Below are 144,179 nucleotides of genomic sequence, written 5' to 3' on the forward strand. Positions count from 1 at the left end.
AGTTGATAAGATCAGTTTTTAAGTCAGAATAACCCGAATTCGAACATGCACTCAAGTGCATATAGACGATCGAGCACGCTCTACTAAACGATGTAGTTTTAACATTTTAAGCGTACATGATTTTGAGATAAATGTTGTTATTTTGTTTTCTTAAATCTTGCAACTTGTTTCACCTATTCAAATATGATTGTTGGTGAGATTATTTTTCAAAATTTGAATTTTCGAAGGTATATTCTTTTAATTTAGACTATATTTACTGTACATATGTTATTTTCATTGTAATTGGAGATTTAGATATTCTTTAATGTTAAATTATATGTTATTTTATAATGATGATATGTTCTTTAGGGTGCACATTGAGCATTGTGTATCCTAATTCATAATCCACACTTTGTAAGAATAGGAGGGTTAGACTTGTTTCCTTCATGTACAGGTAACAAGAAGTGGAACAGTGGGAGATTTATCTTTTTTTTTGACATCGAGATAAACATACAAGTAAAATAAAAAGCCCTAAAAACATAAAAACTAAAATTATTGTTCCTACACCAATACGCTAAAGAACGTGCCTCGGCAACTTGATTTTTAGGCACCTGAAGCACGAGACATGAGTCGAAGCTGTCAGCTACGTTTAAGAGACTTGCTATAGTCCATCGGATGGAAATCGCGTGAGGACCTGTAGACCGGAGAGCTTGAACCAAAACGTGTGATGTCGTGCAAAGCTTGACTTGGCGGTAACCTTTCTTGTTAGCCCAAGATAAGGCTCGCAGGGCAGCCAACCCTTCCATTTGAACAGTTGACGTAGAATAGTATATATCTCCTTGCTGCATTATAGCTCCCTGGTCCCCGGCATCGCTTATCCAAGCGATACCACACCTATAATTGCCGCGAAACTTAGTACCTGCAACAGACTTAGTAAAAGAAAAGATACTATTATGTTGTCGGCCAATATGCACTCCTTGAAACCCAGGTGGAGGGCAAGGATCCAGAGGATTTCGGGATGGGTCGTGCTTCTGTTGAGTGAAACACAAATGTTGTTGTATGCTCTAGTGGTGTGCTATACTGATAGATCTTTCCGAGGGTCGCTGGTGACGAAAAATTTGAGAATTTTGTACCATCCAAATCGTCCAAAGAGTGCCAATAAAAGTAGGGAGACTAGATTCTATAGAAACCAATTGTTTGTGATAATGAAAGATCCAGTATCGTAGCCAATCCCTAAATGACAGAGAACCCGTGTTCTGATTCTCTGTGATAAGTTGGCTCTCCTTCCATGCTTCCAATGCCAATGGAAAAAAGCGAAAGAGATGTTGAAACGTTTCTTGCTCATCGAGGCAAATAGGGCATTCACTCGACAAGCTGATACCTCTTGTATGTAGGTTGGCATTAGTGGCCAAACTGTTGTGCCAGAGCTTCCATAAAAAAAGTTTCCATTTCAGCATGATGTTCAGTCTCCAAATGATTCGAAAAAACTTCGTATCAAGGGGAGAGGTCATGCTACAGATATCATGTTGCTGATGTAGTACTAAGTCATAGCCAGATTTGGTTGTATATTCGCCCGAAGTTGTGCATGGCCAATATAAGAAATCACGAGCTTATGGATCCAGAGCAAGTTCGATACTTTTAATGCGACTCACCGTAGCTTGAACAAACAGAGATGTGATTTTCAAATAATCCCAACGTTGTATATTGGGGAGAAGCAAATCTGCTACTCTAATATTAACCTAGTCCAACGTTGTACTGTCCCTAAATAGAGGGTCATGGCCGGCGAGCCAATTCGTATTTGTGACTTTGATGTTCCGTCCATTGCCAACCTTCCAATGACACTGTTCGGTGAGTAGTTTGTCTGTCATCCGAATACTTCGATGCCCCCAGGAAAGATGACGCTTGTGAATAAGATGGGGTTGGCCAGGGAGGCGGGAACCATGGAAAACCTTTGATAGCAAAAGGGAAGTATTTCGCTTGATTCTCCACGATTTCTTCAATAAAAGTGCATTATTAAGGATAGCCACATTACGAACTCCAAGACCGCCCAAATACTCGCTTTGAAGAACACATTTCTGTTTCTTGTGAATACCCTTGCCATGACGATCTTCCCAAAAAAACATGGCCAACAAACTGTCCAGTTTGTTTGTGATTGTAGCTGGAATTTTCAAAATGGATAGATAATGAACTAATTGCCCAACTAGAATGGCATTGATAATAATGAGCTTGGCGGATTGAGAAAGGTTAATGTGGTTCCACTTGCTAATTGTCGTTGATATCTTATCTAACAGTGGTGTAAAGTGCTGAACTTTAGGACCTTGGATATCGATAGGAATTCCCAGATACGTACCCATCGATGGAGTAGCGTCCATTCGTAAACATTTGCTTGTATATCTCTTGATCATGCTCAGAAGTATTAGGACTAAATTTCACAAATGATTTTTGCAAGTTTATAACTTGACCTGATATATCACAGAACCTGTTGATGAGTGTGGAAACAGCTTCGCAAGAAGTAGATGTAGCTTTAAAAAAGAACATAGCATCATCCGCAAAGAAAAGGTATGAAATATACGGAGGTCTCCTGTGAGGACGTATGCCTTGGAACAATATGATATCAGTCGCAATAGAAGTCATGCGGGAAAGGATGTCCATACAAAATAAAAACAAATATGGGGATAGGGGATCCCCCTGTCGCAATCCACATGTTGGATGGAAAGGTGTAGTAGCCATGTCGTTAATGACGATGCGATAAGACACTGTTGAGATACACTCCCTGATTAATGTAATCCAATGAGCAGGAAATCCATAGGCAGCAAGAACTTTCTGTAGAAATAACCAGTTCACCCGATCATAAGCCTTATTCATATCAAGTTTGAATGGCAAGGGAGTGCTTTTGTCGCCGATGCTTGTTGACGATGTGGCAAAGGTCATGCGAAATAAGAATATTGTCATCCATATGTCGTCCCGGAAGAAAAGCGTTTTGGAAATCCGCAATTAATCGGGGTAGAAGAGTTTTTAATCTGTTGACCATACATTTGGCAATACACTTATATAGAACATTTCAAAGGCTTATAGGACGGAGATGATTTACCTCTTGCAGCGGTTTAATTTTGGGAATAAGCACTAGTAATGTTGCATTCCATTCCTTAAGCAAAAACCCCGTTGCAAAAAAACGTTGTATTGCCTCCGTAACGCAAGGACTAACAATTGGCCAATAACTCTGAAAAAATTCTGCGTTAAAACCATCTAGGCCTGGTGATTTATCATATGCTAGAGAGAAGAACGAATCTCAAATTTCCTGACTTGAGAAAGGACGTAGAAGGTTTTCACAATCACTAGGAGAGACAGTTGGGAGATTAAGTTCACGAAGCACAAGATCAATACTATCATCAGTTACGGCCGTAGATGAACTGTTCGTTAACAAAGATTTGAAGTGTAGGTGGATAAGCTCGTGCACTTCCTGGGGCGTGCTGACCCATATACCCGCAACATTTCGCAACATATGAAACATATTTTTCTGTTTACGTTGTCGAAGACGACTGAATAAAACTTTTGATGGCAACTCCCCTATCTGAATATAGTTGTTTTTTATCCGTTGCCGCCAATACGAGAAAGCTAAGGTAGCTTCGGAGGTTAAAGTGCTCTGCCGTTGGTTATAAGCCCTTCTATGATCTAGAGTTGTAATCTGGTTTCCTTGAAATTGCAATTGATCAGAGATACTCTTCCAATTCACCCCACAAAAAAGTTTTTTATCCAAACACCAGACCTTTAATAGTTGACGGAGCATAGATAACCGTCGTGAAAGCACATAAGCTGCGGACCCGACTATTGAAATGCGCCAAATATTTTGTACAAAAGCTTTTACCTCACAAAGATGCAAACACCAATTTTCCACCTAATAAGGTCGCCTAGCATGGCGAGATGGTGATAATAATTGTAGAAGTATCGGACCATGATCAGAATGAATAATAGGCATGTTGCGTATGTGCGCTTCCGGAAATTCAGTCAACCAATCCGAGGAAGCATACCCAGGATGCAGACGTTCCATAATGAGTTAATCGGAATCTCTATTGTTCGTCCATGTAAACTTGGGCCCTGAAAAAGGTATATCATGTAAATGTAAATTAAACTTCCATGCCATGAAGTCATCCCATCCTTTGATTAACGGGCTGCCACCTAATTTATCCAAAAATTGATCGACTTGATTAATGTCCCCAACAATCAAAAAGTTGTTAACGGAACTTAGGAGGTGGTGTAAGTGCTTCCATAATTGTTGACGATGGCTATTGTGAGGGGCTCCATACAAAAACAGGCAGTGCCATTCATTCCCATTTATCGCTGATATCTTACAAAATAGGAAATTACTAGACCTTTCTACAACCTCTACCGAAAAGGGTTCCCAACAAAAAAGAACCGAACCCCCCCCCCCCCCCCGTGTTTCGACTGCATCTACCCCAAAATAAGACTTAGAGACTTAGTATTAGTAGACTTTAACAAACTTTGTACATATTCTACACTGGATTTAGTTTCTTGCAAAAAGAGAAAGGACGGTTTAAACTGAGACAGTAACCAAAACATATAAGGAACTGCCGGATGATCACTGTCATTTAGTCCTCGACAGTTCCAAGAGAAAATACTCATGGAGCTTGGGGTGACTGAATTGGGTCAATCACTTCCCTAGAGGTATCCATGTCCGAATCTGTCAACATCAAAGTAGGAGTATGATCAGTGTCAACTAGCGCAACATCCGTAGTCTGATCATCTTCCTTAAGTGAAGAACTAGCTTGTTTGCTGCGTTTTAAACTCCAGTCACCCGTTGGGTCCAGGGAGAAGTTGCTGCACTTCATTTTTTTTGTCATCTCGTATCTGAAATTCAAGTTCCACACCCAAATCACTCGCCATTGAAATATTTGTAACTGATTTTGAAATAACTCGTTTCGACCTAGTTGGTATACACATATTAAAACCCCCTTTAGCATCCCATTCCTCATATTTCTTCTTTCGTCGTTTCTTTTTTATGGTTTCATGAGTTCCTGCAAATAGAAAAAAACTTTCCAAAGATTTGTGTCGGTCAATGACAGCTTCACGGCATCTTTTGCCCCCAAAATCTCTTGATTGTGCAGGCAGACCCAGAACAATATCCCTTTGTGGTTGCACAGTTATATCATCATAATTATTATCTTCCTCAGGATCCGATGATGTAAAATTAATTTGTAAGTGAGAAGTGGGCAAGTAAATCTAGTCTGATCGCGCTTGACCTGTAACGACTCCATGATGATCCTGCAAAAGGGGATTAAAATCATCTGCAAAAATAGGTGGTGAGATACAAAAACGATTATTAATCAGATTGGAGATAGAACGAAGCTCAGGAGGAGATTGTGGAGATCGTTCTGCGTCTTCGTTATTAGTATTTATCTGTAAATCACTTAAGTTTCTTTCCACCCAATTGCTAGGACCAGCTTCCATTGGCCCGGGAGCTTGTAAGGCCCAACCCTGCGCTACAAGACTAGCCAAACTTCCATTCTCAGGTCTAATGATACTTTCTGATGGAGGGGAAGGCTGTGAGCATTCCCTATTTAGAGGCCCAAAAGGAACACAGAACCCGTTTATGATACGCAGAGGACCTTGGGCCCATTTAGATTCACTAAGGCGCTGCAGTAAATTGAAACGGCTTCTTTGTTGGTCCGGGTTCGGAACATCTGGGGCTAAAGAGTTTAACGGTTCAAAATTGTGAGTGGGAATAGGTTGGGGGTTTATAGGAGGGAGATTTAAATCGAAATCGAGTGAGGTAGGTTGTTTTTGTGGAGTGAAAGAGGCGCATGTATCTGATGATAGTCCGTAGCGCCTTCCAGGAGATAAAATCACTCGCTGGGTATCTGGTAAATTTTGTGGTGTATGCTGAGGGAAGGATGATATGTCAGGTGAGTCATTGGAGTAATTCTGTATGTTCTCATCTGAAAGGTACATGTAGGAGTTTTGATGATATGGTGGTGGAAGCTCGGGAAATGTGTCATAATATTCTTTCGAAGAGGAGTCGGAGTTCGTTTGGTGAGGGACGTAGAGGTGGGGGAACAAATATGGGTCTTGGCTTGGTGGATCCATATGTGGTCGGATTTGAAGAAGGTTAACTCTAGGGTTTCGATGAATAAAACGGTCAATTAAACCACGTATCATATTGGTGTATAAGGGTAGGTTTTCATGTGTTTGTAGGATTAACATACCATTATCCTCAAAAGCTTGAATACGACGTTGTATTAGGCATTGTGCCTCATAAGCAGACAACGGACAACAACCGGTATTATGCCCAACACAACTGCATTCTTTACAAAATTTAAAGATTCTTTCATATCTAAAATAGATCCAATCAACCTTACCACCATGCATGGGAAGAAAATAACCAGGAATTAATTAAAGGCTCTGTTATATCAATGACTAACCTGGCTCTTAGGAAGGGTTGATGGGGCAAACCTGAGTTTTCATCACCGATTGCTTCAACCAGGCCTACGTGACTCAAGATACGAACAGTCCATTCGGTATTCAAAAACCCCCAAGGAAGATCTTGAATGCGAATCCATATTCGTGCCATATTGAAATTTACCGCAGCTGGTATTTGTTCCTCTGTACTAGGACGGAAAGTGATAAGCTTCCCGTCGATGAAGGTGGTGTTAAGCGTGAGGAGGGCCTCTCTATGAAGCAGGTTGTAGCATTCAAAAACAAAATAAGGCCCCGTACGTTGCACACGAATCGCTCACGAATATCCCAGTGATTGTTTATTATGTTGGAAACGAAACTGATGTTAGGGGGAGAATGGTCGAAAAACATGCCTACAATAGCGTGGGACCAATTTATGGAGGATCTAGGTTGATTGGTTGGAGGGTGGTGTATTAAAATGCCCATGCGTTGAGTAAACATCCTTTGATGCTGCCTTAAATTCGAGGGGTTTATGGTGTGGTTGGGATTTTGTTGTTGAGAATTCATTGCAAATGATAGGCTAGACAGTTGGAGTGATGAAGTAGGAATTTGAAAGAAGAAAGTTGAAGTAACCCAGTGCAGTAAGATAGAGATACTCTTAAGGACTAAGAATCCGGTTGGATTTATCTTGGTGGGAAACCTAGACCTTAGTTGCATGAAGGCCAGGTGTTGAACAAAAGGAATTACAGGATCTATGCATGATTGTTGCAGGTTCGTTGCAGATTATTGGTGGAGAATTAGGTGAAAACGGTGGTAGCAGTTAATGTCGGCTGTGATGATTATTTCTCTCGCTTTGAGAGGTTCTTTTCCCTAGGTTTTAGGGTTTTCTCTCTCTCTAACTTTTGAGTAAACTTTTACGTGATGATAATCCAAATGTTTCTAAATAGTGGGAGATTTATCATCATGCTGTGTCTTTTGTATCCAACTCCTTTTTTTTTTTCTTCTTTTCTTCGTTTCCCATGTTGCATTTTTGTGACCTTTGGTTGATTTGCTCACTTGATTGGGTGAGATAATAATGAGAATCACCTATGACAAAATAACATGCTAATTAAGTAAAATTAATATTATACAATTGTATAACTAACATAAACAATCTTACTTATATTAAAATTAGTAAAATTCTAAAAATACATGATAGAGATAAACTATAAAGCTAAAATTAGGGACTAAATATATAGCAAATAACACATTTATCACTTAGTTAACCATTACTTGGTGGTTTATCCGATTTGCTCGTATCAAAACCACCTTTAATGATACTCCTTCTGCTGCTCGTGAAATTAAAATATTTATTTATAGTTTTTTCAAAGATTGGAATGATTCTTTCAATTTAGGTCAGGCTCTTCTATATTTTAAGTCTAAAAAACCCTACCATTTTTTGGTGTGAGAGGGTTATTTGTTGGTCTCTCCCTATCCAAGATTAATATAAAATTAATTTGACTGTTCTAAGCTTCAAAATCACAAGGTTGTGCTTGGTTTTGTTATCAGAAATCATTTAGGTGATGTAATGCTTGCGGGTGCTAATTCTATTGACTCGTCATATGTATTTTATTTTACAAGCGAAGGCTTGGGATCTTAAAGAAAGTATTAAAACGGCCCGTAATCTCAATATTGATAATATCATTTTTTGAGGGAAATAATATTACATTCATTAATGCTATGAACAATATTTGGAAACCTCCTTGGATCATTTACTCTGTAATTTGTGATGCAGGTAAGATGTGGCAAGGTTTCGACAGGTTAATTTCTTGCAATGTTTTAGGGAAGCAAATCAGCGGGCTAATTTCATGGTGCGCAAGAGTCGTGAAGCTTCTCTATTTGTTATTGTTTTTTCCGCGTTTGTGCCCACTTTTTCCTTATCATCCGAAGGAATGTTTAATGTTGGCCTCCCAATTAGGTCTAGTTCTTATTCTTTCTCCTTGTAAAAAAATTATATTTAATCCAAGCATGTTGCATGCCATAAGTAAATCACCACTACCATTAAGGCTCCATTCGGTTGGGCGTAAAACATTTTCAGTTTAAAATATTTTTCATGGAAACAATTTACAATGGAAAACACAATTCAAAAATCATTTTTCCGTTATTTGGTTCCATGTATGAAAAATGATGAAAAGAAAGGAAAATGAAAAAGAAAGGAAGAACATAGGGAGAGGAGTGTAAGGGAAAGATAAGCATAATGAAGGAAAATAGTTTTCCCTTCTTTTTGAAAGGAAAATGGATTTTCATCATTGGAAGAACAATTTAACTCATAGGAAAAATAGTTTTACACTCTTTTGCAAATCAAACAATAAAAAATTTAAAATAGAGAAAAAAAGTTTTTCCAAATAAAGTTTTATGCCCTACCAAACGAAGTCTAAAAGAAAATAATACACAACGTTTTCAGCTTATATCTAATTTAGTCACCTAGGAATTGTACGTCAATACTACATGAAATTTAAAATCACTCAATATTTGGCTTCTTACCCAGCACTTTCTTACAAAAATACATAATTAATCTCACACCAAATTAAAACAAAAAAAAAAAAACCACCACACCCCTACAAAATCTCATTTTTATTGCAATTTATATTTCCTTCACATGAAGAAATTGATATCGAAATCATAACCAATAATGTGATTGGATAAGCACTTCAAGCATATACTTGAGGGTTGGACACGAGATGCTCTTCCACAGCCTTAAACATCTTTTGGACTCCTCCTTTTGCACTTTGAATCTCCTCTTCATTCATCAAATTATCTCCCTTCATGTGATAGTGGGCGACCATCTTGTAGTGAGTTCCAGCACCAGAAGCCTCATATATATTCTCATATACAGCACACTCCAACGTATCAGGAAATATATCTCCTTCAATGCTAGTATACTTACTGTAGAAGTTACTAGAATCAATCTCATCCACTCTTGTTTTTACATATCTGTATGGAGCCTCTGTCAAATTTAACATCATAGTTTTATCATCATGATAATTCACAATCATAAATATTGCATGATCGACGTATAAAAATATATGTACGTAGTTGCTAGTTGGTATACACGACCTTTATTTTTCAGATGTAACTAAATAACTTGATAGACGCTAATAGATCATAGTGTAATACTACTACTAATAATAAATTATTTATATACCATTTTGCAGATGTAGCTAAAGAACTTTGTAAACACTAATAGATCCTAATCTGATACTACTACTACTGCTAATAATAATAATAATAATAATAATAATAATAATAATAATAATAATAATAATAATAATAATAATAATAATAATAATAATAATAATAATAAAAATAATAATAATAATATAATATAATAATAATAATAATAATAATATAATAATAATATAATAATAATAATAATATAATAATAATAATATAATAATAATAATAAAATAATAATAATAATAATAATATATAATAATAATAATAATAATAATAATAATAATAATAATAATAATATAATAAAATAATAATAATAATAATAATAATAATAATAATAATAATAATAATAATAATAATAATAATATAATAATGATAATAATAATAATAATAATAATAATAATAATAATAATAAAAAATTCTATAAAATTTATATATAATATAGGAACGGGTATAACTGGCACACATGTCCAACAAAAAAAGACATGTTATATTAATATAGAAACCATAACAATAGTACTTTTTGTTATACCTGTTTTAATAAGTCTTGTCTAAATTCGCTTTACAATGACATCAGTGTAATATCATTTTTTTTGCCTAAAAAGGTTGACTTTTTCATTTAATGTAATTTTTTAACTTAACTTTCGTATAAGAGGTCGCCTGATAAAAGCCGGGGTTCACTTTAATAAAAAGTGTCTCCTTATCATCAGATAGTTATCGTCTTACCATAAATTATGGTAACACGATGAAATGAGAAATTGTATTCCTGTTTTTGTAATATACTTTGTTATAAGTTTACAACAACAACAATACATAAGAATAGTAATTGTTATTGTTATTGTTATTTGTTATTAGGAATATTGATATGCGGTTAGACAAGCATTACCATCACACCTATATCAAGAATACTTTATCGCTAAATTGTCAAATGATTTAGTTTTCCTCGAGAAAACGGCAAATGATTCTGTTAAAAAATGAAAAGTTAATTAGGTGAAAATGGTCTATGGAGAACACGTTTAATAAAAAAACTAATATGAACCCGGTGCAGACTAATTAGTGTGCACTCGATCCATATCACGTGAGTTTATGATAGTGTATATTGATATGATATAGTGTATGTTAAAATGATATGGTGCATATTAAAATGATATAGTGTATGTTACAGTGATATAGTGTATGTTAAAATGATATAGTGTATATTAAAATGATATAGTGTATGTTACAGCGATATAGTGTATGTCAAAGTGATATAGTGTATGTTATAATGATATAGTGTATGTTAAAATGATATAGTGTGTTAAAGTGATATAGTGTATGTTAAAGTGATATAGTGTATGTTACAATGATATAGTGTATGTTACAATGATATAGTGTATGTTAAAGTGATATAGTGTGTGTTCGTTAAAGTGATATAGGGTGTGTTAAAGTGATATAGTGTGTGTTAAAATGATATAGTGTATGTTAAAGTGATATAGTGTATGTTAAAAGTGATATAGTGTATGTTAAAGTGATATAGGGTGTGTTAAAGTGATATAGTGTATGTTATAATGATATAGTGTATGTTAAAATGATATAGTGTAAGTTAAAATGATATAACGGGTCACGTGCCTGGACCTGGTCCACACAATTTTAAGTGTGAACCGGGTCCACGCAAGTCGGATTGCACGTTTAATATATTACTCCCACCCTTCTAAAATATAGTTTCCGTTTCATTTTTTATGGTTAAATTTTTAAATATTTTACCAATATTCTCATTGATATGTAGTATATACACAAAAATACTAATGTTGAATTTTGTTAGATTCATCTCAACGTGTAATTCTACAATATTTTTTTTATAATTTTTTTAAAAACACTGATGTTAAAAATATGTGTTATAGACCGTAAAAATACAATAAATAGATAAATCTTTGGGAGTTAAGCATAAAAGAGGGTACTAAAATTTTGCAAAAAATTGCAGTTTACTCACCCAAGTTGTAATTCGCTCACTCAAAATACAAATCTGTTAAATTTTTAGGTAATTTCAAATAAAATTAATAAAAAAGGTTCATTTGACACTGAAAACGAGAATAACAATCTTTCTCTCTCTTCCTCATGAAACCAGATTCACCACCTTCCATCCTCTACTCCACCTCCTGTCATTCACCACTTTCCTAAATCACCAAAACAAAATGGAACCCAAAACCCACCATTGATGTTGCACAAAAGTAAAACAACATGAAATCACCAAGATATGAGACACCCAGAAAGGTAGTACCAAATGTGTGAGCAACTTGGTGTATAAATTAGATTAAAAGGTAACAATTAAAACCCATTTCTCAAATTTTCCCATTTAACCTTTTTCTTCACTTTTTTTTTCAATTTTCTCAATTCGATTTTCTTGTTTTTTGTTGTTGAAGATTATTTGTTTTTGAAAATGATATATGGGGTTGGATTTTGATTTTCCTGGATTTTGGGTTTAATTTAGGGGATTTTGGTTCGTTTTGGTGGTTGTGGGGGTTGGGATGCTCAATTTTTTTGTGCTTTTCTTAGATCTGATGTTGGTGTTTTGGGGATGAGATGCTCGAATTCTAATGTTTTCGATTGGTTCTTATATCTGTTTTTGTAGTTTGGATTTAATTTTCTGGGAGGTTTTTATCTTTCGTCGGTGGTGGTAGGTGTGGTGGTAGGTGAACGGGCAATGGTGAAGGCGATTGATTGGTGGTGAAGGTGGTGGTGGGTGTGGTGGACGATGGTGAAAGTGGTGGTTGTGTGGTGGACGCTGGTGAAGGTGGTGGTGGGTGTGGTGGACTGTGGGAAAGATGGTGGTTGGTGTGGTGGATGGTAGGAAAGGTGGTGGTTGGTGTGGGTGGTGGGCTGGTGGCCTAGTGAGGGAAGGAGAAAGAAACACATAATATATCTTTTAGAAAGAGAAAAAAAAAATTCTGCAAAAATAATTTTTTATTATTATTTTATTAAAGTTAACCTGCAAGTAAAAATAATAGAATTTGGGTTTGGGTACTCAACTGTAACTTTAGCACTCGGGTAAGTAAAGTGCAACTTTGGACGTTGAGGAACCACTATTATGATTAAGTCATATTTTTGGACAGAAGGTACATTAGAAGAGAAAGTAATAATAAATTGTACGGATAACTAACCATCGGGGAAGCTGATAAGTTTGACACATCCAACAGTAGTAGAGTCACCTTCAACAAACTCGACAGATTTGACAAAGTGAGGCACAACCTTTGGCAAGAAGTTATGGCTGTCAATGGACAGAGCTTGGAATAACCGTGCCGGGGCAACCGGGCTGGTGAAGTCGGCCAATGTGCATGTAATCACACCCATTATTAATTTTGAGGATAAAACTAAAGGGCTTAATTTACTTGGAAGAATAGCTGGCTAATGGAGATAAAGTCGATGAAATAATATGAAAAGAATGAGAATCGGATTTAATATTTATTGATGGAGGGACTAGGCGAAAGTAAAGTTGGTAGTAACAAAGAAGCTGCATCGCGTTAAGTTTGGTCTGTGTTGGACTGCTGGAGCAGCCTTTACTGAATGGTTGAAAAACTTCTATATGGTCTTCTACTCTTCTAGGATCAACATGTTTGAAAAACTTCTATATTGTCTTCTATGTATAATGTATCAATTTTTGAAATGTGTACAGATATTTAAAAGACGTTAATAAATGAAAAATGGTGTTATGTGTCGCTTTTAAATTGTTTTACAACATATAATTCACATACAATTAATTTAAAAAAAAAATAAGAAAATGCATAGATTAAGATTTGATCTGATGACTGTAAAATTATATATTAAAGTATTATTCATTAAATCAAGTTATATTTGATGTTATCGTTTCAAAGTAGAATATTATAAATAAAAAAATATAATTATACGGGATATAATACTGACCTAAAAATAGTTTTTATAAAAGATAGGGCTCTCAGACAAGCTTTCCAATTAAGCATCTAAATAACGAGTTTAAATCTTTGATCACATAATTCTTGTAGCATTAATATGTCACTATATTTTATTGGTTGTCATTATGACTATGACTCACTATTTCAATAAAGTAACTAGATGTTAAAATCACATGAGAATGCTCCTTACACGAGAAATGAGAATGAAACTCAACCACACAATTGGATTAGAGTTACAAGTTACAATACTTGTTCATTAGAGTTATACCCTCCTAAACGATTTTGAGTCAAAAAAAAAATTTTGGATTTTTTTTCTTCTAATATTCTTTTTTTTGGAATTACATCACTAATTCGTAAAAGTTACAGCGCGTAAATTTTATTCTCATTTCTCATGTAAGTATGCATTCTCATGGGAACTCGTTTCTATATATTATCTCTATTATATACGCTAAGGGGAGAGCTATGGTGTCCCCCTATGAAATGTCTTTTTCATCCTTGGCTAAATATATACTTAATTGAATATTTAGATTTTGCACAATTATATCTTTTCCTAATTTAAAGATGGATCAAAATTCCAATAATAAACTAAAAAAGCATTAACAAAGTAACTTGATATAATGAGAAAAATAGTTACTCAATAAAAAAAAAATACGAATTAATTTGACTACAAAACTTTACGTCTAATTTTTTTTTCTGAATTTCTAAACACTTTATAAATTACATTAGTTTGTATAACAATAATTATAAATCACACTTATATAATTATATTTCGAAGAAATTTATTAAGAATAAATCCAAATAATCGATGCACGTATCGCGTGCATAGAAGACTATTATTATATAAGTGAAGAGGGGATCGGAGGAAAATGGTGTCCCCTTACAATATATCAGATATATCTTTAATGAATTTAAATTGCCAAATGTAAAATAGTATGTTCTTTTTCCTACTTACCATATATATTGAACAAGTTGACAATGAAATTAAATTTGAAATTTCAATTAAATAATAAACTAATTAAGGAGAATGATTTCCTCTTCTTAGATGTGAAAACTCTGAACAAAAAATAAATTAACAATATAAGTTGATTTACACAATTAGGAAAAAAAAACATAAATTTCATATCAATAATTGTACTTATAATATTATAAAACCTAAATATTGATTATTATTTAGTAATCTCAATTATATAAATCAAAGTCTTCCACTTTATTAATATCAACGATTGAATCAGTGAATGTGATACACGAATTCTTCCACTTTATTTGAGCACAAACTTTCTTTTGTTTTATATTTTCTTCTCTCAATACTATATTTAAATAATAATGAATAAATAACTAAGAAAACTAATGAAATATTTAATTCAGAAAAACATATTAGAATCTTAAAAGTAATTATTAATTTATGTTCGAACCAAAAAATGCTAGTATATTATATAATAAGGGGATTTAAAAAATATATAATATTAACTAATAAGAATAAGACACACACGTGATACAACAGTTATGAGATACAAAATGCGGACTCTTGAAAATGTGGTGGGAAGAGTAGCTGAGTAGGTGAAATAGAGTTGGTGGATGAACGAGTGTGAATGTGTCAAAAGAAATTTTCTAATCAAAGGAGGTCGTTGACTACTTGACTATCAATAGGATATCAATTATAAATTTTTGGTATGAAGTCTATTTGAATAATATGCTAGTGAAAATAACCCTTTAATTTCCCATTATTTTGAGGCGTTGAGAGGGCATAAAGGCGTGGCTAGATGTAAGTCCGTGTCCTTATGCTATGCCACAGACCACTTTCCAGTTAGCATATGGCTCCTGAGCAGTGAGTGGGTGGGTGGGTGGGTGAGTAAGAGTTTTAGGCAAAGGTAAGCGAATTAACTTATTTGATTTTCTTACTTGATGTTTGTTTGATCTATTCAATGATTCCCTTTACCCTACACTTACCTCCAAACTTCTCTACATCCATTTCTCATCCTACCTAAGGTTTCACTTACCCTTTGTTTGAAATATCATTGATCACCTCCTTGACCACTCCACGAGCGCTTGACTCAACCACTAATACCAACAACCATCAGCCCCGCCACCATAATCACCAGCACCGGCCCACACTAACCACAACACTAACCCCACGCCAACCACCTATTGAAGATCCCCCCACCCCTAAACACCCCCCCGGAAACCTACCAACACATCCATAAATCCACCCCCATTCTCGAAAAAACCTACCACGACACTCGACAATCGACCCTCGAAAACCAGCCATCATCCAGTTAAAGAACCAAACATGACCCATGAAAAAACAACCACCCCAACAAGTAGATATAAGAAATAGAGCAAAAAACTTCATCGATTGCCACCCAAAAGCCATCCCAGCCACAAATAAACACCACCACATCAGTAGTAAAGGAGAGAGAGTCTCAGCAATGAAAGAAGGGAAGGGGGTGTGGTAGTGACGCCGAAAGAAAGAGAAGGTGGTAGAGTGACGCCGAAAGAAGCATAAGGCGATGCAAAAAGGAGGTAGTGAAGGTGATAGTTGAGGTGGCACCGAATGAAGGGTGTGGTGGTGGCGGCAAGGTGATGTAATTTGGAAGTAAAAGTGTGGTGGTGGTGGTGGTGTTGGTGGTGGAGAGATGGTGATATATTAATATTTCCCTTAGATATCCTGAAATAAACAACATAGTAAATTTAAGGGTTGACTTTCCATTCTCCTTATCTTTCTTTCTTAAACCATTTTCCTTTCCCATTTGTGAACCAAACACCCAAGATTGTTTAAAGACATGCACCTATTTTCGAAGGAAAATACTGCTCTTTCGTATCATCATATTTGGATTAGTAGAAACATGGCCTACTAGGAAAGTAAGGTTATTGTACTACCTTTGTTTTTCAATCCACAAAGTTGAATTTTTACATTTACGAATGCAGAATTATGACCATTAATATCTTTAATTATATAGAAGTAAAAAAAAAATTTTAAAAAATGATATTTGAAAATTTTATATCATGACGAATATAACAAGATCTCACATGCATAAACGGATTATAAAAGGCGTATGGGGGCCTTGCCCCCCTTCTAATTTGTAAAAATTTAATGAAACAACTGAATAACATTATATTGTGACATAATGGTCAGCAAATAAAATTTAAAGCAATATTGGGAGATCCTACGTATATGGTTCGACTCTCCAACTTACATCAAGTTGGCGCTTTTAAAGTTTCCCTTTCATACGTGGGTTCCTTCTTTTAAATTAATGTTTTTATTTTGTCCAATATCTTTTGCTTCCTTCTTTTTTTACTGTGAAAAGTATTTTTTTTAAATTACTTCTCCTCCACCACAAGTACCACAAAAACTCCAAGAAACTCACTACACTTGCGATCCTGTTCTCTTTACTAACCCCCATTTATGAATTGTGGTGGTTTTGTAGTTGGTTAGTATCGTGGGGTGGGTCAATTTTTTGATGAGTGGAGGTGGTGGTTGTTTCATAGTTGGTTAGGGTGTTGGGGTGGGGTGATTATGGAGTGGGTGGGGGTGGTGGTGTTGCTAATGGTGGTGGTGGCGGCAATGGTGGAAAGCATGGTTGTTGCATTTGGTAGGGCGGTGGTGGTGATGGAGGAAGCACAATATTATAATTTCACATGCTAGTATCAGAGCAAAACGAACATTTTTTGCAAGATTCCATTAAGTGTTAGTGATTTCAATAAAATTTAGTTACCATGCGACATAATTCACTTAATAAGAACACATTTTAATATATTTGTATAGATTTATCGCTGTTTGTTGGATTTGACTTAATGTTCAATTTTGTGCCCTTTAAATTCGAATTTTATCATGTTCATTGAATTTGGCTTAATGTTAGCTATTTCATTATTTTGAGTTGCGTTTACTGTTTTAAAGGTCGCGTTTACTGTTTTTAAGGTGGTGGTTATTGGAGGTTCTGGTGGTGGTGATGATAGAGGGGCATAAATGGCAATGTTGAGAATTGAGACAAGAGAGGCAGTGATTGTGATAATATTTGGCAGTAGTTGGGTGGTTGTCTAAATTATTGAAGATGGGGAATTCAATCAGAATTATGAACATTAATATCATTAATTATATGAAAGTAAAAATTATAAAAATTGATATTTGAATAATTTATATCATGACGAATATAACAAGATATCACATGTAGATGCGGACTATAGAAGGGACGGATGGGGACCTTGCCACCTTATAATTTGTAAAAATTTAAAGAAACAACTGAATAACATTATACTGTGGCATAATGTTCAGCGAATAAAATTTAAAGCAAAATTAGGAGATCCTAGGCGACATATAGGGTTCGACTCTCCAACTTACATCAAATTGGCGCTTTTAAAGTTTCCCTTTTCATACTTGGATTCCTCCTTTTAAATTAATGGTTTTTTCTTTAGTTTGTCCAAATCTTTTGCTTCCATCTTATTTAATTTAAAAAGTATATTTTTTATTAATTATTTTTGTTTTCTTTTGCTTCATTTCTTATCTTTCTCCAGTCGTAATCAACACTCCTTTTTCTTTATTCAAAATACATTCCTAACATTATTGTATACCTTATATTAAAAAAATAAAATATTGGTGTAATATCAATGTTAATTTTTTTTTTCTGTTTCTTCTTGTGAGCTAAGTAAGCAATTATAGTATCTCGTTTATTGTATTATTTATTTGAATAATTTATAAGAAGCAATGAGATACTTTTTTCCATGAAGGGATTACTTAGCTATAGTAGAAGTGACTCTTTTAACCTAAAATGTGACCCCCTTGACTCAAAGTGACTTCATTAACTTATTAGTTTGATCCATTTAACTTACAATGTGACATCTTTAGGGGAAAATTGGAGTGGGTTGGTCTTTCAATTTTATTGTAAAACAACCATACAGAATTTACTCAAACATAATTTTTTTTACTTGATTTAGTTTCTAAAAAGGTATTATTTCATTTCTTAGAAAGATAACTATTTATTAATAAACTACTTTTTCAATTGCTTGAACTACTTATTTTAATAATGGTCAAACAACTAAATGGACAAGACTACTTCAGAAATGAAGTGTCAAGGTTTAAAACAATTAAATTAGCTAAAAATTTCCTAGAAGTAATGATCTGCCACTACCCATATGAATATATTACCTTATGTATACATCACAAATGATGGTTGATGCAAGCTATGTACTCCCTTCGTTTTATTTTAGTTGTACTGAGGGTTGATAATTGAGCAAGTCGATCTTGAGTAGAGGCCACTTGACTTCAAATCGAAAAATGATGGATTCGTGCTCCATTGCTCGTTAAACCACAAAGGACTCCTGATAGTTAAGATTTATTCTAGCTCGACAAGAAACTCGACTCGAATTTGAGCTCGATTTGCTCGAATAGAAATACTCAATTGTTAGGCTCGAGCTCGATTTGCTCGAATAGAAATACTCAATTGTTAGGCTCGAGCTCGAAAGGCTCAAGTATTCGAATCCAACCGCGCTAATGGCAATGCCGATCAAAAGATTCGAAACAACGTCATAATTTAACTTCATACCATAGTAAGGCCCTTTGTAAATACAAAATTGTTTCTCCCCATTGTATACCCAATTATGAAATATCCCATTGTCCTAATTGGCGCAGTCCAGAGGAAGAGCAATCAAACAAGTTAAGCCCAAACCATTTCGAGAATATAAAGTCTATTAATCAAATTCAAGCCAAATTTTAAGCCCCAATTACTTGTTTATGATAATTAATTGCATTTTTTATATTTTAATATTAATTATTCTTGATAATTAAATTTTAAAGGATATTTGAAAAATCAGATTTTTGTTTCCTATAGGTAGCTCATTTCGGTTTTGAAAGGATAAATTACATCAGGGGATAAAAAAAGAATATTAAAACAATACAAAACCAGCCAGATTAATGTTGTGTCTAATGCAACATGTTGCACACGCACACAATGTCAATGTTGTACATAATTTTAAAAACACAAAGCAAGTGTGTTGGACTCATGAGTCCTGTGATAGGCGCATTCCTCGTGAATGTCGCACATGGTCGTGCGCTTGGTGCACGCTCTGTACATTAACGCACGATTCCTCTTATCTTTTCTGCGTCATTTTCTGTTCCCCGTGCCTATAAATAGCTACGTATCTTCTAACATTTATAATACTTTCTCGTACGACTTAATACCTCTTAATACAGTTAACAGAATTTATAATACACAGTCATACTAAACAAACATTCTTAACATACATTCAAACACTCAAACTTATATTCGAATCTATTAGAACTCTATTCAAATTCCATTCAAGCTTCAAAATTGTTCATCTTGCAAACCGTAATAAAAGACCTAGGCGACAGAGGTATAATTCGTGAGGGTCAATTCCAATTAGTCTCTTGTTGTACTAACAATGTGCTTGTCATAATATAGATCTTCAAAGAATCACTAGTGGAAAAAATCTCATCCGATCAGACAAAATCGGGTTTCAGATCTGATTTTGGTCCGAATTGGATGGGCTTGCAGCAGTTCACAATGATTAATTGATCTGGTCCTAAACATGATCATTTAACCATTTACTCCGCTGGTTTTAGGTCAAAACCGGCGCAGTTAAGCAAGTCACTACTTCGATGTTGACCAAAAACTGGAGCAGTTGACCACCCCAAAACCGATATTTTTATTATTATTTTTTCATTTTTTCATTATTACTCAATAAAAAATCTTAATATATATCAATACTCGTTTTGTTAAGCATATTATGCTCAGTTATAGCATAAGCATAAATAATTAGATACATAACTTGAAACTCAATGTGTTCATAATATTAGCTAGATGAGCCACATATCTGAGACATCCCCAATCTTGCCAAGAAATCTATAACTAAGTATTTACCATGATTCAAGAATTTTATGCATCATAAATTCAACATATACTAGTAAAATGGCTCATCTGAGACTAAACAAATATGGGCACCATACATAACGAAATTTCTCATTTCCATTGGAGGAATTAACATCAAGAGCCCTTCCATAAATTTGGCTCGAGAAACATTGACCTTGTTGTGCATGTAATATGTTATGTTTTGATGATGAAAATTAATATAATATATTATAGTATGAAAGTATGTAACAGTTGAAACAACTGCACGAAGAAAGGAATTAATAAATGAAGACTTTGAAGAAAAGAAGAATCAAGATTGAAGTCAAGTTTATATGTTCCTTAGAATAGTTACTTTGTGTAAAAATGTAATATGCTTGAATTAGGTGATATACTATGTGCTAAATATAGAAATATAAAATTAGTATAATTATTATTTTCTTAGAGTTAAGAAAATAAATAATTGTATTAATATTATATGTCTATATAAAAAAGGAAATTAGTTTATGAAATAAGATAAAAGATTTTCATAAAAAATGTTTTAGAAAAGAATTTTATAAAAAACGTGGTTTTAGAAAAATATTTTTTTACAAACGTGTTTTATGAAAATAATTTTATGAAAAACGAGTTTTAGAAAAGAATTCCAAAAATAACGTGAAAACAAGTAATTTAGTTTTCTAAAAAGATTTGGAAAATACTTTTTGATAAAAACCAAATTTGAATTGAAAAGAAAATCTAATATGGAAAACTTATCTTTTTGAGATTAAAGATAAAGATGAAAAAAGATAAAGTTTGTTTTTCTAAAAAGAGAGTTTTATCCCTTAAATTAAGGATTAAAAGATAAAGATATTTTTGAAGGATTTTCGTTCATACCATGTCCTATAAAAGGGATTTATAATTCACTTTTAGATCTCACGTTTTCAGAGAGAAAAATCGGAGATATTAAGAGCTGAAAACAATTTCCTTACGCACAGAGTATAGCACTGTTTGAGTCAGATTCAAGTAACGATTATACGAGTGTAATTGTCCTCTAATTGCTTGATAAGAAGCACACATTTGAGGATTCTTTCTTTCTGTAATTTCACTATTATAGAGAGTGTCAACTCTTAGAGTTAAGAGTTGGTTAGCACTACTAGGGTTAGTAGTGAGGGAGTCTTATTGTATCAAGAGGTTGGTATCTTAAGATTCAAAGAAATATAGAGTTTTGTTTCGTGTGGACGTAGATCTCAGAGGTGAGATTGAACCACGTTATATTATGTGTTTGTGCATTAAATTCAACATAATTTAAGTTTTAGTTTTCGCAAAAACTCAAATTAGAGATTTACGATTATTTCGCACATTGGCTGGCACTGTGCAATAACAAAGGTTTTACGAAAATCGATCAAATTTCGTCATTCAATTCAACCCCCCTTCTTGAGTGTCACCTTGGGTTTAACAAGTGGTATCAGAGCAGGCTATTCTCGTAAGACTCACATCTAGAGAATAGAAATCATGAACACGCAAGATGACTATCGTGACAGGTATTCCAAGTGTCTGTTTCAACGGGAAGGATTATGGATGGTGGAAGACTAGATGAGGATCTAATTCAGGTTCTGATTTTGAATCTGAGAATCATAAAGACTGGACCTCTCCCTATTCAAGTCAAAGATGATGAAGGAAACCTAATCGACAAGGAGGAAGATGAGTACAATTCTGTTGACTATGGAAAAGCCGAAAAGAATTACAAAGCTATGAGTATTCTTCAATTTGGAATTGGACCTGATGAATATTCAAGAACCTCGGCGTGTACTACTGCTAAGGAAATCTGGGACACATTGGAATTGGCCCATGAAGGTACAAATGAGGTAAAACAGTCTAGGATAGATTTACTAGTCCAACAATATGAACTGTTCACAATGAATAAGGACGAATCTATTAAAGATATGTTTACCAGATTCACACTAATAACTAATGAACTAAGATCCTTAGGAAAAATCTATTCTTCTGAAGATTTAGTTAGAAAAGTGTTAAGAAGTTTGACTAATAAATGGCTTCCCAAAATAACTGCTATTCAAGAGGCAAAAGATCTAACAAAACTCTCACTAGAACAACTATTGGTTCTTTAATGACTCATGAACTTGTTTTAGATTCTAAATCAATGAACCAAAGAATAAAGGGTTGGCCTTAAAAACTGAAGTAGAAAGGATGATAGTGAAGTGATGAAGAAGTAGCTTTCTAACTAGAAAGTTTCAAAATTTCTTGAAAAAGAATAGGAGTAACAACTTCAGGAGAAGTGGAAACTCCAAAGGTAAAGGCACCACTTCTAACCCTAAGAAAAGTGCTACTAACTCTGGTTGTTTCAAGTGTGGTGAGTTTGATCACAGGATTAAAGAATGCCCTCTGTGGGATGAAGAAAAGCCTAAGGAAAAACGAGAGCAGTCGAAGAAAGAGTTCAAGAAAGCCATGATTGCGGCAGTGTGGGGAGATACGGATTCTGACGACGATTAGAGCGTGGCACAGTGCCACGAGGCCAAACTGTGTCTGAATGTTGTATTGAAAACACAGAAGACGGCACTGTGCAAGGACGACTCACATCTATGCTTAATGGCTAAAAGTTCGAACCATCTTGAAGAGGTAGAAGACAGTGAGGTAATCCTAACTTCCTTAAAATTTTCAATTCATCTTCTTTCAAAAAGTCAACTTGTCACTCTACTGGGCAACATAATTGATGATTGTCAAAACATGAATGATAATTTTGATATCATGAAAAAGGAAATAAAAGATTTGACCAAGCTAAAGATTGGATTAGAGTTAGAGTATAAGGATTTATTAAAAGAAAATAAAACACTGTTGAAAAGGATTGATGAGCAAGACATTGAGATACAAACACTAAAACACGAAAAAACAACCCTGGCTGATGACATAATAGATCGAACAGTGCCATCCACTATTTGTGAAACTGAAAAAACGTGTCTTGAAAAACAGATTGAAACACTAAATAACGAATTGGCTGAACTTAAAAATTCAAGAAAGAAATCTAGTATTGTTCCTCTAATGCTGCCTAGTGATGCTAAGTTAATTAAGAGAAGATCTTGAAAAAGTTAAAAGAGACTTAGAGATTTCCAGAAAAAGAAGTAGTGATCTAAATACCTCAGTCGAATTCTTAGAATCACAACTTTCCATTGCTCGTAAGATGCATGACAAATGGACTAACGGAATGAATGCTCTAAACTACTTAACTAGCACCACAAACAACATGAACAAACTGGATTAGGATACACTGATCAGCCGCACAGTGCCAGGCTCTGTGTAAGGACCTAGAGAGACTTCCGAAAGAGAAAATACGTGGGCCTTCCTGAATATCTAATTTGCAATTTTTGGGGAAACAATGGTCATGTAATTGACGACTGCAACAAGAAGAAAAATCGAATTGCTAAGAATATCAAACATGTTACTCAAATCTGGGTTAGGAAAGACATACTAGATGCACAACGTAAGAAAAAGGGACCCAAGCAAATATGGGTTCCTAAAACTAACAAGTGATTCTTGTGCAGGTAAATGTGAGAGGAAGCAACCTATGGTATCTCGACAGTGGTTGTTCAAGACATATGACTGGTGACAAATCTCAATGCCTCTCACTAGTAGCCCACAATGGAGGGTGTGTTACATTTGGCGACAACAAAAAGGGAGAGATCATTGGAATAGGAAACGTCGGTAAATCTTTAACACACTCCATCGAGAATGTAATGTTGATAAATGGACTGAAACACAACTTATTAAGCATATCACAACTGTGCCATAGAGGTAATGTTGTTGAATTTCACGCAAATATATGCAAAATCATTAACGAGGATACTAGGGAATTAATCTTGGAAGGTAAGAGGTTGAATAATGTTTACATAATATGTTTAAACACCTTACCTAACGAAAAAATATCGTGTATAGAAGTACTGGATGGAAATGGTGGGTTACAGTTGTGTATGGGTTTAATGAAGCTAGTGAGAGATCTCTGTTATGGGATGAATTGAAGGATATTAGCAAGAAGATTAATGGAGCTTGGGTGGTAGGAGGAGATTGGAATAATGTGTTACATTTGAATGAAAGAGTTGGCTCTGCTGTTACATTTGATGAGGTTGCTGACTTTAAGCAATGCTTGAGAACATGCCAGCTGCAAGAACAGAAAAATTCAGGATCATTTTTTACATGGTCTAATAATCAGGAGGGAGATGGGAGGGTTTTTTCTAGAATAGACAGAGTGGTGGTGAATGAAGAATGGATGAAAATGCTTCCTGATTCTGAGACACATATACTTCCTGAAAGTTTATCTGATCACTGTCCTTGTCTTATTAAACTTGAACATAAAATTGTTACTAAGCCTAAACCATTTAGGTTTTTTAACATGTGGGTGAAGGCTGATAGTTTCCAGGCGATAGTACAAGAGGGGTGGAGGGAGGCTATTCAGGGTGTTCCTATGTTCAAGCTTGTGAAGAAATTGAAGAACTTGAAAAGACCTTTGAAAGAGTTGAATAAGAAAAAGTTCTCTGACATTGAAAGAAGGGCTGATGAAGCCTATTTGAAACTTATTCATAGTCAGCAGGATGTACACTTGAATCCTACAAATCAATCACTGTATATTCTTGTTGAAGCAGCTAAAAAGGAATATATTGATTTAAATAAAGCAAGGATTAATTTCCTTCATCAGAAAGTGAAGCTTGACTGGTTATAGAAAGGAGACTCCAATACTGGTTACTTTCATGCTATTCTGAAGCAAAGAAGAAATCAGAATAAAGTTTCCAGAATTAGGAACATTGAAGGGGTATGGATGGAAGAAATTGGAGATATTGAAGGTGCTTTTTCTGGAGTTTTATACGAAGCTTTTGGGGACAACTCAGACAAATGTTGCTCATGTTAGTAGCAGTGTCATTGGAGAGGGGCCTATTCTAACTAGTCAACAACAGCTTGAGATGATGATGCCTTTTACTGGTGAGGATGTAAAAGAAGCTCTTTTTGACATTGGTGATAATAAATCACCAGGACCAGATGGGTACACAAGTTATTTCTTCAAGAAAATGTGGCCTCATATAGGTGCGGAGGTTATTGCAGCTGTATTGAATTTCTTCCAAACTGGTAAACTCTTGAAGCAGGTAAATGCCACAACCCTGTGTCTCATTCCTAAAGTGGAAAAACCTACTGATGTGTCTCAATTCAGGCCAATTGCATGCTGTAATGTCATATACAAAGTCATCTCTAAAATGCTTTGTAGTAGATTGAAGAAGGTGTTATCTAGCTTGGTAGATCAGGTTCAGAGTACCTTTGTGGAAAATAGGGTTATACTTCATAACATTCTCATCTGTCAGGACCAGTTATATGGCTACAAAAGGAAAAATACTCCTGCTAGATGTACTCTTAAAGTTGATCTGAAGAAAGCTTATGATTCCTTAAATTGGGAATTCATAAGGGAGCTCTTGATTGGTTTAAATTTTCCTCAGCTATTCATTGATTGGGTGATGGAATGTATTAGTACTCCTACCTATTCCTTGAACATAAATGGAGGTCTGTTTGGCTTTTTTAAAGGAAGGAGAGGAATCAGGCAGGGGGATCCAATTTCTCCTCTTATTTTTGTTCTGGCTATGGAATATTTTACTCGATTGATGAAAAAGATGAGTAAAAGGAGTGAATTTGGCTTTCACCATAGATGTGCTCAATTAAAAGTGCATCACTTGATATTTGCTGATGACCTTATGCTATTTAGCAAAGGAAATATCCAATCTGTTGTTCTGATGGTGAGAACCTTGAAGGCTTTTGCAAATGCTTCTGGATTGGAAGCAAGCCCTGAGAAAACTGCCATCTACTTTGGCAACATAAAGGAGGAGGTTCAGGATAGGATTCTGCAGCTCACTGGGTTTAAGAAAGGTACATTCCCTTTCAGATATTTAGGTGTGCCTATTACATCTAAGAAATTGACAAGAGCTGATTGTGATATGCTTATTGACAAAATAATGCATAGAATAATGTGCTGGAGTTCCAGACATCTTTCTTATGCAGCTAGAACCACTTTAGTCAATGTTGTTTTGTTGAGTTTACACTCTTATTGGGCACAGATCTTCATTTTGCCTAAATGTGTACTCAATAGAATCACACAAATATGTCGAGCCTTTCTTTGGGAAGGAAGAGTTGTTTTACAAAAGTCACCTTTAGTTGCTTGGGATTGGGTGTGTAGACCTAAGAAGAATGGAGGTCTGGGTATTAAGGATTGTATAAATTGGAACCTGGCAGCTGTAGGGAAATTCATTTGGCAAATTGCTCAAAAACAAGATCTTTTGTGGATTAGGTGGATTAATGGTGTATACTTGAGAGATATGAATTGGTGGGAGTATGAAGCTACTAGCAATGCTAGTGGAGTATGGAGGAGCCTTTGTAAAATCAAGAATGTTTTCAAGCATGCTTATACTGGTAATATGTGGCTAAATGGCACTCATGGCTACACAGTTAAAGAAGGGTATAAGTGGTTGAAAGGGCAATATGAAACGGTTCCCTGGCATTACTGGGTGTGGAATACAACCAACATTCCTAAACACTCCTTTGTTTCATGGTTGGCTGTCATGGATAAACTCAGGACAAGAGAGAGGCTGTTAAAAGCTAGTATCAATATGAGTACTGAATGTCTATTATGTGACACTGGAGAAGACTCTTGTCAACATATTTTCTTTCTCTTCCCATACAGTGATCAAATTCAAAAAGTCATCATGACATGGTTAGGGATGAGACTTAGTCAACAGGATAACTTGAGTACAGCATGGAGGAAATGGGGGAGGAAACTTACAAACAAGCATAGAAGGAAAGTTTGTTACACTGTGATGGCTGCCATGGTCTATCATATATGGAAGGCAAGGAATTTTTCTCTATGGAATGCTGCTGTTATTCATCCACAGGTTACTAGTAGAAACATTCAACTGGATGTGTGTGGAAGATTTAAAAGCCTTGTTGAGGTCAAATGGACTGATGATGATACATAATGGTTTCAACAATTGGAGCATAATATGATTTAGGCTGTTTTTTGCTGTCATTTCTGTTAATTATTTCTGTAGCCTGGTGCCTGTCACTAACTGATGTAGTTAGTTATCTGTAGCTTGGTAGGTTTTTGATGTCTGTTTGTATGGTTGGTGATGGTTAGTGTTGGCTGTAAAGCTTTGTAAGCTGTAATGATGGAGCTTTAATGCTTTTTTGGTAATACACTTACATTTTACCAAAAAAAAAAAAAGAAAAATATCGTGTATGAGTGCTCTACAAGATAACCCTTTACTTTGGCATAAAAGACTTGGACATGTTAACGCTAGTTTGCTTAACAAATTAAGAAAAATGGATTTAATTGATGGTCTACCATCTATAAACTTTGATTGGAAAGCAATTTGTAATGCATGTGCTAGATGCATACATGTTCGATCATCTTTTAAGTCAAAAACTTTTGTTAGCACCTCTAAACCCTTGGAATTAATTCACATGGATCTCTGTGGTCCGATGCATGTAAGGAGTAGAGGTGGTAGCAAATATGTATTAGTACTTGTTGATGATTTTTCTAGATTTGTTTGGACTTTATTTCTTGGAAGCAAAGATGAAACGTTTGATGTATTTCTAGTTCATATTCGAAAAGTTCAAAATCAAACAAATTGTAAACTGCTATCTGTCCGAACTGATCATGGCACTGAGTTTGAAAATACAGATTTCGAGAAATTTTGCAACTAAAACGGAATTGATCATAACTTGTCAGCACCAAGGACTCCTCAACAAAATGGAGTTGTAGAAAGGATGAATCGTACTTTAGAAGACATGTCTTGAACCATGCTATTATACAGTGGCTTACCTAGAAATTTTTGGGCCGAGGCAGTAAGTACTGCATGCTATATATACAATAGAACTAAAGTACGATCCTTTTCTTGAATAAAACTCCATATGAACTCATCAAAGGTAGGAAACCAAATATATCTCACTTAAGATGTTTTGGATGTACTTGTTATGTTCCCAACAATGGCAAGGATAATTTGGGTAAGTTTGATCCAAGGAGTGATGAAGCAGTGTTCATTGGATACTCCCCTCATAGCAAAGCATATAAAGTATATAATAAAAGGACAATGCGTATGGAGGAGAGTGTTCATGTTATATTTGATGAATCTGATAAAAATTCTCAAGATGTACAGGTTAATGAAGAAGAAGAATTCTTTATTGGACTCCTCAAAGATACACGAGCCAACCAACACATAGAGAAATAAACTGAAACTACTTCTGGGGCTCAGAGCATGGCAAAGTCTGAAGAACAAAACAACAACTGCGACGAGAATGAAAAAAATGCAGAAGAAGTAACTGAAACTACTGTAGAAGAAGTGTTGGAAGAGCCAACAGAAGCTGAAGAAAGTACAACAAGCGAAAATACTACGGATCGCTCAGAGCATGGCACTGTGCCACATAACGTAACTTTCACTCCGAAAAAGTGGAAACATCAAGGATCACACCCTACTGACCTAATCCTTACGGACATATCTAAGGGAGTTCAAACTCGCTCATCTCTTCATAACTTTTGTGCTTTCAATGCTTTTATATCTGAAATTGAACCAACTAATTATAAAATTGCATTAACTGACCCTGATTGGATTTTGGCCATGCAGGATGAGCCGAATCAATTCAAGTGAAACGAAGTTTGGCATTTAGAACCTCGTCCCACTCATCAATCAGTTATTGGAACAAAATGGGTTTTTAGAAACAAATTGAATGATAGTGGGATGATTGTTCGAAATAAAGCCAGACTAGTGTGCCAAGGTTTCAACCAACAAGAGGGAATTGATTATGACGAGACCTTTGCCCCCTGTGGCCCGCTTAGAAGCTATTCGAATTTTGATATCCTTTGCATCTTTTAAAAACATTAAACTTTTTCAAATGGATGTCAAAACTACCTTCTTAAACGGGTACTTAAAGGAAACAGTGCATGTCGAACAACCTCCTGGATTCATTGATCAAAATTTTCCTAATCATGTTTTCAAACTAGATAAAGCTCTTTATGGTTTAAAGCAAGCTCCTAGAGCTTGGTATGAACGCTTATCTATCTTCTTAATGGAAAATGGTTTTAAACGAGGTTCAGTAGATAGAACACTGTTTCTAAAACGTAAGGGGGAAGATTTATTAGTTGTCCAAATTTATGTTGATGATATTATTTTCGGGGCAACTACTGAATTATTATGTCATTATTTTGTTGAGCTAATGAAAAGTGAATTTGAAATGTATATGATGGGGGAATTAAGTTTCTTCCTAGGTTTACAAATCAAGCAACTGGAAAATGGCATAATGATACATCAACATAAATATGTAAAGGAGCTATTGAAGAAGTATGGTATGGAAGACTCAAAAACTTATCCTACACCTGTACCTACTGCTCTTAAGTTAGATATGGACGAAAATGGTAAGAAAGTAGATGAAACAATCTACAGAGGTATGATAGGCTCTCTTCTCTACTTAACATCAAGTCGACCAGATATTCTGCACAGTGTATGCCTCTGTGCCAGATTTCAGTCTTGCCCAAAGGAATCACACCTCAAAGCTGCAAAACGAATACTTAGATATTTAAGAGGCACTAATAACTTATATCTATGGTATCCTAAAGGAGGAAATTTTGACTTGATTGGTTTTTCTGATGCAGATTATGCAGGATTTTTGGTAGATAGAAAGAGTACCTCTAGAACAGCCACCTTCTTAGGTCCTTTCTTAATTTCATGGGCATCCAAAAAGCAAAATTCCGTGGCTCTCTCCACTGCAGAAGTTGAATATGTTGCCGCCGCTTCTTGTTGTGCACATGTATTATGGGTAAGACAACAACTTCGAGATTTCGGAGTTATGATTGATAATGTGCCCATTATGTGTGATAATACAAGTGCTATAAAAATCTCTAAAAATCCTGTTCAACATTCACGTACTAAGCATATAGAAATAAGATATCATTTCTTACGTGATCATGTAGAGAAAGGTAACATAGCCCTTGAATTTATTTGTACTGAGGACCAAATAGCTGATATTTTCACTAAACCACTTGCTCGTGAAAGATTCGAAAAACTTAGAGTAGCTTTGGGATTGATTTCTGGAACTTAGCTGCTTTATATGTTTTATTGACCTCCTTTACATGTCTCAATAAGCTCGAAAGATTTTACCTAAACTAAGTTAGAAAGGTTCTTATCATAAGTCAAGACTCCTGAAAAGGCTATTGATGCTAACCTGATAATCTACACCTAAGTTGCCTCATGAAATTTCTTGAACAATCATATATGTGTCACACTTGTTTTTTACTGAGATGTTGCTTTGAATAAAATACAAAAATATTGATTTTCAAATTTTTTTACAAATATTTTTCAAAAACAAAAAATGTTAGGCTGTCATGTCTCATCGTACTACCTAACCCAGGCCAAACACACGCCTAACCCACATAAAACAAGCCAAACACATATACTTTTCCCCCTTCCGTCCCCAACCACGCCCAACCCACATTCTCCCCATAGCCCAACTACACGGCCAACTCCCCAACCCCTCTTAAACCTTCATTTCCCAACCTTAAACAACTTCAAAATCTGAAAAAAAACCTTTCATTTTCTTTCAACTCTCTCAAAACCCTTAATAATGGTGAAGAAGAAGTCTACTCGACGGCCCGTAAAGAAAACCGCCGCAAAAGCCACCTCTTCTCCTCCTCCTTCTCCAGATCCATCGTCTCCACCATCTTCTCCACCTCCCCGTGACCCGACTCCTCCACCATCTCATCCCCATGACCTACCTCTCACAAAATCGCCAAAGAAACCTCTCACAAAAACTCCACCACCTCTGACAAAAACTCCGGCCAAGAAACCTGCTACCAAGAAAATTTCGGCCAAAAAGATTACGGCCCAGAAAACCCCACCTAAAAAACCACCGGCGACGAAAAAGGGACAAAAAATTGGTCAAGAAACCGGTTCCGAACTCGGCTAACACCACGACGCACACGACTTCTTCGACCTCTCCGCCGTCGACTTTCGCTGCTACATCTTCCGGCGCCGCTCAATCTCGAAAAAGAAAAGCCTCTGGTAAGCCCAGCTCGTCTAACCCTCCTTCGAAAAAAACTAAAGTCCTCATCTCTTCAACTTCGGTAAAAATTTATCTGGTCGAGTTTTTCCGAAGCTATGGCTTAAAAAACCTAGGTTTCAATTTCTGTCTGATGCCTTAAAAAATCAAGGTTGGCTGAATTTGTTGGATAATACTGATGGAATATATATTGATGAGGTTACTCAGTTTTATGAAAATTTGGTTATTAGTGAGACTTTGGTTCTAACCTCTACTGTGAATGAAATTGGGATTACATTATCTGTGGAAGATTTGGCTCAATTACTAGGTGTCCCTAATAGTGGGTTTTCGGATTATACCACACAAGCGTGGCCTTTTGTTCCTGATGTGGACAATGCCACGATTAGTCACACTATATTTGACCGCCCTCTCCCTTATGCTCAAATCCTTTCTGCTTCTATGCTTCCTGATAAACTCAAGTTGCTTCGTAGCTTGATTACAAAGACCCTTCTTCCCCGTATAGAAAACCGTGGAGATTGTTTGATTATGGACCAAGTTTTAATCTGGTTGTTATCTCATGGACATCTCATTAACCTTCCTCACCCGATGATCTAACATATGGGTCCTTTGTCTTCCTCTCCTCCCTATTTTCCATACGGGACGTGGCTTACTAGAGTGTTTAAGGCTTTTGATGTGCTGACCCCTACATCTAAGGGAGTTCCATGTACTGACACTATGAGCGATGGGATGCTCAGCAGGATGGAGTTGTGTGTGATGGGCAAGGAGTTATTGAAAAAAGATTTCTTGGGTTTTCAACCGAAAGAGGCTTGTGCGCGTTGTCTTAAGATGAATGAGGATATGCGGGTTCTGAAACAACAAGAGCAGCAGACATTGGCTCGTCTGAGAGCTTTTGAGACTCTTACAACACAGCGGCACCGTCAACTTCTCTCTGCTGTCCTTCTCAAACCATCCCCACCCTGATCCTAGTTGTACTATGATATTGGCTAGTCTTGTACTTTTTTTGCTAAAACTTGTCTGTTTTCAAATCGGTTTTTGGTTTGTTGTGATACTTTATGGTATATTTTGGATATTCATGTGGATTGTGAATTGGTGATGATTGTACCACCAGCATCACTAGCTGGCTTAGTAGAGCTATTGACTATTTTGGAATGTTCTAACTACGTGCATGGTTTTTTTGTCTTCTCGTACTTTTTGAGGATGCCAAAAGGGGGAAAAGAATCTATATAATATTATGCTTTGTGACAATAAGATATTCTCATTGTGAATCGAATATAAAAACGAGCATGTGGAAACAAGTGGGACTTGAAAGCTATTAATCTAATGTATGGATAGATTGTAAAGGGTAAGTGAATCACAATAACTATGCATCATACTTTAAGGGGGAATAAAAGAGAATATCATATGCATACTTTGAGGGGGAACAAGTCATTATCTAACAATATTATATTCATGGTTTGTCATCATCAAAAAGGGGGAATTTGTTGTGCATGTAATATGTTATGTTTTGATGATGAAAATTAATATAATATATTATAGTATGAAAGTATGTAACAGTTGAAACAGCTGCATGAAGAAAGGAATTAATAAATGAAGACTTTGAAGAAAAGAAGAATCAAGATTGAAGTCAAGTTTATATGTTCCTTAGAATAGTTACTTTGTGTAAAAAATGTAATATGCTTGAATTAGGTGATATACTATGTGCTAAATATAGAAATATAAAATTAGTATAATTATTATTTTCTTAGAGTTAAGAAAATAAATAATTGTATTAATATTATATGTCTATATAAAAAAGGATTTTCATAAAAAATGTTTTAGAAAAGAATTTTATAAAAAACGTGGTTTTAGAAAAATATTTTTTTACAAACGTGTTTTATGAAAATAATTTTATGAAAAACGAGTTTTAGAAAAGAATTCCAAAAATAACTTGAAAACAAGTAATTTAGTTTTCTAAAAAGATTTGGAAAATACTTTTTGATAAAAACCAAATTTGAGTTGAAAAGAAAATCTAATATGGAAAACTTATCTTTTTGAGATTAAAGATAAAGATGAAAAAAGATAAAGTTTGTTTTTCTAAAAAGAGTTTTATCCCTTAAATTAAGGATTAAAAGATAAAGATATTTTTGAAGGATTTTCGTCCAAACCAAGTCCTATAAAAGGGATTTATAATTCACTTTTAGATCTCACGTTTTCAGAGAGAAAAATCGGAGATATTAACAGCTGAAAACAATTTCCTTACGCACAGAGTATAACACTGTTTTAGTCAGATTCAAGTAACGATTATACGAGTGCAATTGTCCTCTAATTGCTTGAATAAGAAGCACACGTTTGAGGATTCTTTCTTTCTGTAATTTCACAATTATAGAGAGTGTAAACTCTTAGAGTTAAGAGTTGGTTAGCACTACTAGGGTTAGTAGTGAGGGAGTCTTATTGTATCAAGAGGTTGGTATCTTAAGATTCAAAGAAATAAAGAGTTTTGTTTCGTGTGGACGTAGATCTCAGAGGTGAGATTGAACCACGTGATATTCTGTATTTGTGCATCAAATTCCACATAATTTAAGTTTTAGTCTTCGCAAAAACTCAAATCAGAGATTTACGATTATTTCGCACAGTTGCTGGCACTGTGCAATAACAAAGGTTTTGCAAAAATCGATCAAATTTCGTCACTCAATTCAACCCCCCCTTCTTGAGTGTCACCTTGGGTTCTAACAGACCTAAAGTTCTGAAAGCTAGTCAACGTATTCTTGAGCAAGTATATCATCTACTCTTATGGAAAATTGCTGCCCAATTTTTATAAAATGTTGGACCAAGCCTCAGGATATTTTCCTTCAACCATTTCGCAAGAGTCATCCGCCTCAAGCTCTTCCTCTCTTCGATCATACCTTGCCTACTGCGAGTAAAAATTACGTTAGATCCATCCATTAGAATAAAGAATGCAGGACAACAGCCTAAACTATCAAAAGTCTACTTCTTAAATGGATTTTGTTAGAAGAGTGAATAGATTAACTGTTATGCTCGACCGAAACGGGAAAAGACTATAAAAAAGCATATTAGAATAAGTGAAGGGTTTCACTATAGCGCAACGTCACTGGTGTATCCTGAAGTACTGGAAACATCAAACTATGATGGCTTTATATTGAACTGAAGACTTCAGGTAGGATGACTCAAGCAAGAGAGAGTGAGAGATAGCAGATATACTAGAGAATTTGCCAACTAGAGTTAGACGACGAACCTCTAATGACCACACTTCAGTTTACAAGATCCTCCCCCATGCAGATAGTGCAAATTCAATAGATAGAGTTCGGGAATTAAGAACTCAAAGCTCGACTTGTCTATCAAAGATCCAACTAAAAGGCATAGAAGGAGCTTGCTTAGCTCTCTCCCGAGCCCTCTCTTCGAGCCTTCTAATTCTCGGGGGTTAATTGCATACATAATCATGAGCTTTTTACCCCTCTGATGAGCCCGGTATGCTTCTCAACTTCCCAACAGCCCACCATATAAAATCTCCAACATGTCAGCATAGTCCCTGGCGATGTAGACTCCAAGCCGTTCAGTGTAGGCGTGGATTTTTCAATTCCTTCAATGCCTACATGCAGTGTGAGCGCGTTCATTTGACCACCGCATTGTTAAGGTTTAATGAAAAATATGTTTTTGAAGTCGCCAACAATTCTTTAAAAGGAAGAATCATAAATCTAATTGGAAATTAGGAAACTGTAAGGACAAATTCGGGACAAACGTATTACAAGGTTCCTAACAGATTGTCCAATTTTTCAGAATTAATTAGAACAATTCTTTAGGTCTTGTTTTAGCAATAAATGACATGTGGGTAATAAAAGCAACAAAACATGCATAGAACAATTAGATAATAAAATGAATATTATATACAAAAATAAGATAAAAAGAGGTTATAATTTATAAATAGACGCGATTATTAGTTAAATATCTACATCATGACAAAAAACAGTTAGTAATTTCAATAAAATAAAATATAATTATTCAAGGATCTTCAGGATTATACCTATGCCGTTTAGATCTGAGAGCATGATGACCTTGAGGGGAAGCAATCTTGGAACCAAGAATATAGTATGGGTAGAAACAAGAATCGATTTGAAAGATTGAAAGTGTTTGAGTGTTTTAGTATTCAGAGTGTATTTCGGAGTATTCTAGAGATTTTTTTTTCGTAAAATAATAATTTTTAATCTCCTTTGATTAGGGAAATCAACCCATATTCATAGGCGATCAAATGCGTGCGCCTCACCCAAGCACTGCGCCAAGCACGGGCCTACATGGCAGGGGCAAGGACATACCTCAGGCTTAGCTTGGCGCATTGACGTGGTCCACCCAATTAAAAGATTACAAGTGGAAACACGTTTTTGTAACAATAAAAAATTATGTTGCATCTCACACAAGACTTGCGCTAGGCGCAAGACTTTGTGTGGATCATAAGTACACATGTCAGGCACTCATTGGCGCGCCTGACGCAATTTGGCCAATGAGTTGGACGCACGTGGCGCGCTGAGCGCAACCGCCGTGTCCGACGCAGATTCTAGTAGATTCATTTTTTATTCTTCACGTGCTTCTAAGATGCCATTTTTATCCCTAAAATCCGGAGATCAAATTTTGACAGGCTCAAAATTTGATCTATGTTCTAAAGATAATAAAAAAACTTTTACAAAAATATTTATTAAAACATTAAATATTCAATTGGGCTTTAAAAATGAACTTGGAACATTTTACGGGTTTAATTTGCAATTAATGATCATGGTCGTTTAATTGGGCTCTAATAATATTATTCAAACACATATATATTTGATGCGGCCAGCCTTTGCGCCTGACACAACGCACTACATCTGGCACACCCCGCGCTAGGTGCAGGCCTAGCACATGACGCGCTTTCCGTCTGAAATTGTAAATCCAAATCTGTTTAGAGTTGGGATGTTTTTATTATAAATTGAGAGATACGTGCATTATTTCAGGACTACGAGTTCAGTAATATTTCTCCCTGCACTTTTTCTCTTTTAGACTTCTCAACAACTTTTGACTATTTGCTATGGCTTTTGAACCAACGCTAAGTGGGTGGTTGTCATCGCTGACCAATGCTGAGAAGCACGAACTGGGTAGGTGACATATGGAAGTGTTGGCATCCTTAAGGTTTGTGCAATTGGAGTATAATTTGCTTTATGCAGCTGTATGTTAATTTTTAGGATGTGACTAATCACTGCTTTTGTTTTTAGAACCAGGAGATAACTATTTTTCCTGAGGAATTTGGTGCTATAATTGGTTGGCCATGTAGTAAATTACCCTGTGTCCCTAGTCTGGCGGATTATTTTTTTAAGGAATTTGAAAGGTTCATGGATGCCATATAAACGTGTTGGGATCCCTAAGCAAAAATATTCGAAATTGTGTATGGGAGGAATGAAATTGACTAGGTTATCTACAATGTATAGTCTTCCCACTGAAAGGGATAGGAAGACATATCGGATGCGGGCGGTGGTAGTTTATCTGCTTAATCGTTTTTCATTGTGAACGAGGACAACGGTGCTGGCTTTGCCTCCCTGATTACTGTGGGAGAGCAACTGGAGGTATGACGGACACCAATACCACTTTGTGTAAGAGAGATGATCTCCAGTCTGGATGCTATGAAGAAGGACCCGAAAGGGTAAATTTCAGGAAGCCCCTACTGTTGTAGGTAGAAATATGTTTTTCTTTTAATCATGAACAAAATAATTATTTTTCCTTGTATTTTTTGATACATTATGGCTCTCGGCGAAGTAATGATATATAATAATTACGACAAGATTGAATAATGGAATTATGATATTACATCCATAAAAACACACAACACTTAAAAAAAAGAAAACATCGAACAATTTGTTGCGCCAGGCGCGGACTACGGCGTTCAGCGCAGCTGATGTGTTCAGGCGCATGATAAGTGATGACGTCGTTTGTAGGATATTATACGCATTATTACTCGTTAGGAAGCAATAATAACATGTTTTGCATGTATTATTACTCTTTGAGAAGTAATAATAAAATAGTATGTGTATAATGTATTATTACTCGTTAGGAAGCAATAATAGTATAGATTTGTTTTATTGATGCAGATTTGGCTGATGGAGCATTTGAGGCTATTTGATCCTTTTGAGAACATGAAGAGTATAATAAAAGGGGGTTCATTGCCAGGAAGAAGCTTCTTTTACTAAGAAATCATTTGAAGACTGGACTCGTTTCTTTGGGGATGACGAGATGAGCGTCAGATGGGTGGTGCTATGATGAAGGATTGGGTCTATGGTGGGTACACATGACGATTCTCCCTCTGTGAGGTTCTGTAGTCTGTATACCATGACCTTTTATTTTCCTTCGAGAGTATTGAGGCAGTATGGGTACCATCAAATAATTCCTAAAGAGGACACTATTGCTCCCAAAATATATGGTCTAACCTGGAGTAGGATTAAGAAGTGGGAGAGATATTGGGGAGAGCGCCTAATTTGGTATACCTAGGAAAGAATAGAATTTGAGAAGGTGTATAAGAGTTATATCGTATGCTGACTAGAGACCCTGATGGGAGGAAAGAGATGTGGGAGAAGGAATCTTCCGAAGTGACTAAGAGGATGAAATTTACTCCACACACCGTAGGGTAAACTCTAGAGGCGCTGGATAAAGGGGAAAGAGATCAGTGGGGAAACTCATCTGCAGGGAAGAGCTGCCAGAATCCTGTTACTAATGCTTCCTCTATGAAGGGATGTTTATGGCCAAAGGTAGCACTAGTGCGGGAAAGACTAGGGCCACGGATGGCACTGACAAAGAGAAGACTACGCTTAGGAGGTGTGGTAATAAGGGAAAGGGCTGACACAAGAAAGATGACTTGACAGACGGAAACTCTTACAGGCAAAGGGAAGGAACCTATGATGTATTGGGAAAAGAGAAAGGCACAAAAACCAAAGCTACATATGGAGAAGGGAGAAACTTCTACTCAGTGAAAGAGGGAAGAAAATGATGATAGCTTTGAAGTTTCCTAATGAGTTTGTGAAGCTGATTATGAGCTGTGTTTCAACCCCCACATTCACGTTGTTGTTCAATGGAACTCCTTCTGGTTTTTTTCATTCCAAGAGGGGGCTCAGACAAGGGGACCCTTTGTCCCCTCTCCTCTTTGTATTATGCATGGAGTACCTCTCCAGAACTATGAAATAAATATGCAAACAACCTGAATTCAGGTATCACCCTAGATACAAGAGCCTTGATATTAACCACCTATGCATTGCAGATGATCTTATCATTTTCAACAATGGGGGAGTATAGATCCATCAATATGATCTTGCAAGGCATAGAATTATTTGCTGCAAAAAATTATCTTAGGGATAATAAGAATAAATCTGCCTACTCTTGTTGTGGTATGGAGCAACAGGAGAGTCAAAGGGTGAGTGGCATGTCATGTTTCTCCCAAGGTACTCTACCTTTTAAGTACCTTGGGATTCCTAGCTACGCCCACAAAGAAGCTGTCTGCTGCAGATTGTGAGAAGTGGTGGATAAAATGGTGGTTCGAATTAGAGTATGGAGCACTAGACACATCTCTTATGATGGCAGGAAGCAGTAGGTAAACTCAATCCTCCTTAGTATTTGTGTGTATTGGTCACATGTGTTCTTGTTGCCTAAAGTTCTTCTTAAGGAAATAAACTCAATTTGCTGAGCTTTTTTGTGAACTAGCACATGTAATAGTAGTAAAACAGGGTATGTTTAGCTGGATTGATGTTTGCAAGCCAAAGAGCCATGATGGACTTGGGTTCAAGATCATCTTGGTGTGGAATGCTGCAATGGTGGATAAACAAGCGTGGAGTATAGCTATGAAATCTGATAATCTATGGGTGAACTGGGTGCACTACGTGTATATTAAAGACAATCTGTGGAGTAACTATGAGGCTCCACAATCTTCTAGTTGGGCTTTAAAATACATATGTAAAGCCAAGAATGAGATATCAATGAAGTTGGGAGTAGGCTGGTTGGGTACTCATACCTATTCAACTGATGCAATTTATAAGCAACTAGATGACCATCTAGTAAAGATGGACGGGTGTGTGTAGTGTGGGATCATCACAATGTGCCTAAGCATTGTGTTATTAGTTGGTTGACAATGCTTCACAGATTGCAAACGAGGGAAAAGCTGCATACAATTGGGATATGTGCAATTGCTCAATGTCCTATATGTGAGGACCACAGAAACACATGACCATCTTTTCTTTGAATGTGAGTTCAGTAGGCAATGCCTATAGAAGATTTAAAGGTGGTTGGGTATTCATCAATCAACCATGAATTATACCCAACTCTTTGCCTCGATCCACAAGAGATCAAGAGCTATAGCAAATTCAGGAGACAAGTGATGAATTCAAGCATAGTGGCTACCGTATATGCTGTGTGGCAAGAAAGGAACAATGCCATGTAGAATATGCAGGTTAGGAGTGTGCCTAGTTGTATAAAATAAATAAAGTATAATGTAAAGTTAAGCTAATAATATTCGTACTTACTTACCAAAAAAAAAAAAAAAAACATGGAAGAAAAGGCTGAGAAGGGGAAGGAAAAGAAGGATTGATTGCAACAATGAGTTTAGATTATTTCCTGCTTTTTTGTTTTTATTTCAAGTTATTTTTTTAGGTTGATTTATTGCTTTCAACAAGGCTTAGATGCCACATATTTATGTTATAAAGTAGTCAGAACGTATGTTTTATTTTATATCCAGCAAAATTAATAAAAACAAGGTTTATTTTTAGTTAGACTAAAGTCGGCCTAAATATGTCGCAAAAACAGTTGTCGTATTATATTTTAACATCCTAACGAATGCCGGTATAACGATCGAACCATCTACACAGCAGGGTAGTGCGTTAAACGCGTAGAGCTGCGTCTGGCGCAGTGCGCTACACTGGGCGGAGCTTTTGTGTGTTTGGCGCAAATAGTGTGTCTTCTCCTTTTTTTTTTTTTTTTTTTTTTTTTTTTTAGACTCGTACAAACCTTGTATATGGTTGCCTATGTATCCAAATAGGTATCAGGTCGCACGTAGTTCATGCTAAAGAATTGGATTACTTATACCAATCAAAAGAATTGGTTGTGCTTACAAATAAAATTTTATTCAGTTGATCAAGATTGTAGACCTGGCCATAGGCCGTGCTGGGCCTGACCGTGGGCCAGCCGCGGGCTGGGGATTATTACGGGTCGGGCCAGGCACGAGCCCAACTATCTCGTGTCGTGCCGGGCCGAGCTGATAATATTGAGAACAATGTCCATAGCACGGCACGGCCCACGTGCCTGGCGGGCCGGGCTCGTGCTCACCGCGGGCCTGGCCCGTAAATCACAGCTTTTTTAAAAAAAAAATCTGATTTCATGCTGGTGCTTTGATAACTTTGCTTCTGTGTTTCCTCCCTCTGCAAACACTTTATTTGCTGCTGAATATGACCCTAAGGACCACATGCCAACTTTTCTGTTTCGAATAACTGCAACATAAGGGATACGTGATTTCATGTCCTTTGGACGCGTGTCACAAAGTGACTGTCCATAAACATCCCCACACTTCAATCTTCTATTCTTCTTCTTCATTTTTAAGTCATTTTTTTATTTCATAAATCTGTTTTTATATTCTTAGTTTTTGGTGAGATGTTTTTATATTTTTTGGAAAATTTGGATTAATTAATAGTATGTGTCATGGATGTCTTTCTCTTTCTAGACCTCTACTTTTTACTTTTTCAATTTTTCTTCTGTTAATTGTTACCAGAGTAACTGTCAATTTTTCAAAGTTAATTGTTACCCATTACCAATTTCATATTTTCTAACATTGTATATTTCATATTTGTATTTATAAGTTTATTTTTTATTTTATATATTTGTATTTATAAGTTAATCATAGTGAAAAACAAAAAGTAAAAAGTAAAGAAAATTTATTTACGGTAACATTGTAACTTGAAAAATACCTCAAAATTATTACTAATCTCTTGATAATATTAAAAAGGAACAAAATAACTAGATTCTTAAAAACTAAAGACATTACAAACAATAAGAAAGTTACATTACATTGATTGAGAACTATTATCATCACTCATCATCATCATCATCATCATCATCATCTATTTCTTGTTCAAGATCGTCGGCTAATTGAATTGATTGAGAACTATTATATCCAGAAGCCGACGTGCCTTCATCATTATCGTTTTGTACATACGACTTATCTTGAGATCGATCTTCGGCATCAAACCAATCTTTGAAAGAGACACACATTTCAAGAGTTTCGGGTTTTAAACTTGATCTTCTATCATCTAGCACTCTTCCTGATGCGCTAAAAGCTCATTCGGATGCAACAACTGATGAGACTTGGATAGCAACAATATCACGCGCCATCGCCGCCAAAATTGGATACTTTGTGCTTTGTCCTTTCCATCACTCCAGTAGGTCAAGTCCAAACTTTTCTTCATCATCCATACCTTTCATAAAATCATAGCTTAGATACATTTGTAATTCAGAAACATCACTTTGAGTTCTTTGGGATGATTCAGTACTAGAAAATTTAGACATCATATTAGCAAGTTGTGCAAATAAACCTTTTGACAGTTTACTTACGCTCTTGGATGATTTAGAAGGAGCAAATCGAGTAATTGTTCCATATTTATTTTCATCAATTCGAAATAGTTCGAAAAATCGAGTGGTCACATTAGTTTTAAAAGATCCAACATCACTTTCAAGTAGCATGCATTGAAAATAAATATCAAGTAACAAGAAAGTACCATCATATTTTTGCCATGGATCAAAGATAGAAGCAAAAAGATAAATAATAGGAAGCTCCGTATAATATTTGCGCCATTTCACCTCCTTTACGGGAATATAGTCATCATAAGTTTCTTCGCCACGATGCTCATAAAAAAGTTGAGCAAGTAAACATGCATTACTAAGTAAAGATTGAGAACATGGATTATAAATAGAAGAAAAGCAATGGGTCATGCTATATAACAATTGTAAGAAGTTCATATACTTTTCACAATTGTTCCAATCATACTCTAATAAAGCCATTTGTGGAAATTTTTGATTGAAGAAAATCGTTATTGGAATTTTATACTCGATTGCCTTACTCAACATGTCATAAGTGGAGTTCCACCTAGTCGGACAATCGGCTTTGAGTTTTACCACCTTTATCTTTTGCTGACGAAGAAATGCGTTCCACTGCTGAAGTCTCATAGAAGAACTGTTAATAGAAAGAATTGCAGTTCTAATTTTCTTATAAAAGGGACCAATAGCACTAGTTCCATCTCTCACACATAAATTTAAAACATGACAGATGCATATAATGTGAAGTGCTTCTTCATCTAAAATTAAATCAGGTAATTGTTGTTTGACCATGTTTGCACTGTATGTCATAGACGTTGCATTATCAAAAGTTATGGACATAATTCTAGTCCTAAGACCATACTCATCAATAGCTTGCATTAGATGATGAGCAATGTTAAGACCAGTGTGGGGGTATTCTAACATTCTAAAATGAATAATACGCTTTTGCAACAACCATTACCATTCATCATCTATCCGATGACAAGTCACACACAAGTAATGTAGTCCATAACCACCATCCCATGCATCTGCAGTTAAAGAAACTCTACAAGGAAGATTACTTAATAGTTGAATTAACCTTTCTCTATCCTCTAAATAGTTTCTCATCGCGGATGAACGAGCAATTTTTCTAGAAATTGGCTTGTGTTGAGGTTGTAGTGCTTTGTTGATGTAATTATTAAAAGGTTCATTCTCAGCAAAAAGAAAAGGTTGTTCAACATGCACAAGCATTTGCCTGATTTCGTCCCTATTCCTCTCATAATTGTAAGTGAAATCGCGTGGATGATACTGAGAGATTTTGGGTTGTGCTGGATCGCTAGAGGGTTGACCACATTTTTTGGAGTGTCTAGCTAAGTGACCCGTTCCTTGTTTAGATATAGCAGATAAAATAATGTTACATGTTTTGCACTTAGCTTTGCTTTCATCCTTATTTAATAAAACGTACCTCCAAACCTTACTCTTTCGATGTTTCTTAGTTGTCATTTCCTCTTCCGTACACCACTCATCTAATGGATTAGGGATTTCGAGGAAGGGCCTATCCACTGATTGTCCACTAGATCTGGATTCCATGCTAGGCATTGTTGATGAAAATTGAGGTATAGTTTCGGTGGAATGGTAAGAACTAGGATCTTGTGGTGTGCCAAATCCGTAATAGGGTTGGTATGTTTTTGGTTGAAATCCCAGAGGGGGATTCATACCGATTGCAGAAAGCGGTTGGTTCATTTGGCTATAATGATGGAATCCCATGTTTTGAGGTGGCGGCATCGACACATTTGGGTTTTGTTGGTCACTAGAAGTAGCTATGTGTTTGGCTTTTTTGGATGAGGTATTTGGTTTTTATGCCATTGCATAAATAAATTCACAAAAAAAGATATACTCAATTAAAATTAACAAAAATAACACTAATTAATATAAAAGGAATCAATTAACAATAATAGCTAATAACGTACTAATAATATAATTGTAAATAGAAAATGATTAGTAATAATAAACTAAAAATGATTGAAACAAAGTTGAGTTAGACCGTACAACCAATATAGTAGAAATAGAATTACGAAATGTGAAAATCGCAACTTCAAAGGTTACTTGAATGATCTCAAAAAAATCTTCACCCAAAGAAGAAGTAATTTTGTAGTAGTACTATTAATTTTTTGAAGAGCTAAGTGTTAGTGTATAATTGAGAGATTTTGTTATTTAGAAATTGAGTACTTTGATAATTCTAAATTGAGGAGATTGAAATAATACAGAAGAATGAATGATGAGATGAGAGTGATGAGTTGTTTGGAAAAAATAATGAAATTTTGGTGCATATATAGGAACTGGAAAAAAACTAGCAGTTGCAAAATTAGTTGTTGGTGCATAAGAACGTTGCAAAATTTGCAATATCTTCACTCTTGCAGTATTGTGTAGTTATGAGTTGTGTATAGTGACATAGTGTACTTGTGTGTTGTCATTGTCATGCAGTAAATGAAAAGCAAAACAAGCCAAACTTGCTTTTTCAACTTCATCAACGGCTAGAAGTGGCGCCTGGCAACTTCAGCAATATTGCTTTTTCGTGCGCCCAGCCCACGGGCCAGCTCACGGGCCCAGCCCACGGGCCTGGACGGGCCATTTCCTCGGGCTCGTGCCGGGCCGGGTTTAATCCTAAATTCTTCCGACGTTCGCGGCCCACGGCTCATGTTATGGACAGCGGCCGGGCCTATAACGGGCTCGGGCCGGACCGGGCCTAGAACGCGCCAGGCTCCGGCAGCCCGCTGGCCAGCCTGGCCCGTGGCCACCTCTACAAGATTGGTTAGAGTATGAAATTTAGTGTCGTCCATGTCGATTAGTTGAGCTGCTCTTCCATATAGGATCGTCTTGACGATATATGGACGACCCAGGTAAGTCTGAATTTACCTCGAGGATCTAACGCATTTTTCCTTAATGCCTTGAGCAATAAGTCACCTTCTTTAATATTTCAGGGTTTGACCTTCTTATTGAAAGATCGTGCAATACGATTTTAATAAAGCTCCACATGATGCAAGGGAGCTAATGTTCGTTCATAGAGTAAGATGAGCTCTTCGAATCTAGCTTTGGCACAGCCAGCTTCAGGAATTTGACTTTCCAAGACAATGAGTAGGGATGGTATTTCCAATTTAATAGGCTGGATAGCTTCTACTTTATAGACAAGAGAGTAAGGCGTAGCTCCAATAGATGTTCAAATAAACGTACGATATTCCCATAAGGTAAAGTGTATCTTGTCTGGCCTATCCTTATAATTTTCGGTCATTTTCTGGATAATGACTTTGATATTTTTGTTAGCATCCTCTACAACACCGTTAGCCAGGGTCTATAAGGGTATGAGCGATGGTGCTTGATGTTATATTTTTCAAGGACATGCTCACACTCGGCTTGAAAGTGGGCACCTTGGTCTCTTATGATCTCATGGGGAAACATAACGACAAATTATGGTGCTTGATGCTACATGCTTTGTTGTTAATTTGGCTTCTACCCACTTAGTGAAGTACTCTATTGCCACAAGGATGAATTCATGTCCCCCAGTACCAGGTGGTATTATTTTACCAATGATCGCAATACCCCAGGTTGAGAATGGCCAAGGTGAACTAAAGGTATATAACAAAGAGGGTGGGACACGTTGTAAGTTAGCACATAGTTGACATTTTGGACAAGTTTTGGCATAGAGGTAAGAATCTTTCTCCACTGTAGTTCAGTAATAACCTAGGCGCAACGATCTTTTAGGCTAACATGCGTCCATTCATGTGCGTGGCACATATCCCATCATTAGTTCGATCCATAATTGTCATGGTATCTGGTTTATTGATGCATAACAGGGGCACACCTTATGGCATTCTTTTATATAGAGTCCCATTATACTCAACATATTAGGAGGCCAAGAGCCTTAAGGCATGATGGGCTCTTGCTGAAGCTCCAAGTGGATATTCTTTTTTTGGTGAGGTAGTTGAGGATGTCAGTAAACCAAGGTTCAGAAGGGACAATATCTGGCTTAGTCTCTACGGTGTGAACGTAAGTACACTAGTGCCTTTTCTCGATGATAAGGGGCAATTCTGGCCTGGTGCGAGGAATCCTAATCATGGAGGCTAAGCGAGCGAAAGCGTCTGCAAATTGGTTTTATTCTCGAGAAAGGTATGTATATTATATTTCAGGGATTTGTTTAGTGATGGCTTCTAGATGATTTTAGTATTGCAAGAGGCTTTGTTTTCTAACTTTTCATCTTATAGAGATTTGGTTGATGATCAAAGATGAATCACCATATACTCTTAGTTTCCTAATGTTGAGGAACACTGCACCCTGGAGCCCTATGATACATGCTTTGTACTCGGCTGCGTTATTAGTAACATCAAAGTCGAGCTTAATAGAGAGAGGAGTGTGTTCACCTTCAAGTGATACCAGGATTACCCCAATGCACATCCTTTGTGGTTGGAAGCATCATCGAAGTATAGTGCCCAACTTTCATCTTCCGTCATGAGAAGGTCTTCATCAGGCAACTCATATTCTTCACGAGATTCATCTATAGGGAAATATAGTAACAAGTCTGAAATGGCGTTGCCTTTAATAGATTTGCGAGCGATAAATTTTAACTCAAATTCGACCAACAGGACTACCCAACGGGAGAGTCTAGCATTGAGGATTGGTTTTGGAATAAGAACATAAGAGGATCTAGTTGTGACACTATATGTATTGTGTGGGTAAGCATATAACCTCTAAGCTTCTTAGTGGCTCAGACTAGTGCAAGACAAAGCTTTTCTAAGGGTGTATAACGAGACTCGTAATCTAAGAGATTTTTAGTAAGGTAGTAAATGGCGCATTCTTTCCCTTCAACCTCTTGCGCTAACATGGCCTCAACTACGGTCTGAGTCACAGTCAAATAGAACCTTAAAGGTATGTGTGGCAAAACAGGTATCAAGACAGGTGAGTTGGATAAATACTCTTTATTTTTTCAAAGGCTTTATGGCAATCCTCATCCCATTCGGCAGTGACACTTTTCTGAAGCTTATTTAAGACACGCTCACAAACCATGGTTGGTATAGATATAAACCTATTAATGTATTGAATTTACCCCAGAACCTCCTAATCTGTTTTTCATTCTAAGGTGGAGGCATGGTCATGCTGGTTCTTATTTTAGTAGGGTCAATTGCAATCCCTCTAGAACTGATGACATGACCTAGGAGTTTTCGTGAAGTGACCCCAAAGGCCCATTTTTGGGAATTAAGTCTCATGTTGTATTTACAAATCCTCATGAAGAAATTCTCAAGGGCGGTATGATGTCCCTCTCTATCTTTGGACTTAGTTATCATGTCATCTACATAAACTTATACCTCTTTATGCATCATATCATGGAGAAGGGTAGTCGCAGTTCGTTGATAGGTGGCCCCAACATTGTTTAACCCAAAGGGCATAATGGTGTAGCAAAAGGTTCCCCATGGTGTGGTGAAGGTAATCTTTTTGTAATATCTTCCTCGACCATTTTTCCCTAATTATATATACCTTGCATACCCGTCCATAAAAGAGAGAAGGGCATGATTGGTAGTGTTGTCTACTAAGACATCTATGTGAAAATAAAACTCCAATCATTGAGGTCTCTATAGTCAACACACATTCTAATTCTGCCATCCTTTTAAGGCACATACACAACATTAGCAATCTAGTCAGGGTAATTAACCACCTTTAATAAAACCTACATTAAGTTGTTTATTGACTTCCTCTTTGATTTTAAAAAGCTACATGCGATTTTATTCTGCTCAACTTTTTTTTTTGATAGGTTTCATCCCTTCGATTACGGGAATAGTATGCTGAGAAATTGTGTGATCAATGCTTGGCATGTCTTTGGAGGACCCTGCGAATACGTCGATATATTCGACTAACGTTTTGATTAATTGAGTGCACTCACGTTTATTTAATGTTAATCCAATTCTTACCTTCTTTGGTTCATTATAATTTGAGAGATTAAATTTATTCTGTTTCCTCGATGATTGGAGTTTTATTTTCATGTTCTTCCACTGCTTTAATGAATTCTTTTTCAGATTCATCATTGCAATCATAAGGAAAAGGAGAAGAGGAAGTAGAGATGTTGCACAAGTCATAAGCAAATGAGTTCATGTTACTGAAATCAGAAATCATAGAGTTAAACAATGACTCAATAAAAATTAAAGACTCTATTTGGACATTAGGACTAACAAGCTTAGACATAGTCCCAACCGGGACAACACTAGACTCAACAGACTCACTCAATCTCAGAATCTGACTAAAAGGACTCGGATTCTTCATACATCGGCCCTTCCCTAGTGGTAAAGACCATCCTCTTTCCGTCTGGAGTAGTAAGCTTGATAGTATTCCTCTATTCTTGTGTGGTGCCATTTGCAAGAGTGATCAGCATACCAAGGTCGAAGTCTTCATTCTGTAGCACAGCCTGATTATGAGCAGTATTATCTGGGCATTTGACTCATTGTTGACCGAACATAAGTCCCAATGCCTTGTAGTCTAAACAGTCTTCAGTGAACTATTTAATTTTGTGATCAGGAATCGCTTCTTCCAGGAAGTGACAATCAATAAATAATTCTAATCCGCGGTAGATCACTCCCTCCTGAGCCTGATAGAATGGTTCAGAGAATTCATGGCAAAGATAATCTTCTTATTACCTTAAAAATTGCCCATTCAGAGTGGGTCGATAAGGAGAAAAAGGGATACTATCCTTGTCTTTGGTATTGCGGTATGCCATGCGTTGTGCAATACGTTCTATGAGCTCTTTCCTGGTGGGATTGTATCCTAAGCAAAACAAAATTTCCACTAATTTAGAGTTAGTGACAAGAATTGCTCCAGACTTATTGCGACCTAGTGACATGCATGGGAAGTGTCCCTTCTTGCACATGATGTAGTTGAGTGCTAGATTGGAGGAACAATCAAACTTAAATGGCGTTAAATCCTCTTCAATGAGGGCTACCTCTTCGGGATCAAACCCCCAAAGATCTTCATGATCATCATTATGATCAATGTGGATCAGAGGTTTTACTATTACTTGTACTTTCATTGTAGAGGTATCGAGAGTTACGAGAATGCCATCCACAATCATCTTGACCTTTTAATGCAAGGAAGATGGGAATGCACCAAGCTCGTGAAGCTTTGGTCGTCCTAATGGTAACTTGAATGAGGCCCTTATATTAATGCAAGGAAGATGGGTGCGCTTTTCTATAACCCCTGTAGAGATGTTTAGGGCTACAATTCCCATGGATCAACAACGAGAATTTATATGCTCGGATACATTGATGAGAAGGACTAAAATTCACATTTTTGAAACCTAAGCGATGCAGTTTGCAATGAACACACCTTAATGACAGATCCATTGTGTACTAATGTCATGGGGACATTCATACTCATGCATGCTACAGTAAGATGCAGAGCTTTATTGTGTTTGCTTCCTTCAAAATGAACGTCATCATTGTTGCCTTGGGTTGGTTTATTAGCACTTAGGAAACTAACCAACCCTACAGGTGAGGTATCAGATGACACATTCATGTTTTGTGAGGACATTTAGTAATGTCACGCGATGCTCGTGAGAAAAAGCTATTAATTGGCAAATGTTAACATCGGCTTTTGTTTTCATGAGCTTTTGGATGAGGGAGTTCTCTTCGGGAAGAACTCCTTCAGGAGATGCAGATGTTGTGGGAAGATTATCTTGAACAAGCTGAGTTAGCTTTCCAGTTCGACTAAGCACTCGTACGGACTCTTCCTCGTAGCTTTTGTACCAATCCATTGCTAATATAATGCGATCAATTTGGGAATCATTGATTCCTTCATTGTCGTACAATCCTAGGGGTGGAGGGATGCATATTCCCCGGATATAGTCATTTTCAGCACTAACATAGTCCTCTTCCTTATCACTATCCTAGATACCATTAATATTTGGTGATGTGCTGGCAATAACGATAGCGGAGACAGGATACCCTATCAGTGTGATAAAGGGAGATGGATCATAGCAGCTTTTGTAACAATCCATAGCCAGAACGTTGTTTAATGGCTTATCTTGATTGTTAGGCTTCTTCCCTACAAGAGGAACGAGAAGTCTACTTTCATCAATCATATCTTGGATGGCGTGTTTCAATTTAAAACAATCCTTTGTTTTATGACCATTCCCTCTATGGTATTTGCAGTAAGAATTTTTGTCCCAATATCGAGTCTTTTTACTTTCCGCCGGATTTAACTGGGCTCTTCAGTGTTGCCTTATGTTGAATCTCTTCAGACAAAGTCGCCCTGCAGTCGAAGCATCGTCAATCATTTTTTTATTATTTTTTTTCATTTTCATTTTTCGTGCCGTTCTGTTCACTTTTTTCATTTCTTCGTTTTCTATTTAGTTTATTCTTTTTACTTTTTGTATGTGATTATGTTAAATTAGTTCTAGTTTTATTTTCTGATTAGAATATCTGATTGTTTTATTTTATCTATGAGATAATGTAATCTTTATTTTCATTATTTTGTTTTTTTTGAAGTCAATACATGAACTCAAAATGTTTTTTCTGAATTTTTTTCACCTTTCGAATTTAATGGCAAAATACAAAAAAAATTGTTTTTTTGACCTATACTTGTACCTATTGCTGCGATTTCTGGTAAAAGCAGCAGCAATATGATTATTATTTATTATAAAATAGAGTATATTGTTGCGGTTTGCCCTTAAAACCGCAACAATATACTAAATTTTTTCTAATATAAAATAAAAATATATTCCTGCGGTTTACGCTAGAAACCGCAGCAATATGCTAAAATATTATTGCGGTTAAAAATCGCAGCATTATATTAATTACCTATTGGTGCACCCTTAATTGATGCACAACCAAAACCGCCGCAGGAGACCACTTAATGACCGCAACAATAAGCATTTATTCTACTAGTGGCTTGAGCCACATACGCCACCCAGAGCTGTAAAAAGAGCAAGGTACCAAGCGTTTGAGGATGAGTTTATACCCGAGGACTACCACGTAGCGTCAAACCTTAGGATTGTTACCTACATTTTTGATGATGAAGGGAATAATAGGACCTTTATCGCTGTAATTGTGGAAAATCAGGTTGCACGTGTACTGGACGTAAGAAATGAGGAAGAGGGAGATCCTATTGAAGATGAGCCTGCTGAAGGGGATTCGATTGAGGAAGAGTCTGTAGAGTTAGAAGAGCCCATAGAAGAATAAGAGTTTATATAGAAGAAGAGGAAGAACCCCTAAAGGAAGAGGAACCTATAGAGGATGACGAGCCTATTGAGGACGAAGCTGGCATGGAAGAAAGAATAGAAAATCCTGAGTCACATGACGAAGCTCACCCGTTATGGTCCCTAGTTTCTTGTTAAAATATAATTAGGATTGGAGTATTATTTTATTTTTTCTTTTATTTATTTATTTCAGTTTTAATAAGCCTTGCATCCTAAGTCGTAAGTTAACATTGTTTATTCTTTTATTTATTTATATTATGTTTCCCATTAATACATTTCTTTTCATTCTTTTATTATTGGATGTGACGTCTTATTTGAGATGTATATATTGCAAGTCAATAGAGACTTAATATTTGTTTGCATTAAAAACGTATTGTATGAATGTGCAAATTTGTAATGGTTAAGTGAATAAACGATTATGTATATGTCATTGAGATAATTGTTGTGTTATTTCCAGCGTAAGATAATTTGATCGAGAGGCACACCTGAAACCTAACTGAATGTCGACCAATCGATACGTGACTTAGTGCAGATTACAACTAACCTAGTCCAAGGTCATAACTGGGATGGGGACTTGTCTGAAAAGGTTTCCCATAGGAACCCACCAGTACTGAATGGGAAGGGGGGGGGGGGGGCGAGGAATGGGAGAATTGGGTTGGGGAGTTTGATAAGTTTTTCCTTATCATCATCAGCCTAGATGAACAGATTGCGCCCTTAGCTAGCTATTACCTACAGGGATATGCTACTTTTGGTGGACTCAAGCTAAGGACAACCTCTTAAAACCGCCTGCCTTTGGGTGGGAATCTTTCGAAAAAGCCTTAAAGGATAAATATTACCCACCATACCTCAAAAATAAGAAAGCCCAAGAGTTTATGATGCTAGAATAAGGGATCCTGAAATTACATTGAGCTGATGAGATTTACTCCTGAAATTACACCTACGGAGGAAGTTAAGGCCTCACGTTTTGAATTAGGGCTTATCCTTGACCTGCAAGGGAGGTTGGGGGGAGATATCTTCACCTTGTTAGACCATGTTTTTGGCAAAGCTTCTCATTTATATGCCATAAGGAAACGAGAGAAAAGGGGGTAAACAAGGTGAGAAACGAAAGGAGAACCTAAACCCTTCAAAAATTTAGAAAGAAACACCATGGGAACCAGAACAACCAAAACTCCTAAAGAAACATCGGTAAGGGACCCAACAACAACAACACTCACCACAATAACAGTTACAGGAATAATAACACCAACAACCACAGACTTGAGCGTGTGTACAGGTGTAAGAAGGGACCAAGCAACCATCCTAGGAGAGCTTGCAAGTGTAATAAGGTGGAGTGTCGTGAATGTGGGACCTTGGGCCATAGGGCGTATGAGTGCTACTCAAAGAATAAAGCTAACCCCAACGGTTAAAAGAAAGGGAATTGTGGAGACAAGCTTAGGAATGCCCTTTGAATGGAATGGGAATGGTGGAAATGCATAAAATGGGTCAGGAACGCCAATTACTCCAAACCACCAACCAATACCAATAATCAGGCACCAAATGGGGACCGTGTGACCAACAACAGGGATAATAAGGGGAAAGAAAAGTTATATATGATGACGGATAACAAAGAGCAAGCTCGTAGGGATGTTGTCACGAGTACTTTTTTATCAACTCTATTCCTGTTAAAGTATTGTTCGGTTCTGAAGCATCGTTTTCTTTTATTGGCCCATACATCTGTTGGAACTTTAGAATTGGGTGAGTCTGAGTCAATTTCTATGCCTATAGTTATTCAGCTTGGGGATACTGTTAATTGCTTTATGAAATTCCTAAACGTTTCACTGAAAATAGGGGAGAGATTTTTTCCTTTCGATCTAATAGAGTTTACTTTATCGAACCTAGACGTCAATTTGGGAATGATTGGCTTGGGAAGTACAAGGCTAAGATAGATGGTGATGCATAGAAGGTGGAATAGAGTGATCCTTCGGGAAGAAGGGTGTCATATAGGAGAATACCTCAACAACCTGGGATTAAAGTAATTAATGCTTTGCAACTTAAGAGCTATATAGATAAAGGATGGCCTTTATTTATGTGTCCCGTGAGAAGGGTTGAGGATGATCCATTGAGACTTGAGGATGTGCCTATAGTAAGAGAGTTCCAGGATGTTTTTCCTGAATAAATATACGGTGTGCCTCTAAAGAGAGATGTTGAGGTCACTGTTGACCTAGTACCTGGAACTGGACCTATCTCCAAACCTCATACCGAACACTCCAGCGGAAATGAACGAGTTGAAAAACAAGTTGTAAGAACTACTCGGGAAAGGGTATATTAGACCTAGTATATCACAATGGGAAGCCCTTGTCTTGTGTGTGAAGAAGAAGGAGGGTAGTTTAAGGTTGTGTATAGATTACAGTGAGTTGAACAATGTCATTGTGAAAAACAAATATCCATTACATAGGATAGATGACTTGTTTGATTAACTTCAGGGGGCAGGGATGCTATCCAAAATAGACTTAAGGTCATGTTACCATCAATTGAGGATTATTGATGATCAAGATATACCTAAGACTGCCTTCATGACTAGATATGTACACTATGAGTTTAATGTCATGCCTTTTGGATTAACTAATGCACCTCTTGTTTTCCTGGATCTCTTGAATAGGAATTTTTTACCGTACCTCGATAAATTAGTAATCGCGTTCATAGACGATATACTGATCTCACTAAAGGAAAAATATGCAAGGGTTGCGGTCGAAACAACCCTAAGGGCTGCGTTATTGGCCAACATCCCTTCAGCTAAAAGGAAGCGTTGCGGTTTTTTACTGTAACCTTTCTTCAGGAAGGGCTGCAGTTTTTTCAAAAATTGCAGCCCTTCAGTAATTGAAGGGTTGCGATTTAGGGAGAAAAATTGCAGGCGTTCACTTTTAGAAAGGTTGCGGTTTAATAAAAAAGCATCCCTTCAATTTTGGAAGGGATGCGGTTTAATAAAAAACGCAGCCCTTCATAATATTAAAGGGTTGCGTTTTTTCATAAACCGCAACCCTTCTATAATAGAAAGATTGTGGTTTATGCCTAAAACTGCAACCCTTTTTTAAGTTTTTTTGAAACCGCAACCCTTTTTTAAGTTTTTTATTCTTCTAGACATAATTCCTTAGTGTTTCAATCTTTTAGTAGAGTTTTTCAAGCTTTGGGAAATTGTAGAAAATTTTATCGAAACATAAAATAAATTGCTGGGAAGTTGTAGGAAGAGTAAACCACTTGGGATAAGAAGTTTTAAGTGCACTAAGCAACCTAAATGAAGGTACACACTTAGTTTGTATTGTAATCTAGAGATTTTCCTACATGTGGTCAAATGATTGTTTCTTTATATTTTGAAGCATGATTGTGAAAATGAAATATCATTTGATATACATATTAGTATGTGTGCTTTGAATATGTGACATGGATTTGGCATTCTATGGTTCACTGGAGATGTTTTACTTATCCTAAATTGCCATGTTTACGCTTCTAGATGAAATTTGTTAAGTATATGGAATTGTATCGTTATGAAACATTAAATGTCTTGGTTTATAATCACGGAAGTGAGGTGTGAGCATACACCCGGGTTAGGGCGGGTAGTCCCTAACTGTTACCCAACCAGGAGGGGAAAATCCTGGCGGAGTAGGACATGTCTGGGTTAAGTCTTGCAAGCAGAACAATAAAAGATGGGTTGACGACCCTCAATAGTTTGTTACACTCGCGTTCATATTACAAGAATGATCTTATGAAATCTCTAAGTATTTCAGCTGGTTATGATTACTTGCTATTATGATGATGTGTTATCAATTAGTTTTCAAAACACACCTAAACTTGTATTTTCTATTATACAGTGTGTACTCAGATTTGCTGATATTGTTGTCATTTCAGTGGCCTGTCACTTCGTGGGTGGCAGAGTCAAACTTTGTTGCAGGTTGAAACGAGGACATTTGATGAAAGAGTTCAGGTTTGTAATAGACTTTTAGTAATGTAAATTAAGAGATAAAATCTAATAATTGGATGCAAAAAGGCCAAAATAGGCCTTAAATGACCTTTTTTTGGGAATATTTGCTACTTATTGGTTTCTAAATCTATTAACTATTACTTGTCGATCTAATCTAAACTAACAAAATACATATATTAATAATTACATACCGTTTGAATATCATCGTTGTTATTGCAACGGTTGACGACATTTAATATGAACCTCATGACGTAATAACCACATGCAAGTTCATCGTCTTATTGCGGACACTTTAAGTTTCACCAAAACATGCATCCAAAGACATTTACGGTAGATGTTTATAAGTATTTAGCAAAAAAGGATATTTCTATATACATGGACAAACAAATTCCTCATATTACCTGGACTGATATCCAAACAGGAGCTTTTGCTAGTCCAAGTTTTCGTCCACTAGTTTTCTTTATCTCATGTTAGATGTCTACAAGTATTTAGCAAAAAAGGATGTTTCTATATATATGGATAAGCAAATTCCTCATATTACCTCGACTGATATCCAAACAGGAGCTTTTGCTAGTCCAATTTTTCGTCCACGCACTAGTTTTCTTTATCACACTACATCAATACATCATAATAAGATCATGTAATATTAATAAGTATATATACATACACACACACACACACAGAGACATATATATATATACATATTATATGTATATATATAAATATAATATATATACATATTATATGTATATATATAAATATAATATATATATATACATATTATATATATATATAATATTTATATATATAGACACACACACACACACGCACGCGCGCGCACACACACACACACACACACACACACACACACACACATATATATTTACACATATATATACACACACACACATACACACACACACACACACACACACACACACACACACACACACACACACACACACTCACACACACACACACACACACACACACACACACACACATATATATATATATATATATATATATATATATATATTATATATATATATATATATATATAGTTTTGGTTAGACTACCTATATAACAATGATTTGAGGAGTAAGGACCGTCGTGGTTAGTTTTCACCGCAATGCATCGAAGTGGTACACTTCGTTAGTTGACAAACATATCACAACAAGTGTCCAATGAGCACTACAACAACAAGGAAATATACTATTAATCATAGAATAGTTAGAACTTAATTATTGAATAAATAGAAGTAATGTGGGTTTAACAAACATACCTTTAAATATACGGGACAAGGATGATCTAAACTTCTAAACAAGATGATGCTTTGAAACTCATTTCAATGTAATCTTTCACTTCGACTTTTTTTTTTCAAGCAATTCTCATCTCGTATTATGGTTGGACATAACCAACCAAACATATTTGGGCCACTTGATCCATTCAATTTATTGTATAATAACCTTAGAAATGTTATTGATTACTAGTAAACTTTCTTATTATGGAAGTTGAATTCAAAACTAATTGAACATATACTTATTACGTATTATCTCATGAATGTTTGTATCATGGAAACACATAACTCTTCCTCACATAAGAATTCTTTGATATCCACATTAGAAATGAAGGTCGATGACTCCTCAATGTAGTGGAATTGTTGCGCATCCAAAACAAACTCTATTGCACTATCGTCGGCTAAATCGCTAGTGCACTCATACAACCAAAAGCATGGAATAGTGAGGCCTCGCAACACAACTGGATCTAGAATAAGTAGGTTCTTTGCACATGAAATATTTGCCTTCACCTTCTTATCGGTGAACCAGCCTTATTTGCCTTCTTGTCATGTGAACCCACCTTTCCCGAAACCTTATAATTAGTAAAAACTAAAGATATTACTAACTCTATATATATCATAGGGAATAGAAAACCAAAAGACGCATATATATAGTATGTTAATCATTGTACCTCATCTGAAAACCGCACCAATTAACGCGGCTATATAACATAACTACCAATTGCATGGCTCAGTGAATGTAGATTAACTTTTGGTTGCGGTAGCGGAAGAGGTAACTCTTCAAAACTAGTGACGATCGCATTGATGGTGACCACATAGTGATTATCGTCCACTAACTGGTTATGCAAGCATACTCGGTTACTCGGGGGCTGTGCATGACCAAATGCTACCAGAATGAATCTATCAGGACCATCCCCTCGAGCTAAGAGCTCACATGTGCTCTCCTCCTTTAAAATATAACTCCATTTATATTATTTCATTGAAAAACTCCATTAAAAAAAGTAAAATAGTAGTTTATAATTAATAGAGCAAATAGATGAAGTGATTACCTTCAGCTCGAGTACTGGAGGTGGATCAAATGAAGGTATCATCTTATCATCGGATCCTTGGGGATCACTGAAGGAATGAGGGATAATGACACTACTTCCCTTCTGCAAGGAAAAAGTCGGTAAACCCACTTGCTCCAAAATGGCGTGATTGTTATGTGTCATCTCCTCCTTCGGCTCCTCCTGAATTGCAGCCTTGATAGACTCCAAATCTACAACTGCTGATTCACACCACTTACACTTGATTTTATGGTTGTAGTTTATTGATCTCCATAAACCTTTCTCAACCCGAGGCGGACACCTGCTACCCCCCTGATGCGTCCACTATGAGCCCGTCCTAACGTCTCGTGTAATGCATCGATGTGTCCTTTAGGTGTGAACTCACCGGATGCCTCTTTTTTTTTTTTTCCTTCAAGCCAATCTACATAAGGATAAGAGAGAAATGCTCGTGAATGCAAAAGTTATATTATGCCTTATATAACCATAACAAAAAAAAAGAAATTGGGGTTAAATGACTCAAAATCTATGAATTGGATGCCAAATGGCCAAAGTTGGCCTAAAATCACATTTACGTTACCAAAATTCGACCAACAACAAAAATTGAAGGTAAAAATATAAAGACTACTTATATTATGCCTTATAGTCATAGTAATTAAAAATTGGGGTTAAATTACTCAAAAGCTATGAATTGGACGCGAAATGGCCAAAATAAGCCTAAAATAACATTTACGTTCCCAAAATTTGACCAACAACAAAAATGAAGGTAAAAAGCTACACACTATTTATACTATACCTTGTGTAGTCATAATAAAAAATAAATTGTGGTTAATGACTCAAAAGCTATTAATTGGACGCGAAACGGAATCACATTTACATTCACAGAATTCATATAATTTGAAGATGTGGACATTATTGTAAATATGAATATTCTACCTCATATTATCATATTCAACATAAAATTTGCGTTACATCACTTGGAATATAAGCAAAATAACAATTTTGGTCTACTTACAATGACGTTGGCTATCTCTTGTCTATCGGGATCATGCAACACTCTTTTTCCCTTAGCATCAACCCCATGCATCGAACACCACCAATCGAGGACTCTATCTGGTTGTCGAGTCTGTGTAGCTGTGCTGGTTGAGCTAGTCTCTGTTGTTGTTGTCGACCCCGTAGTGGGGTAATGGGGCAACATCAACTTCTCTCTCGCCTCATTGTACGAATGCGCACCCAAATGATGATAATACTTACGTGCTTTTACGCTCGCACTACTTTTCTCACGTCTTGCCTAAAACACAATTTACAAACAAAGTTTAATACAAAAAAATCGGAGCTAAGTGTGTTTAAAAATTAATATAATATTCTTACAATAGCTTGTGGGGTAGTGTTTTTGGCAACATATGCATCCCACTATACCGGTGTGATGTTCCTCCGAATTTGAAATTGTAATTTAGAAGGCTCGGTTGATGCTTCCGGTTAAGCGTGAGAACCGGATGGCGTTTCTACACCGTATGTTTTCTTCTTCTTCGTACCTACAACTTTCCTCCGCTGAGTGATCCACTTGGACAGTAACTTGGCCTTGAAATCTCTGAATCTCTCAGCAATGATGGATAGAAATAGGGTCTTGACTGCTTCCTCATCCTCGATATTGAAAAGATTCTACAACAAAACGCATTTCACTTATTAGTTTCTGCAATTGTTGTAATTTATATGCTAGTTTTATATGCACTTATGCGTGCAAAAATACGTAGAAAATTAAATTTTTTAGGAGATGCAGAAAATTAAATTATTATTAATTATATCTAATAAATTAGGAAACTTCTAGTTGTTGACTGGATTCTTTTTGTAATGTCTTTCTTTAATATTTTTTTTACATTTTAAATAAATTAGATACTTTCCTTTTTATTTTTAGTTTCTCTATTTTAAATTTAAGTAAGTAGTTACTTTTTTCTTATTTTTTGGTGTCCTACCCCTCTTGACATATAGAATAAAGATATAATTAATATTACACTTATATATAACTAAATAATGTTTGTACGTGAACCTTACCATAGTATCCTCCCATAAACACTTCTTCAAGCCCTCGGGAACCTCTTTCCATGAGTGTACAATGGAAAGTTTTCGAATGCAAATACCAACTTTCATACCATACTTATGCCTCCACTTTCCACAAGGTTGCCCCAAATGATCGTACTCCAAACTCATTGGGTGTGTTTCCCTAGTGACTTGTACGTTCCCTTCCTCGGTAGTGTGTTCACTACCCGAGCTCTCCGCCCTTTGCAAATCAGCCATCTCCCTGAAATTGTACAAAATATTACATTAATATCTATAGCTCAAGGCAAAAAAATTTCAAGCCATACTAAGGGGCAAGGGGTGGGCACAAGGCTGGGGGAGGTGGGCAGAGGCTTTGGGGAGGGTTGTGCAGGGGGTGGGGGAGGTAGGTAGAGGATTGGGGTAGGTGGGAAAGGGTGTGGGAGCGATGTGTAGGGGGTGGGGGAGGTGCGCAGAGGTAAGGGAGGGGTGTGCAGGGGATTGGGGAGGTGGGCAAGAGTGGAGGAGGCCGGGAGAGGGTTGTGCAGGGGTAGGAGAGGGGTGGGCAGGGGTTGGGGGAGGTGTGGGGAGGTGGGTGGGGAGGTGTGCGAGGGGTGGGGAGGTGTGCAATTGGCAGGTGTGGGTGGGAAGGTGTGGGGTGGGCAGGGGTGGGTGTCGGGAGGTGGGTGGGGGTCTGTGCAGGGTGGGCAGAGGTGCAAAAACCACCTCTGCACACCCTGCACCTCCCCACACCAACCCTTTCCCGCTCCACCCACACTTCCCAACCCCATCACTGCCCACCTCCCCTCCCCACCACACCCCTCCCCCACCCATAGTTGGGAAAAGGCCAAAGTATGCCTAAACGCACATGTAAGTTCTCGAAATTCGTCCAATAACTAATGCAGATTCTAAAATCTACACATTAGTTATATGATACCTCATATTATCATGTTCAAAACTAATATGGGGTTAAATGACTCCAAAAGTACAAATAGGACGAGAAAAGGCCGAAATAGGCCTAAAATCACATTTACGTTCCCGAAATTCGACCAACAACTAATGCAAACCTAAAAGTATACACATTAGTCATATAATACCTCATATTATCATGTTCAAAATGAATTTGGGGTTAAGTGACTCCAAAAGTACAAATGAGACGAGAAAAGTCCGAAATATGCCTTAAATCACAGTTACGTTCCCAAAATTTGACCAACAACAAACGCAAACCAAAAATTCTACACACTAGTTATAAAATACCTCATATTATCATGTTCAAAATGTATTTGTGGTTAAGTGACTCCAAAAGTACAAATAGGACGGGAAAAGTTCAAAAGAGGCCTAAAATCACATTTATGTTCCCCAAATTCGACCAACAACTAATGCAAACCTAAAAATCTACACACTAGTTATATAATACCTCATATTATCATGTTCAAAAATAATTTGGGGTTAAATGACTCTAAATGTACAAATTGGTCGGGAGAAGGCCGAAATAGGCCTACTATATAAAGCATAATAACCTGCTTACTATGCACATCCCTGCTAGGCTCTCTTGGGCTTTGAAGAAAATTTGGGCTAGTAGAGTCATCTTAATGGATCACCAACCTCAGCAATTTCTAACAGTTGGGCACTTTTCCATCAAAAAGCTGTATCAGACTACGAGGGGTGAGCAACCTATAGTTCAGTGGAAAAGAGTTATCTGTGATAACAGGGCTAGTCCTAAGGCCTTATTTTAACTTGGCTGATGCTTCATGGTAGATTGTCAACTAAGAGCAGACTATGTGAATGGGGGTTGCTAGAAGACAGTACATGTGTAATGTGTTCAAATGCTAGTGAAACTAGCTCTCATTTATTCTTTGATTGCCCAGCCTCCAATCAGTTATGGCAAATGTGTCTCAATCAGATTGGTATGGCTAATCAGTCCAGATTAATAGCAGGAGATATCCAAGCCCTTGCTGCTGCTGCTCATAGATAGAAACCTCACAACCAACTGTTACTGATGCTCTATGCAGAAACAATTTATCATATATAGCAGCAACGCAATCAAGTTATTTTTGGGAAGGATTGTCTTTCACCTAGGCAAAGCTTTAAACAGATTGTATTTAAGGTTGCTTGTAGATGTAATGATGTGCTTAGGCAGATGCTTATTGTATGAGTTTATTGCTTAGTTGATGTGTAGGGCTGGATTATGATTGGTTTCTCCAAACCCTTCCTAGAAGGTGGGGGAGTTTCCTTTCTTGTTTGTTAAACCCTTGTAGATCCTTTTGGTTGTACCCCTTTTTTTTGTTATCAATAACTACTTTGAACTGGCAGTATTAATTCGGCCAAAGACTAATTCAAAGATAAAAATCCATACACTAGTTATATAATACCTCATATTATTATGTTGAAAGTGAACTTGGGGTTAACTACTCCTAAAGTAATAATTGGACGTGAAAACGGCCAAAATCACATGAAAACTTTATCTAGCTCATCAAAAAATCAAACAAAAAATAAAACATTCAAAGAAATTAAACTAGTTACTATCTCTTAACACAAGTGACGAGAAATGAAGAGAGAAGAGATAGTTGAAACATTATTTACCCTGCTTATTTTCTACAATTAATAAAACTCACATTGCACATTATAATCACTTAATCGATTTAGAAAAGTAATTTCAACTAAAAGAGTGGACATGGGTTATGCAAATTTAAGTAAAAACAACACCCTCCCCCTTCCCACCACCATACACACCCTTCCCTTCCCCTACCTACCACCACACCCACCCTCTTCCCACCCTCTTCCCACCCTCCCACACCCCTTGCCCACCATCCGCAAGGCTTTGCCAAACCCCCGCCCACCCTCCCCCACCCCCTGCCTAGCATCCCCAACCCTCCCCCACCCCTACACACAGCCTCACACACCCCCTTCCCAACATCCCCAGCCCTGCCCTACCCCCACATACACACTCCCACACCCCCTGCCCACCCTCCCCTTCCCCATACCAACCCCCTACCCACTCCTAAGTTTTCACTCTCCTCCAATATCTCTCTTTCACTACTCTTAAGTCCTAACTATCCAAACTCATGTGATGATAAAAATACACTCTTTGAGAGGTTAATACATTGTGTTTAGGAAATGAACAACTACGAACTACATTATAGTAAAAATAACTAACACCCTTAGCTTGGAACCGAACAATTTGCATTAATGTATTTGGAAAGTTAAAAAAATGAAAAAGAGGGGAATTACCTTTGTAGGAGGAAAGGAGGAGAGGAGAGAGTGAAGGTGGTGTTGCGTCGTGGTGGTGGTGCGTGGTGGTGGAGCATGCAACTAGAAACCCGCAAAGAGCATGTAACTAAAACACCCTTAGCTTAGAGAAAAAAAGAGAAAAGAAAATCGGTGCGTCGTCGGTGGTGGTGCGTCTTCGTCGGTTGAGAAGATAACACCGGTGGTGCGTCATCGGTGGTTGAATTAGGGATCTGGTGAGTGAGAGTGAGAGGGAGTAGGTGAGTGATGAGCGAGTGAGTGAGAGCGAGGGAAATTTGTGTTGTGCGTAGTCTAATTATGTGCGTGCATTTTTAGGCAAGGAAGGGCTGCGTATAGCCCTTCTAAAGTGAAGGATTATATTTTTTTGACTAAATGCAGCCTTTCACGTTAGCGAAGGGCTGCGGGCGTCAAAAAACTGTAGCCCTTCATTTTAAAAGGTTGCGGTTAAATGGGAAACCGCAGCCCTTAAGATAAAGGGTTGCGTATGGCCTCAAAAACGTAACCCTTCGTATTGAAAGGGGTGCATTTTCTGGATCACCGCAAACCTTAAGATAAAGTAGCATGATGGTCATTTGGGTCTTATTTTACAGACACTTAGGGACAACCAACTGTATGCAATGTTTTCAAAGTGTGAATTTTTGTTAGACATAGTGTCATTTGTGGGTCATTTTGTATCTAAGGAGGGTGTGTCAGTAGATCCCGCAAAAAAAAACAAAAAAAAGAAGCTTTGAGTGAATGACCTACACCAAAGAATGTCACACATATTAGAAGTTTTTTGGGTTTAGCCGGTTATTATAGGAGGTTTGTAAAGTATTTTTCAAAAATAGCAAAGCCTATGATCAACTTAATGAAGAAAGATTGTAGGTTTAACAGGAATGAGAACAGTGAGAAAGCCTTTCAAACGCTCAAAGAGAGATTAACTTCAGCACCTGTGCTAACCTTGCCTGACCGGAATGAGGGATATGATGTCAATAGCGATGTGTCAAAGAATGGGTTTGGTTGTGTTCTTATGCAAAATGGTTTAAGTCACAGCCTATGCGTCCCGACAACTGAAACCATATGAAGTTAACTAACCAACAAATGACCTAGAGTAGACCGCAATTGTTTTTGCCTTGACCTTTACTGGTTGACCTGTTAAAATTTCAGCGATCACAAAAGCCTTAAATACATTTTTACGCAGAAAGACCTTTATATGAGACAACGCAAGTGGTTAAAGCTCACTAAGGACTATGAATTAGACATATTATACCATTAAGGTAAAGCAAACGTTGTTGCTGAGGCATTAAGTCGCAAATCTAGCCATAGTCTGAACACCTTGGTAGTTGCCAATAGACTTTATGACGAATTCTCTAAACTCCAAATAGAAGTGGTTCACGAAGGGGAAGTAGAAAAGGTATTGAGTGCCCTAACAATCCAGCCTAACTTCCTAGATGAAAAAAGAGAGAGTCAACATGGGAATATAGAACTTGAGAGAGTGAAAGCAAAACTTAAGGAGGGAAAAGAAGAAGGGTTTTAAATCCATGAAGATGGGAGTATACGCTATAAGGGTCAATGGTGTGTACCGCAAAAATGTGAAGGGTTGAAGCAAAAGATAATGAGTGAAGGTCATAACACAAACAATTCCATCCACCAAGGGGGGAAAAAGTTATATAAGGACCTCAAAAAGATGTTCTGGAGGCCTAAGATGAAAAAGGCAGTAGTTGAGTTTGATTTCAAATGCCTGACTTTCAGAAGGTTAAAAGTGAATGTAAGAGACAATTAAGGGAAAAATTAAACTCTAGACATTCCAGCATGGTAAGTGGGATTCAATATTTGTTATCTCCTTACCTAGGAGTCGGGAGGCAATAACACAATATGGGTAAACAGTGGACAGATTCACCAAGACCGTGAGGTTCATACCCATGAGAGACACTTGGAGTATGGAAGCCCTAACCAAAGCATCGTTAAGCATGTCATTCGGTTACATGATGTACCCACGAGTATAGTGTCGGATAGGGATTCGTGATACCTTCAGAATTTCAGGAAATGGGTCCAGGAAGCATTTGGTAATGAGCTATTGATAAGTACAATCTTTCACCCAGCTACAGACGATCAAACATAAAGAACCATTCAGACGTCAGAAGACATGTAAAGAGCTTGTGCCTCAGAATACCAGAGATCATGGGAAGATCAATCGGATCTCATAGAGTCTCCTACAATAACAATTATCATGCTAGTATTAAATGGCTTCATTTGAAGCGATGTGTGGGAGAAAGTGTCGTACTCCCTTGTGTTGGAACGACATTAGTGAGATTGTGGTGTTAGGTGCTGAAATGATTCAAGAGACAATGGATCAAGTGCGAGTCATTCAAGAGAAAATTAGGGATGCACAGGACAGGCAGAAATCCTATGGGAATTAGAAGCGAAGGGAAGAGAGTTATGAATTTGGTGAAAAGATGTTGCTTAAGGTGTCCCCAATGAAAGGAGTGATGCGATTTGGAAAAAAGGTAAAGTTAAGCCCTAAGTTCATAGGATCATGTGAGATTTTGGCATGAGTAGGCAAAGTGGCTTATCGCCTGGAATTGCCTAACGAGTTAAAAAGGGTCCATAACGTGTTTCACGTATCCGAACTCCGAAAATACGTACCTGACGAGTCACATGTCAGAGAACCTAAAAACGTGGAGTTAAATGATACCTTACCTATGAAGAGAAACCCATCAAGATCCTAGACTAGACCTGGCAATCGTATCTGATTCGGACCGGATCAATTCGGATCATACCGGACCATTTCGTATCAGACCGAAATTCATATTATATTTCGAATCATCATCGGATTGGGATGCCTTTTGGATCGGACGTTTTTGGATCTTATGGTGCATTCTCTCACCTTTATTATGTATGAAGTTGTTACTCCTTCGGTCTGGTTTCTTTTATTATGAGCTTTTGTTATGTATGTATGGAACTACCACTCTTCGTGCTATATAAAGCTATACATAACTAATTTGCATAGTCTGAACTTGTGCCAAAGAGTACTTGTGATACTCGTTTTTTTAAATGGGTCAATTTCGGGTACTTCGAATCAAAGCCTAATGGAAGCCAATAATTTCTTATTGCTTTGAGATCGGGTTACCTTTGGACCGGATTGATTCAGATCAAGCAAGATCATATCGGATAATTCAGATTTCGGATGAGTTTCGGATCAAGATTATTTTTTATCAGACTCGAACCGGACTGGATCATTTCGGATTCAGACCAAGGTTCGAGCCGTCTGGTTCAGATTTGGATCGGATTTTCTGATCAAGACCAACTTTGCCAGGTCTATCCTAGACCATAAAGTGCGTAGTACGAGAAATAAGGACGTCAAAATTGTGAAGGTGTTGTGGAGAAATCAAAATACTGAAGAAGTCACATAGGAATCAGAAGATGCAATGCGTTCGAAGTACCATGAGCTTTTCAAGAGGTAGGTGAGTTACGGCGACGTAACTTTTCTTTCAAGGGGGGAAGAATGGGATAGAATTTCGCGCTTTCACCCTAAAGTTTATAAAGTCAGTTAAGTCTGTTAATTATGTGTATTTATTGCTTATGTGACGTGCGAAAGTTAGAAATCGCTTGTGAAATATTGGGACATAGAAGTGCAAAAGATCATCGTTAAGACTGGCTACCTCAAAGTTTTGGGACGAAACTTCCTTTAAGAGGGGAAGCCTGTAATACTTTGTATTTTTTGGGAGTTATTCTTTTATAAATAAGAAAATATAAAGAACAAAGCGAAAGTATTCTAATAATAATTTTATAAAATACAGGCTGCTGGTTAAGCTTACAGTTATAACCTAAATATACAACTTACTTTTTCTACCTCATTAAATTATAGTTTGGTTTTATTTTAATATCGAAATAAATAAATAAGAAATAGGAATTTGATTTGGGAACAAATCCTATTAAACATAGGTTTACCATGTTATAAATAGGAGAGAGAGAGAAAAAAAAATTAACAAAACCCTAAGCCCTAATCAGCTGTTTTTCCTCCCTTCTCCCTCAAAAATTTTCTCTCTCCTCCCTTCTCTTCCCTCGTCACTCTCCTTCTCCCTTCCCTTGAACTTCGTCGGTCATCGTAAGCGTGATGTGTGTGCGAGGTGTTCGCATGGCGTGCGAGACCTTCAAGTGTGGTGTGCTGTTGTATGTCTTCGAATTGAGGGTCGTATGACATTGTGTGTTGGCTGTTGTGTGCCAGCGAGGGTATGCACTAGTAGAGAAAGGACGATTTGCGTCCCCCCAAGTGCGTCGCACGACAAGCAAAACGACGCAAAAACATAATTTGCTTCGCATGCTATGAAGAGTGCGACGCAAAACATCATTGCATAAGCACCAGATACAAGTTATCTGCGTCGCACTGAACTAACATGCATTGCAAAAGGCTAATTTGTGTCGGATCCCTTGACCTATTCGACGCAGATTAGCCCCGAACCCTCTTATAATTTTTTAACATGCCCAACTTTCATCTCTATATCCCTAAAACACCCTCTCACTTTCTTTTAACCCTATATCTCTCTACAGCCGTTTTACTTCTCAACTATCATCTCTCGCCATTTCTCTTTCCTCTCTCCACGGTGACTCTTTTCTCTATCTCTTCATCTGCTTGTCGTTGCCCGCTGCTGGTCTTCGTGGTTTCACTGGCGTCGTTCTCAACTAAATTTCGAGTGGAAACCAGACAAAAACGAAAGAGATTCGCAACTCAATAAAAATTTGTAACTCAAATAAGATTCGCAACTCAATCTCGAAGAAAGAGATTCGCAATATCTGATGATTTTGGTGGTGAAGATTTGATGATTTCGACTTGAGTGGCTTTGTCGATTTTTTTTCCATTTTCTATATCTGATTTGCTTGGTATTCCATTTTCATTTTTTGTTTTAATTTTCTTATCTAAAACTTAGGTTTTTGATTATCATTTGTTTATTTTTATATCTGATATTTTTTGTTTATTTTTATGGCATTTATCCTAGTCTAGCATTTAATTTTCAGATCTATGATTTTCTTATAAATTATCAGTTCTCAAATTCCTTTTTTCATTTTCAGATCTGGATTTCCTTCTTCCGAAGTCTTTTCGGCAACAATAACCTCGAGCAAAACCGGTCGATCTCCGGTGAAATTTCGACTGTAGCGAGAGCTTGCGTTTCAGGTGAAGATTACGGAAGCTTGAGAATCTTCGTTATGCTGTCTCCGGTCTCAACCAAATCAGTTTTTTTGAATCTCCATTATTCATTTTTTTCTTCTCGTAATTTTTCTATTTCTGAATTTTAGATCCGAAATCTTTAGTTTTTATGGTTTTCTTGTAATCATATTTTTAATGAATGAGAAATCTAGATTCATCAAATTGAAAATTCCATTGGATTCGGCATAATCTCGTATTCTAGCGGTTTTAGCAGGTTTTTATGAACCATTAAACAAGGCCATTATCAATACCAGTACTTTGTTTTGGAAAAGGTTAGATTGGAGCAAAATCAAGACTCCTACATGAAATTCCAACGACACCGTAGCACCGCCACCTTAAGATTACATGAAATCTCTCTTTTATGATTTCCACTAATTCTATAATTTTCTCTTTTCTGATTTTTCTAAAATTTTATTGAATTAATTTTCTAGTAATTTATGTATTTTTTTATGGGATGATCGTAATTTTCTCTTTTTCTTTATTTTTTGTAATTCATTTTTACAAATCTACGATTTTTTTTTTAAGAGACCAAAATCTTTATTGCTACAGCCTCATTCTTAGTTCATGAAAATATTATTTTTTATTAAAAATACTAATTGCTGATAATGTACTATGTCCGACGCAAATCACTGTTTTAGGTATAAAATAAGGCTCAAGGGCTGGGCAGCATATAGGATGAGATTTGCGTCGAATATTGTGTCACATGCGATGCAGATAACAAGTATTTGCATCGCATGTGGCACTATGTGCGACACAGATGAGAGATGTAAATGCATTGTGTATGCTGGGGTGATGCATCTTATCATCTGCGTCACACCTTGAGACTCGTCCGACGCAAATAGCTACTGAACTGCGTCGTTTCCTAGTCAGACGCAGATCATGGCTCCATCATTTGCGTCGAGACTTGTGTCGTCGAACCTATGTTTGATGCAAATGGTGGACCGAGGTCTGACGCAAATAATTGATTCTGTACTAATGGTTGCGAGGCCGTGTAGTGGTGGTTCGAGCGTTAAGTTGAGCGAGAGGGTGAGCATTCGAGGGTTTGTGCGACGCGACTATGCGAAGTCTACGGCGTGTCGATTCGAGTGTGTGGGCTTTGTGTGTGTGCTAGTCGAGGTGATTGTGCAACGCGAGTGTAGAGCGTCGAGTGGTTGGGAGGCCAGGGGCTTGTGTGACACGAGTGTGGAGCGTCGACTGTGTGCAAGGCCAAGGGCTTGTGTGACGCTGTTGTGCGAGAGAACGACGTGCATTCCGTTCGAGTGTGTCGAGGCTCAAGCGTTCGTGCGAAGATTCGTAAATTCCAATCCTACATAGAACTATTGGTCAGTTTTAGGTTAAGGCTGAGAGGGTCCATGACTAAGAGATTGATCGCACGCTTGGCACCCTTGCTTGAAGAGGTGGCAATGTGTAAGAAGCACTCCAGTCTCAAGCAAGGAATTAGAGAATAATGCCATAGTTGGGTAGGTTTGCTTATGATTAAGATCCAACACTATTTCTCCGAAAGTGTTTTGGAAGGATAAAGCGCAAACCCCTCGGGTTGACCTCACATATAGAACATGTGTTAATAAGGCAAGGAAGATTGTCCTTATGGTAGGTGAACAATAGTAATGCATATGCAAAACAGTATATTATTTAATGCCATAAAAATAAGAATGAATCATATTTTTCGACTTTCAAGTCGTCATTTAAAAAAAATTAAAAATCCTCCATAGTGAACTCGCCAAATTATATGCGTGGATTTTTTGTTTCCTTTAATGCCTTCACGCGGTATGAGCGCGTTTATTTGACCACCCCATTGTTAAGGTTTTATTAAAAATATGTTTTTATAGTCGCCAATAAATCTTTAAAGGAAGAATGATAAACCTAATAGGATATTGGGAAATTGTAGGGACCAATTAGGAACTTATCCAATGTAGATTTCCCGGTGATGACTCCATAAATGGCCAGGAACCAACAATTGTGTTCGGGGGTGAGGTTGCAATATAGTCAGGAACTATATTGCACATTGCTGATCTCTACTAAATATCGATTCATTAAAAATTTCATGCTAAAGAATAATCAAATAACGTTTTAAGAACCCAAAAAAGAATTATTCTATGATGGTTCAGGAAACACACAAAAAGACTAATAATTTAGTGGCACGTTATTATGTAAACATATTACAAGGTTGTTAACAGGTTGTCCAATTTATCTGAATTAATTAAAATAATTCTTTAGCTCTTTTTTTAGCAATAAATAATGTATCGGTAATAAAAGCAACAAAACATGCATAGAACAATCATATAATAACATGATTTTTATATACAATAATAAGAAAAAAGAGGTTAGAAATTACAAATATACGCAATTATTACTTAAAAATCTACATCATGACAAGAAACGGTTAGTAACTTCAACAAAATGAAATATAATTATTTAAGGATCCTCAGGATTATACCTATGCGGTTTAGAGCTTAGAGCGTAATGACCTTCATGCGAACCAATCTATAAACCATGAATATAGTATCAGTATAAACAAAAAATGACTTGAAAGTTTGAAAGTGTTTTAGTGTTTTATAATTCGGGGTGTGTTGAGGAGTATTCGACAAAGCGTTCATAAAATAATAATTTTTAATCTCCTTTGATTCGGGAAATCAGCCCGTATATATAGGCGATCAAACGTGTGTGCCTCACGCAAGCCTTACGTCAGGCGCAGCCTATCAGGCAGGCGCGAGGACACGCGTGAAGCGCAAATTGGTGCACTATCGTGGTCCCCCACTTAAAAGATAACACGTGTAAACGTGTTTTTAAAATGATAAGAAAGTATGTTGTGTCTCACACAAGACTTGCGTCTAGCGCAAGACTTTGTGTGTGAGTCACAAGTACATGTGTCTGACGCTCATTAGTGCGCCAGAAAATAACATCATTTAGTTTTTTTTATATGTGAGTTTTTTGTTTATTTTTATGGCATTTATCCTAGTCTAGGGTTTATTTTTAAGATCTATGATTTTCTTTTAAATTTTCAGTTCTGAAATTCCTTTTTTCGTTTTCAGATTTGGTTTTTCTTCTTTCCGAAATATTTTCTCCAGCAATAAACTCGAGCAAAACCGATTGATCTCCAGTGAAATTTCAACTGTCGCGAGAGCTTGCGTTTGAGGTGAAAGTTACGGAAGCTTGAGAATCTTCGTTTTGCGGACTTCGGTCTCAATCAAATCAGGCTTTTCGAATCTCCATTGTTCATCTTTTTCTTCTCGTAATTTTTTTTATTTCTCTATGATTTTAGATCTGAGATCTTTTATTTTTGTGATTTTCTTGTAATCATCTTTTGAACAAATAAGAAATCTAGATTCATCAAACTGAAAATTCCATTGGATTTGGTGTAATCTCGTATTCTAGCGGTTTTTGCATGTTTTCATGAAACATTCAATAAGGCTAGTATTAATACAGGTACTTTGTTCTGGTAGCGATTAGATTGGAGAAAAATCAAGACTCCTACGTGAAATTACAATGATACCGTAGCACCACCACCTTAAGATTACATGAAATTCTCTCTTTATTTCCAGTAATTCTGTAATTTTCTCTGTTCTGATTTTTCTGTAATTTGATGTAATTGATTTTCTATAATTTATGTATTTTTTTTTTTTTGGATGATCATAATGCTATCTTTTTCTTTATTTTCTGTAATTTATTTTTACAAATCTACGATTTTTTGTTTGTGAAGAGACAAAAATCTTTATTGCAACAGCCCCATTCCTAGTTCATGAAATTAATTTTTTTATATTAAAAATAGCAAGTTGCATCGGATAATGTACTATGTCCGACGCAAATCACTATTTTAGGTATAAAATAAGGCCCATAGCCTGGGCAGCATGTAGGATGAGATTTGCGTCTGATATTGTGTCACATGCGACGCAGATGACAAGTATTTGTGTCGCATGTGGCACTATGTGCGACACATATGGGAGATGTAAATGTATTGTGTATGCTAGGGTGAGGCATCTTATCATACGCGTTACACCTCGAAACCCGTCCGACACAAATAGCTACTGAACTGCGTCGTTTCCTAATCCGAAGCAGATCATGGCTCTGTCATTTGCTTCAAGACCTGTGTCGTAAGACTGATGTTCGACGCAAATGGTGGTCCCTGGTTCGACGCAAATCATTGATCTCTACTAATGGGTGCGAGGCTGTGCAGTGGTAGTTCGAGCGTCATGTTGAGCTAGAGGGTGAGCATTCGAGGGTTTGTGCGACGCGACTATGTGAAGTCATCAGCTCGTCGAGTCGAGTGTGTGGGATGTGTGTGTGTTTGAGTCGAGGGGCTTGTGCTACGGGAGCGCGGAGCGTCGAATGTGTGCAAGGCCAGGGGATTGTATGGCGCTGGTGTGCGAGAGAACGACGTGCATTCTATGCGAGTGTTTCCAGGCTCGAGCGTCCATGCGAAGATTAGCAAAGTCCAGTTCAACATAAAACTATTGGTCAGTTTTAGGTTAAACTGAAAGGGTCCATGACAAAGAGATTGATTCCACGCTTGGTACCCTTGCTTGAAGAGGTGGCCATGTGTAAGACGCACTCCACTATCAAGTTACGAATAAGAGAACAATGTCATGGTTGCGCAGGTTTGCTTATGACTAAGATCCAACGCTATTGATCCGAAATCTTTTTGGAAGGACAAAGCGCAAACCCTCCGGGTTGATCTCACACATAGATAATGTGTTAATGAGGCAAGAAAGATTGTCCTTATGGTGGTTAAATAATAGCAATGTATATGCAAAACAATATATTATTTAAAGGCATAAAATCAAGAATAAATCGAATTTTTTCGAGTTTCACCCACTCATTTTAAAAAAAAATAATTTTTTTAAAATCCTCCCTAGTGAAGTCGCCAATTTATAGGTGTGGATTTTTCGATTCCTTTAATGCCTTCACGCGATATGAGCGCGTTTATTTGACCACCCCATTGTTAAGGTTTTATTAAAAATAAGTTTTTTGAAGTCGTCAATAATTCTTTAAAGGTAGAATAATCATACACCTAATGGGATATTGGGAAACCGTAGGATAAATTAGGGACTTATCCAATGTAGATTTCTCGGTGATGACTCCATAAATGGCCAGGAACCAAAAATTGTGTTCGTGGGTGAGGTTACAATATAGTCATGAACTATATTGCAATTTGCTAGTCTCTACTAAATATCAATTCATTATAAATTTCATGCACAAGAATAATCAAATAACGTTTTAAGCACCCAAAAAGAATTAATCTAAGTTGGTTCAGGAAAACACACAAAAGCTAATTATTTAGTGGCAAGTTATTATGTAAACATATTACAAGGTTACTAACATGTTGTTCAATTTATATGCATTATTGAGAACAATTCTTTAGCTCTTGTTTTAGCCGTAAATAACGTATCGGTAATAAAAGCAACAAAACATGCATAGAAAAATCATATAATAACATGAATATTATAGACAATAATAAGAGAAAAAGAGGTTAGAATATACAAATAGACGCGATTATTACTTAAAAATCTACAACATGACAAGAAATGGTTAGTAACTTCAACAAAAAAAAATTATTCAAGGATCCTCATGATTATACCTATATGGTTTAGATCTGAGAGCGTAATGACCTTCATGCGAAGCAATCTATAAAATAGGAATATAGTATGAGCAGAAACAAAAATCGATTTGAAAGTTTGAAAGTGTTTTAATGTTTTAGTATTCGGAGTGTATTTCGGAGTATCCGACAGAGCGTTCCTAAAATAAATTTTAATCTCCTTTGATTCTGAAAATCAATTCGTATATACAGGCGATCAAACGCGTGTGCCTCACGGAAGCCCTGCGTCAGGCGCAGCCTATGTGGTAGGCGCAAGGATACTCGTTAGGCGCAAATTGGCACACTGATGTGGTCCACCCACTAAAAAGAATACACAAGGAAACGTGTTTTCGAAAAGATAAAAAAAGTATGTTGTGTCTTACACAAGACTTGCGTCAGGCGCAAGACTCTGTGTGTGTGTCACAAGTACACGTGTCTGACGCTCATTGTTGCGGCTTACACAATTTAGCCAATGAGTTGGACGCACGTGGCGTGCTGAGAGCAGCCACCGCGTCCGGCGCAAATTCTAGAATACTCGTTTTTTATTCTACGCGTGCTTCTAAGATGCCATTTTTATCCCTAAAAATTCGGAGATCAATTTTTAACGTGTTGAAAATCTAAATTGTGTTCTAACGAAAAATAAAACTTCTATGAAATTATTTATTAAAACAATACATATTCAATTGGGCTTTAAAAATGGAATCAAAACATTTTAAAGGTTTAATTTGCAATAAATCACCATGGATAATTAACTGGGCTCTTAGAATATTATTAAAACATATATGGTCAAGTTATTCAAATTGCTCCTCTATTGGGCCGTGCCAACTAGTACCACTGTATATTTCATCGTTGGACCCTTAAATGAGGAGACACGGTTATGTGTTTACATTGAGCGAAAACTTAAAAGTGATCAAATACGTTGTCATCACGACCATCATACATGTGGTGAGCTGCCTCGGAGATCTTCTTCATCATGTTAACAAAAGCAAGAATTGTTTCGTGGGGGTCGATTTCGAAGAGTTTTTTCACTAGCTTTATGTAAGCGGTTTCATGGCGCCATGGTGTCAAAATAAGTACACGTCGTATTGTATCGTTCGTGTCATAAAGGTTTTAAAATCTATCGTACTGATATTACCCGCATTGTAAAGGTGTAAAAAATTGCATTTTAGGCTTGTTTTAGGGATAATTCATGGTTTAAGTCGACATTCAGTTGTACAATAACCTCATCATCCTCGTTTTCACATCACCGTGACCGAAACCATATTTTCAAACTACGCATGGCGCTACGCATCTGGTGTAATAAACCACATATTTGTAGGAACTTATTAGATGCATAATGCGGAAAACCAAGTATCATATACTTGAACATATATCCCAAGATCATTGCATAAACTAGTATGAATCAAACATTAGTATAGAAATATACCTCTTGATGTGTGAATTTCTTTGCACACCACAACCTTCTAGTGGAGATCCTTTTAGAACGTCAAGCGTCGTTCCTCTAGTATTGGTCCACGAAGAACACTTGGATCACCACGTATACTAGTACGGAAAAGAGAAAAACACTCTCTTACTTTTAGAGGTGAAAGCTGAAAGATGGGTGTGAGGAAAACTAAGAGAAAAATAATATTTTTCTCACTAGAAAGTGATGTAAAAGATACTCACTATGTAACTCCTAATACTAGTATATAGGAGAGGTTACAAGTGAGACTTCATGAGGTTTTATTGGCTTCATAATGTCATACATTATGAGCCTAATAAACTCATAAGTTACATGTCTTTCCACCCACCATAAAACCGTCCAACCCATTTCACAAATGGATTTGGGTTATATCCAAGTGTCATTACTTGTGTGACCTCATAAGACTCAATAATACTAGTAGTTGGCCCAATCATATTAGTCCAACAAATCACAATTAGCTTCTAGCAAAACGTTGTGATCGCCTAATATTATTGAATATATTATCTCCATAATTTATCCGTATATTATTTAGTTTATTACACTTGATCGAGGACAAAATCCTTCAATCTCCCACTTGTCTAAGAACAAGTGTGTAACCTTCAAAACTCCTTAAGTCGCTTAATGTCTAACTTGATGATATGATAACATCATGTGTTCATCATACCAATATTCAAGTCGTTCCATGAAATCTGAGTTCGAACTGTCGAAACAAATGATTAACTCCTTAATTCATTTGAGCATGGCCATGCATTTTTCCAGTTCTTGCTCTTCAAGGGGCCAAGACGCCAATCCAAACTCTTAGGAGGACTTATCCAATCTTGTATGACCAAAGCTCCCACTCAGTCTATAGCAGTTCCAATCGCTCCCTTTATAACCTCCTTTTACGACACGGCGTTTTGCAGTGTCAAAAACATACTAATCCTTAAATAAGAACAGTGTCATACTCATGTCAAAGGAATCCACTGAACGTATTAATAAGAGTCTCATAAACTTTTTAGAGAAATCCCACTAGGTCTGCCTAGCGTGTATCAACTATACAAGCCTATGCAAATGACTTGTTGTTTATGCGAAAATTTATCACTTAAGACGAAATTAAAGTTTGGGACGATTTAACCATATTATGTTTATGACAATGCGACAAATGAATGCAATGGGGATCAAAGGGGATGAACACACAAAAATGGTGACGCGGAAATCCCCAATGAAGATGGGTAAAAACCGCGGGTGGATAGAGATCCACCAATCTACTATGGTTCACTGTGTTTCTTAGTGAGTGACTGTCGTTACAAAAGTACTTTTTTCTCTCAAATGTCCTTCCGATAATCTTGCGTAAAAAAAGACTAATGATCCTCTACCCTCTTTTGTATGCCTCTTTTCCCCCCTTGGCTTTTTCTCAACGAATACATAATAAATTCACTAATTATTACATTAATTCCGGTCCTTCAATCATGGGAGATCTTCCTTGTTCACGCTCCAACGTCATGATCCTGCTCCATAACGGCTGAATTTACGCCTCATTACACGCCTTCCTTATTTAGCTGAACTGTTACCACTTAATGCACTGCTCCAGCCTCGCGTTCTTCGCTGCGTCTTTAAGTCATAGTTACCTCGTCATCATGTCAGATGGCATCATGTCACCGAGTCATCACGTCATTGCGTCAATGTCATCCTGTCAAAAAATTCAGCCATAACAGTTTGCCCCCAATTGTTGAATCGGGGTAACACAAAACCCATGAGACAATTTAGAGAAATCAATAAATCAAATGAAATTCTTTCTAAGTTATTAAGATATCAATAATCACAAGAAGAATCTCGCTTTTGTCAATTATAGAAAAAATTCCCCAAGGAGACATAAGGAAGGAAGGAAGATCCGTTTAGGTGGTTATATTTGGTAGCCCAATGGTATCAAAATACAAAAGGTAGTTTTCTTTTTAAATAGTCGTTTTAATTCTAACCGTTGGCACAATGTCATGATTACTCTTGATGGCATAAATATCTTGGGCGGTTAAGGATTCTAACTTTTATTTCAACTCCTCCAACTCTTTCTCTCTCTTTAAGTAAGGCAGTTTCCATAATTTCCCTTATTCTCTCTGTCGGAAAACCGATCAGTGATTCCAGGTAATTCTTACACTTCACCGCTCATTAATTCCTTTAATTCGTAGTTCTTTTCTTCCTTGCACTTATGGCTCCTAGCAGACGCAGTATTAGAACATTCGTAAAAAACCAAGAAAAGTCGAGAGGGAAAGAGAAAGTCGTAGAATAAAGGGTAGAGAATTAAGATGAACTGTCAACGATGTCAGAGGAGGACTTATTAAGGTTTTTAGACTTAGGGAATTTGCCCGAAAGTACTGTCATTAGGAATGCTGAGTCAGATGAACCACCTGAGTCATGTCCCCCCAAATGGGTGGTGCTCTACGAGTACCCTTTCAAAATAGGTCTAAGACATCCCTTCACCCCCTTAGTGAGGGACCTGATGTAAATTATTCAGATCATTCTTGGGCAAATTATGCCCCAGGTCTGGCGGATTCTGAGTGTCATCGACAGGGTGACGGCGTCGTGGGAAGAAGCCTTCACCCTCTAAAACCTACTGTCACACTATGAAATTAGGGTTAAAGCAAAAATTAGAATAGCCCTACATGCAAAGGCGAGGTTAGAACCTCTGGTCGGGGGAATCCAGTCGAATAACAGAGGTTGGAAAAACAGGTTTGTGTTTGTGAAGAGGTCGTCGCTAGGGGAAGCTGGGACGTCTTTGGTTAGCGGCTGGAATACCGAAGGTGTGTTTATTTTCAGTCCTTTTAAGTTCATATCATGTTGTTAACTCTACTCTTACATCGTTTGTATCGCAGGTCTTAACCCTAAACTACTGTCGTATCGTGACGAGTCTCAGAGTCTTTGCGACAAATTTTTGAAAGTTCCAGAAGAAGACAGGCAGTTCAGAAGAATTATTTTTGCTTCTCAAGGCAATTGCTCATTTATGCCATCTGGTTGGTCTATCTATGTTCTCTAATTTTTTTTTATTTTTGGGTAGGACATTACCAGGACTGCTTTCATACTAATGACTCAAACATTATTGGACAGGTTCATCTCAATCGCGTCCTAAGGGGAGTCTAGACGGGCCAGCGCTGGCTGAGTTGCTGCACAAACGTAAGAGGGAGTCCTCTGCCGACGCTGCGTCTCTGTCGTCAGCGTCGACAAAGAAGGATACAACTGTCGTCGTCCACTGGACGATGAACATGACGTCGCGTCTAAGACGCACAAGACTGACTTCTTGGCCCCTCCGAGAGCCGCTCTTATACTGTGACCGTCCCTAACGACTTCATGTCGTTGGAGAGGTCCATATGGCCTGAGGCTGACATGTTCCTTTTTCCTAGCTCAATGGAAAGGATCAAGGACCATACTCTTCCCCGCATGATGTCAGATGGGCTAGAACTCCTATTCCAGGTATAGACACTCGCTTTATATATATAATTATATATATATATATATATATATATATATATATATATATATATATATTTTGAGACACTATGCCGCTATGACAGTGACTTATGTTTTTTTTTTTTTAAATGACACGCACTCTCCTTTTCCTATGCAGTCTTCTCAACATCTCCTAATGGCTAAGAAGGAGATCTCGTCTCTGCTGAAGGGTCAACTGTCCATGAGGCAGAGGATGGAGAAGGCGGAATTGGACGCGAAGTCCAAAAGCGCTAAAGTGGAGTCTTGCAAGAAGGCTATGGAGGATACGGGGGAAACCCTAAAGAAGAATGGAGATGAGCTGGAAGAGATTAGGCAGAGGGAAACTAAGCTGGAAGAATCTTCGCGTCGGGAGATCGCGACTCTCCAGGCAAGCATTGACGCACAGAAGAATGAGCTGGACCTTCTTGAGGCTGAGGTGACGACCAAGGTCAAGGCTAAGCTAATGTATCAGTTCCTAATGAAAAAGACGGCGTCAAGGACGCCAGAGAAGCACATTGACCTATTCCTCCAATTCATGGGGTCCATCAAGGATCTGATGGACGACGAAGACTTCGCTGCGACGGCGGACTCTTCATCAAAGGTTGATGAGAACGCTCCGTCTTGCGCTGGGTTCATAGCATCAGATGTGCCGCCTGACCCTGAAACTGAGAAGGAAGTTCCAACCACTACCTTGCCAGCTGTAGCCTCAGAGGAGAAGGAAGCTGAGGAGGCCCCTGACGTTTAATTTTTAATCATTTTATATTCCGACCCTTTCACTTGAACTTTTTAATCAAACATTGTTCTAGGTCACTCAAGGGAGTGAGTCTTGGTTTTGTACTTTTGGGTCACCTACGGGGGTGACCATAACTTTTATTGTTTGAAATTTTGGGTCACCTATAGGGGTGACCATTACTTTGATGCTTTTGAATTTTAACAAAGTTAATCTTGTGTCCTTACTTTGTGTCATATGCATATGTTTCAGTCGTTATTCTGACGTTCCTAGAGGCTGATCAGGCGCTTCGTAAGCCATCTTTGGTCATTCAGACATAACGTTTGGACTAAGTTACTTTAGAATACACATAGGAAATACATAGATACTTACGTGTGTTTGTCGGAGAGATAGATGAAATGTCGTAAGCAGTTATGTCTTTGAAATGACTGTGCCCCTGTTGCTCACGGCGCTGGGTAAGAGGATCATAGGACTTTACATGGTTGTAAGATGCAAGTCTGACTGTTGTCTCGAAAATCGTGGCAACATTATTAAGATTGACGGGGGCAACTTCCCTGAAATTCAACAACACCCAGTGGGAGAACACTATGGTCGCTAGCGACTAGCGACACAGATACAATAGTACTATCGTTTACTTTTTACATAATGAAGGAAAACAAGACGCATTACTTAGCTTAAAAGAAGTATCGTTTGAGGTGTGTAGCGTTCCAGCTACGTGGCATGGAGCTTCCGTCACGTCGGACCAATTGGTAGGCTCCGTTTCCTACCACCTTGCTAATTTGGTATGGACCTTCCCATTTATGTCCTAGTTTACCAGCGTTAGCCACTTGTGTGTTCTGAACTACTTTTCTTATGACCCAATCACCTTCGAAGAAGGACTTGGCTTGGATGTTTTTATTAAAACTCCTTGCGACTATTTTCTGCTGGGCTGTCATGCGTACCAATGCTATGTCGTGCAACTCTTCAATGGTATCTAGATCGTTCACAAGTTCATCGCAGCTTTGTTGCTCCGCCGCTAGACTACATCTCGCAGTCGGGACGCTCACTTCTGAAGTCAGGATAACCTAGTGAGAACGGTGTTTGTCCAGTCGCAGTGCGCGGTGTCGTGTGATTAGCCCATAAGATGGATGGCAACGCCTCCGCCCATTTACCCTTGGCTGTGAGTCGTTTATTCAAAGAGTCAATGATCATCTTGTTACTGGACTCAGCCTGTCCATTGGCTTGCGGATATCTTGGTGTTAACGTTAACAACGTTATTCCATTCATCGCAGAAACGTCTTGTCTCGTTGCTAATGCATTACGACCCATTGTCGCATACTATCTCGGACGCAAAACCAAACCTGCAAATAATGTTAGTATATATAAAAGAAATCACTTCCTTATCGTGTACCTGTTGAAAAGAACCTGCTTCAATCCACTTAGAAAAGTAGTCAGTTAGTGCCAGCATAAAGACCTTCTGGCCTGGGGCTGGGGTAACTTACCAACTATGTCCATGCCCCATTTCATGAAAGGCCAAGGTGTTAGAGTAGGATGCAAAACTTCACAAGGTTTATGCGTCATACCTGCATGTCGTTGACAGCTATCGCACTTGGCGACATACCTTATTGCGTCTTTCTTCATTGTTGGCCAATAGTATCCCATGCGCAACACTCTGTTGGATAACTGCGTCCTCCTGAATGATTTCCACAAGTGCCTTCATGCATGTCCTTCAGGACTTGCCCCCACTGATCCTTTTCCAAACAACGCAGGTAGGGGCCTGCGGTAGATTTTTTGAACAGTACTCCTTGAATGAGTATGTATCGCGACGCTTTGAACTGAATTCTGCGTGCCTCTGCCTTATCTGTTGGAAGTACGTCGTTAGCAAGAAAATCATAAAGCGTTTTGTCCAACTGACACTTACCTCCTCTCGGTCAAGGTCGCTCGCAGACGCGGAGTTACCGACGTTACTGACGACCTCACGATTGTCTTGAAGCCGTTCGACCGTCGTCGCGACAGCATCCCCAACGCTCTAGCGACAACAGGATTCGCCAGACGAAATGTCCCTTAAGGAAGATCCGAGATTGGCCAATGCATCCGCTTGCGTATTCTGGTCCCTTGGTATCTGCAAAATGTCAAATGAATTAAACACTTTACTTTTACGCTGAGCTATTTCTAAGTACATGGCCATTTTAGAGTCTTTTGCCGCGAATTCGCCTTGACTTGGCTGACTATCAGCAGTGAATCGCTGAAGACTTTCAATGCTTTTGCTCCCATGTCTTCTGCTAACGTCATTCCTGCTATGAGCGCCTCGTATTCGGCTTCGTTATTCGTCGCTCTAAATTCACAGCAAATGGCTCGTACTATCTTTCCCTGTGGCGACTTTAGCACAATGTCCAGACCTGCACCACGAAAATTGGAAGATCCATCAACAAATAATATCCAAGAATCGTCGTTTACTTGATTAATCTTTGCGACTTCGTCGTCCGCAAGCTTTTCTAGCTCTGGGCTAAAGTCTGCCACAAAATCTGCCAAAGCTGTGACTTGATAGCTGTTCTTGGATGAAACTGGATGTCGTACGCACTGAGTGCTATTGCCCACTTGCTCATGCGTCCTGTCAATTCGGGTGTCGCAAGACAGACTTGATAGGATAGTTAGTCATAACGATAACAGTATGTGTTTCAAAATAGTGCCTAAGCTTTTTAACAGCTACGACTATGGCTAAAATGAGCTTCTCTAATGAAGAATACCTGGTCTCCGCGTCTAGCAGAGACTTACTGACATAGTAGATTGGTAGCTCTTGGCTCTCTGCTTCCCGCGTCAGGACGCACTGACGGACATTGCTTACCGCGAGATAAAGCTGCAACATCTCTCCGATGTTTGGCTTCGACAGCAATGGCGGCGACGCTAAGTAGCTTTTAAGTTTCTGCAGCGCGTCTTCGTGTTGTTGCGACCAGTCGAAGCCCTTATTCTTTCTTAGGACGTCATAAAATAGATGGCATTTTTCAGACGACCGGGATATGAAACGATTCAGCGCGGCTACACGACCGGTCAACTTTTGCACCTCCTTGACGCTTCGTGGAGATTGAATGTTAATGATGGCTTTTATTTGATCCGGGCTGGCTTCAATTCCTCGTTGCGTAACGAGTACCCTAAGAACTTTCCTGCAGACACTCCAAATGTGCACTTATGGGATTTAATTTCATGCCATACCTTCGAGGACATCAAAAGCCTCCGACAATGCTGGATGTGATCGTCTGCTCGCTTGGATTTGACGAGCATATCTCTATTATACTTCCATGGTGTCGCCCAGTTGGTCTTTAAACATTTGGTTGACCAATCGCTGATAGTGGCACCTGCATTTTTAAACCAAAAGGCATAACCTTATAACAATATATACCTTTATCAGTGACAAACGCGGTCTTTTCCTGTCGTCCGGATGCATCAATATTTGGTTGTACCCAGAATATGCGTCCATGAATGTTAAAAGCTCGTGCCCTGCCGTCGCGTCGACCATTGCATCTATATGAGGGAGAGGGAATGGATCCTTGGGACATGCTTTGTTCAAATCTGTGAAGTCGATGCAGACTCTCCACTTCCCGTTCTTTTTGCTGACCACCACAACATTGGCTAACCAATCTGGATACTTTACCTCACGGATCTTTCCGGTGTCGATCAGCTTTTGAACCTCGTCATTGATGACTTGTTCCTTTCGGGTGCGAATTTGCGTTTTTTTCTGTTTTACGGGCTTGTGGCCGGGGTCGACGTTGAGCTTATGCGTGATGACGTCAGGACTGATTCCTGTCATATCCTCATGGGACCAAGCAAAACAATCTTGGTTAGCTTTTCAAAAAATCAACTAACTGACCTCGTATTTCTTGCGACAACGTCGCTCCGATTCGAACGACACGATCGGGGATGGATGGATCGAGCATCACTTCATCCACGTCCTGCTCGCTGGGCGCGTCGGGCGCTGATCCATCCTTTAATTGCTAGATGGACGCTTTTGGGGGTTTGAGCGACGAACTATAGCATTCTCTTGCAGATTTCTGCTCGCCCTTTATTTCTTGGACGCCCCACTTGGTTGGAAACTTCAGCGACTGATGATAAGTTGAGGGGACGCCTTCATCTTGTGTATCCATGGAGTGCCGAGAATGATGTTATAGCGGAGGGCAATCCACAACGTTGAATCTGGTTGGCAGGTTGACGCCTTTGGCTAGCGTTGGCAATGTGACTCTCCGACAGTATGTTGGCCTCTCCACTGAACCTACCAAAACAGTAGTTTTTTAGTAATATCTTTATCGCACAAACCCATACCTTCGAGGGCGCTTTTGAATATAATGTTGGCTGAGCTGCCCCCATCGACTAACACCGCTTCAACAAGCAATTACTGACAGTCAGGGATATGACTAATCCATCGTGATGCTCCACGTCGCAGACGTCGTCGTCGTCAAAGGTTATTGCCATTGCTTCGAGCTTGCGTTCTTCAGCTGACCTGCAAGATTTAAAAACGGCGGACGGGGATACCCTCTCTTGCTAGCCTTTTGGCTGCGGAATACGTTAGTCCACATACATCAGACCCACCAGAAATAACATTGATTACCTTTACGTGCGTGGGCGACGCAGGAGGGTCGGACTGCGCGGTATTCCTATCGAAGGACGCTTTACCTTTGTCGCTCAAGAGGTCTTTAAGGTGCCCCTTATTAAGCATGAACACGACCTCTCGTCGCAACGCAATGCACTTCCGTCTTATGGCCATGGTCATGATGGAACTGACACCACTTTGTTTGATCTTTTTGCGCTTCCGGTCGGTCGCTCTTTTTTGGCCAACGACGGGTGCTCCGATTTTGGAAAGCATTCACGACGCCTCCGACATCGACGGAAAATCCGTAAGAGTCTAGATCTGGGAAGGTCGACGACTCCGTCCTTCGTCGTTACCTGCAATTTCGACAACGTCGGTAACATTGTTTACCTGATTTGAGCGACTATATGGGTGGCTTCGCCAATTATTCTTCTTGGGGACGAAAGCCTTCCGGTCAGGAGGTCTCTGGTGCACGTCGGGTTGATATGGTGTTGATGATGGCATCATCTTCCTCCAATCTCATCTGGCTAGTGCTCGCGACTTGACTTCCTCGAACGTCTGGCACGGATACTTCGTCAAACGGTTGTATAGCTTTGATCGCAAGATTAATCCTTTCCTGAAACATTCAATAGCAGTCTTAGTATCAAGATCTTTAATGCTAATCATTTCTTTATTAAAGCGATTATAATAATCGCGAACAGATTCTTTAGGTCCTTGAACGACGCCGTATAGTCGTCCGTCTGCTTTTCCATGCTACGACTGCCTTCGAACTTCTCATAGAACTTATTGACTAGGGTGGAAAAATTGCCAGTGCTCCTGGCCTGAGGGATCCGAGCCATTTGAGAGCGGGACCGGTGAGCGTGGCTCCAAAAGACTTGCACATGCAGGCCTCTACCAAATGCCAAGGAATTGACGCTTGCCACATCCGTGCTTGTACTGGCGACATGCTCGCCTGGATCGGTTGAACCATCATAATTAGCAGCGAGGGTAGGCAGATTGAGCTTTTTGGGAAGCAAGCCCTCGCGATCCTTTCGACGAATGGTGACTCGCATAACCGTCTGGATGCTCCACGATGCTTGGCTCGGAGCCCCGGGGAGCTGGGACATGAGCTTCATTAAGCGCTTATTCTGCTTTTCGATCTGGACCATGCTTCGCCATGAGATTCGCTTCTCCTTCGCCTTGATCGTTCTCTTCATTGTTTAAGGGCTCTTCATCCTCGGGCTCTTCGTCATTTTCAGGCTCCTCACTATCTGACTCAGAAAGGTTCCCCATGAAAGGGATGTCGTTCAGATTAGCGCGACGTCGGAGCTTCGAAGCTTTGGACGACGCTAACTCTTCCTGCAATTTCTGGATTCTCTCCTGCGATGTCGTGAAGTCGGTAGCTAGCCGCTCATTGGCTTGCTTCATTTCGAGCATTTCTGCTCTCATTTGTTCGTATTGTCTCTGCATTTCCTCGAGGTTAGGTGTTTCTCCCATTTGATGAATTTTGAACAGTAGATGGTCTGGTTATCCCCACGTGGGCGCCAAATTGTTTATGCTAAAATTTATCACTTACAACGAAATTAAAGTTTGGGACGATTTAACTAGATTATGTTTAAGACAATGCGACAAATGAATGCAATGGGGATCAAAGGGGATGAACGCACAAAAATGGTGACGCGGAAAACCCCAATGAAGATGGGTAAAAACCGCGGGTGGATGGAGATCCACCAATCTACTATGGTAAACTGTCTTTCTTAGTGAGTGACCGTCGTTACAAAAGTACTTTTTTTCTCTCAAATGTTCTTCCGATAATCTTACGTAAAAAAAGACTAATGATCCTCTACCCTCTTTTGTATGCCTCTTTTCCCCCCTTGGATTTTTCTCAACGAATACATAATAAATTCACTAATTATTACATTAATTCCGGTCCTTCAATCATGGGAGATCTTCCTCGTTCACGCTCCAACGTTATGATCCCTGCTCCTTAACGGCTGTATTTACGCCTCATTACACTCATTCCTTATTTAGCTTAATCGTTACCACTTAATGCACTGCTCCAGCCTCCCGTTCTTCGCTGCGTCTTTAAGTCATAGTTACCTCGTCATCATGTCAGATGGCATCATGTCATCGAGTCATCACGTCATTGTGTTAATGTCATCCTGTCAAAAAATTCAGCCATAACAATTGTTATCACAATGTAAAACAATACCATCTCCAATACTAGGCACTACTCCTAGCTCCAAAATGAACTTCTTCATCCAAACGGCTTCTTCCTGCATTTGCCGCAACAATGTACTCAACTTCTGTTGTAGAATCAGCAACAGTGCTTTGCTTTGATTTTTTCCAGCTCACTGCCCACCATTTAGACAAAAGATGAAACCAGATTGGGATCGAAAATAATCTTTGTCAGTTTGAAAGCTCGCATCTGTGTAACCCTCAACAATTAACTTATTCTCACCTCCATACACTAAGAAATTATCCTTAGTCCTTCTCAAGTACTTTAGGATATTCTTAGCTGCACTCCAGTGTGTGTCACCTGGATTTGATTGGAATCTGCTACACATGCTCAAGGCATATGAAACATCTGGGCGAGTACAAATCATGGAGTACATAATGGACCCTATAGCTGACGCATAAGGAACATTACTCATTCGCTTAATCTCATCAGGCCAGAAGGACACCGAGTCTTGCTAAGCGACACGCCATGTTGCATGGGTAGGAAACCTCTCTTAGAGTTTTCCATGTTGAACTTAGTGACGATCTTATCTATATAAGTTCGTTGGCTAAGTCCGATCATCCTCTTAGACCTATCCCTATAGATCTTGATCCCCAAAATGTACTCAGTTTCCAAGGTCTTTCATAGAAAAAAACTTTTAACCATTCCTTGACTGACTCAAGCATGAGAATGTCATTTCCTATGAGAAATATGTCATCTACATACAAGACCAAGAAGACTATGTTACTCCCACTTTCCTTCTTGTAAACACAAGACTCTTCTATGTTTTTCAGAAAACCAAACTTTTGATTTCTCATCAAAACGAAGATTCCAACTCCGAGATGCTTGATTCAATCCATAAATGGATTTTTGAAGCTTACATACGCTCCTAGGATTTTCTGGATCCACAAAACCTCGGTGTGTCATATACACATCCTCTTTCAAGAACCCATTCAAGAAAGCGGTTTTGACATCCATTTGCCAAATCTCGTAATCATAAAGGCGGCGATCGCTAGGAGTATCCGAACGGATTTAAGCATGGCTACCGGTGAAAAGGTTTCGTCATAGTCTATACCATGAACTTGCTTGAACCCTTTTGCAACCAACCTTGCTTTGTAAACCTGAATATTACCATCCTTGTCTTTTTCACTTTGAAAACCCATTTGCAACCAATAGGTGTAACCCATCGGGCAAATCTACCAAGTCCCATACTTGATTTTCAGACATGGATGCCATTTCGGACCTCATGGCTTCGAGCCATTTTTCGGAGTCTTCACTCATCAAAGCTTGCTTGTAAGTAGTAGGTTCCTCAAATTCTAAAATCATTATCTCAGAATTTTTGCTAAAACAAGAAATCAACAAACCTTTTGGTATTCTTGTTCTACTAGACTTACGAGGGGCTGCAACAGGAGAAATTTTCTTCTCAACAATTTGAGAATTTTCGCACGAATTAGATTCGAGTGGGACAGTAGGAGGTTCGTGTACGGGATGCACGTCCTCCAACACTTGGTCAGTTATGGGAGAAGATTCCTCCAAAGGAGGAACTACTTCAAGCCCAACATCTGGCTCTTGTGTCTTTGTCTCTAACATAGGATGAACTATGTCCATTTGTTGCTCTTCTCGAACTTCTTCGAGAAATACATTACTCCCACTTGCCTTTTTGGAAATAAAATCTTTTTCCAAAAAGACACCACGACGCGCTCAGTGCGATTGTAGAAGTAATAGCCCTTGGTTTCCTTGGGATAACCCACAAAGAAACACTTATCTGATTTAGGGGCGAGTTTGTCGGAAAGTAAACGTTTTACATAAACCTCACAACCCCAAATACGTAAAAAAGACAAGCTTGGAATTTTGCACTCCATATCTCATATGGTGTCTTTTCTACTGTCTTTGATGGAGTTTTATTAAGTGTTAAAGTAGCAGTTTCGAGAGCATACCCAGAAGGATATTGGAAGATCAGCAAAACTCATCATAGACCGAACCATATCAAGTAGAGTTCGGTTCCTCCTTTCGGAAACACCATTCAACTGAGGTGTTCCAGGCGGAGTGAGTTGTGAAAGAATTCCACAACTCTTCAAGTGATCACTAAACTCTTGGCTCAAATATTCACCACCACGATCGGAATGCAGTGCTTTGATTTGTTTTGCCAAGCTGGTTTTGGACTTCATTCTGGAATTCTTTGAACTTTTCAAATGATTCCGACTTATGCTTCATTAAATAGACATATCCATATCTACTTAAATCGTCCGTAAAAGTAATGAAGTATCCAAACCCTCCCCTAGCTTTTGTGCTCATTGGTCCACAAACATCAGTATGTATTAGGCCCAATAGATCACTGGCCTCTTCACCCTTTCCAGTAAAAGGTGACTTTGTCATTTTACCCATTAAACATGATTCACACACATCAAATGGCTCAAAGTCAAAGATGTTAAAAGTCCATCTTTATGTAACTTCTGAATGCGTTTCGCGTTTATGTGTCCTAAACGACAATGCCATAAGTAAGTAGGATTAGTATCGCTTGATCTATTTTTTGCTGTCTATGTTAAGGACATCTTTGTCTAAGTCTAGGAATATAGACCATTAGACCTTTAGCAGTGGCATAAAACATTGAATTCAAATAAACGGAGAAACAACCTTTCTCAATTGTAAATGAAAACCCTTCATTATCCAAAACAGGAATAGAAATAATGTTTTTGGTAATAGCAGGAACATAATAACAATTATTAAGCTCTAATATTAATCCAGAAGGCAAAGGTAGACTATAAGTCCCAACTGCAACGGCGCAACTCTTGCACCATTTCCAACTCGCAGTTCCACCTCTCCTTTAGCCAAGGTTCTACTCCTTCTTAGTCCTGCACATTCGAAGTAATGTGAGAAACACAACCGGTATCAAATACCCAAGAAGTAGAGTTGCTAAATTAATGTCAATGACATAGATACCTGAAGAAGAAGCCCCAGACTTCTTATCCTTCAAGTACTTGGGCAGTTACGCTTCCAATGACCTATTTGATCACAATAGAAGCACTTGGCATTTGCGGCCACCTTTGGCTTTGCCTTTGCCTGTGGCTTACATAGCAGTCTTAGTGGCAACTTGCTTGCCCTTATCTTGCTTTTTCTTGCCAGCCCATTCCTTCTTAAAACCCTTTCCTTTTGAACCATAAGAACTTCCTTCTTAGGTGCAAAGTGATGTTTTGCTCGGCAGTCATGAGCATCCCATGTAACTCAGCAAGGGTTTTCGACACCCATTCATATTGAAATTCAATCGAAACGTATTGAACCCCTATGAAGTGAGTGCAGAATGATGTCAGTAGCCAACTCTTGGCTATAAGGAAACCCAACCTCTCCATGGCTCAAAATAACCGATCATTCCGAAGACATGAGTGGCGACCGGGTTGCCTTTGATTATTGCACACTCAAGAATAGCCTTGTGAGTTTCATACCTCTGTATCCGAGCTTGTTGTTGAAATATGTTTTCAACTGTCGGATAATGCTATAGGCATCCAAGCTTGCAAACCTCTTTTGAAGGCTTGGTTCCATAGCCGCTAGCATAAGGCAAGTAACAATTACTGACCATTCTGCAACGGCCTTATGGGCATCTTTATCACCATCAGTAGAGGTAGTAGTTAAAACTGGGATCGGGGTTTCAAGAACATCCTCTCAACAGTTGTTCCCGTTCAATTTATCCTTCTCAAGGATTGAACATAAGTTTTTTTTTTGGCTAATTAAGTAACTCTCATATATCCACACCAGAAAAATACAACCTAACGCTTAACCTAGGGAGAGAAAACCAACTAGGTTGGACTCATCAAACCCAAGGCAAGCTGAAACTTTGATTCTACTACACATTTTCACACTTTAACAATTCAAACTAATTGTTATCATTTACAGAAATTTTCTTTGGTAGAACCAGGCTAACTCTTCACAATACTATACTTCTTATCCTCTTCATAATAACCTCAGGCCTCCAAACTGTCATATTCCATACTGCTTCATTTCGAGCCCACCATATGTAGTAAGCTAAAGCACAATATGCTGCAGCTATGACTCTTCTTTGAAATTGAGACCTCCTATTCTTTGACAGAAAATGCATCATTCTGTTAAACCAACACTTGGTCTTACTTAAGCCTAGCCAACTTTGCATCATTCTCAAGCACTTGAGGGAGTAATCACATTCAAAGAACAGGTGCTTATGTGATTCCTTACCTGAGCATAAAACACAACTGTCATCAGTATGAATACCAGCAGCCACCAATCTGTCTGTTATTCTAAGTCTCTCCAACATGAAAAGCCATGAAATAAATCTGTGTTTAGTCACAGAAAGTCTATTCCAGATATATCTATCCAAATGAACCCTATCTACCTCACCGATTAGTAATTGGTAGCACTTTTTAATGGAGAAATGTGATAATTGTTTCAGGTCATTTTCACTATAGACCTGTTTCCTCTTCAATCTACAGATCTGTTTCCAGTTACAGCTACTTCCAGTATTAGGGACATAATCCCACCAGGTAGCATCCTTAACATAAACCCCATTTACCCACTTTATCCACAGAGATTCTTGTTTAGGTGTGATAGCCCATACATATTTCATCATGGCAGCCTTATTCCATAGCTTGATATTTCGAATCCCCAGCCCTCCTGTCTTCTTCTCATAACAAATTCTCTCCCAGACAACATTACCTGCTTTCATGCTAAAATAAGTGCCATGCCACAAGTATGCTCTACACACTTGCTCTATTGCATCTGGGACACTTCTAGGCATAACATATTTCTAAGCCCAGTATATATGTATACTCACCAAGACTGAGTTAACCAACTGAAGTCTGCCAATAAAAGATAGGTTCCTCGACTGCCAAACCTATACCTTAGCACACATCTTATCTACCAAAACATGACACTCGGCCACAGAAACTCTCCTTGCTGAAATTGGTACCCCCCAGTACTTAAAAGGCATCCTACTATCCCTAAAACCTGATACATCCCTTATTCTCTGAATAGTAACTTGATCCATGCCAACAGAGTAAAATTCAGATTTCATTTCATTTATTCTTAACCTATATGAGTTAGAGAATAATTGAAAAGCTTGTAGCATCGATGAAAAATCACCTTCGCAGTAGAGTATCACATCATCAGCAAAACTAGGTGATTTAACTTTAGGTTCTTGCATCTTGGGTGAAATGAGAATCTGGGAACTTCCTGGAGTATATGCATTAACCTGGACATGTACTCCATGCATATCACAAAAAGTAATGGGGACATTGGGTCACCCTGCCTAATTCCCCTCTTATCCTCAAAGAATCCATGGAGGGATCCATTTATCATGATAGAGAATTTTGGGGTTCTCACACACACCATGATGAGTTTGATAAAGTGTCTAGGAAATTTCAAAGCCTCCAACATTTCCTTCAAGAAATACCAGTCAATGGTATCATATGCCTTCTTCATATCTAGTTTCATTAACACACTTGGTCTAGCTCCCTTCTTACCATAGTGCTTCACCAAGTCTTGACAAACCATGATGTTGTGCACAATAAATCTCTCATGTACAAAAGCCCTTGATTCTCAGATATTAAGCTAGGCGGCACCACTTTTAATCTATTGCATAATACCTTTGTAATGATCTTGTACAATACATTATAGTAGACAATAGGTCTGAGATCCATAACACTACCAGGGCATGCTACTTTAAGGACCATGTTTAAAATAATAGCATTAACCTCCCTTAACAAGTTACCTGTTTGAAGGAAATCCAACACAACACCAGTGACCTCTTGTCCAATTATAGCCCAGGTGTCTTTGTAGAAATATCCCCCAAACCCATCAGGCCTTGGAGCTTTCTCCCCATGTATAGACTCAACTGCCTTCTTTACTTCCTCGGCTTCAAAAGGTCTACACAGGACTTGGATCTGGTCCTGAGTGAGCATAGGGCCCTCTCAATCACCAGCTTCTTGACTGGCACTCTCTCAGCCTTAGACTTGCCAAACAACTCCTCATAATATCTGAGAAAAGGATTTATAACCTTCTGAGGTGCATCCTGCCACTCACCAACACTATCATGTGTAGCATATACAGAATTTTTAATTCTTCTGGCTTTAATTGATTGGTGAAACAGGTGGGAGTTCTCATCTCCCTCCTCACACCAACTCAGCTTTTCCTTTTGGCTCAGAAAGGACATATATAACTTATGCACTCTTTTACACTCCACATTTGCATTCTGTTCAGCCTCTCTTTTAAGTGAGTTTGTAATATCCTCTTGCGGCTCTGCCTGGCATTTTGACAAATTATGCATGGCCTTAATTTTAGCAGCATGTATGTCACTAAAGCCCTCAACATTCAATTGTTTCATAGCTTTCTTCACCAGTTTCATATTGCTCCCCACTTTAAACATGAGGGATCTCTCAACTCTAGTACTCCAACATGCTCTCACAATCTCTTGGAAATTCCCAGCTGAACTCCACATAGTAAAGTATTTAAAAGGAGGCCTACCAGTTTGTAGCTGAGGGTAGACTTGCACAATCATTGGCCTATGGTCAAAGCTTCCCTCTACATTGAACGTAAGTAAAAAGGTGAATTATTGTTGTTACCAAACATGATATCTACATAGAAGATGCAAAAGTAATAATTATGTTTATCATAATAGCTTTTAACAAATTTTAAACACTTTAAAATAAAAGCTATGCACTTGACCATTTTTTCAATGTGTCCCTCTTTTGAATCAAGTGGTTCTAAGGTCCTATCAAACATGATTTATAAGTGGACTTTGGTCTCAACTTAAATCCAAGTTTAAAAGGTAAGTAAACTCCTTTACTAATTACAACAATTGTATCTCTTAGTTAATGGGTGATTGCTAAGGTGATCACGCTCCCAGGTAAGGAAGTTACCCACAACGTTGGGGAGAGCCTTCCTAATCCTAGAAAGAGCTTGTCACCCAAACACAAAACCCAAAAACTTTGCTACAAAATCCAAAACCGTTTTGATGATTTTGTTGGGCCAAACCAAACTAACTTGCAAATTTCGAAAATTTACTCTACTTAGCCCAAGATTGAAAGTAACACTCTGCTTTGGCAGAACCTATTACTAACGATCAAGTTTTAGTAGGTGTTTATTTGGAATAGCAAAAACCCAATATTTTATTTAAGGGACCTAAGTAAATTATTATGTTGATTTAATTACTAATGAACATTTAAATAATTAAATCACAAGCATAAAAAACTTAGAAAGCATTTAAAAGCAATATTTAAATGCATAAAATAAAATGTGATCCTAGTATGGCCCCTAAACCTAAAGACTACTCTTTAAGGCTCCCTTGTTGAATCACCATGGATTTCCATCCTTGTGCTTCATAGGATAAGATTGAATCGTCATTCTTCTTATTACTGCTTGAATAAATATTTTTGGAATTATAAACTAAAATATTACAAAAATACCAACGATGCGTAGATCGTATTTAGATTACAAAAATACATTAACGATACGCAGATCGTAATTTCTATCCAAGTTTTGGGCCATACTAGTCACTGCATGCATTCATAATATCATATATTTAAAACATGCATTTTAATCAACTATTAAAGATAAATTATCATGTTTTAACAACTTTAAAATATAATAATACCATGAAGATTTAATCTCACATTAAAACCTATGGTTGGTACCTTAAGACAAAATTTAATCATATTAGAATTTTGTCTTACAAAGGCTTTAAAATATTAATCTAACAAATTTAATCATATTAAACTTAAAGAAAAAATAAAGCAATTGCAGGCACCACATGTAATTTAATCATATTAAAATATAAACTTAACATGATTACTAACTACATAAATAGGCATGGAAGATTAATCAACTATAAATACTAACAATCTAACATGCAATTAACATCATAATTGAATGGAACTTCACAACAATTGTTTTGGGGAAAAAGTTAGGGTTCATATCAACTTTGTTTAACAAAAGCAAAAAAAATATAAACTAACACACAAAATCTGATATTTTGTGATGTGAGTTTTTAATTTCAGTATAATATATATATTTATATATATACATAAAAATCCAATTTTTATGCTTCCAATCAGTTAATAACATAATATTAATCATGCAAATAAACTCATATATAAAGCCCTCCCTTAATTGAATTAAAAAAAATGAAGTAAAACATGCATCAGCATGATCATATTAATATGTGCAATAGGCTAATTGATACCACTGTAGGAACTTAGGTGCATAATGCGGAAAACCAAGTATCATATACTTGAACATATATCCCAAGATCATTGCATAAACTAGTATGAATCAAACATTATTATAGAAATATACCTATTGATGCGTGAATTCCTTTGCACACCACAACCTTCTAGTGGAGATCCTTTTAGAACGTCAAGCGATGTTCCTCTAGTATTGGTCCACGAACAACACTTGGATCACCACGTATGCTAGTACGGAAGAGAGAAACACTCTCTTACTTTTAGAGGTGAAAGCCGAAAAATGGGTGTGAGGAAAACTAAGAGAAAAATCATATTTTTCTCACTAGAAGATGATGTAAAAGATACTCACTACGTAAGTTCTAATACTAGTATATAGGAGAGGTTACAAGTGAGACTTCATGAGGTTTTATTGGCTTCATAATGTCATACATTATGAGCCTAATAAACTCATAAGTTACATGTCTTTCCACCCACCGTAAAACCGTCCAACCCATTTCACAAATGGATTTGGGTAATATCCAAGTGTCATTACTTGTGTGACCTCATAAGACTCAATAATACTAGTAGTTGGCCCAATCATATTAGTCCAACAAATCACAATTAGCTTCTAGCAAAACATTGTGATCACCTAATATTATTAAATATGTTATCTCCATAATTTATCATAATATTATTTAGTTTATTACACTTGATCGAGGACAAATTCCTTCAATATCTGTCCCATTTTGACATCAGCACACTCTTTGGCAAGCCTTGCACTATTGCCATTGGCAACGAAGCAAGGTTGTCGTTTCTTGAAATGTTGTGTCTATGAAACCAAGATAAGGATTGTTTTCACTCCTAGAATCCTGCAGCAACATTAATATAAAAGGTCAAGTGTAAAATAATAAAAAACTAAAAGAACATATAGAGGGGCATAGCTTCACACATCAAACGAAAAGATAACAAGCTAAGAGAAAACAACTTCTTTACAAAATGCAGATATATAGGTTCTAACTAGCATAAAAACTATGAAAAGGTACATAAGTAAGCATAACTAATGATATCTTCAAAATTCACAGAAGTATCCACATGTACAATATCTTATCTTAGCCACTCTAACAAAAAATTGTACAGAGGATCTGTTTTTAAGAAATTAATACTGAGCTCATTGTTTTTCTAATTTCAATTTTTTTAACTATTGTTATGTCCTAATTTTTGCCTAAGCTGGAAAGTGCAGGTAGGATGTTTGCCGTTAGTATCTGGCACGCAGCTAAGAAGAATCAGGTAGCAGCTACAACAAGCATTTACAAATTCCGGAAGGTAATTCAAAAAGAAAGCATTGGATACTGATCAAGACTTAGTCAAAGAACGTTGCTTCAGCAGTCATGCCTAAAAAGTAGGACGAGATCAACAAGTTGAGAAGAAGATGGAAGTACTCCTCGATTTTAGGAGAATATGGCAAGATAGTAGGAGTTAGTTGTAAAACGGCTAAATTGTAAACAACGTTCAAAAATATGTATTAGTATAATAGAGAAAACAGGATCCGAGGAGAATAAGTTCTTTATATCATTTACATTCGAATATTTTCCTTTGCTTTCACAATACAAAAAGTGTACTTAGCATAAGCTGCAAGCTAAGGCTGTGAGTTGTAAGCTGTAATTCTCATACATAGTGGATTGGTGGACTCAATTCCACCCGCGGTTTTTATTCTTTTTCTTGGGGTTTTCCTCGTCACCATTTCTTGGTGACTTGTTTCTTTTCTGCATTTGTTCCTTTTTGTAGTTAGCATTTCTTATTTTTTCTAGTTGCATCTTCATTAGCTGTAGATCCTCAACTAAGTTCTGCCTGATCAGAATTTGGCCTAAACAGTTTGGCGCCCTCCATGGGACTCTACAGCTAAACTCTCATAAAAATCTCAAAAAGAAAATACCTTCATTTCATTCTAGAAAAAAATGGCTGATGATACTGCCGAAATGATGAAGGCTGCTTCGTTGAAGGCTCAGGAGGATCTTCGTCGCAATCAATCTGAAACCCAGCAGACTATTGATAGTTTAGGAAGGAGCTAAAGTCTGTCAAAAGCAGCAGAACACCCAAGCCTCGTGGCCAGGGACTGACCCCCCGTAATCTCAATCTCGAGGATCCCAGCGCCAGCGGAGGCGAAGACGATGGAAATGAGGCTAGATCCGACGAAGAAGAAGAAGAAGAAGAGGCAGATCCTGCCGCTAAGAAGATGGCACTCCTGGAATCTCAGAACAGAAAGATACTTCGCATGCTGGCAAAGTTACCTGGAGCACCAACTCCCGTGGCTGAAGAATCTCCCAATGGTTATGCGCAGTCCCCGTTCGTGGACGAAATTGCAAGGGCTAGGATTCCTAAGAAGATCAATGTGCCCCAGCCTCACAAGCTGTTCGATGGAGCCGCAGATCCCTATGATCATGTGGCGCAATACAAGCAAAAGATGTGGACTCTATCCATTCCTGAGCACCTCTTGGAAGCCACCATGTGCAAATCCTTTGGAGCCACCTTATCCGGACCAGCCTTACAGTAGCTGATCAGCCTAAAACCAGGTAGTATCCAAAACTTTGTTGCTATAATTAACAAATTCTACATGCAATTTGCTAGTAGCAGGGTTCTGGAGAAGCACACAGGCCACCTGTATCGCATTACTCCGAAGACCAATGAAGCTGTGAGGCAGTACCTGGACCGGTTCAACAAGGAGATGATCTCAGTCAAAAGCTTAGGTGTTCCTACTGCTATCAAAGCGTTCAGGAGGGGCCTAACATACAAATCCAGATTATATTATGAATTGACCAGGTACCCCTGTAGCACGTTGGAGGAAGTTAGAGCCAGAGCTATGGCTGAAATCCGCGTCGAAGAAGACGAGGTGTCCAGGTATGGAAGTGAGCCCAGCTATGATCGAAAGGCCCTGAACCAGAAGAAAAGTGACTGGCGCCACTAGCAATATCAAAAGTGCGAAACCAATAGCGTAGCCAGCAAGGCCACATGTAAATCTGCTAACAATGACTACCCATCTATTGCTTTCTATTGCTTCAACGTGGATGCAGGAAGCGTAGTAAACGCACTCGAAAAGCTGGGGACAATAGCCAGGTGGCCACGCAAGAGCGACAGACCAGACAGCAAGAAAGACACCACCAAATGGTGCAGCTACCATGGTGACCATGGCCATCGGACAGATGACTGCAACGCCCTCAAAAAAGAATTAGCTTGGCTACTTAAGAAAGGTTATCTAGAGCATCTCTTGGGTAAGAAAGGTCAGCGAGAGGACAAAGCTGGTCCCAGCCAGCAGCAACCTCGTCCACCACCTGAACCTCTACACGATAAGGTAATTAATTCTATCTCTGGTGGATCAGAAATATGTGGACTAACATACTCTGCAGCTAAAAGATTCGTCCGAGAAGGCTCCAAAGCTGCACCAAAGCAATACAGAAGCGTAGAAGAGAAAAAGCTCAGAAGCATGACCATCAGTTTCGACGAGGAGGATGGAGATGAAGAAGCTGACAACCATGATGGCCTCGTCGTATCGCTCACCGTCAGCAACTGCCTCATGAAAAGAGTATTAATAGACAACGACAGCTCAGCTAATATAATATTCAAGAGTGCCCTCGAAAGCATGGGGCTGCAGGAAGCTGACATCCTCGGGAAAGCAATTGTCTTGTTCGGATTCAACGGCGAGCCAGCTACAACGCTCGGAGAAATCGTGATGCCTACCTATGCAAAAATAGTCAACTTGCAGACTAAATTCAATGTGGTAGATTGTCCCTCAGCGTATAATAGCATCATGTGGACATTATGGATTCATAAAATGCGAGCTGTACCATCAACTTATCATCAAACTATCAAGTTCCCTACCAAATGAGGAGTGCAAGAAATCAGGGGCGATCGCAAGCTGGCAAGAGAATGTTATAGCATATCCCTCAAAGCAAAGAAAGAGTCCAGCTAGCAATTACAGCAAGGTCCAGTGCCAGCTATGCCAGCAGAGCAAGATGTAGATGAAATAGCGCTGGACCCAGCAAAGCTGGAGCAGACTGTGCAGATTGGGGCATCCCTGCCAGCTGAAGAAAAGCAGCGGATCATTGAGTTCCTGAAATAAAATCACTAGGGGAAAAAAACAGAAGGGCTGCTCAAGAAGGGCTGCGCTTTTGATAAAAGCGCAGCCCTATGGTTGAAGGGCTGCGCCTTTTTGGAAAAGCGCAGCCCTACAAATAAGAAGGGCTGCGCTTTTTCAAAAAAGAGCAGCCCTACCATGGGAAGGGCTGCGCTTTTTTAAAAAGCGTAGCCCTTCCCATGGAGAAGGGCTGCGCTTTTTAAAAGGCGCAGCCCTTCTCAAGGTAGGGCTGCGCTTTTTTAAAACTAGCGCAGCCCTTCCTGAAAAATTTTGAAATTTCGAAACCGCGGGCTTTGAAATATTGAGCGGGATTCAGATATATTATCCCTCATTATCTCTCTCTCTCACGTCCCTCATTATTCCTTTCCTTCTTCTCTCTCATCCTCTCTTCTCTCTCATCTTCTCTTCTCTCTCAAAAACTCCCATAAACATTTGCGACAAATTAAAAACGCTGAAATGATTTGCACGAATCATGCCGACGGAGTCCGATTGCCTATTGTGATACCTTTTCGGAAGCGGAACGAGCCAACGAGTCAAACTCACCGCTATGATGTGATGTTTAGGCTTTTTAAGCCATCCGAGTTCGTTTAAGCCTCCAAATAGCCATTTTAAGTTTTGCCGAAATTTTTTTTCCCTTAAATTATGTATTAGGGTTTTGTTTGATGTATTTAAACATTATTAGGTTAATGTTTGAAAGTAGTTCTTGTATTTTCAGATCTATAATGTTTTTGTATACTTCTCTTTGTTTATATATATTTTGACTAATGTTCTTGTATACTTCTCTTTGTTTTGATTAATGTTCTTGTATACTTCTCTTTGTTTATTTTGATTAATGTTCTTGTATACTTCTCTTTGTTTTGATTAATGTTCTTGTATACTTCTCTTTGTTTTGATTAATGTTCTTGTATTTTCATCTTTGTTTTGATTAATGTTCCTTTTTTTCATTTTCGTTTCATTCTTTTTTTTTTTTTTTGGGTTTAGTATTTTCATTTTCGTTTCTCTTCTCTTCTGTTTTATTTCAGAAAATGTGAGATTATGAGTAAAAAAATGTCAAAAAAAAATTTATTTTTTTTTTTTTTTTTTTGGTAGGAAGGGCTGCGCTAGTTAGGAAAAAGCGCAACCCTTCTAGCTCAGAAGGGCTGCGCTTTTTCCTAACTAGCGCAGCCCTTCTAAGCTAGAAGGGCTGCGCTTTTTCCTAACTAGCGCAGCCCTTCTAGCTTAAGGGCTGCGCTTTTCTAGCGCAGCCCTACTTAAAAAGTGAAGGGCTGCTACTTAAAGGGCTGTTGTCAAAAAGCGCAGCCCTACAGGCCTTTTTCAGCGCAGCCCTTCTTCATTTTTCCACTAGTGAATGTAAGCTGTTTTGCATGGAGCCATGAAGATTTGGTAGGCATTGAACCTGACATCATTACCCATAAGCTGAACGTTGACCCCAACTCAAATCCTGTCAAGCAGAAAAGGAGGAAGTTTGCTCCATAAAGAAATTTGATAGTTAATGAGGAAGTAGAGAAGCTGCTGAAAGCTGGGAAGATCTGAGAAGTCAAGTACCCAGATTGGCTGGCTAATATGGTGGTCGTAGGCAAGAAAAACGGCAAGTGGCGAGTGTGTATTGATTTTACTGATCTCAACAAGGCGTGCCCTAAGGATCCTTTTCCACTGCCACATATTGACGCATTAGTAGACGCTACAGCTGGACATGAGAGACTGACCTTCCTAAATGCATATTCTGGCTATAATCAGATACTCATGGATCCTGCAGACCAAGAAAAAACGGTCTTCATGACTAAAGAGGTATTTATTGCTACAAGGTGATACTCTTCGGGTTGAAGAACGCAGGTGCCACCTACCAGCGGCTATTCAACAAAATGTTCGAGAAGCAGCTGGGGGATATGATGGAAGTCTATATAGATGACATGCTGGTCAAGACAAAGAAAGCTGAAGACCATGTGGCTCATCTGCAAGAAACTTTCGAAGTCTTAAAAAAATATGGGATGAAGCTCAACCCTAGTAAGTGTTCCTTTGGGGTCCCTGCAGGAAAAGTTTTGGGGTATATAGTCACCCAGCGAGGCATAGAAGCTAATCCCGGCAAGGTGCAAGCATTGATCAATATCCAATCACCCCGCAACTTAAAGGAAGTCCAGAAGTTAACTGGGCGAGTAGCTGCGCGCAATAGATTCATATCCAAATCCTCGGATAAATGCCATCTATTCTACAACGTGCTGAAAAAGAATAAGGGATTCAACTGGACAGCCGAGCATGAAGCTGCGCTGCAAGATCTGAAAGCTTATCTAGCTCAACCTCCTCTGCTCTCTCGAAGCCAGCTGCAAGAGAGACACTCCAGCTATATCTAGCCGTCAGCAGCAAGGCGGTAAGTGCAGTGCTATCTAGAGAGGCAGAAAGTCAACAACTCCCAGTCTACTATGTAAGTAAATCCTTGCTGGACGCTGAAACCATGTACATACCACTCGAAAAACTAGTACTAGCTTTGTACATGGCATCACGTAAGTTAAGACATTACTTTGAATCTCATTCTATTTATGTCATGACTAATTATCCTATTAAAGCTGTATTAAGGAAGCCAGAATGCTCAAGGAGAATGGCCAAGTGGGCTATATCCCTAAGTGCGCATGACATAAAGTATTTGCCCAGGACAGCTATAAAATCCCAAGCTCTAGCTGACTTTGTGGTAGACTTTAGTCCTGACCTAGCAGCTGCAGCTCAAGAGGAAGTTCGTCACATTAACAAAGTAGGTAAGTCCGGATCCTAGCAGCTGTATGTTGAAGGATCCTCGAATTTCAGAGGAGTTGGCCTAGGTGTAGTACTAAAGTCGCCACAAAGGGACATGATAGTACGCGCTATCTATAGTGATTTTAAAGCCACCAACAATGAGGCTGAGTATGAAGCCTTAATTGCGGGCATGATATTTGCATGTGATTTAAAAGCTAACAGTTTACATGTGTTCAGTGATTCGCTATTGATAGTAAGCCAGATAAAAGGAGAATACGCCGCCAAATATTCAAAGATAGCGTCGTACTTGGATCTAGTCAAAGAAAAAGCTAAGTTGTTCGAATAATTCAGCATAAAACAAATCCCAAGGGATCGGAACACCAAGGCTGACGCTCTAGCTAACTTGGGATCAGCACTCAGAGAATGCGACTTCAAGTCAATACCAATAGCTCATTTAGCTGAACCAGCCATCACCAAGCAGGTAAACGTGGTGCAAGCAGGTAAACGTGGTGCAACTAGATTATGACTGCGCCGAAAGTACCAGCTGGATCCAGCCAATACTCGAGTACCTGGAAAGGGCACCTACCAGAAGATAAGCTGGAAGCTAGGAAACTGCGAATGAAAGCTACCAGGTATCATGTCATTTCAGGTACCCTATTCAAAAGAGCCTGCGCTAGCTATGACTTGCTGCAAAGATGCTTGGAGAAAGATCAGTGGGAATCCACACTCAAGGAATTTCACGAAGGTGAGTGCGGATCTCATGCAGTAGGAAGAAGTTTGTCGAACAAGATCCCAGCTTATGGATATTATTGGCCAACTATGCGCCAAGATACAAAAAGGTACGTGCAGAAATGCGAAAGCTGCCAAAAGCATGCAGGTATGTCCCATCGGCCAGCTGAGGTGTTGCATCCCACCTTGACACCCTAGCCTTTCATGAGGTGGGGCATGGACATTGTGGGAAAACTACCAGTAGCCCCAGGGCAAAAAGTCTTCATGCTAGCGCTTACGGATTACTTCTCTAAATGGATCGAAGCTGGGGCATTCTAGCAGGTAAGGGAAAAAGAAGTGATATCCTTTTTGCACACTATCATTATTTGCAGGTTCGGAGTACCTAGCGAGATTATTTGTGATAATGGGTCACAATTCATAAGTGATAAAACGAGGCAATTCTGCTACGAATGGAACATCAACCTGGTGACCTCAATAAAGTAATTATCAACGGTATCAAGAGACGTCTAAAAGCTAAAAAAGGAAAATGGGCAGAGGAGCTGCCTAAAGTACTCTGGGCAAACAGAACAACACCAAGAGGTGCCCCAGGAAAGACTCCCTTCTCACTTGTGTATGGACACGGGGCAGTGTTACCTGCAAAAGTGGCCATCCCTACAGCTAGGTATAGCTTGCTAACTCGAGAAGCCAATGACGAAGAACTCAGCTATGACCTTGGCACCATCGAGGAACTAAGGGACAATGCACTAGTAAGGATGGCTGCATAACAACAAGTAGTAGCTTGCAGCTTTAACAAAAACGTCAAGGCCAAAGTGGTCAAGTTATGAGACTGGGTTCTCAGGAAGGTATTTCAGAACACTCGGGAGCTGAATGCAGGTAAGCTAGGGATAAGCTGGGAAGGTCCTTACCTGATTGATCAAGTAGTTGGAAAAGGCGCTTATCGTTTAGTTACTAAGGATGGGAAGGCGGTACCTAGAAGCTGGAACGCTTCTCATCTCAAGCTATATCATTTCTAACCTGGGGCATAAGTCAGGTTACCATCCGGCCACAGACGCCAGATTCCCAAGTAAGGCAACCATTGTTTTGAACAAGGCATTGGTCCACCAGGTAAGCAAAGTTTTCTTATCTTTGTGATAAAATGAATATTCCTTCGAAAGTTAGTAATAGCCTAAGTATACTAGGATCATTGGTCATGCCAATGACCCACCTTGGTTCTACCCATGTGCAGGCAAACGCAAGGGGTCGTAGCACCTAGGCAAGCAGCTAAAGCACCAAAGCTTAGCTGTATGGTCGTAGCACCTAGTCAAGCAGCTAAAGGTTGAAGCACCAGGACTTAGCTGGATGGTCGTAGCACCAAGGAAACGGGCCCAACCAAAGCAAAACAACAAGTACACCAGGTAAACATATTATTCAAAGCCAACGAATATCAGCATGCATGCAACAAAAGTGTTTTTTAAAATTAAAAAACATACAATCACCAGTTCAAAAGATAAACCATAAGTTCAAAAGATCAAAAGGAAACATGTTCATACAAGGACACGTTGCCCCCATAGGCAACGGTAAAAAGTGTTCTAAATTAAAAATCTTCAGAAGCTAAAGAATTAAGAAGCTACGTTGGCATCATCACCAGTGACCTTATTCTTGCCACTAGTAGTGTCACCTTCTAGCTGACCAGCAACATTTGGAGACTCAGCTGTAGATAGTTCAGAATCATTCAATTTACCGCCAGTAGCCAAAGCCTCCAAAGCTACCATAGAATCCTGCTTCAGGTACCTGTCGATGTAGTAGTTGATGCCTTTGTCATCCAGCTTCTTGAAGTGTATCAGATATGCCAGCTTGGCAGTCTCTACAATCTTGGCTTTAGCTTGAACATCCAAGACTCTCTCATCGGCGTCCTTGGCAGCTGCAGTCAATTCCCCCTTGAGACGTACAATCTCCTTCTCAGCTGTAGCTATTTTCTCATCCTTCTCCAATCTTTCCTTCTCAATCAGCGTCACCTCAGCAGCCAGCTTACTCTCAGCGTCCAGCTTGGCCTTCTTCTCCTTCTCCTTCTCCAGGTTCGTCTGAAAGATCAGATTATCCTTTTGAAGGCAGGCCACCTTGGCTTCAAGAGAAGCCACATTTCATAGACTGTCTCTAGCAGCTAAGCAATTCTGCGTAATCTGGTCCAGAAAGAATATAGTGTGAATATATATGTGTACGCTAGCATCCAGTATGAAAGATGACCTATAAGGTATCATTTACCTGCAGCGATAACTGTACAACATGGTTCAGAGTCACTTCTGGATCCTATCCCCTAAGCCTCTTTTGTGCGGCTGGGAAGAGAAGCTTTTCGGCTGAAGGCCAGATGCCACCTTCTAAACCTTCCTCGGCTAGAAAATCAGTAGGTAAGCTTACAAGGAATTTGTCCTCTTTAGGAGACTTAGTTGTGATGTCAATGATGGTCGGAGCAGTAGAAGAGTGTAGCTGCTTGCGAGGCGGCTTTTCAGCTTGTGAATGGCCAGAGGAGGCTGCTGATCTCTTTCTGTTTTTCAGCCTATCCATTGCTTCCTCGTCAGAAAGGGTGCTGGACCTAGCTTGAGCTGCATGCAGCAGGTAGCTAATTTAGCCAAGGAGTCTAAGTAAAATTCTAAAGTAAAGGAAAAAAAATACAATTGTAATCTAGGGTTACCTGAAGACATCGAGTTGGTGCGCGAAGAAATCTTGGAGTCAAGTGGAGTAATTTCAGCTGGGGCAGAGTAAGTGCACTCCTCAATAGGTAAATTGAACAGATCAGCTAATCTCTCATCTTGTTCAGGTATTTGGGAATTTGTAGCGCCAAGTCCTACAGAGAAAGCAAGGTAAGAACCTAGTTAATTCATTTTTAGGAATAAAGAAGAGTTTGAATGAATAAATACCTTTGTTAAACCAACCCCCAACAAGAGAATTCCCAGCTTCGCCCAGCGAGTCCTTTACTACAAAAAAGTATCTAGTTTTCCATATAGAATCAGAGGCAATTGTGCCTTCTACCAGTGGGGACGGGGTGCTTTAGCCCTAAGGGTTATTTTTCCTGTGGCTGATTTTCTAACGCTATAAGCTGTCAAAATTTCGCTTAGAGAGAATGGAGGGTTCCATGTGCTAGTAAGGGTTTCTAGAACTAAGCAAGTTTTCCATAAAGCTGGCATCAGCTGGCTAGGGGAAAGATGGAGAACCTCCATAAAAGATCCAGTAAGTGGAGAAAAGTCATAATTATAACCCAAAAGAAAGGGGTGCTCATAGTAGCAGGTGTAGTCTTCTGGGCAAGACTCGAGCCTGCATGTCCTTCGATGTCTTGCGCAGTGATGGAGGAAGAAACATCCTCGATCGCTTTACCCATCGGAAGGAAAATCTAAGGTACTTCAGAAAACGAAAGAAAAGAGAAGAGGGAGTTTACCTGAGAGAGAAAATGTGCGAAGAAGCAAAGCGGAAAGTGAAGCCTCAGGGAGCATTAAAGAGCCCTTAAATACTTGGGGCACAACGGAACATTAGTCTAACGGATAGAAATTTAATGCATTGAAAAGTTATCTTTTTGCTGCTTATGGTTAAACAGGTGCTAGGTGAGTTTATCTCTTTAAAGAGATATCACCCCCAAGGCGAAAAAATTAATTATCTTAGCGTATGAGAAAGATTTTTATCTCTTTGGTGGAAAGATTTCTCTTATCTTTTAAAATTTCTGTCTTCTAAGGTAAGAGGATAAATTTGCAAACCTACAGAATTTTATCTTGGTCATAAGCTGATATTTTTTGCTAAAGTATTCTATCTTTTTGATAACTTGTGAATTTAACTAAGTTGCGCCTAGATTGGCATCACAAGTTAGGGGCAATGGTTATGTCCTAATTTTTGCCTAAGCTGGAAAGTGCAGGTAGGATGTTTGCCGTTACTATCTGGCACGCAGCTAAGAAGAATCGGGTAGCAGCTACAACAAGCATTTACAAATTTCGAAAGGTAATTCAACAAGAAAGCATCAAGACTTAGTCAAAGAACGTTGCTTCAACAGTCATGCCTAAAAAGTAGGACGAGATCAACAAGTTGAGAAGAAGATGGAAGTACTTCTCGATTTTAGGAGAATATGGCAAGATAGGAGTTAGTTGCAAAACGGCTAAATTGTAAACAACGTTCAAAAAATATGTATTAGTATAAATAGAGAAAGGAGGATCCGAGGAGAATAAGTTCTTTACATCATTTACATTCGAATATTTTCCTTTGCTTTCACAATATAAAAAGTGTACTTAGCATAAGCTGCAAGCTATAAGCTGTGAGCTGTAAGCTGTAATTCTCATACATAGTGGATTGGTGGACTCAATTCCACCCGCGGTTTTTAGCCTTCTTCTTGGGGTTTTCCACGTCACCATTTCTTGGTGCCTTGTTTCTTTTCTGCATTTGTTCCTTTTTGTAGTTAGCATTCCTTATTATTTCTAGCTGCATCTTCATTAGCTGTAGATCCTCAGCTAAGTTTTGCCTTATCAGAATTTGGCATAAACAACTATACTTCATAGATATTCTTTTTCAAATGATTCGAAGTACAAGCATATACTTTGATTACTAAGCTCATATACTTGTACTTGCCAAACATGAAAAATGTTAAAATTAGATGAACATCATTAAGAAAAACAACAATCCAGATATTTCATATATAAAAATTTGAGACATAAATGAGTCAAAAACCACAATTCAAGCAAAAAGATGATTGATTTAAAACAATCCAAACTTTCTAATATACTCCAACTTCATAACATCACCAAAAGTGTGATACTTATTTACATAGTATGATAACATACAATAGTTCTAGTTCACCCATATGCGTGAATCATTTCTTGCCTGTCTTATCCTCTACCAGTCTAGTGTAATCTTAAACTCGTCGAACATAACAATCTCCAAAAAAAACTGCACAAATTGAGAGATTGTTGAACCTTAGTTTTGATGATGACAAAGAAACAAAGATGCAAACTAAATAGTGAACTAATGAGTTATTTAATTGTATGATGTTTAAGGTATCAATGAAAGGAACTGGGAGAATACGAAGTCAAGGAAGAAGTCAAGAGAGGATTTCAAAGGCTAAGTAAAGAAGTTTCTATACGTTGATACTGGAGCAAGCATTGGATCAAGAAGAATAAAAGCTAGGCGTTTTATTTTCTAGTTCTATTGTAAAGGAACAAAGTAAGGATGATAAGGAACAGTGGCAGTTTTATTTGAGAATGAGAGTTTGTTCCTTTCTGAGGAACAAACTAAGTGGCACAAAACGAATCTGTTCAAGGAACTTGGTTTATAAAAGGAACTAGACTTAGGCGTGCAAAGGTATAACGGTACAATTATGAAGTTGAGTAAGTCATGCCTAAATAATAGGAAATTAGTTTTTATTTAATTGAAAATCAGTTTTAATAGAAAATCTTTTTAAGGAAAAGATTTTGTTTTTCGAAAAAAATAAGAAAATAATTATCCGATTTTATAAAGAGTTTGTTTAAAAGATAATATTTTCTTAAAGATTAAAAATTCAGTTCTAATAATAAATCTGTTTTTTTTTTCTAACTTATTTTCGGATAAAACTCAAGAAACTCCTAATCTTTAGGAGTTGTGGCTAAATATATCCACGTTCATAATAAGATCATGGGATCATGGGACATGATGAGAAACGTGTTCCTTAGGGGAAGGAACATCATGGGTTAATGGACTTAATGTGAAATCTGCGTTTAACTCCCACGTTCTTTTGGATATATAAATATTGAAGTCTAAATGAGTTCCAAAGTGTGTTGACTAAGTAATTAAGTGAGTTTAACTAATTAAGTGCCATGCCTTCATCTCTCATAATAGCCATTTGTTCTTTGCTTTCTTTACTCTAATTCCACTAAGCTTATTCGATCAATTGTATTTTGGTTTTGGGTAAGGGAACTTTGAGTGAAGTTCTGTAAGAGAGAGGCTTTGAGTAAAGCTTGTATGAGTGAGAAAACTTCGTGTGAAGTTGAGAGGAACTGCTGTTAAGGGAACAGTGGCTCAGGAACTTGAGTTTAGGACTCGAGTTAGAATTAGGTTGTAACAAAGTTGTTTGGCCTAATTAGTGAAAGAGTTGAGTTTATAATCCCTAGTGGTCGAGGTTGTTTCTTCTTGTTGGGCCCAAGAAGTTTTTCCTCGTAAAAATCCCTTGTGTTCCTCTAGCTTGTTTATTCGTTTAAGTTTAAATTTCCGCAAAAAGTTACGTTTACTTCTACACCTACAATTCAGCCCCCTCTTGTAGTGTTCCTAGGGCAAAAACACAATTGCTCTGTGTCAGGAATTAGCAATTCAAAGTAAATATTCATCTGAAAAAAGGGAAAGACGTAGAGAATTAGGAAGTTTTTGTGCTGCTTTTGATCTACCCAAAATTCAACCTCCCTCTGCCATCAATAAAAAGCAAATATGGGATTTACTAGAAGTAACCCATGAAGGAACTAATGAAGTCAAAAGATCCAAAATTGATTTACTTATGAATCAATATGAACTGTTCTGCATGAAATCTAAGGAAAGCATTCGAGACATGTTTACTCGTTTTACTAACATTATTAATGAGTTGGCTTCTCTTGGAAAGTTTATTTCATCTGAGGAACAGGTTCGAAAGGTTCTTAGGAGTCTTCCTAAGGACAGATGGATGGTAAAGGTCACTGCTCTACAAGAAACAAAAGACTTCACTAAGTTCAACTTAGAACAGCTGGCAGGGTCACTTATGACTCATGAGCTTCACCTTGATACTGAGTATGGTGAAAGCTCCAAATCAAAATCAATTGCTCTCAAAGCAGATGATGAAGATGATTCGGATTCAGAAAAGAAGAAGCAGCCCTCATGGTTTGAAAATTTCGAAAGATGTATGGAACATGAAGAATGGAACTTCAAAGGTAAAACTAAGAAATTTTCTAACAAAGCTGCTCTGTCATAAAGTGGTAGTACAGATCACTTCATCAAGGAATGTCCTCTTTGGGAAAATGACAAAACCAAAGAAAGGAACAAGGAACGCTTTGCTAAAAGGAACAAAGAATAAAGCACCTTTCTCTAAGGCAAATGTGCGCAAAGCTATGATAGCTGCTTGGGGAGATTCAGAGACGGAAGAAGAAGAGGAACAACCAACTGAAGAAACAGCAAACCTTTGCCTCATGGCAAACACTGACGAAAAAGAAGATGAAGAAAAAGTTGAGGTAAGTCAACATGGCTTGAGTCAGACTTAGATGTAAAACTAGGCTGAAATATATGATCTTCTTTATGATGCAATTCTTGAATGTAGAGATGAACGTGAAAAACGTAAACAAAGGAACAAGCCTTAAAAGTTTGCAAGGAACACATAGAATGGCTTAAGAAAATGAGAACAGATGTTGAAACAAGATTCTTTGATTTATTTGATAAAAACTTAAAAATCAAAGAATATTATGAAAGTTTGAAAAATGAAAATTATCTAATTAATTTAGAGATTTCACACTTGAAGGAGTTTGTCCCTGTTCTGAGTTCCTTTGATATAAGATCAACCCTTTGAAAGGATACAGATCTGAGATTGAAAATTTGAATAAAGAGAAAAATTTTTAAAGGAACAGATCTGTAATCTTAAAAAGGAACTGGTTGTCGCAAGGAACAGAGGCAAAATCATGAAGTTCCTAAGTGGATTGAGAAACCACAGACCAGAGGAAAGAAGGTCTTGGTTTTGAAAATTACAAGAAAAGGAACAAGACAAAGAAATATGTTGATCTACCTAGTGATAATATGTATGTATTGTGGAAAGGTAGGTCATTACATAAATCAATGTCAACTAAAATCTGAGATGATTGGCAAAAATGTGAAAATAAGTAAGAAAAAATGGGTTGTCAAAACAAATCCTAGTCAAGAACAGGAACCCACGAAAGATGGGGTTCCTACAACTAACACTAGTTGATTTTTCAGGTTGGAGTGAGGGGGAACAACACATGGTATCTCGATAGTGGTTGTTCCAAGCACATGACAGGAGACAAAACTAAGTTTCTCTCACTCACAACCTATGAAGGTGGAAGTGTAACATTTGGTGAAATAAGAAAGGTAACATAGTTGCCATGGGTAAGGTTGGTAAGTCACCACTACACTCCATTGAAAATGTATTTTTAGTTGAAGGTCTAAAACATAACTATTAAGATTTCTCAATTCTGTGACAAGGGAAATACTGTAAAATTTGATAAAGAAAAATGCTTGATCATCAACATTAAAACTAAGAAGGTTATCTTGGAAGGAACAAGGAAAGGGAACACATACATTGTGGATCTGACCTTGTTCCTCAAATCAATTTAACTTGTCTTAGTGTTATTGAAGATGATTCACTTCTTTGGCACAAGCGTCTAGGACATGCTAGCTTTTCATTACTTGAGAAACTTAGATCAAAAGATCTTGTTTTAGGATTACCATCCATAAAATTTCATATTGATCAAGTTTGTGATGCATGTGCACGAGGTAAGCAAGTAAGATCCTCTTTCAAATCTAAAACGATTGTAAGTACCACTAAACCATTAGAATTAATTCATATGGACTTATGTGGACCCATGAGAATTCAAAGCAGAAGTGGAAAGAGGTATGTACTTGTTATTGTAGATGACTACTCTAGGTATACTTGGGTTATTTTTCTCACTAGTAAAGATGAAACTTATGATGAGTTCCTTGTCTTTGCTAAAAGAGTTCAAAACTTGAGTGGTCATAAAATAATGCACATTAGATCAGATCATGGAAAGAATTCGAGAATTATAAATTTGATGACTGAAGCAGAGAAAATGGCCTAGATCATAATTTTCTTCCCCTAGAAACCCAACAAAATGGTGTTGTAGAAAGGAAAAATAGAACTTTGGAGGAAATGTCTAGAACCATGTTAATTGCTAGTGACTTCCAAGGAACTTTTGGGCTGAAGCTGTTAATACTGCTTGTCACATAATTAATCGTGCCATGATGAGACCTATCATTAATAAGACTCCTTATGAACTTTATTTTGGAAAGAAACCAAATATCACCTATTTTAGAACATTTGGCTGCAATGTTATGTGCATAATAATGGAAAAGATAATCTTGGAAAATTTGATGCAAGGAGTGATGAAGCAATATTTTTAGGATACTCTTCACATAGTAAAGCTTATAGAGTATATAACAAGAGAACTATGTGTGTTGAAGAAAGCATTCACGTAATCTTTGATGAATCTGACAGATACAATCCAAGCATACAGGTTGATGACTATGAGATTGGGTTGGTACAAGCAAGTGAGAAGAATGCAGATTGTACAAGCAAGGGGGGAATTGTTGAACCCTAGTTTTGATGATGACAAAGAAACAAAGATGCAAACTAAGTAGTGAACTAATGAGTTATTTAAGTGTATGATGTTTAAGGTATCAATGAAAGGAACTGGGAGAATACGAAGTCAAGGAAGAAGTCAAGAGAGGATTTCAAAGGCTAAGTAAAGAAGTTTCTATAAGTTGATACTGGAGCAAGCATTGGATCAAGAAGAATAAAAGCTAGGCGTTTTATTTTCTAGTTCCATTGTAAAGGAACAAAGTAAGGATGGTAAGGAACAGTGGCAGTTTTATTTGAGAATGAGAGTTTGTTCCTTTCTGAGGAACAAACTAAGTGGCACTAAACGAATCTGTTAAAGGAACTTGGTTTATAAACGGAACTAGACTTTGGCGTGCAAAGGTAAAACGGTACAATTATAAAGTTGAGTAAGTCATGCCTAAATAATAGGAAATTAGTTTTTATTTAATTGAAAATCAGTTTTAATAGAAAATCTTTTTAAGGAAAAGATTTTGTTTTTCGGAAAAAATGAGAAAATAATTTTCCGGTTTTATAAAGAGTTTGTTTAAAAGATAATATTTTCTTAAAGATTAAAAATTCAGTTTTAATAAAAAATCTGTTTTTTTTCTAACTTATTTTCGGATAAAACTCAAGAAACTCCTAATCTTTAGGAGTTGTGGCTAAAATATATCCACGTTCATAATAAGATCATGGGATCATGGGACATGATGAAAAACGTGTTCCTTAGGGGAAGGAACATCATGGGTTAATGGACTTAACTTGAAATCGAGTTTTAACTCCCACGTTCTTTGTGATTATCACTATAAATATTGAAGTCTAAATGAGTTCCAAATTGTGTCTGACTAAGTAATTAAGTGAGTTTAACTAATTAAGTGTCAGTGCCTTCATTCTCTCATAATAGCCATTTGTTCTTTGCTTTCTTACTCTAATTCCACTAAGCTTATTTCGATCAATTGTATTTTGGTTTTTGGGGTAAGGGAACTTTGAGTGATGTTCTGTAAGAGAGAGGCTTTGAGTAAAGCTTATATGAGTGAGAAAACTTCGTGTGAAGTTGAGAGGATCTGTTAAGGGAACAGTGGCTCAGGAACTTGAGTTTAGGAACTCAAGGTGTGGCTCGAGTTAGAATTAGGTTGTAACAAAGTTGTTTGGCCTAATTAGTGAAAGAGTTGAGTTTAAAATCCCTAGTGGTCGAGGTTCTTTCTTCTTGTTGGACCCAAGAAGTTTTTCCTCGTAAAAATCCTTTGTGTTCCTCTAGCTTGTTTATTCGTTTGCGTTTAAATTTCCGCAAAAAGTTACGTTTATTTCTACACCTACAATTCACCCCCCCCCCCTCTTGTAGTGTTCCTAGGGAAATAACAGAGATACTCTTCTACACTCGACATAACGAATTATATCTTATGTAAGTTATTCAAATTCTCTTAACTGGTTGAAAGATCAAACCACAATAATTACCATCATATAAATGAGATTACCTCAAAATTGCACGAAGAAGCTGAAGAAATTAGCACTTATGTTGCTCATTTCCTCACAAAGAGTTTCCTCTAATTCTAGTTGCTTCATATGATCTTCCCTTGAATTAAATACCACTGCAAATATTTTGTTTATGTATAGAAATTAAGGATGATAATGTTTGTTGAATAGGAATGAGTCTCGAGAGCATTGTCCTGAGTCAATTTTCCGTACACCGGAATCCTGCAAAACAACGTTAGATTACCCCGTGGGTTCTTCTAGGATCGCCTTTCCGACGCTCAAGTCAATTGATAATCGAGGTAGAGAGATAATGTCTAGAGAGATGCTCTAGTGTTAGGTGAGAATTCAATACATGTTCATTGATGAGGCAACTGGTATTTGTAGTGTTTGGAAATCTTCAGCTCGGGATGATTGATTGAGAGGGATTTCCTAAAGTGAATGGCAAGATCACCTTTTTGGGCCATCAACCTTTTGATTAGGTGAACTTGATGGTGGGACCCATCGTTGACACTTAGGTAGGAAATTAGGAGAGGGGCCCTTCATGCCTTAATTGGGCTTTTGCTTAATTAAGACCAAACAATTATCCCCACGCCAAGGGTGGGGATCATGGAGGTCTGGCTGAATGTCGCTCATCCGTGGCGGAACACCAATTAGCCTAAGATCCTCTGGCTCGAAGAGTGAATGATTGGATGACCAAAGGGCGATCGACCCAGTTACTCCTGATTCAGATAAGGAGCACCAACTGGATGATTGGGAACACCGACGCATTCCTCTAAGAGATACAAGGAGCACGACCGGGTCACCTCTACACATTGAAGAGGAGCCGACCCAGTCACCATAGGTCCTGACCCGATCATTGGTGGATAAGAAAGGAGCTGTCGATCAGGTTATTTTGGTGAGTTGAAGGACTGTTGACCGGGTGACCTAGGACGCCGACCCAGTCCTCTAAGGCTATGGGAGAGGCGCCGACTCGGTCATCCCTCCCATGAGGGGGGGTGACCGAATGGGTCATTTTGGCAAGTTGAAGGAGTGCCGATATGGTAACCTAGGGTGTCAACCCGCTCCTCTAAGGCTAGGATGAGAGGCACCGACCGGGTCATCCTTCCCATTAGGAGGGGTGACTGACCGGGTCATTTTGGCAAGTTGAAGGAGTGCCGACTGGGTGACCTAGGGTGTCGAACCGGTCCTCCAAAGCTAGGAGGAGAGGCACCGACTGGGACATCCTTTCCATGACGAGGGGTGACTGACCGGGTCACTTTGGCAAGTTGAAGGATTGTCGATCGGGTGACCGAGGGTGCCGACTCGGTCCTCGTAGCCTAGCATGAAAGCGTCTCGATAAGGGTGAGAGATGTCCCATGGTCAAGGGGGTTGGACTCCACTCGGATGAGGGACTAATGAGCCCCAAGCTGTCCGACTGGGTGCTTATGATACTTAGTCATTTTTTACTAAACAAGAGCGACTCAGCAAAGGAGAGATACCTCCCTTGGTTGAGTGGGTAGGACGTCACTCGGATGAGGGGCTAATGAGGCCCAAGATGTCTGAGTGGGTGCTGATACTTATTTATTTTTGACTAAGCAAGGAAGCGATTAGGCAAAGGAGAGAGATTTCCCTTGGTCGAGTGGGTAGGACGCCACTAGGATGAGGGGCTAATGAGCCCCAAGCTCTCTAAGTGGGTGCCTTTGATACTTGGTTATTTTTTACTAAGCAGGGAAGTGACTCAGCAAATGAGAGAGATCACTCTTGGCCATGTGGGTAGGACACCACTCGAATGAGGGGATAATGAGGCCCAAGCTGTCAGACTGGGTGCCTTTCCTTCGAAGATTCTCCCTCTAAAAATCTCCTCTTTCTCTCTCTACTCCAAAGTTTTTTTATCTACCTACTTCCGAGTCCGGTCTTCGTCCGACCAGGTACACCCCCTCTTTTTGTATTTTCTTTAAGTTCTTTTCTTTTAATTTTAATAAAGTTCGGCCAACCCCCCTAGCTTCACCTCCTTATAGTTTGTCCGAGGAGGTGAGGGGGAAGGGAACAATGCTAGTGTCAACTTTAATAAGTCGCCTCGATCCCTCGGCCGTGCCTGATGCGGTCTCTCTCCCGAGCTCTCCATCCCATGTAGAAGAGCAGGCCGAGGGCATCATTCCCTGTCCTTGGGAGGTGTCCCTGGCCTATCATTCTTCAAGGAGTAACTTAGACCGATATTTGTCTGATGGTGTAGTTATGGTAATTATACGTGGATAGGAAGGTGAAGCGCCTACATCTGGCCAACTAGAGTATCCTGATTTGGACCCGAAGGGGGGTCCAGGGTCCAAATTTCCTCTTCCCTCGTTAATAAAGGCGCTTTTAGAGGATCCTCGAGGACAAGCAGCGAGGTTCAAAATAAATTACCCCTACCCCCTGGTCTGGCCAGAGGCATTCCATACAATATTGACTCCTCCTCCGGAGTGCATAGTGGTCTACTACAAAGCTATGGAGATGGGTCGTCGATTTCCCAATACTCTGTTCGTCAAAGACCTCTTGAAAGCCTACAATCTATCCTTGGGGCAAATATCGCCTAATTCATAGGGAGGCATTTTGGTCGTTCAATCCATTTGCGAGACAATCGGGATCAAGCCGACCGTGTTGTTGTGGCGTCATATGTATAAATTGGTAGAGATGATAGCCAGTGAGCATGGGCCGAGTTGGTGGTGCTTTCATGCTCGGATGGGCTACTGAACAGTGGTGGACCTCCCCTCTTCTTAAAAAGGGTTCCAGAGAGGGTTTGCCTTCGTCTTCTTTGGCGGAGAACGGGGGGTGCCGATCGTTCCCCCGATTGTTAAGCTGAATCAAGAGCTCAACTTTCGAGTGCCGGAGTTGGATGATGATGAGGTCGTGGTCGCCTGCTACATGCAGCTAGAGGCCAAAATAGTGGATGGAGGGAAGATATTTGTGGCCGATAATTTGTTGCCCAGTTGCTGGCTGTTAAAGACCGACAACTTTCTGGCTGCGATGGGGCTGAGTCCGGTATTCCCTAAGGGTAATTTGGCCGAGGGGGTCCAGTTCGTGTATTTAAACTTGCTGACCTTTAGTATTTTTCTAAATTTTTTCTCCTTTTGCAGAACCTTCACTAGCTTTTTTGAAATAGATTGATCTTGAGATGGCTGACCGTCTCACTTCCGCGGCCCTGAACCATGAAAATACCTGCCGCTCTAAAGGTATTTCTTGCCCGACTGACTAGATCTTGTGTTTTTAGTATTTTCTTGATTTTGGAGTAACATTTCATGGCTTGAGAATCTGGCCAAGCCAAAGGCGAAGAAATGCAAGGAGCGCGTCGATGACAAGGTGGCGCAAACTGAGAAGGCCTTGGCTAAGGCCCGGGCTGAGAGGGAGTTGGCGAAGAAAGCCAATACTGACCTTTTAGTCGAGGTGAACATCTTGGCTCCGAGGCTGGGGAGACCAACATATATCTCCATTCTTCTGACTTTTGCCCTCGAGAAATTCGGGTTATACCCCTGGTGCTAATGTTTTCTTTGTCTTAATAGTTCTCCATCTGTATGACCAACATGGCGGAGAACCAAATAGCTCTCTTCGAGGAAGTTAAAGAGTTGAGGCAGAAGGAGAATAAGCATTTTACCGAAGTGAGGAAGGCCGAAGAGGACAAGCGGCTTGCTGAAGACCGATTGGCTGATGCGAAAAGGGCCATCAAGGTTGATGAGGATAACCTGAAGACGAAGCGAGCCGACTGGGCCAAAAAGAGAGCGGACCTGACGATGGCTAAGACCAGGGCTAAGATCGCCAAGACTGATGATGAGGCCAAGGCACAAGCCGACTTGGACCGGACTGTTTTCAAGCTGAACACAACTGAGGCGAACAACTTAAGGTTGCGATAATTATAACGCTGAAATTGACCAGGTGTCGCATCGGCTCGGAGTGAAATGATATCTGGTATCGGTACCAAGAGATATGCAAGGCTGAAGCCAAAATTCGGGCTCAGATGGCTCGTGAGGAGGCTGAGAAGGAGGCCGAGGGATTAGAAGGTTGATACCTCTCCAGCCGCCGAAGCATTTGAGGCCGCCCCTGCTGAGGCCAAAACTGATGTTCGTCCTAGCTCTTAGGTTTTCTTTGTCTTTCTTTTTGCAATGTATTGCCGACCAGTCGGTGTCACTTTTGTAATTAAACCTCTTAATCAATGAATATATCTTTTTGTCATTTGCAATATTGTTCTTTTGACTAACTTTTCGACTAACCTTTTGCAATCCGTCTAACTCTCCAACTAACAATCCGACCTACTTTTGTTTGCTAGTTAAGCAAGATATGTCTTAGTGAATTTAGTTAAGTCTTAACTAGTTAGGTTTTTCATGTCTTTTATTGCAGCCGAGCATAGAATGTGACTGGTTAAGTCGTTCATGACTGGTTAAGTCTTTCATGATTGGTTAAGTCCAGAGAATGCCAAATGGATTGGTTAAGTCCGATTTATTACAAAAATGTCGAATGAACTGGTTAAGTATGATTCGTGACAAAAAAAACGAATGGCTACATTTATCTTTCTAGTGACACATATTAGACATAGAACTTCTTGAGATTGTCGACGTTCAATGGTCGGGCCAAAGGTACTCCTTCAGTGATTCTAGTTTGAAAAGAACGTGCTAGGTTTGATGACTTATGTTACTTTGTAAGGACAGTCCCTGTTCGTGCCCAACTTCCTTTTCAGGTGTGAAAGCCTAGTGGCCTCAACTTTTCAAACGACTCGGTCATCAAGTTGGATTGGCATGGCCTTTACTCGTCGGTTGGACTGCCGAGTGACTTTTTGCTTGTACCGAATGGATTGTAGCAAAGCATTGCCTCTAGTTTCTAGCAGTCAATCCATATTGATGGGTTTTTCTTCTTCGTTCTTTTCAAACTTGTAAAAAGTCATCCAGTGGGATGGTATGCCGACTTCTAACGGGATTATTGCTTTGCTTCCACAAACTAGGCCGAATAGGGAGTGTCCCGTGGCTTCTTTTGTTATAGTTCGAGCAAACAAAAGCACCCCCGATAGATCGTCTACCAACGCTTCTTTGGCGGCTTCTAAGAATGTCTTAATTCCTTTCAAGACTAATTTATTTGCTGACTTGGCCTGGCCATTTGTTTGTGGCCTCAATAAAGCTGAAACCTTGGTCTGTATTCCAAATCTGGCGTAATATTCTCAAGTAGGGGCATCGATGAACTGTGGCCCATTATCCGATACCAAGGCCCTTGGTGCCTCGAACTCGATGATTATGTTTCTCCATTTAAAAGCTTGAACCTTCCTATCTGTTATAGAGGCCAGTGGCTCGGCTTCTATCCACTTGATAAAGTAGTCGATTGCCACAATCAAGAAATTGCGTTGGCCGAAAGCTGGGGGAATGGTCCGAGTAGGTCCATTCCCCATTTATCAAATGACAGTATTTCTTGTATGGTAGTGAGGGGAGTGGTTAGAGCCCTGGGGATGTTCGAGTTGATCTGGCATGGGGGGCACTTCTTGACCAGCTCTTCGGCATCCGACTTGAGTATAGGCTAATAATAGCCCACGCTCAACGCCTTTTGGGCTATGATTCTTCCACCTTGATGACTTTCGAAAGCTCCGTGGTGAATTTCCCTTAGGATATAGTTACCTTCTTCGGGAGTCACGCATTTTAGATGAGGGTGAGTGAAAGAATTTTCGTAGAGTTGGTCCTTGTGCCATAAGAACCGGTCTGACTTATGCTTGACCCATTCGTCATCCTTGGGATAATCAGGTAACAATCCGTTCGGCATCCATGGAGGTTCGGTTTAAGGCCAACTACTCTTTGGTATTTATGCTTGGTTGGCAAAGCACTTGGCATATGATGGTCTCGGGAGCCGAACCTTTGGCCGAGCTGGCCATCCGAGCCAAGGTATTGGCTTGTTAATTTTCTGACGCGGTATATGACTGATGTTGAAGCTGGATAGGTTTTTGATAGTTTCCTGAGTTTTGGCCATGTACATCCACATATTGTCTTCCTTCGCTTCGTACTCGCCTGAGACCTAACCCACTATGAGTTCTGAGTAGGACTTGGCGTTGAGTGATGATACCCTGGCCAAGATGCAAAGCTGAAGCCCTAAGATAAGAGCTTCGTACTCGGCTTCGTTATAGGACCCCAAAAACTCGAACTTGGTGGAATACTCCATCTTGTCTGCGACTAGAGGCTTGATCAACAGACCGGCTCTAGACCATGATTTGGTGCAGGAGTCATCTCCCTGCAGTTCACATTCCTCCCGCTCGTCGATCGGGGGTCGGGTTGTGCATTCGGTGATAAATTCTGCCAAGGCCTAAGCCTTCATTGCTCTCCTTGGCTCATATTCTAGACCAAAATCGGCGAGTTGGTCGGCTCAATCTGAATGGAGTGATTTCTGCTTTCTATTACCTTCTTGAGTGGCTATCCGGTGAGGGCTTTGATCTGATGAGCTTGGAAGTATAGTTTCAGCTTCCGAGTGGCCATCATGAGGGCAAAAACTATTTTTTCAACTTCGCTATACTTATCCTTTACTCGTCGAAAGACGTGGCTGATGAAGTAAACCGGATGATAATAGAAAGCAGACGGTTAGGTAAATGAATAATGCTTCCCTCGCCAAGGGGTATATAAGTTGGGGAGCGTTGAAAGGTGTTTTTTGAGGGAGGCGAAGGTCTGTTCGGCTTCGTCGTCCCAAGTGAACTCTTTTCTTTTCAAAGTTTGGAAGAAGAATAAGCTCTTTTCCGCTAACCGGGAGACGAACAACCGAGTGCAGCCACACAGCTGGTTAGGCGCTGCACATCCCGTATGTTCCGAGGGGATTTCATTTTCATCACCGCCTTGATCTTGTCATGGCCTTGATCCCTCTTTTATCTCCCAAAAATCCGAGGCACTTTCCTCCCTTGACCCTGAAGACGCACTTTTTGGGGTTTAACATCATTCGGAATCGCCTCAGCGTGCCTAGGTTTCCTTAAACTCTGATGGATGATCCCCCTGGGACTTGGTTTTGACTATCATGTCGTCAACATAGACTTTGATGTTCCGTCCCAGCTGACTGAAGATTTTGTAGACCGTTCGCTTATACGTACCTTCTTTAGATCGAATCATATTGTAGCAATAAACCCCTTGAGGAGTGACGAAGGCAGTATGGATTGGATCATGTTCGCCCATTGGTATCTGGTGGTAACCGGCATTTGTGTGCATGAAGCTCAGGAGGGTGTGGCCAGTAATGGAATCGTCCAACCTGTCGATCTCTGGCAAGGGGTGGTTGTCTTTTGGACAGGCCTTGTTTAGGTCTGTGAAATCCAAGCACATTCTCCATGCTTCACTCGACTTTTTGACCAGCACCACATTAGCCAACCATTTTGAGTATTGGCATTCTTCTATGAAGCATGCTTCGAGCAATTTTTTGACTTTCGCGACTGCTACGACATTCTTTTCAGGGCCTTGGTGCCTCATCTTTTGCTTGTTCGGTATGAACCCCTCTTTAGTGTTCAATTCATGGCACATGACTTTGGGGTGGAGTCCGGGCATCTCTACGGCCTCATAAGCAAACACGTCTTGGAACTCAGTGAGTACTTGGACGATTTCCTCTCTTGTCTGAGGGTATATGGCTTTACCTACCCTTACCGTCCTCGGGCTCTTTGCTAATGACTACTTCTTTGTCTTCCTCAACCGGCTAAGGGCGTTCATACTGCTTGGGGTTTTTTGCGATGTAAACCCCGAGGCTAGTTGAGGGCCGATCTTATTCTCACTTTCTCGTTTTCGAGTCCTCTTTGACGTCAATTTTATTCTTCAAACTGTTGAAATAACATTCTCTTGTTGCTTGTTGATCCCCTTGAATCTTTCCCACCTTACCGTCATCGATTATGAATTACATGAGGAGATGGTAGGTGGAAATGACAGTCTTGGCTTTTTTCAGAATGGGCCTCCCCATTATTATGTTGTAGGGCAGGGGATGTCCACTACCAAAAAGTCAGTTAGTAGGCTTCTACCTTTGCCTTTTTCTCCCATCCGAGTGGGCAGCTTTATTGATCTGACTGGATGCACTGATTGAGGGGGGGTGACGTTTCGTTTGCTATACTTCAGTTTCTTGAGGCATTCCAGCGCGATGATATCGGTTGATGACCCGCTGTCTACCAGCACTCTCTTGACGCTTGTGTTGGCCACCTTGAGCTCGAAGACCAGGGGTCGTCATGGGGGGTATGCAATGTCCGACTGGATGCCCCAAAGGTCATTATAGGGCAGTCGGGTCGTGGCTGCTAGACGTCAAGAACTTGATGCTTGAGACTCTGGAGGTGGGCCGGTTAGGCTTCCCGAGGCAAAGCCACCCGCTATGACGCCGATGAAGCCTTTGGTGTCCCTACTGTTCGATTGACCCCCCTTCTCTCTGCATTTCTCCTCACTTGTGCTTGAGGTAGCGCTTCATCTTGCAATGGTCAGCTAAATTGTCTAAGGACTTTTTGAGCTCCTTGCAATCTTTGGTGGTGTGCCCTTACTCTTTATGGTACTCACACCACTGACTCTTGGCTCTCCGGCGAAGGACGTTCTTATGCGAGGTGGTTTGGGGAGCATGGACTTATCTTTGATGTCCAAATATTTCTCCCTTTGGTTCTTGCTGAATCGAGGGTTGTGACCCTGGTCACTGAATCGATCTGACTGACCCCTTGTCTTTTGTTGCTTCGGTTGGTCCTTGTGGTTTTCTTCTTCATTTCTCTTTTTTCTCCCATCATCCGAGTGGCAGCATATGTCTGTCACCTTTGAGCTTTCGGCATGGCCTTCGAGAAGGTTTTGACTTCGCTTTCTACCAAGGACCATCTAATCCAATTGGGTTGAAATCCGGACATTAGGGTGGCGAAGGCCACCGAATCTTGTAAGTCCAAGACCTTAAATGATTCTTTATTGAATCTTTTGATGTAGTCGGCCAGACTTTCATTCATTTCTTGTCTAACCCCCATGAGACGGAGGCTTGTCTTTTTCTGCCTTTTCCTGCCACAAACTAATGGATGAATAGGTCCTCGAGCACCAAGATATCGGTAATGATTCCACCAGGAAGCTCTTGGAACCAGTTTATGGTGAGGCCCTTAGGTGTGGTAAGGAAGAATCGGCACCATGTAGACTCGCAGATGGTATGTACGCTCATTTGAGCTTTGTCAGTAGCCATGTGATCATTTGGGCCGGTTAGGCCCGCGAATTGTTCGATAAGGGGGGTCCTAATTTTTCGAGGAGTAGGGGATTCCAAGATCTCTTTACTAAATGGGACCAAGAATATGAGAGCACCACTGTTGAGCCGAGGGGGTCTAGAATGGGTTAAGTCACCCTTCCCCTCTCGGTGAGTGGTTATTTTTTATTAAGGATATGACGGGCATCATACCCGTGGCTGAGGCACTTCTGTTTAAGAAAGAGTCGAGTGTCCTAAGGCTTACGCCTGGGATCTCTCCTATGTTATATGGAATGTGGGTCTCCTCTCCGTGACGAGCCGACCTCCTTTTGGGTAGGTAGCGCTCGTCTCTATTCCATTCCGATCTTTCCCTATCGTGCTGACTGGTTCCCAAGCCTCGAATCTTTGCCGGCTAAGCTGGCCGCGGGGCAAACATGGATTAGGATCCTCTCTTTAAGAGTGCACTATGAACCCAGTATGGAGGTTGGGTTGGGCCTGCCCTTACTGAATGGCAGTCAGCATGTCCATGATGCTTCGTTGCAACGTCTGCTGAAGCTAGGCCTCTATGAGAGTGATGTCTGCTGCAACAAGGGTTGAGGATCAACACGTTGTATCTGCTGGGACAGAGACTGATGATCTCCGTGGAAAGGCTTTTGATTGGGGTCCATGGTCTGGACCGTGGGGAACCGACGGGTAGGTGAGGGTTCCCGCTCGAATCTCCTGTGGTGTGAGGATGAGGGTGCCCACTCAGATGTTTGGGCCTGCGCTGAAGGCTGTCTGTTACGGGTGCTCTTTGTTGGGGCCATTGCAGAGTAAAACCGAGATGAGTTTTGCTAAGTAGCAACGGGATGAATTTTGCTTAGTGGTGGCAAAGTAACTTCTTGTACTATCCCCCCAAACGACATTAAATTGTCTGTGCCTAGAAATTAAGGATGATAATGTTTGCTGAATAGGAATGACTCCTGAGAGCGTTAACCTGAGTCAATTGTCCGTACACCGAAATCCTGCAAAACAACGTTAGACTGCCCCGGGGGTTGTTTAAGGATCGTCTCTCCAACGCTCAAGTTAGTTAATGATCGCGGTAGAGAGAGAAAGTCTCGATAGCGATGCTCTGGTTTGTTAGGTGAGAATTAAATACATGTTCATTGATGAGGCAACTGGTATTTATAGTGTTTGGAAATATCCAGCTAGGGAGCATTGATTGAGTGGGCTATCCTGAAATTAACGGCACGATGTCCTTTTTGGGCCATCAACCTTTGATTAGGTCAACTTGATGGTGGGACCCATCGTTGACACCTAGTTAAGACATTGGGGGAAGGCCCTTCCTGCCTTAATTAGGCTTTTGCTTAATTGAGCCCAAACATGTATCCAATTGAGCTAATAATACGGGAAAAAAAAATCATTATATTTGTGAAATCACGATAAAATCGAAACTTCTTATTTAAACGATAAATTTTGAAGCAAAACTCCATTTTAATATATATGAATTTCTACATAACACGTCATGAATTACAAACATAATGAAATTGGCAAGAGAAAAACAAAATCAGAATAAACTCAATTGATTAATTGAATCAAACAAAATAGAAATCAAAACTACTGCACCTCCTCTTCGCTTTCTTCTTCTATCTTTCCTATCTTCTTTGTCTTTCTCTAGTCTCCATTTTCATCTTATTTCTTTTTTCTTTATTTTTATTTTTTATTTAGTCTGATTCTTTATTTCTTTTTTCATTTTATTCTTTTTTCTTTCTTTTTCTTGCGTTACTATTATTTTTCCATAAATATTTTTTTTCTGAAAGGCTTATCTCCATATGAGTTTGGATACAAATAAGAAATAAAAAATGAGTTTGGTAGCCATATTGGTTTCTCTATTACATGGATATGTTGCCAACTCTAGCAACAAATTATTAGAAATGAGTTATAGATTTGGTTTCTAAAATTAAGACCAAATTATTCACAATTGTTGCTAATAACAGCAACGACATATTAATGTTAATGGTAACAAGTAAATATTAAAGGTTGAAATACGTTTTCGGAAAATTGCAAAAAAAAAAAAAAAAACACTTATTTAGTTTCTAATAGTTGCAACAAATTATATATTTTTTGTTGCAAAAAGTGGCAATCGATTATATATTTTAGTGGCTAAATCGACCATTAGATTATACAACGAATACTTTGTTTGGTTGCCAAATCAAGCAATGAATTAGTAAAGCATTGCTTCTTTTTCTGTTTACATTTTACGTGCCTTTTTCATCAATTTTCGATTTAAACGAAACTCAAAATTAAAACTTGTAGTACAATAATCAGAACAAATAACAAACACCTTGTATTTAAAGTCGATTCATAACCTAGAAACAAGATTTTACGCTAATAAGAACTTAAATGGAGTTATAAAATATGCACCCTTCAATCCACTTAGGAACTTGGACAATCATGTACTTGATTTTCGTGCTTAAGAACTGTATTTTTCCAAATTAAAGGTTCTCTATTTCAACAAAATCAAAGCAATGTAGTTTCTAATAATTACAGTTCATAGATGAAGATGGTATGATCCAAGATTTATCAAAGAATGAGTTAGGAAAATAATTTTATCTTGTATAGTGTTCATAGCACTTGTTGTTTCATTAAGCTTTTTTTGTTAGCTCCAAATTTTTAGAAGTTAGCTCTGCAACATGAATTTGAAAATTAGTCACTATTTAGTTTCACTCCTTCCTCAAACTTGGTAGTCATCCACAACACTTCCAAGACCATATAACCTTCCATTCACTACAAGAAAACTTGAGTTTAGCAATTATCGCCGCGTAAAGCATTTTTTTGGAACGACATTTGTCGTGGCAATGTCGTTACCTGTCCAAGCATAGCGAAAAAATAACGCAACGGCTTTTGTTATTGCAAAAGATAAGCTTTTTAAGCAACGACAATCTTCGTTGCCATATATTTGTCATTGCCATATATAGATGTGCTCGTAGAAGGAAAATTATTTAATGCAACAACATGTTGTCATTGCTAAAAGTTTTAAGTTTATTTTCAATAGCAACGAACATCCTTATAGAAATATAAGACAAACATGTTTTTTGAATAAGAAGATTAATCGTTTTTATTTTTTTTGACATCAAAAAAAGGTACAATAATGAAATACAAGAGAAAGAAAACAATCAAAAGTAAGCTGACAACACAATCATAGTTATGTACTACCCCTACTAAATTGTCGCCACCAATATGCTAGCCTGGTAGCCTTAGCCACGTCTCGGTGCACACCTGAATCACCTGACATATCGTTCAGACTCTGGCCTTTGTTAGTATCTTATGTAGGGTCCAGTCGAGCGTAACACTCCTATATTGTCCCGGTTGCAAGAGTTGGACTAGTTCCCGCGATTCTGTGAAAATTTGTAGCCGCGTATAATGTTGAGACGCTGCCCATGAAATTGCATGTGGACAAGTCATAGCTTCTGCGAAAATGGTTGATGTCGAATAGCAAAGGGAACTGTGTTGGGTGCTATGATTACAGTTCGCTAACCCCTTCACCCAAGCTATACCTCCCAACCCCTTTATATTGGGTCTTGTGCCTACAATATGGATTGTTATGGAAGGGAGACGATCAGTCTGTTGCCCGATATTTGCAATTTCAAAACTAGGGGGTTGGGGGATCCAGTGAATTTCTAGTTGGATCATGCATATCCTGTACAAAAATGGCATGATGTCGCATGCTATCATGCAACTGAAAAGCAATCGAATTTATCGTTAGTCGTTGTTGACAAAACACTTGCGCATTACGAAATATCCAAGTAGCCCAAAGAGTACCTACGTACGTGATTAGAGTCGTCCCTTGAGGTCCATCTTCCGTGTTCAGCCGTATAATCTAGTATGCAACCTAATCTTTAAAGGACATGTGTCTCGAATTGGTTATATGCACAACTAAAGGCCCTTGGTCCCATGCTTCTAAAGCGAGGGGCATTGTCGGACGAGATGATTCCTCTTGGTCATGTAGACAGATGGGGCATTCCCCTGACTGAGTGATCCCCATTTATGATGATTAGATGCGGTTGCTAATCCATTATGCCAAAGTTTCCATTTCGACATGATGTTCAATCCCCAAAGAGTGCGAAAAAACTTCATATCAATGGTAAATGTCATGCTACATATTTCATTTTGTTGTTGGAGAAGCGTTGTGTAACCTAATTTTGTAGTGTACAACCCAGATTTAGTGAACGGCCAATATTAGACATCACTTGTCGTTGAAGAATCGGGAAGTTCAATACTTTTTATGTTACGTGTCGTGCTTGTTTCAAAGAGTATATTAATTTTCCGGAAATTCCAGCCTTGATTATCCGAAAGTATGAGTTGATGAACTTTAAAAATTCGAACATCAGCTAAGGGAGTTGCATCTTTGAATAGAGGATGGCATTCAGGTAGCCACTTGTGGGTAGTGACACCAATAATATGGCCATTACCCACCTTCTAGCGACAGTGGGCATCAAGTAATTTTTCCGCAAATAAGAGGCCCCTTCAACCCCGGGAAATCTGGCAGTGGCTGAGTAATAGTGGATGGTTAGGCATTCGGGAACTATTATAAACTTTGGATAACAATAATTGTGGGTTGTGTTTGATACGCCAAAATTTTTTCATGAGGAGTGCATTATTAAATAATCCAACGTTGCAGACACCAAACCCCCCGTAGTTCATGCGCAATGTAGTAAATCTCTGCATTTCCAGTGAATGCCTTTTCCGTGCCGATCTTTCCAAAAGAAACCTGCTATAATGCCATCTATTTTGCTGATAATAGTAGTAGGAATCCGAAAAATCGAAAGATAATGTCGGATTGCCCCAATAAGGATTGAATTGATGACAATAAGCTTGACAGATTGAGATATGTCCATGTGACACCATTGCGATATTTTCCCAGTGATTTTATCTAGCAGCGGAGTAAAATGATGAACTTTAGAGTCTTGAATGTCTACCGAAATGCCAGATAGGTGCCAAGAGAAGGAGCCGATTCCATACTTAATAGTCCTTTGTATTGTTGTTGACTCGCGACAGAAATGTTAGGACTAAATTCAACAAAAGATTTCGGAGTTTGAGGAGTTGACCAAAAATAGCACAAAACCTGTTGATAACTGTAGAAATTCCCTCACATGGCATTGTTGATGCTTTGAAAAAGAACATGGCATCATTAGCAAAGAATTTATGTGATATAGTAGGTGCTCTTGCATGTATATGAATTCCTTGAAATTGTCGGATATCTGTAGCTAAAGTTGTCATTCCCAACAGAATGTCCACATGTAGGGGCAAAAGTAGAAGTAGCAACACCATTGATGAGGACTATGTAGGTGACCGTTGAGATGCACTCACGAATTAGCTGAATCCACTGAGACGAAAAGCCATACGCAGTTAAAATGAGTAACAAGAAATCCCAGTTCACTCTATCATAAGCTTTATTCATATCGAGTTTGAGTGCTGCCAAATATTTATGATGTCGTTGCTGTTTGTTGATAATATGCATAAGCTCATGAGTGAGTAAAATATTTTCCTCCATATGACATCCCGTATAAAAGCATTTTGGCAGTCGGCAATTAAACTTGGCAGAAAGTGCTGCATCCTATTGACCATACATTTTACAATACATTTATATAGCACATTGCAGAGACTAATAGGACGGAGATGGTGTACCTATTGAGATGGAGTAACTTTTGGAATAAGGACAAGAAGCGTAGCATTCCACTACTTAAGCAAAAACCCGGTTGCAAAGAACCTTTGGACCGCCGTTGTGATGTTGGGGCCAACTGTCGGCCAATAATACTTGAAGATTAATCGTTAAAACACATACAATTGATCTTTTTAAAAGCTTTTTTCTACATAGCTTCATTCAAATGGATTTATTTGTCAAATTTCACATCCATGGTGATTCCATATGAATGAAATATATGCAACATAAAAAATGTAGCAAGATACATTCACTAACTCCAATAAAACTATCACTAAAGAAAACTCTAGAAACATGTTTCTATGATGCAATTTATTATTCATATTTTGAAGTATTCTCCATAAGCATTGTTCCATTGAAATTACTCATGCACTTCGTGTCTTTTGTATGTATAAGAACATCGTGCATGAGATTTCAAAAGGATATAAGTTTTACAACTCCAAAACTTATTCTACCTCCAATATGTTGTGCATTATGACATATAAGTAACATATCGAACTAATTAGCTTTTTCAACTTCTAAACCCCTCCTCCCTCCCTCCCCTCCCTCCCCTCCCCACCCCACCCACCCCACTCCAAACGCACACATTCTAAAAAAAGAATAATGATTACCATAATAGAGTATATCTTGTGCCCTAAAATTTTATCCAAGCATGTATCTTTCTACTTAATAGAAATCTCATAATCATTTTTAATAACAACAAAGAAATAGTAATTATCTTTGTACATAATAGAAATCTGAGAAAGATTTTTACTACCAACAATGAATTGGTAAATAAACGAACGGAAACAAAACTGTGATGACATAACTAATCTTGTCAATTGCATAAAGATATGTTAGACACATAATCGTGTCTCCCCATTTAATGATTTGATGAAGAAACCTACCGTGGGAAGAGTAGTTTAAAAAGCCATTCAAAACCATTTTGAAAAGCGTTAAAGTCCTATTATAAAGTCCAATTAATTATTCATGATAATTAATTGTGTTTTGAGTCCAATTCTTTAAAAATTCCAATTAATTATTTTTCAATAATTGATTGATTTATTTAAATAAATAATTATTTTAAAAATATACTCCCTCTGTTTTTTTTATCTTTCTCACTTAGAATCTTGGCACTATTCATACTTAGAGAGAATCTTCTCAATTGTTTTCAATCTATAAGAAAAAATATAGTCATGTGGGATCTTGTTTGATTCGTCTCAATTAGTACATTATTAATATTCAATCGTTATAATTTTTACTAATATATAACGAAAGATATTTAAATTCAAAGAAGTGTATTGGGAAACGGGCACAAAAAAGTGAGAATGATAAAAAAAACAGAGGGAGTATTTTCTATAATTAAAATTAAATTTTATCCCGTAAAATCAGGTTTTCGGAATTAAAGCATAAAATAAATATTTTACAATGCGTTTTCTAAAAAGTTGGCAAAGACACGTAAGGAGTCGGGTTGGTGCGTCTAGCACACAAACTTGCGCCTGGCGCACGTCTATGCGTCAGGCGTAGCTCTGTCCACCTGTGTCAGATGCACTAATCTGCACTTGACACGTGGATTTCTGATCATGCAGAGTCTTATATCAAGCGCAGGTCCCTCCGTGAGACACGGAGTTTCTTTTTTAACTTTTTCGAAACGCGTGCCATGTGTATGCTTTTTACTGGGCATGCCGGGTCATGCGCTTGACACGTCATCATGTGTCAGCTGCAGCTGGCATGTGCGACGCAGTGTCGTTTTCCCTATAAATAGGATCGATTTCCGTACAGATTAAAAAAGAACGGATTTTTCATATAACACTCGGCGAATACTTTATGAATTACAAACCTGCCTACAAAACTCATACCTTTGAAACACAAAAAATTCAATCTACATACTTTCATACATTCAGATTTTCAGGCTTCATGATTGCTCGGCCCGAATGCTGTCAATCTCGCAGATCCAAGCCACGGTATAATCGTGAGGATTTTTAAATAAATTACTTTTTTTTTGTATTAAAATCACAAATTATTTATTTCCTTATGTAGATCTTTTATATAAAATCGTTCTATTGTATATTCTAAACCTTTTTCTTTCTTTCTTTCTTTCTTTTATTTTCATACATTATTATTATACTTGCCTGATCATTATATGCATATTATATGACTATCGTGCATTATTGCTTTTATCAGCCACCTGTTATTTATTTGCTAATCAAGACCTAAAGAATTGTTCTAATATTATTCAGGTTAATTTGGATAACCTGCTAGGTTCCCTGTAATATTGATTGCATAATAACATATCACTAAAAAATAGTCTTTCATATGTTTCCTGAACCAACGTAGACTAATTATTTTCAGGGTGCTTGAAACATTATTTGGTTATTCTATTGCATAAAACTTGACATGAATCGGTATTAAGTAAAGGCCAACAATGGGTAACATAGTTCTTGCCTGTGTTGTACCCTCACCCCGAACTCAAACTAGAAGGGGAAATCTACATTGGATAAGTACCTAATTTGTCCCTACGGTTTTCCATATCCAATTAGCTTTATGATTTTTCCTTTAAAGAATTGTTGGCAATTTCAAAACGTTTTAATACAAAAACCTTTACAGTGGGATAGTCAAATCTAATACGCGTAATCGAAATAAATCATGCCTACAATTTGGCGACTCCACTAGGGTGGATTCTAAAAATTAATTTTTGAAATGTGTGGGTGAAACTCGAAAATTACAATGCAAACTCTTTTTTATGCATTAAAATGACATTAGTGTTTTTCACATGCATGGCTATTGTTTCATTAGCACATGTTATATGTGTGAGGTCAACCCCGGGGAGTTTGCGCTTTGTCCTTCAAAAAAGCTTCCTGGGCGATAGTGTTCGATCTTAGTCATAAGCAAACCTACCCAACCATGGCATTTTTCTCTTGCTCTTTACTTGAGAATGGGAGTGTGTCTTACATATGGCCACCTCTGTAAGTAGGGATAAAAAGCGTGGGATCAATCTCTTAACATGGACCATTTTCAAACTTAATCTAAAGCTGCCCAATAATTTCAAACATAGAACTGATCTTTATGTAACACCCCCAAATTTCTCTCTTTTGGAAAACATATTTTAATATAAAACTCCTTGAGAAACTTGAGAGTATTACCGCCATGTGATAACGTTAAAGACTTTAATACTAACTACTAACTGAACTTTAACTAATGCAGCGGAAGTAACTTAAATAACTTTTTTTTATTAATATAAACTTTATTGTACAACTATATGACAATGGAAATAATTAAAGTAAAATAACAACTCCTTGACTAATTATGATTCCTCACTTCCTCCCCCACATGAAGTATGCATCATATCAACCTGTAAAATCTGCTCGCCAAAATAGGGTCATCACAAGGACAAAGCCATAAAACAAATAAAACAAATAAAAGCGCATCAGTAAAAATACTGTGTACATGTATATGCGGAATATTAAACACTTTGCGTAATTAAACTTTTGAAATATTTAATTTCAAAAAACCTTTCTTGGATACATGATAATACTTGTATAATATAAAATGTATAGCCTTGATAAAAATTCTTTTTCCTTGCCTAGGTACATTTCCTAAAGTGTGCACACCCCCCAAGTTTAGTATTCCTTACTGAGTCTATTACGAGGGGTTACTACCTTGTTCACTTGACTTATACAAAAAGTACATGCTATGGGTAAATAATATAATGGCTACCGCTCTTGCTAATAAATAATAAGTTGTTGCCTCTTTATAGTTGAGATCATAAAAGATCATATATCTAATAAAAATCCTTATGAAATAATCCTCCTATAAACAGAATAGTACTACTTATAAATTTAGCCATATAAAGGCATAAATAAAATAACTTGCTTAAGAGGTAACTTTTGAAAAATAATAATAATTCATAACAACTCCTTTTTAAATATTTAAAACATGAATCTAAAGATCAAACTCCTTCTAAAATATTTGAATATAAATTCAAAGATCAAACTTTATAATTATATTAAACGAAAGACATAATTCAAAGTTCATAAATCAAATTAACAAACATTCAAACATGTTCATATAAACAGATGTAGTTCATAATAGAACTCATAAAAACATGTATTTCAATCAAAAATATTTTCCTAAAAACACGATACTACGCTTACAAAAATAATTATTATATATCTTCACATACACGTACCTTGAAAATTAATAATTACTAGGGAGGAAGAGAAAGGTAGGCTAAGAAAGAGAGAGTTTGAACTTGAGAGAAGAAATTTATTTCTCAAATTTGGTGTGAAAAATATGATGGGTGGAGACCCCTATTTACACTAGTCGGATTATTAGAATATGAATAGGACAATGAAACTAAAAGATAAATTTTAGGAAAAAAGATAAACTAATCTAGCTAAGATATAGCTAATATTTACAATTATCCAACTAAGATTAGGAAAAATATAAATTATCCCATAATACATAATTATAGAAGGTAAAACAACTAAATCATAAGTAAAAAAAAGAAAAAAGTAACCTTATAAGTAAAATCTTGAACTCCAATGCCGTGAGCCATGCGCCGGCCATTTGTTTTTTTTTTCTTTTTATAAATCTTTTTTTTAATTTCTTTAAATATTTTTCTTTTTTTAAAATAAATCTTTTCTGATTTGCTTTTAAGAAATATCTTCAAGAACTAAACTAACTACTTGGATTATAATTTGTAAACTTAGGTCCAGTATTTAATTTGGGCTAGAGTCTATTTGAAAAACCCATAATATATTATAAAAGCCTATTTAAAACCTTTATAATTAACAATAAACCTTTTTAATAAATAAAATCCTTTTAAAAAATTATAATTAATAACTTACTAAAAATACGGAGTGTTACAGACTACCCCCCTTAAAAGAAGTTTCATCCTCGAAATTTAAAGCAAGCAAACAAAAATAAAGCATGTAATTCACATACATCACAAAATTTTGTATTAAAGTAAGTTGGCTTATTTAGTAACTCATACAATAAGTCAAAATTAGGGTAAAAATAGTGTTTTAAGTTAAAAACGCGAAACTCTATCGCATTCTACCCCCCTTAAAAGGAGTTACGCCCCCGTAACTTGCTAAGGCTTAAAATTTGACTTAAAATTATTTACCAAATGCAAACAATATAAGAATCGTTGTTGGAAATGTAATAATAAAATCACTAGAGAGATAATAACACTTTCAAAAATAACTTTTAAGTTTTTTTTAAAAAAAATTAACCTCTATTTTAAGGTATTAATAATAGAAATAATTGCCTTCAATACTTGATCAACATAATAAAGAAAGTATTTGAATAAGTACAAAAAGGTACAGTTTATGACAAACTGAAAATTTTGTAGAACTTGAGTAGGAATATTTTTCAAATTCTACAATAATAAAGAATTACATACTGATACTAAAGACAAGTTTTGTAGGAAAACTGTTTGAGCAAATACTAATATATTATCAAAATGATATAATATAGTAACAACAAAATAACTTTATAAAACCTTTCGTAAGCTTTTCTTGAAAATATAATATTCAAACCAGTCTATCTCTTTTTACTTAAAAAAAAACCTTTACTTTCTTCTCAAAATTTACTCAGCTTCACATAAATCAGGAAGGTCTCACAACGAATATCATAAAAAAATTTATCCTTGATCCTACTTTATTACAAATCAAAATCAAATCAATTCATCATTATTCACAAGCAAAACTTGTTAGTATATATACTAACATAACATATACTTCAAAAAAAAAAACTTCCTTACTTATTAGGTCCTCAAAACTAAAACTCTTCGAAATTCATCTTCAAAATTTTCTTAAAGTACCATAACTAATATTCTCTCAAAATAGTTAGTAGTCAACTAGGACTTGAGATAGTAAGTAAACAATCTTTTTCCCGAAAATTCATACAATCTTCGTTTCAATAAAATTAACTCCTTCACATAATATAAACTCAATGTTTAAATCCATAATATAAAAATACGACTATTCTCTCTGAAATTAATAACCTTGATTGACTAGTTTCTTCCCTTTTTCTCTTCTTTTAAGCTCCAGATTTCTCCCAAAAGAATATATTTCTTCTATTATAAGAGTCACTTATTTATTTTAATAAGTGATATACCCAATTTTTATAGTCACTCTATCTTTCATATTGTCAAAACAACAATTATTGTGAATACTCTTCACTTAAGCAATAGTTTAAGACTACTCCCAAAAATAATACTCCTCTTGATACTCAATAATTCCCAAAATCAACTTAGAATACATTTAGAGAATTCTAGTATCCTACTTCACCTTTTAAAACAAAAATGATCTAAAGGAACTTGCTAAAGTTTCAAATATGGTCTACTTCGTACTTTTTTGCTTAACTATAACAATGATAACGCCTTTTAAAATATTTGCAATTCAACATAGTGGAAAAATACTTAATTAAATTTAGCTTCGTATATGGTATCTCATATACCTACAAGGTCCTCATTATATTCCTTATTTTGTCACTTTATAAAGGTCATCTCTATATAATATCTAAGACGGTGTTGACTATATCCATAAATAAAATATTTAACTTATCTAAATCTTAATAATTCCTTCAAGCTAGTATAAACCATTAATATCCTACTTCTTGTTTCCACAAATCATAAATTTTTCCTTCCTTACTCATGTCACTATATATTAAAGATCACCCAACTGAATAAAACTTCAAATTACTATTTCACAATTCCTATCACATATGATAATGTATTGTCTTCTTCACTCCTACTAAAAAAAATAACTACTAAATTCCTTTTCTTAAAAGGAATAAATCAAGACACTCTTCACCTTTAATGAATCTAAAATAGTCAACTAGTCTTACTTTAAAGTCATAAGTTCTCCTAACACTTATAAATCAAAAAAATAAACATATTGATACTTTACACAATGTATATAATCACTTTACATGAATTGGATCACATGCATACATGTCATATAAGACATTCATTAAGCAAGTTCATCTCATAGAAAATATACGTGCCAAAAAAATATGTTGTAAGAAATAGTAATATCACAACTTGGCGCAAATAGCTTCTTAATAACATGTCATGAAAGGCAAAATAATAACTCAATTCTTATAATAAACAATAAACTCTTTCTTTTCCTTATGAAAAATGCAAAGATTTTCATACTAACTTGACAATAAGTCACACTTCCTTAAAATATATTCAAAGTAATCGTATTATAAATAGAACAATAAACACTAAACAATTCTTAAAAAATAAATCAATACTTTGTAAAAGAGTTTCAACTTTATAATTCGAATAAATATATAAAGACTTATAAGATAAATACGGATTGCATGTTGAAATAATCGTCAAAAAAAAATAACATTTGAACTATAATTTCAAATGAATCGAAAAAATATTTGAAATTCTTAATAAAAAAAATTGTTTGATATTCTTGAAAATAATATATATGTATGTAGTATGACAAAAGGTTGTTTATTTGAGTACTAGGCTTAGTGTATAAATAATTAGTCGAGTGAGTTCCCAGGAAAGAGAGGTGCGCACAAACGGCCAACTTAAGTACCAAGTCTTTCCTTAGCCAAAACTTTCCTCAGAAAAATAAATCCACATACTTATTCCGTTCTTCAAAATATAAATCAGAAAATATTCATACTTGAAAATATAATTATTTGCTTAAAAAGAAAGAAGTTCTTTTTTTCACATAGTATAAAATGTAAAAAAAAGGTAAATAGAATGCGAAACTCTAGCTTATATGCCCTTCCTAGATCTACCCATACTCTCATTTACTGTTATTTTATTTTCAAAAACAACCTAAAATATTGATACCACATTGTAACACCCCCATATTTCTCTCTTTTGGAAAACTTCTTCTAATATAAAACTCATTGAGAAACTTGAAAGTATTACCGCCACGTGATAACGTTAAAGGCTTTAATACTAACTACTAACTGAACTTTAAACTAATGCAGAAATAACTAACTCTTTATTATATAAACTTTATTGTAAACTATATAACAATGGAAATAAGAAAATAAAAAAAAACTCCTGACTAATTATATTCCTCACAGCTCCCCATATGAAATATGTATCATATCAACCTGTAAATTCTGCTCGCCAAAATAGGGTCATCACAGGGACAAAGCCATAAAACAAAACCAAATACTGTCAGTAAAAATACTGAGTACATGTATAAGCGGAATATTAAACACTTTATTTAGTTTGACATTTGAAATATTTAACTTCGAAAAGCCGTTCTTGGATACTAGTAATACTTGTATAATATAAAGTATATATACAACTTTAAAAATCCCTTTTTCCTTGCCTAGGTACCTTTCCTAAAGTGTGCACACCCCCAAAGTTTAGTATTCCTTACTAAGTCTATTACGAGAGATTACTACCTTGTCCACATGACTTACATAAAAAGTACACGGGTAAATAATATAATAGCTACCGTTCTTGCTAATAAATAACAAGTCATTGCATCTTTATAATTGCGATCATAAAAGATCATATATCAAATAAAAATTCTTATGAAATAATCCTCCTTTAAAAATACTAGTATAGAAAAGGCAATGTGCGTCGGATGTGAGGCGCGTATTTGCGTCGCACATGGTCCGGCGCCAAAGGCCTCGACGCAAATAGCCCAGACATGATCTGCGTCGTATGACGAGCGACGCAGATGGTTGGGCTATTTGCGTCGCACCGTATATAGGGTCCGACGCACATTATCAATCCCCAGCCCCCAATTCCATCCCCAGCAGCCCATGACATGTGCGTCGCACATGGCCAATGGTGCGACGCAAATCACGCATCTGCGTCGCACCATTGGCCATGTGCGACACATATGCTTCATTTTTTTTTAAAAAAAAGTAGGCTTTGCGTCGGATGGAGGGCCACATCCGACGCAAATGGCTCATTTATCAAGAAAAAAAAAACAAAAATTCATTTCACCATTAAGCAGATCTAAATTACAGAATTACAACATATGAACGAAAATAAAACTGAACGAAAATAAAACAACATATGAACGAAAATAAAACTAAACGAAAATAAATCATATGATCTAAATAAAACACCAACTAGTCTAAAAATTGAACAAAAATAAAACTAAATTGAATCTAAAAATTGAACGAAAATAAAATATTATTCTTCTTCAATTTTGTTCTTTGTCAAATCTAAAAATTACAAAACTAAGATAAAAAATTGAACCTAAAAATCAACAAAATCAGATCTAAACAAACGAAGAAATGTTCGAACTGGAAGTCACGAAATTTCTGGAATTTATGGCTCTTCCGCAGTTGTTCTTTGTGAAATTTCTGGAAATTCGAACTGGAAAAGCGAAGAAATGTCGAAAAAAAGACGGTCTTCAAACAGATCTGAAAAAAATGTCAAATAACTAAAAATTAAGACATGCAAAATAGAAGAAAAGAAAAATAAACAAGTTACCTTAGTCTTGGAGTGCAAAGAACGAAATCAGTAGACTCATAAAACAAAAACGATTGCAATTCACGAACGAACGAAGGAAATGAACGAAATCAGTAGTCTTGCAGTGCGAATGAACGAAATCAGTAGTCTTGCAGTGCGAATGAACGAAATTTAACGAAATAAATGAAAGAAATGGAGTGAGTGAGGGAGGGAGAGAGAGAAGAGAGAGAGCCGCGACTGATAAATGAAAGAAATGGAGTGAGTGAGGGGGTGGGGGGGAGAGAGAGAGAGGAGGGATTTAGGGTTAATCGATAAATGAAAGAAACGGCTGAGAGTATAAATGTTTTTAGGTTTAATAGGTAGTGAGTGAGAGTGGCGAAACACGCGGGTTAATGGGCCGCGGATCTGCGTCGGACGGGTCATGATGTCCGACGCAAATTGGGCTTTTGCAACGCGCTAAAGTAACATGCGACGCACATTGGGTTCTCAATTTGCGTCGTATGTGCCTGCAGGTCCGACGCACATTGGGTTCTTGCAACGCACCTATGGTATATGCGACGCATATAGCTCATACTGGTGCTCACTTACATATGATGTGCGTCGCACTTTTCTTCACATGCGACGCGAATGACCCTTTTGCGTCATTTCCGTTTCAGTGCGACACAAATCAGGGGACGCAAATCGTCATTTTTCTACTACTTATAAATTTAGCCATATAAAGACATAAATAAAATAACTTGCTTAAGAGGTAACTTTTAAAAAATAATAATAATTCATAACAACTCCTTTTTAAATATTTAAACATGAATCTAAAGATCTAACTCCTTCAAAAATATTTGAATATAAATGCAAAGCTAAACTTTAGAATGATATTAAACAAAAGACATAATTCAAAGTTCATAAATTAAATTAACAAACATTCAAACATGTTCATATAAGCAAATGTAGTTCATAATAAAACTCATAAAAACATGTCTTTCAATCCAAATTGAAGATTAAAACGGAGAATTAATCAAAGATCAAAGTGAAGATGTTCGAGTGATGAACTATCAAGCATAGAGTGAAGATTAGAATACTTTAGGGTGTATTTATTATCTTCATGTTAAGCTTGAGTGAAAGCTCAATTCAGTTTGTGGTGAATTCTCAAAGGAACTTGGTTCTGTTCCCATGAAAGGAACAGACCCTGGCACAGTTAGGAACAAGGTTAAGGAACAAGACTTATAGACAGCTTTAGGAACGCCTAAATAACTTCTAAGTAGTGCGCCTAACACTTGTTGTGCGCCTAACAAGTTAGTTAGAAGTTTTAGAGTAGTTTTGACTAGATCCACTATTTTAGGGAGTTTGTTATTAGTTTGTTAGGAAAAGATTTAAATTGATTTTCTGATTTTATTAAGATAAATATCAAACGATTTTAATCTTATCTTTTATATTTTAATTAAACTAAAAGATTTTGTTTTCAAAATTAGATATAGTTTCCGGTTTTAAAAAGATTTTCTTTTTAAATATAAAAAGGTTTTTCGTTTTAAAAACTTATTTTTAAAGATATTTTCCTAAAATCTAGTTAAAGTAAATATTTTATTTACTCCCAAAAATCTGTTATCACGCCTAAACTACTGCTACACGTTTGTAGTTAGTGTTAGTGGGCTTAGTTAATTATTTCCCAAGTCTTAATTAATTTAAATAGTTTAATTATTCCTCAAGTATCTAAAACCACGTAATACTTACTGCTTCTTAGTTTTAAGTTAAGTAGTGGAGGAAGTGGATTAATTACTTACTCAAGGAATATTAAAATAAACTAATTAATTAATTAGAGTCATGACATCATGGGATAATGGATTAAGTAGTGGATAAGTTTATGTCTTGTCTAAATTGCCTATAAATAGGCGCCTAAACCTTAGAACAAATTATGTCTGACTTAGCTAATATTCTTAGTTTCTAAAAGAGTCAGGCCTTTCCTAAGAGAATTCATACTTACTTTATTCGAGTTATTACTCTTCCATTGTCTTACAAATTGTATTTTTGAGTTAAGGGTTTGAGTGAACTCTTGTAAGTGTGAGAAGCTTTGAGTGAAGCAAGAGAAAGAGAAAGAGAAAGTAACTTCTAGTGAAGTTTGAGAGGAACGACAGTTGTGGGAACTATCGTTGGGAACTTGAGTTTAGTATCTTAAGTTGTGGCTCGAGAGAAAAGTAATAGGATTGTAAACTGAGTTGTTTTGGCCTATTATAGTGGAAATTTGAGTTAAAATCCCTTGTGGTCGAGGTTGTTTCTTCCTATTGGGACTTTTTTGCTTGCTAAAATCTCTCATGTTCCCATTATTTGTTCCCAAGTTAACTTTTAATTCCGCAAAAAGTATAGCTTACTCTCTCACTATAATTCAACCCCCCCTCTTATAGTGCTCATATTATACAACATCTAGGCTATTTTGCTCCAACGTACGTAACGGTAAATTTTTTCAGAAAACTTTAATGTCTCCTAATGCTCTTGCTAAAGAAATAATTTTTAGAGTAGCTTGTAATAATAATGATCAAGAAAGAACTAGTCTTATCATGATGTAGTAGAAGCATTTGTTGTTGGGTGTCTTAGGAGCAGTATGTTGCTCTATTTAGGGGTGTTAATGAGCCAGGGTGGCTCGCAAACTATTCGAGCTCGGCTCGGTCAAAGTTCGGTCAAAGTTCGGCTCGTGAGGGCTCGATTCGAGTGCGAGATCGGCTCGAGACGCTAACGAGCCGAGCCTGAACTACCTTAAGCTCGGCTCGAAAGCTCGTGAACAGGCTCGATACTTTTTAAATTATTTAAAATATTCCATTAATGTATAATTAAGGATAAAATTAATAACTATGGGAAAAAATTATAGTCTTGGACTTAATGACAACAATAAAAAAAGCTAAAATAAATAGCTAATGGAAAAATTATAGGACTTGGACTTGAAGACAACACTAAAAGGTTAAGATAATTAGAAAACACCCAAAAAATTACCTTAAAAAAGAAAAGCAAAAAAAAAACTTAAAAAAAAGCAAAAATAGTAAAAGAAAAGTTACTGATGCAGTTTAGCTCAAAAAAAAAACATTAATGCAATAGTACAAGTGTACATCACGCAATATCAAAGAGGCAAAAGGAAAAAAAAAAGCATTTGAGTTGATTTCTTCCAAAAGCAAACAGCAAGGACTAGTATCTCATATTCCACATCCCACATCGCTAGAATATAGTAAGAGTATGTGCTAAATGCTCTATAAAAGAAAGTTATGATTGAGTAATCTCTTACAAGTTACAGCTGACCTTTTATTTCTTTGGGTCAAGCAGTTAACATGTTAGATTATTGGGCTTTTAAACATTGGGCTTCATAAAATCTGACTTGGACTCGCTTTAGCTAAATTTTAATTTTCGAGCTTTTCGAGCCTAACAAACTCGAGCCGAGCCGTAAGTTCGGGACTTGAGCTTGAGTCGAGCCTAATATCTTAAGCTCGACGAGCTTCGAGCTCGAGCTGAGCCTTATTAAACATGTTTTCGAGCTGAGCCGAGCCTGGTCAAGTTCGGTCTCGGTTCGGCTCGTTAACACCCTTAGCTCTATTCACCTTTAGGTGGTTCCCTCCTTTTTTTTATTATCAATAACTACTTTGAATTGGAAAAAAAAGGTAATTACAAAGGTGGGGAAAAAGAATTTGTTTACCCTTTTTCATTTCATATTCTCTCTCCTCTAATTGGGTATTTAGCTATCAAATTTCTATTGATAAGTCTGATGCTAATTCTGAATTTGATAATTTTCACATCTAATTGATTTGAGGCGTTATTTGCGGTATTGAGGCATTCGAAATTTAGGGAAAGAGGAAATTTGGCAATACTTTATCACCAAGCGGCACATATGCATATATTCTACTAAACTTACAAGTGGCAGTTTTTTGGAGGATTAAACATGGTATGCATGCGTGTGCATATTTGCTAGCTTTATATAATACTAACAATTTTTGCATGCTATACGTGCGTGTAATATTAACTTTCTTTTTCTCAATGAGTATGACAAAAAATTACTCGAACAGACATTGATAATAATATTTTATTTTATTAACATTTTTAATTTTTCTTAAACTAACTGTTTTTTCACGAAATACCCCCTACAAATTAAAAAATTCACCATATACCCTCAATGTTTCAAAAATGCATCATATACCCATGAGTTTTGAAGACTGCACCATTTATCTTTTTCCTAACTACCGTTAACTTACCTTTAGCTTTATTTATGATTTTCCCACTATTAACCCCTAACCCTAAAATTGTAATACCTTAAATCTAATTCTAACTCTAATAATAACCATAATCTTAAACCCTTCCCCTAACCCACCCCTAAATCTAATCCTCTGCTAGCCCCCACCCCCAACCCTTCCACTTAACCTCTACCCCAGCCCAGCCCCCCACCTCTCCCCCTCTCCTCTACTTCAGCGCTTCTGCCCCAACCCCCACTCCCTCCCCGTCAATTTCCCCCTCCCCTTCCCCGTCGATTTCCCCAACCCCTACCCCCCTCAATTTCTCACTTTGTTGCCTGTGCTGCTTTCACCGATGTCTTTAGCTTGTCCGGAGCTTTGCTTCCTTACTACTTCTTTGCTTCCTCGTCATTGTTGTGTCTCTCTCCTTCCTCAAAACTCTCCCTCTCTCTCCTGTGCCGTTGTTGTGTCTCTCTCCTCCCTATTGTGGTGCTCCTGTGTCGACGCGGAAGGGGATGAGGAAATTGACGGGGAAGGAGTGGGGGACGGGTAGCGGCGGTGGAGGGGAGCGTGGGGGAGGGGCTGCAATAGTGAGTGGATGGGAGGGGGAGGGGAGGGGGTAGGGTCTCCTGTGTCACTGTTGTGCTGTTGTAGTGTCTCTCTCCTCCCTGTTGTGTCCACGAGGAGGGGGGATTGACGGGGAGAGAGTGGGGGGACGGGTAGCGGTGGTGGAACGGGGGGTGGGGAAGGGTTTGTGACGGTGGGGAGGAGTGGAGGGGGATGTGTGGGGGTTGGGCTGCTAGAGGATTAGGGTTAGGGTTGGGGGCTGGGCTGGGGTGGAGGGGTAGGGGTAGGGGTGAGGGGCTAGGCTGGTAGGAGAGTAGGGTTAAGGGTGGGTTAAGGTTAGGGTTAGGGTTTAAGATTATGGTTATAATTAAGGTTAGGGTTAGGGTATTAGGATTTCAGGGTTAAGGATTAATGGTGGTAAAATCATAAATAAAGCTAACAGTGAGTTAACGGCGGTGAGGAAAAGGGTATATTTCGAAACTCATGGGTATATGGTGCAATTCTGAAACACTGAGGGTATATGGTCAAATTTTCAATTTGTTTGGATATTTGGTGAAAAAACTGTTAAATCAATATTTTATTGTTTTTTTAGTTATTTGTTTATCATTATTTAAATAAAGTATTGAGAGAAGGAAATATATAAAGTAGAAGAAAGCTTGTGATCAAAAAAAGTGGAAGAATTTGTGTTTGAAGTTCAATGGTTGAATATTAATAGAGTGCCGATTTTGATTTATACAGTAGAGACAACTGAATAATATTCGATATTTACGTTTTAAAATATTATCAGTCTAATTTTTAATATGAAATTAAAGTTTTTATGTTTTTTCTTCTGATTGTGGCAATCAAGTTATATTTTCAATTAATTTTTTATCACAGTTTTTCACACATATGTAAGAAGAGTTCTTCACACGTTGCCTATTGCTTCTCATTGGTCCAGACTAATTTGGATGACGGTTGGTTTCACCATTGAATACTAAAAGGGGAGACAAATTTATATGTCTACATATTATAATTATGTATTCTATTATTTATTGATGTAAAATTTTGGTCAAAGGATACAAAGATTGACTTAGGAAGAAGGAAATTAAAAGTCAATTAAGAGACAAAAAGAGTTTTTTGATTTGAATATAAAGGGCCCTTCAAATATTTGAGACAGTTTTGAGCATAAAGCTAAAGCTCCAGAAAGTTCACCAAGTTAAATATTGAAAATTGTTTCATAGTTTACATAATATATCTACTACAAAAAATTTTAGCTAGTTATTCATATTTATTATAATGTTCAAATTTCTATTTGGTATCATCCATGCACAACACTAGGTGCTGAAAAAACAATCTCAAAGTTAAAAAAAAAATCAAATTACATGTATTGTATATAACTTTTATTTTCTAATATAATATAATAAAAAAGTACTAACGAACAATACTCCCTTGAGAATTGTGCGTCTAATATGAGAAAACATAATTGGAATTTCATTTGACAAAATCAACTAACAAATATGACTAATTTAGTTGTTCAATATATAAAAAAATGACAAAATTCAAACTAATATGATAAAATTTATATTAGTTTTTCATCTAAACCACCCGCTTAAGTAAAATTCATAATAAGCCACCCCTCCTAAACTTCAATTAAGTCATTTGAGATAATTTTTTTTCTGACCAACTACTGATGCATTATCTCTAATATTACCCCTAATAACCAAACAAAATTACTAATTGCATTCACTCATTTTTTTTAAAAGAAAAGAGAAAAAAAGGATCCCTACAACTGCAAATCAGTTGTTTTACTAGAAAAAAATATATCATCAATAATAAGCCAAATGACACATACACTGATAACAAAAATATGAAAATACAGATTTAGCAAATTACAATAATTTTCACAATGAAACCAATTAATTTTAAGCATATTCGCGCACAACTCCAACTCCATCACTTCAAGCTTGACGCGAGCAATGTACTTTGATCTCTTTGCATCTTTTCAACTAGAGACCTTTATAAACTGGTTCTGTGATATAATTGTTTCCAATGACAAATTGCTGAAAAAATCTTCATGGATCCATACCATGTTCCAAATTATTAACACCATGAAAATAAGAAAACTCATACAAAGATGAGAAGCAATCACCAAGAAGGGGGACAAAAACTCTCACAAATGGAGAGAACTGAACAAATTAAAGGAGAGTAATAAAGAAGATCATAACACTAAAATCTAAGAAAAAGGGTCGGAAACAGTCTAATTACTGAAGAAATTAAACTAATTCTGGCCAAAGAGGCCAAGAAAATTAAAACTCCTAAAAAGAGAATTGGAGAGGAAGAGAGGAGAAGAGACGATTAACTTTCTCTCTTTAGTTTCGGCATATAGGTAAAATACTCTAACTGCAAAAAAGCAGTTACATCTGCACCAGAGTAAAAGCAAACGAAATAAAACAATGTACTTGAATGCCAATTAAAATTTAAATCTTACACGTGATATTACGCACGCATCGCGTGCAAAAGATACTAGTTATTATCACAGTTACACCTTTACATTACTATTATATAAGGGAAAGGGTGAGCTATGGTGTCCCTCCTATGAATAACTTAAATTCCCATTAATAAATCAACTACTATAAAAAATAGGAGAATATAAAACAAAATCAAACTCATATATAGTATTAAAATATTAACTTAAATATTGAAGGCAATCAAGTTATGATAGAG

General features: G+C 37.9%; 2 protein-coding genes, 1 long non-coding RNA gene and 1 pseudogene across 3 annotated transcripts; 2 read left to right on the forward strand and 2 right to left on the reverse strand.

Moving 5' to 3' along the window:
• Positions 1-8,730: 8,730 nt before the first annotated feature.
• Positions 8,731-13,128, reverse strand: LOC104899160 (major strawberry allergen Fra a 1-3). The gene is made up of 2 exons (XM_010686300.4): positions 12,741-13,128; positions 8,731-9,376 (listed from the first exon to the last, which is right to left on the reverse strand). The coding sequence occupies exons 1-2, from the start codon at positions 12,928-12,930 to the stop codon at positions 9,081-9,083; spliced, it is 486 nt and encodes a 161-aa protein (XP_010684602.1). The 5' UTR covers positions 12,931-13,128; the 3' UTR covers positions 8,731-9,080.
• LOC125499539 (uncharacterized) lies at positions 11,648-12,567 on the forward strand. Its single transcript, XR_007276435.2, has 2 exons — positions 11,648-11,900; positions 12,212-12,567. It is a non-coding gene; the product is annotated as an uncharacterized LOC125499539 (long non-coding RNA).
• A 21,620-nt stretch (positions 13,129-34,748) lies between the features above and the next one.
• On the reverse strand, positions 34,749-96,084 carry LOC130589527 (stearoyl-[acyl-carrier-protein] 9-desaturase, chloroplastic-like; annotated as a pseudogene).
• Positions 96,085-96,756: 672 nt separating this feature from the next.
• Positions 96,757-98,025, forward strand: LOC104899178 (uncharacterized). The gene is made up of 2 exons (XM_010686314.1): positions 96,757-97,090; positions 97,214-98,025. The coding sequence occupies exons 1-2, from the start codon at positions 96,757-96,759 to the stop codon at positions 98,023-98,025; spliced, it is 1,146 nt and encodes a 381-aa protein (XP_010684616.1).
• The last annotated feature ends 46,154 nt before the right edge of the window (positions 98,026-144,179 follow it).

This window comes from Beta vulgaris, chromosome 7, assembly GCF_026745355.1.
Source record: "Beta vulgaris subsp. vulgaris cultivar EL10 chromosome 7, EL10.2, whole genome shotgun sequence".
In the NCBI taxonomy this organism is placed as follows: domain Eukaryota; kingdom Viridiplantae; phylum Streptophyta; class Magnoliopsida; order Caryophyllales; family Amaranthaceae; genus Beta; species Beta vulgaris.

Coding starts and splice junctions, on each gene's coding strand:
- LOC104899160 (XM_010686300.4), bottom strand. CDS start 12,930: ATGGGTGTGATTACATGCACATTGGCCGACTTCACCAGCCCGGTTGCC. Junction 9,377..12,740: donor ACTTATCAGCTTCCCCGATG/GTTAGTTATCCG, acceptor TAAATTTGACAG/AGGCTCCATACAGATATGTA.
- LOC104899178 (XM_010686314.1), top strand. CDS start 96,757: ATGCAATTTGCTAGTAGCAGGGTTCTGGAGAAGCACACAGGCCACCTG. Junction 97,091..97,213: donor GGCCCTGAACCAGAAGAAAA/GTGACTGGCGCC, acceptor ACGTGGATGCAG/GAAGCGTAGTAAACGCACTC.